This window comes from Myotis yumanensis, unplaced genomic scaffold (assembly GCF_028538775.1).
Source record: "Myotis yumanensis isolate MYYU_CA2020_CCGP unplaced genomic scaffold, mMyoYum1.0.hap1 SCAF_5, whole genome shotgun sequence".
Taxonomy (NCBI): Eukaryota; Metazoa; Chordata; class Mammalia; order Chiroptera; family Vespertilionidae; genus Myotis; species Myotis yumanensis.
Window position 1 is genome coordinate 105586237 of NW_027223756.1, and position 121896 is coordinate 105708132.

Here is a 121896-nt window from a genome sequence, read left to right on the forward strand (position 1 = left end):
TCTGTAACCGTCTAAAGCCATGTGGCTGCTGAAGACCGTCTGCCTTTCATTTCTGTTCTACTCTAGTATCATCATTACTAACACTGATCCTAATAAAGAGAAACAATGAACGTGCCTACATTCTCTAACCTCTTTAATGTTGAATCCAGCCGTAACTTTTAGCTTTCATTAAAGTACAGGGGAATGAAATATCAACACTAAGAAAACCACTCTTTTAGTTAGGCATTCTCTAAGAAGACTGTTTATTTCAATATAACTTTGAACACAAACTTAAAATGAAATGTGAAATTCAGCTTCTTGAGTGGAACAAACCCCTCTGCGGTGTGAATGGCAGACTCGAGTGCATGTGCGTGTGCGTGTGCGTGTGCGTGTGCTTGTGCATGTGCGTGTGCGTGGCCTGGAAGACAGCGGCCTGGTCACCGCGCCAAGCCCGGCTCCGACCTGGCGAGGCTGAATCCGTGCAGTAACAGGGTGCGCAGGAGGCTCTCAGAAGCCACGGGGTGTGCGCACAGAGAGTGCTGAGCGAGGGCTGGTGCTGTGCCCTGTGCAGCGGGGAGAGGCAGGAGCTCGGACGGTGAGCGCCCACGGTGAGCGCCCACGGGAGCTCATGCCGCCCGTGAGGGGAGGGAGCCGCTGCTTTTCTCACAAAGGCTGATGGAGACACACAGCAGGTCCCAGGGGAGCAGGCACCGCACGGCCTGACCCTCGGCTGAAAGGCAGCCCCGGGACAATCACAGTCCCACCACGGACTGGCTCCTGCGACGGTAACAGAATTCACATGTGCTCCTGCACTTCCCCAACGCTGAAGCTCTCGCAGGTAGATATTTTACATGAAGATGCTGAGGCTGGGGGTGCCGTGTGCAGGCAGCCTGCGGGCAGGGCGGAGGGCATGAGATTTCTTCTCACTTTCAGACACATGTGCGCAGGGCTCTCCAACTCTCCAACGAAAACTAACCCAGAGCGAACGTGAGCGCCCTGACGCTTAGAGAACCTGACCAAGCCGGCGGCTTTCAGAGCTGAGCTTCATCTGCTTCCTTTGGTGATGAAATGGCATTGACCTTGTGAGCCTCTCAGAAAAGGAGGCATGCACGGGAGGAAACATGCAAAGCACGGCAGCCCTGTGGATGCTGTCTGGTAAGACGCACCGTCTCTTTCGGACAGCAACAGCGCTGCTCAGGACGGACACATTCCTGTTCAAATATATCCGGGTCCATTTAAGGCTCCAAAATGCGCTACTCGGCACGGAAATAGAGCAACAGTTGTTAGCACCGCACTCAGGGCCCTCGCGGCGTCTGCGGACAGAATGTGGCGCAGGGGCAGGCGCCTGAACAGAGGGCTGCCTTCCCCAGCCGCGGGGTCGGGGTCGGTGGGAGACAACGTGTGCAATGGATGCCTCAGTCCCGTCACTCCAGTCACGCCGCAGCTTCAAGCAGGGGCCTCTGGGCTCGGCCGCTGCCTGAGCGGCTCCGCTCCCGCCAGCCCAGGGCCCTGCCTGTGCTCTGCTGGAGTGGATCGCATTCCTGCGGCGACCTGCTCGCCTCCTCGCTCACTGGACGCTCACTGGACGGTGAGCCAGCGGGAGCAGGGCTGTCTGGTCCCTCTGTGTGCGCCCAGGGCCTCGACAGCGCCCAGGAACAGGCAGGCACTGACATTTTCACTTTTTAAACACACACCTAGACTGAATGATGATATCCCACTAACTGAGCAGAAAAGAGAAAAAAAAAGAAAAAAAAAAAAGAAAAAAAATAAACACACACCTAGAACGGAGCTTCTCAATCTCAGCACTAATGACATTTGGGCCAGATCATGCTTAATGGGGGGGAGGGACTGTGCTGTACATGGCAGCCCCTATAACAGCCTCCCTGACATCCACTCACTAGATGCCAGGCCCAATCCACCCACCCAAATATCTCCAGATACTGTTAAATGTCCCCGGGGGGCAAAAGCACCTCCAGCTGAAAACCAGTGACAGAGAAGAATGCACGCATAAGCGTAGATAAAAATACGATGTGCCCGTTGGCGTGGCTCAGTGGTTGAGCATCAATCTGTGAACCCGGAGGTCAGGGTTCGATTCCTGGTCAGGGCACAGGCCCAGGTTGCGGGCTCGATCCCCAGTGGGGGGCGTGCAGGAGGCCGCCCGTCGATGATTCTCTCTCATCATTGATGTTTCTATCTCTCTCTTCCTCTCCCTTCCTCCCTGAAATCAATAGAAATATATAATTTTAAAAACATGATGCTTTTATTAATTTACTGTCATACACGGCTTGACGCTCTGAGGAATGTGTCACTGGGTGATGTCATCGCTGTGGGAACAGGGAGTGCACTTGGACCTAGACGTGTAGCCTACTGCACACCGGGGCTGCCTGGCATGCCACCAGCGAAGGACGGTCCGCCACGGACCAAAACATCATGTGGCGCATGACTGTCTTTTCACAAACGACTCTGAATAGGTAACAAGTGCTCAGAGCACAAAATCAAAAAGGGTAAAGATATGAGGTACAAGGCGCGTCTCTCCCTCTCCCTGCTCCCAGCAGCTCTCACCGGAGGACAGGCGCTCGCGCACTCACTGCCAATGGGGAGCGGGCACCGGCAGAACTTGCTCGTGGACAATGCAGCAACAGCCACCAACAGTGAAACGTGCATAACCACGCTGCTATGGCCCGAAGGCCTCTGCTGACACCGTAACCCCAACACTGATGGATTATGGCTTAGTCTCTGGGAGGGGCCGAGTCCTTAGGGCAGAGCCCTCAGCAATGAAATCAGTGCTCTTGTAAGAGCCACCCCCCCCACCCCCCCGCACCCCTCGTCCCTCCCACCACGTGAGGACACTGTGCTGGCGCCTGACCCCAGACTTCCAGCCTCCTGGCTGCGAAGAACAAACTCTGCTGTTAGGCGGCCCAGTCCACGGGGTTTGCTCAGCAGCCCCAATGGACTACGACACGTGCTCTTATTCTTAGGGATTTCAAAACATATACAGAGAACTTCTCAAGGTCCCTGGGGACAGAGAACATGGGCGATGGAAACACTCCACTCCACTGATTCACACACAAGCAGCAATTCCCTCATTCATTAAAGGTTCTATTGCCTCCCAAGAAACAGCAGAAGGATGGACACAATCCTCTGCTCTTTCCCCAAGCCACTCTTGACAGATGCACGGCTGAACAGCCAGCCACAGTGAGACGCAGCAGAAACAAAATGCTCTATGTTCGCCAAAAAGGATCGCCAGCCCCTAGGGAATAAGGCCTGTCTGTGCAGTAGGCGTCCATGATGCCTCACAAGTCCCTCCCGCTCAGGCCTCTCATTATATCGTGCGGGACGGGCTGGACAGAGGACGCCTCCCCACAAGCGGCTCACGGTGGAGGGTGAGAGGAGTTTCAACGGGGACTCAGAATGAATTAAATGGTCCAAATGCAGAGAGAAGAGAGATAATTAGAGAGATGTGAAACGGCTGGCCAGCGTGGACATCTCTGATATCTCTTCAGAGACTCCCTTGATGTTCTTTTTATTCCCGTAACAAGTCAAACGATGAACCACATCCACAGAAGGCATTTCCCAATCATACAAGTGTCCCTACATGGCGACCGGAGCGGAAGGAATCAACGCTTTCCACCTCAGAGTCCCCACCCACACTTTCCTTGCTGAGCGGAGCTGCCAAAGGGGTCCCAGAGCAGCCGCCCCACCTCGACCCTCTGAAGACATGACACGTGTATGGTCAGCCCAGTGACAACTTCCACACACTGTCCACATTTTTTACCTTAAATATATATGAAACAAGAGGCCCTCGGCCTAGCCTGTGCCCTCTCGCCATCCAGGACCCCTCAGGGGATGTCGGATAGCTGGGTTCGGCCTGATCCCCGCAGGCCCGATCCAGACAAGAGGGAGCCTGATCCTGTGCGTTGAGCATCTGTCCCCTGGTGGTCAGTGCACATCATAGCGACTGGTTGTTTGGTTGACCGGTCACTTGGGCTTTTATATATGAGGTATTACTGTGTGTGTGTGTGTGTGTGTGTGTGTGTGTGTGTGGAGAGGTGTGGCAGTCCAGCCACAGGACAGAAAGCTGAGAAAGTAAAGTTACCTGAACAGTTAAGACCTGCTTCCTCTAACATAGGACAGTTATCTACCTTCAAGATCCCAAAGTTTAGGGGAAGAAATTAACATTGTTCTCTTAATGTTACTCTTTATGTCTGGATTCATGTCTTTTACGCTTAAACGCAATTATCAAATTAGACAAAATTTATTTTATAGATATCATAGTGTCTGAAAATATTTTCTCTTCTCCTTAAGCTATGTATTTTATTATTTTAATTGTTATTTTAAAGTAGGACTCCTTAATTTAAAGTGTTACATATTTTTGGAATGTAATCAATTACAACCAAACTATGAGCAGTGGCAGGATGATTGACAATTTTGGGGTGGTTTGTTACGCAGCAATAGTCAACAGATACAGTTATTCATTGCTGTGCTACTTACTCTAATAGGAAAGCAGAAGCAACCTAAGTAGTGGTAAGAAGTGAAGTTCATTAGAACACGTTTCCTTGGAGGAATGCTTCATGGCCCTGAAGCTGTTCCTGTGAAGTTAGCACAGAATCACGCCGACCAGTGAGTGGCATCACTGGATCCCACGGTAGTTGTATTTGTAATTTGGGGGGTGGAGGGGAAACCAGGCTGTTTTCCATAGCAGCTGCACCACTGAACCACCAGCTGTGTAACAGGGTTCAAACTTCTCCGCATCCTCATCAACATTTTTTGTTTGTTTGTTTGTTTTTCTAATAGTGACCATCCTAATGGCTGTGAAGTGGTATCTCACTATGGGTTTGATTTGCATTTCCTGATAATTAATGCTGTTGAGCACCTTTTCATGTACCTGTCGGCCATCTGTATGTCTTCTTTGGAAAAATGTCTACTCAGATCCCCTGCCCAGTTTTTAACTGGATTGTTTGCTTTTTGCTATTGCGTTCTATGAATTCTTTACATATTTTGAATATCAGTCCCTTATCAGATATATGATTTGCAAATATTTTCTCCTATTCGGTAGGTTGCCTTTCATTTTGTTGATTTCCATTTTTGTGCAGTGCTTTTTAGTTTCATAGTCTTACTTAAAATTTTTTTAATTAACTTATTTATTTAATATATTTTTATCGATTTCAGAGAGGAAGGGAAAGGGAGCGATAGAAACATCAATGATGACAGAGAATCACTGATTGGCTGCCTCCTGCACACCCACACTGGGGATGGAGCCTGAGACCCAAGTATGTGCCCTGACCAGAATCAAGCTGTGACCTCCTGGTTCATAGGTCGACACTCAACCACTGAGCCATGCCAGCCGGGCCATAGTCCTACTTAATTATTCTCACTTTTGTTGCTTTTGTTTTTTGTGTCAGACTCACACAAAAAAATCATCGCCAAGACCTATGTCAAGAAGTTTACTGCCTATGTTTTCTTCTAGGAGTTTTATGATTCAGGTCTTATGTTCAAGTCTTTAATCCATTTTGAATTAATTAGTATGTATGGTCCAGTTTCATTCTTTTGCATGAGGCGGTCAAATTTTCCCAGCACCATATATTGAAGATAATATCCTTCCCCCATTGTATATACTTGGCTCCTTTGTCTTTAGTGAATTGACCATATATGCATGGATTTATTTCTGGGCTCTCTATTCTGTTTCATTGATAGATGTGTCTGCTTTTATGTCAGTACCATAATGTTTAATTACTATAGCTTTGTAACAAAGTTTGAAATCATGGAGTGTGATGCCTCCGGCTTTGTTCTTTTTTCTCAAGATTGCTTTAGCTATGTGGGTTTTTGTGTGGTACTATACAAATGTTAGGATTTTTGTTCTATTTCTTTGAAAAAATACCATTGAAATTTTGACAGGGATTGCATTAGAATCTATAGATTGTTTTAGGTATCATGGACATTTTAACAATATTGATTCCTCCAATCCATGGACATGGAATAACTTTTATTTGTGTCTTTTCCAATTTCTTTCATTAATGTCTTATAAGATGCAACATATAGATGTCTTTCACTTCCTTGGTTAGATTTATTCTTAGGTATTTTATTATTTTTCATGCAGTTATAAATGGGATTGTTTTCTTTATTTGTCTTTCTGATAGTTTGATCTTAGTGTACAGAAACACATCAGATCACTGAGTATTGACTTTGTATCCTTCAACTTTACTAAATTCATTTGTTAGTTTTAACAGTTTTGATGGAGTCTTTAGGGTTTTCTATATATAACCTAATGCTATCTGCAAATAGTAAGTTTTACTTCTTTTCATTTCAGATGTCTTTTGTTTCTTTGTCTTGCCTACCTGTTCTGGCTATGTTGCATGCTATGTTGAATTAAAATGGTGAGAGTAGGTATCCTTTTCTTGTTCCAAATCTTAGAGGTAAAGCTTTCAGCTTTAGATCTTTGAGTACGGTGTTAGATATAGATGACCTTTATTATGTTGAGCTACATTCCTTCTATACCCACATTGTGGAAAGTTGTTGTTTTTATCACAAATGGATGTTGAATTTTGTCAAATGCTTTTTCTTTATCTATTAGGACGTGGTGCACCACATTGATTTGTGGATGCTGAAGCATCCTCGCATCCCTTGGTGACAGGGATAAATTGTCACTTGATCATGATGTGTGATCCTTTTGATGTATTATTGAATTTGGTTTGCTAATCTTTTGTTGAAGATTTTTCCACCTATGTTCACTGGGGATATTGGCCTATAATTTTCTTTTCTTGTGTTGTCCTTGTCTGGTTTGATACGAGGATCCTGGCCTCATACAATGAATTTGGAGGAGCTCCCTCCTATTCTACTGTTTGGGAGGGTTTGAAAGGATTTATGTTAATTCCTCTTCATATGTCAGTAAAATTCACCAGTGAGGGTGTCTGGTTCTGGAATTCTGTTTGTTGGGACTTTTTGTGTTTATTTGTTTTTATTACTAATTCAACCTCCTTACTAATTAATAATCATCTTGTTCAGATTTTCTGTTTCATCATGATTCACTCTTGGAAGGTTGTAAGTTTCTAGGAATTTATCTATTTCTTCTAGGTTACCGAATTCGTTGGTGTGTAATTTCTCACAGTAGTTTCATAACCCTTTCTATTTTTGTCTAGCAGTTTTGTGGTATCAGCTCACTGTCATTTCTCATCTTCCTTGAGTCCTCTCTCTTTGTTCTTTTTGAATATTAAGCAGACTGAAACCCAAACAGAAAAGCAGGTGGAGCTGACTAATGCCAGTGGCAGCACACTGACAGGGAGTCTAAGATTCTAGAGCGTGGACCACCCACCCCAGAGCTGTTTCAGCACATGTCCACTCCTGAACCTAGTTTACAAATGTGCCATTAATTCTGCGACCTATTCGTTACTTTTCCAATAAACTCCCCTATTTGCTTAATTTTTCCAGAGTTTATTTTTTACTTTCACCTATACTTGCATCCATACTTTTCCATATTTTGGAATATTATATTAAATATTTAATTATGTTAAACACAGACTTGATGACATTGAGATTTTTGAGTAAAATGTCTTGATTTTTTCCTGGCCTTTGATATATATGCTGTTCTATGTCATTACAGAGGGCGAAGTAAACAAAAAGATTCTTCCTACTCCTTCAGCCACATAAACATTCTGCTTCCTGCAGGAAATAGCAGAAGGAATTGCTTTTTTTTTTTTTTTTTTTTTACAAGGTAGGCCTGTAGAACAAGAAAGGGGAATCACTTTTTTATTCAGATGCCCTCTATGGTCATGAGCAGCTGTTGTGAGTGCTGTACTGAATAACGGTGGCTGGGCCCTTGAGTAAAGATCACTTGCCAACCATCAACTTCAGACAGAGCTTTATATCAACGACAGCCCCGTGGATGTGCGTGAGTGCGCAGCGGGCTGGGTGGGAGAGGCGAGAGCAGAAGGGAGACAGAGAGAATGAGACACAGTGGAAACGGCAGGCTGTGCTTATTAACTGGTTCACCTCTTAAGGATGATTCTGTCTCTGCTCTGGAGGTCCAGTTACCAACAATAAATCCAGCTGTGAATTTTATAACATTTGTTTAAAAGCTATTCTAATCCAGTTCCTCATTTAGGTTTGTCTGGGGACTTCTGTTAACTGTGACAAACACATTCCTATGCCTCAGAGTTGTCGGGAAACAGCCAGGCTGGGTTTGACCCTGGCCATCTTATTATTTCTCTGTAGCTCTGCCCTTCCAAAAATAAGACTGAACAGTTTATCTTTGCACTGTTGAGACTTCTTACTTTCAGGAGATTTCAATTACACATTATTCATTGTCCAGGGGTAGTTTTTATGGTGTGGGAGTTTTAACATACTTATTAAGAACACAGCAAATGAAATGAAAAACATATTTGTGACTTTCCATGAGGTTCAGGGCAACCACATTCTAAGATCATTAGAATGCTACTTGGTTTAGAGTTGTATCTCTTTCATATTTTTAAGGCAAAACTCTTTAATTTACTTGGAGAGAAAAATACATGTTATTTTCTCTGTAGGCTTTGAGGTTCATGTTTCTTTCCTGTATAGATTTAGCTAAAGGTTTGATATACTCAATTTTTTAAGGGATAATAAAAATATGGCACTTGCAAGTTTTTAAACTTGGACTTATTTACAAAATTTTTCGGTATTTTGTAATATATTATTTCTATTGTATTAAATCTGAAAAACAAAGAATCATCACTGTTTATTAACTCACTATTCATTCATTCAAATAAACATTTTATTGAGCTAGGCAGTGAATAAAGAGGAGAATGTGAGAAATCTGCTCTTATAGTAAAGAACAGCGTGCAATCTATATATATAAAACCTTAATATGCAAATAGACGAAATGGTGGAACCGAACCAATGGTCACTATGACGTGCGCTGACCACCAGGGGGCGCGCACAGAACATGTCGGGTGTTGACTGAGGCCGGATGGTGGAGCAGGTGAGCGGGGGCACCAGACCAAGGCGGGGCGCCGGTCACTGTCATCGGAGCGAGCCTCTGGTGGTTACTGAAAATTCTTTGCTTCCACGTGCCATGGTCCTGCCCAGTGCTCACACCTGCCGGCCCCGGAGCCACCACTCGAACCCGCTGCTGGCGCCCCACACCAGTCCCGATCGCTCAGCGCTGTCAGCAGGTGTGAGCAGCGGCTGCTGGCCCAAATCTCCCCTGAGAGCTTCTCCACCTCCCCCTGTTCCTGAGGGGGAATCGGGGCAGCAACCACCACTTGCACCCGCTGCTGGCACTGGCCCCAACCACTCTGCACCGTCAGTGGGTGCAAGTAGTGGAGGCAGGAGCGGGGCTGCCGGCAGAGAGGGAACCAGGGGCATGGAGGATGGGCCGAGACCCACCCCTGTGCCCACCGCAGCCTCGTGGCTCACAGTTCCTTTCAAGGTGCACGAATTCGTGCACTGGGCCCCTAGCAACTACACAAATATAAAATTTACTATAAGGCAGACAATGGTAAATGTTATGAGAAGAAATAAAGCAGGACAGGGGACAGGGCAGCAGAGGTGACTATGGCGTTTACACAGCTCCACGGGACCTGAATCGCTGGGTTCATCATTTCCTGTTGGAGATGGACATGATCGGGGATCATGCCAGTAACTCTAGTGGCAGGGCCCTCAGAGAATCCCCCACACCCATCACTCAGTGTGTACCCACACCTCTAGAAAAGACAGCTCTTCGTGTTTGACCAGGTGACGAATCATCCACCTGAGCCCAATGTTGCTCAGTGTCTGCACATTATGCAGCATGAGGGCACCTAAGCGAGGGCAACTTCCCCAGGTCCCGAGGTCCCTCGCTGCGGAGCGTGCTGTGCAGGGAGAAGTTCACTGCACACGTGTATCTGGATCTCTGGCACATTTCCCACAGAGACAATATTGAGCACAAGGATAAATACCTTCAAGTTTACTCAGTAGCTGAGAGGCAACTGGTCAGAATAGTAGAAAACAGCATTGTCTCCAATTACAGTACAGCATAAAGCGAGAAAGCTACACCGAGGAACCGGGTTTTTCACTTGAAGGAAGGCACTGAGACTGCATTCACTGAGAGGGAAACAGAGAGAGGTGAAGAGGACGCTGGTGACAGGGCTGCGGAGGCTGCTGGAAGCGACTGTACAGATGGAATTTCCCTTTATTTCTGAGAAGCCATGTCATTTAGCACTGCTCATATTTAAGTCATAATTAGAGCTGATTTCTCCCCCTCACAAATCTAATTAAGAAGAACCAAGAGGGTAAGACTTTTCTTAGATTTGGAAGTGATCAAAGTAGCAGGGGGACACGCTTATTTAAAAGAATGTTACATTATAGCCTCGTTTGAAACAATACGGCTGGGAACAAACCCGATGTCCAGTAGCAGGAAAATGGGAAAGAAATGCAGACTTGGAAGTACTGATGTCACCAAAGGAAGTTCCTGAAGAGCATTAATATAGTAGAAAGCAGACAAAACATGTTCACGGGAGGGGAGCGCTAGTAACGGGACTGTGTGAGCCCATACAGGTTTGTCTATAAGCTTTTCAACCAAATGTGAAAGCAGTATCTCTAGGTGGTAGAATAACTGGTACTTTAAAGGTTTTTTCTTTATATTTTGTATTTTTGAAATAAGCAGTATTGATTTTTATAATTTAAAGGTATTTCTCAGAGCATGAGTTGCATAACAGGTAAAGTGAATAAGTAAAAGCTTAGGATAACTGTGTTAAACAGATTTCAAAGAATGCATCTGTGGAGCCCTGGTGGGGGAGCTCAGTTGGTTAGGGCGTTTCCCAATACGCCAAGGTGCAGGTTCGCTCTCCAGTCAGGACACATGTAAGAATCAACCAATGAATGCATAAATAAGTGGAACAACAAACGATCTCTCTCTGTCTCTGTCTCTGTCTCTGTCTCTCCCCCCCCCTCCTTCCTCTCATTCTCTAAAGTCAATCAATAAATTAAAAAGAAGATATGTGGAGAATAATATGCCTAAAAAAGAAGCAACTGAGAAAGATCCGTGTCTGCTTTATTCTTCCCTCAATGAAGGACACAGCCCGGTGGCCAAGACACTGTGGCTGGCGTCTCCTGGGGGCCCAGAGCCAGGCCTGTGTCACAGGCTCCTGGGTGACATCCCCTTTGCCCAGCTGCCTGGGCAGGTCCTCTTTTCCTATCTGGCACTTTTCTTCTAAGAAGCAGCACCGCCCGGATAACAAAAACTAGCCGTGCGAACCTCCACAACTGCCTCTCCTCCTGGTACCCAGACAGCGCTGCAGCCTCCTCTGCACAGGCGACAAGCCCCTCTGTATCTGCCACCACCTTCAGCCGCAGCCAGGCACTGGGATCAAAAAAGGGTTTGAATCTACCTCAGAAAGGAGACAATGGAGGAAGAAGGCCCGTAAACGTTGTCCAGAATTCCAGAGTAGAACAGTGTGTTCCCGTATGCTGCCCGCTCCTCCCGCAGCCCAGTGCTCCCGGCACCGGGACCTTCATCTGGGCTGTGCTCCTGCCCCGCAGCAAACATGTCCACTGGCACTCGCACCGCCAATGAGCGCCACTAAATTGCAGGAATCATAGGATAATTGTCATTTCCTTGTATTTTGAAGTTTCCTTAAATGAGCCTCAAGGAGCAGCAAACTTTTTTAATCATGTTGGTGGTTTCTAAAAAATGTCAGACTCAATAGATGGCTTTGGTCAAAACACTAAACAGAAACACCGCTTCCCCTGTAATTTTCTCTTATTATCTCTAAACTGGAAAGAAAGGCAATACAATAGTGAACCCCAGTTCCAGGGAGGACGGGAGTTCTAACGCGCTGTCCTTCCTGGCGCCTGTCTCGGTGCACAGAGCGCATGTGTCCCTGCGGGGCTGAGGCCGGGCAGACAGGGACGCAGAGCTGCGGCCGCAGGCTGTCTCCTTTTCTGCCCCCGGGGGTGGAATTCTCGCATCGACTGCATGGATCTGAAAAGCTGTGGAGCCAGAAAAGGCAATTTGCAGAACCCAAACCACAAGAGCAACCTGGCAACTCTGCGCACGGGAGGCACCGGAGCCGCCTTGTCCCGGAGGACACAGCACCGGCGCCACCATCAGCCGCCGCACAACCTGAGATGCAGACTAGAAAGAGGCCCTCACCGGGCCTGCCGCGGGCTGTTAGAATTTTCACTCTACGCCGCCCTCAGGGTTCCCCATGCCTCATATGACCTCACGAATACAAACCCAATTCACTGAAGATGGGACTGTTCACGTCAGTAGCAAAACAATGTTCTGTTTGTATAATTGTATTAACACAAAAGTGGAGTCTCAAAAACTTGTTTTGTGCGGGCGGTCACACCTTCAGTGCGGCCAGCACCCCACAAGCAGTGTTTCCTACTTCAGTCCCTGTGCGACCGGCACTGCGGTGCCAGCTCACACAGGAGCTCTGGGCTGGGCCCTGTGGCAGGCGGCAGGCCCGCTCCTGCGGGGCCAGAGGCTCAGCATCCAGGCTTCCTGCCTCCTCTGCACGCTTACTGTCTCTCCCTGCAGAGCAGGGGCCTCACCTCCTGCCACACAGGACAGATCCCAGTAGGGTGGAAAGCAGCGCCCAGCCAGCTCCCGTGTCACAGCCGCCCTCCCCTGCCCTCCCTCTCCTGCCCTCCCTCCCCTGCCCTCGGCCCCTCGCCCAGCCCCCAGCACAGGGTGGAGTTAGTGCCTCGCTCAGGACCTCTGAGAGGGGCAGTGAGTGGAGCCACTTGAGGCCCGGCCCACGGTGGTTGTTAGCACGTTACCGAGTGGCCCTTGAGACAGGGTGTGTGAACGTGCACTCCTTAGAGGCAAGTGTTAAGCCACCACAATTTTGAGTCTGAATTTCCTTCTCTGCCTCATATGACCTCGTGAGGACAAACCCAGTTCCTGACCTGCTTCTGGTTCTCAGGTGCCCAACTGTCCCAGGGAGCCCCTTCCTTCAATGCCCGCAGAGCAAGGCCCCGCCTGCGGCTCCCTCACGGCTGTAGAGGGCCTGCACCAGGGCACAGCGGGTCCACAGGCCCCACCAGTCCCACCGCCCAGCGCTGAAAGCCACCACCGGATCTCCGCAGCGTGAGCCGTGCCACAGAGTCGCCAGTTTCCCCGGAGCAGCACCGGCAGCCTCCGAAGGCTGCCCACGAAGCCAGCGCACCGGGCTTCCCCGGCACTGACTGACTCACCGCTTACTGCGCACCTGCTCTGTGCAGACTGTGCCGGCTGCCGGGATGGGACTGAGCGGGCAGGCCCAGCCACCTAGGAGCCGCAATGCAGTCTTTGAACCACTCCCCACCACTGTCTCAGTACGTGAGCTAATCCTAGGGGAGGCAGCAGCCTCTGGACACACAGACAACAAGTGCACTAGGAGAGGGTTCCCCACACGCCTCCAACATCCACCCCGCTCCTCAGGCCACTCCGTCTGGAGGCAGAACGGCAGGCTCACAGTCACATCCCCCTCCTGACTCTGGGGCCTGCTGAGCCCCCCGGGAGCCCAGCGTTTCTGCACGTTCCGCAGGGCGGCCGGGGGGTGCAGGGCGCAGACTCTCCCACCAGGGCCTGCCCCTCCCGCCCCTCCTCCCGGTGTTGTGTCCCAGGAAGCCGGCCCGAGCCCTGCCTGCGGAAGCCCCACTGCACTCGCAGCTGCGACTGTGGGGACCACCCTTCTCTTCTTCAGTGAGAAACTGAGACCCGGTCCCGAACACGAATGTGACCGGCTTTTCATTCGCTGGCTGGTTGGTCGGGTGGTGACAGGGTTTGGTATTTACTTGCTGCTGTCTCTCCCTGGACCACCTGTGTCCCTCCTCCCGATTCTCTCTGCTGGCCGGTCTCAGCAGGACCCACAGGTGTGCCCACATGGATTTGAGTTCTGTTGTCAGCCTGGGACCTTCACTCCATATGCTTATAAAAACCACACACCCCAAACTTTATAGGAACAATTATACCAACTCCTTAAGAAGTCTGTGTTGGCCCAGGCTGTTTTGGCTCAGTGGATAGAGAGTCAGCCTGTGGACTAAAGGGTCCCAGGTTCGATTCTGGCCAAGGGCACATGCCCAGGTTGCAGGCTCAATTCCCCCAATAGGAGGCATGCAGAAGGCAGCCAATCAATGATTCTCTCTCACCATTGATGTTTCTATCTCTCTCCTTTCTCTCTGAAATAAAAATATTTTTTAATAAAAGAGTAGCTATATGCTAAGGAATTAACCCTTTGTATTAAAAAAAGTCTGTGTTGGAGTACTGGTATCATGTATAAAATCTGTCCTTATTTTCTAAAGTTCTGTCATGTAATCATGTGGCTTTTATAGTGGAAACAATCTTATCTATATACTAGAGGCCCGATGCACAAAATTTGTGCAAGAGTACGCCTTCCTTCCCCCTAGCACCCGGGACCTGGGACCCGGGCTTCCCAGCCACCCCCCAACAGTTACTATTCTCACAGGCAGATGCAGATAGCGTCAGATCCACGCAGCAACTGGCCCAAGAGACTGCCGCGTGGGCCAAAGAAACTCCAGTTTCTGTGCAGTAAAGAAGGAGGATGCCCACAACTGCCTGAAAAGACCTCATTTTAAAGGGTTAAGGCCCTTTCAAACATCTGCACGGGCCAGACTTCTTCACCGACTTCCCCCAAAACAGCTGCCACAGCAGAATAAACGCAGAAAACACGTGGCAGCCCAGCACCAAACCAGAGTAGACAGACCTGAAAAAGGTAAAGCGATGTCACTCTTCTCAGTCTTGGTCTTGGAAAATACCGTTATATTTTATTTTTCATAAAATATGCTTTGATGCTAACATATAATGGGACAGTTATTTTAAATGAGTTAATAAATAATATCTATTAAGTTTTTCTGTTTTAATTTCTGATTTAAAATGACTGATGAACCCTCACAAACATAGACCGAGCTCTTTCAGGTCCCTACATTTTAAGAGGGAAAAGGAGCTCTTCACCAAAATGTTTGGAGAACGCTGAGTTATGTCATCCCCTTGAACTGCGACTGAGGGGCCTGCGGTACACAACGGCTAAATGGCGCCCGCGCCCTTCGGACCTGCACGGCACATCCTAGGACCTGCGTGTCCCAGGGGCCAGATGATGAGAAACACGGACACGGCTGCCCTTTCAGAATCAGGGTCCACCCTGAACAAGCTGACAATTCTTTCCCCGCTTCTATTACTTTGTTGAGTTCCATAAGGTAGTGAATTCCAATAATATCGGAAAGTGTTTTCATTTCAAAATTAAGAATGTGTCTTCAATGTTCCATTTATACAATACAAATACATATAACTTTACAAACTTACAAGTGCATAAGGTATATTTCACTGATTTTCTCCTAAAGTTTCGAGGAGATTATCTAAGAGTCTTATTCTAAAACACAATTAAAAATTATTTGAGACAATTTTCAGCCTAGCCAAATTTATCTTCAGATTTAATTGTAACACAATCAAAAATTAATCAGACGCCTGCGCCATAACCCCTCTACCAACTCCGAGAGTGCGGCCCCTCCGTGGCCTAAGGCAAAGGTCTTGATGTCATGCAGTAAACATGCTGCCCCACCGCACAGACGCTGGTTCACATGGCATCCCGATGAGGTCAGCTAGCGCCGTGGCCTGCGACACCGTGGACACTGGCTGCGCAGACCTGCTCGGACTTGCAGGCTAAGTCACTTACTGGGATTTCCAGTTTGGGGAGCTTGTGCCGACACAGTAACGGTCCCTTCCTTTGTGTGCAGAATCGGGCCACATCTGAGAGACCTTCTGTTCTGCAGGTCGTTCTTGTTCTTCATACAGCGTGAATAAAGGAGATGGCTGAGTAATACACGCTGAATTTATCAGAACTCAGAACTCCCTTCCCTTTGTTCCTCTAACTTACTAGTATTATTGTAAATAGTCGCTTCTGAGGATATAATGAATTCACCAGCAGGTGAACGGTCTGAAGAAAACTTGCTTTTCCAAAAAGGAATGGAAAAGCTCGGCATTCAGCAAACATTGACTGAGTGCTCCTTAAGGGCTGGGTGTTTGGGGTACAATGACTGGGACAGGCAGGGCCACCGCTCTGACAGATTACCTGTGAGTGGGCAGGTAAACAAGTACCTTAGTTGGTAAAAAATAAAAAACTATAAAAAATTTAGCTGGAAAAAATAAAGCAATAGAATAATGACACAAAGTGGCAAGAAAAAGGCAGTTTCTTTTAAAAAGCTGGCCATCAGGTCCCGGCCCGGTGGCTCAGCTGGTTGGAGCGCTGTCCTAAGCACAGAAAGATGGCAGGTTCCATTCCGGTGGGGGGGGGGGGGGAGGCAGGTGATCTATGTTTCTCTCTCAGGTATTTCTCTCTCTCTCTTTCTCTCTCCCCTCCCCCCTCCTCTCTCTAAAATCAATGAAAAACATCCGGGTGAGGGGGTGAGATGAGAGACAGTGAGGCAGCCAAACGGTAGGCTCTCCTAGGCTGTGGTGGAGTGCGGACTCTATTTTCAGCCTCATGGGAACGTTGGGGGGATTTTAACTCATATCATACAAATTACAGTTTTAAAGGAGGGGAGGAGGGAAACGGACTAGGTGAGCGGTGATGGCGGTCTGAGCCTGGGAGGTAGCTGTAGAAATTGAGAGAATGGACACATTTGGGTTATATTGTGGAGGTGGTACTTCAGGACCAGCCAATGATTTGGACGTGGAAGGTGAGGGAGAGAGAGGACATATTTAATTACACACATACTGTTAACTATTACTATACATCCAACGCGTGACCCAGGAAAATAAAACAGACTTTATCAAAATAAAACTTTCATTCTGTGACTCTGCTAAGAAAGCAAAAAGATAAGCTACAGGTTGGGAGAGAAACATTTGAAAACTGCATCTCCAACCACGGAGTGCTATCTATAACATATAAAGAACTCCCAAAACTCAACAGGGAGAAACAACCAAATTAGTCCATGGGCAAAAGACACAAAGAGTCATTTCACACACACACAAAGACAGAGAGATACAGCTAGCAAATAAGCACACGAAATGACCTCCAAGGTCGTTTGTCAGGGAAACGCAAACTAATGCCCCACTGAGATGGTGTTAGTCACATCAGAAGGTTTTCTCATCTCAAAGGAAGGAGCTGTCTGCAGTGCGCTGCGCCCCAAAGGTGCTACGTGAGCGCGCTGCGCCCATCAGAGGGTAGAACGCAGAGCGCAGAGCGGCACTGCCACATGCCTGGAGGACGCGGACACACGCTCCCTCCCCCCTGCTGCTGGGAGGAGAAAATGACACAGAAGCTCTGGAAAACAGACAGTTTCTTCAAAAACTAAGCATGCAACTACCATACAACACAGTAAATAAACGCACTCCAGGCATTTACCCCAGAGAAATTACATTCATACAACAACCGTACGTGAAGTTTCATGGCAGCTGTATGGGAAACAGCAGAAACACACAGAGCGTGTCCTTCACCGGGTGAGCGGCTACGGCACGGCCATGTCGCGGAGCACGGCTGAGCCGCCGGAGAGGAATGACCCACGGACGCCACGCTGGAGGGACCGCCAGAGAATCGCGCTGAGTGGAGAACCCCGGAGCCTGCACACCGTGTGAGCCACTCGCAGAATATCCGTGAAATGACAAAATCACAGAAAAGGAGACGTGCACCGCCAGGGGCTGAGGAGAAGGTGGAGGGAGGCGCGTGGGCTATGAAGGGTGACAGAGGGACTGTGGTGGTGGAGCGTCCGGGGCGCGACACTGAATTGGTTCTGCAAGACGTCACTTCTGGGAGGCTCGCTCTGCATTATTTCTTACAACTGCGTGAGAATCAGCAACGGTCTCAAAATAAAGAGTTTAATTTTTAAAATTCAGTGTTGGACGGGGTCCCCTGAGCACAGAAGGACATCTTTACTTAAATGTGCAACTGGCCTGCGGGAGCTCTGGCCGGGACTCCCAAAGAGCAAGCTCTAAGCGAGGGTGGTGCCCGCCCTGCAGGTGTGTGAGCCAGAAGAGGCCCAGACGGCTTTGCCCACTTTGAAGGTCTCAAATGACGGAGGACAAGAGATTGGAGAAGAGTCTCAGAGGTCACTGCTGTGGCCGTGCGATACCCAGCCCGCCCTCAGAAAAGAGTGGTGGGTGGCCCTCCTCACCCTCAACGAGGAGTGCGGCTTTCAGGCGACACCGGGAGGACTCGATCTGCGGGCCCCGGGAGCACGTACCTCCCGTCCCGGAGAATGGGAAAGCTGGGAATGGCTGGCTGGGCGCTGAGGAAGCCAAGGGCAACGGGTGGGTGGCTGTGTGGGGTGGCCCCTGGGTCACAGCACTTGGTTCCGAGTCCCGGCAGTAAAACGCCGCTTCCAGAGTCTGGGGGGAACCATGTGACTTTCCCGCCTGCCTACTGCAGGCCACTCACTGTAACGCGCCAGCCTGGGGCCTTCTTAGGTGACGCCCCAAAGGCTGCCCAAGAAAGGTGAATGGTCCGCTGCAGAAAAAGCCAAGAAAATAAATACACCAAGGACCAGCCAGCTCCTGTCCTGGGCACCCGCAGGACGGGCAGAGCGGTCGTGAAGGAGCCCAGGGGCACGCTCCTGGGAGTCCATTTCCAATGTCAGCAAGTCCAGAGTCCCTGACCAAGACTGTGAACCCCATCGCCACCCTCCCAGGAGCCCCAGGCCCGACTCAGATGGAGCTGGGCCGCAGGGAAAGGTTCCGGGAGCAGCCGGCTGCGCGCCCTGCCTCCACCTCCCCAGCTGCCAGCGTCGGGCCTGGAGAGAGGCCTTGGCTAAAAAGCCAGGATTAAATGAGACCTCCTGTTTGAGTGTTAAACTGACACCGAAGCTTAAAGAACCAAGTAACTGTTTCTAATATTTGAGACGACTAGGAAAAGCATGAAGACTGCCTACATGTTCATCGAGGGACACGGCCTCCCAGAAAGGGAAGTGGGGAAACATTTAATTTGCATTTTACAAATGAACATAACATGTCCTCCTTGTTCAGTAGTCCAAACGCAAAGGATCTTCCTATGCATCTTAACGAAATTGTTCCGAATCTCACTGTTCGAGCGCGTACAGATGAGTGTGTGTACACACAGAATCCGGTCTCCCCCCGCCACCCTCCCCCCAGGACCACAGTCTAGACTGGGATGCGATGTGGGAGCTGCTTCAGTGAGAGGATCGTCTCCTGAGTCAGTGAGACTGCGGATGCTGCCTGGAGGGAGTCTGCAATGCGCAACGCTCAGCCCTCAGAGCCGCAGCAGAACGACTCTAGTTGGAAACACAAGTTAGGACCCAGCTCCTACCCAGGATGAAAAAATACCCGATGTTTTCCCTTCATGACACTTTTTATGCTTCTGTGGCCACTGGCCAAGGCTGTCTTCTCCCTAACTTTCACCAAGGTTAACATGCTTTGACTGATTGCACATTGGACCCAAAAACGAATGAGAGAAAACACAGCAGAGACCATTCCAACCAGAGGGAGACCTGAGGGCCGGTGCCTGGCCAGAGAACACACACCACATTCCTAAGTCAGCTGACATGAGGGCCTGGGGGAGGCTGGGAGTGGAGAGGGAGGAACCAGTGATTTCTTTGTATGCACTCATTCGTAATCTGAAACAGATTTAGTATTTTAGCCTTAATTTGGTCTTAATATCTTTTTTTTTTTTTGAGCATTTATACAAGGATTGCCTTTGTATATTCATTTGAAATTTTTTTTAGAATTTAGAAATGTAATTGTAAAAATTACATTATTTGCACTGGCTACTGTCATATGTTTTGAAGAATGAACACAACTAAAACCATTTTTCTGGTGGTTAGGTATACCGTAACAAAAATGATTTTTACTATTTTTCTGATCCAGATCTCTAGAATAGAGGCTTTCGTTACAATAATGGCTTTTTTAAATGGCACAAAGTTCACTAGTACTTTGTAAATTCTGAGCACAAATCTTCTACCATTTACGTCATTTTGTAAAATGATATAAATATCTAAAACCCCAACGGATTTTAAAAAAATAAGTAGCACTAATGGTGCTATTGTACCATCAGTCTCTTTGAATGTAGGCTTTACCTTTGATTCATCACAGCATGCACTTTCTTTTCCTGGTTTTTACCATTTCAAGTTATTGAGAAAAACTCAACTTCAAAGTGCGAATTAAGTTGTAAAAACAAAAAAACTTAAAGCCAGTATTAAAGCATTAAGGCTGTCAGTTTGCATTAGCTACACCCCAAGATGGCACAGGCTTTCAAAAACCACAGAGAAAGCTCTTAAAAGTACTTGCTCCATAAACAATTCCACTTCTTATGTGAGGACTGTCATTGTCCAGCGCTCTGCAGGCACCGTATGTTCAGCAACTCACCTGCCTGATAAGACTTAGCGCAACATTTTCTGTGCCACAGAGTAGTGACCTGTTAAAGAAAACGGGTTATAAAAGAGGCAAGTTAGAAATAAATCAATTTCATGTCAAAGGGATAGTTCATTTCACTAACTCTTTCACCCCACAGATCTCTAAAACAGTTGCATTACTGGTGTTTTAAAAGTGGGAATTTACAGAGACTGCTTCAGAAACTGTACAGTAATAATAAAACTTCTATAGAAAGTAGTACTGTTGTACATAAATCAGCGAGCTAGATCCAAGGCGCCTTAAAGAGCCAATTAATTAGGAGTCTTTATTTCGCGCGGACCCAGACGGAGGTGTCTCTCAAATCTCTGAGCGAAGACACAGAGGAAGTTTCCCGTATTTATATCTTTTGAGCTCCTTTGTCTGCAGATTTCACAAAGAGCTCTGTGTGAGTTATTGTTACAGTTTGTAACTTTGAATACATAATGAACCAACACTTGGCATAAGAATATGGGAATTACTATCGGTATTAGTCTATTTACCTTAGATGGTTAGTTTGCAAGGTCAGACAGTTAAGTTTATCTTTTTCTATTATTCCAACTAAAAACAAAGTCATTTTACAGAATAAGAGACAGAGTTTACAGAACAAGGGACTATCTCACAATAGCAGAGAATTTTAAACAGCAGTTTTTATACAAGATGGAGGTTACTATACTTCAGTACTATGTGTGCCTTTCCTCCTAATTACCTAAAAGTGCTTCGAAAGTCTCCTTTCTCTCTTCTTGATAAACACTTAAAAAATGCGGTGCAATGCTACTTAGAGGGAACTAAGGAGGAATCCGGGGCTGTCAAGTCTGCCTATTGGCAGAGCACATCCCTTCCTTCCTCAGGCCTCTGTTGCATTGACCTCTCAAACAGCTCTTCTGGTCTCAGAGGTCACGTATAATTGGTATCAGTGACATTTACACAACGTTAGAGTCAAACCCATGAGAGCCTTGTTGTCTTCTTCCCGTTCCCATAAATCAATTAGGAAAAATAAATCCCATATCTTATCTTGGGGTTTGCCTTTACTTGCCTATTCTGGTCTCTCAGTCTATTAGCAGATACAATTTGTGAATGCCTTTCTTCTCTTTCTACTCCTTTAGCTTATGCTATGTGACTGTACGTTCTTATTTTCCCGTTTCCTCTAGTTGGAAACTGCCTTGATGTGGCCTGCGAGGATACTGCAGGCCAAGCCATGCCAGAAGTCGTGGGACAGACAGGCTCACAGGCCAAACGGAGATGCTCACGCCCAAGTTTATGACATCACTTTGAAGCAGGAGGGAAGAGATGGGGTACGCTGCCACACTAGGGTGGGTTCAAGTGGGAAGGGCCACACGACATGGATCCCCAGTTATGAAACATTTGGACGCCCCTGATCCTCTCTCTCCTGCAACAGTCTGCCCAGCTGGTGGTGGGGGAGAGACTGATGCTAGAACAAGGAGGCCAACAGACAGAAGGTGCTGGGCCAGTGATACACACTTGCTCTGTTAGAGAAGCAGAGGCAGCCATGCCTCGTCACGGCTGTAGCTCGCCCAGTAGCCTGCCAACAGTTTATGGGTTCCAGCACCCATTCTTAGGCAGAGCACCTCTGGTCCAGAACAGGACCATGGTGGCCGGAGTAAGGGTGATGTGGCTGAACTAATGTTATACTAACCAACATTTACATAGTTCTCTTCATTTATTCAGTTAGATGTATTGCCATTACTTATGTTTTTGTGTTATTTTATTCCTTTCACCTTGCCCTTTCTCACTTTCCTCCCAATTCTGGTCATTTTGAAAAGGAGAGTATTATGCTAAGTGAAATAAATCAGTCAGAGAAAGACAAATACCACTTCACTTATATGTGGGATCTAATGAACAAAATAGACAACAAAGTAGAAATAGACTCATAAATACAGAGAACAGACTGACAGCTGTCGGTGGGGGCGGGGTTGAGGAGCTAGGTGAAAGAGATGAAGGGATTAAGCAAAACACACACACACACACACAAACACCTCATAAACACAGACAATAGTATGGTGACTGCCAGAGGGGAAAAGGGTGGGGGGAGGTGGGAGGGGGCGAAGAGGGGATAAACGGTGGCGGAGAGAGACTTGCCTTCGGGCGGTGAGTGCAGATGCAGGGAGCGGAGGGTGTGTTATAGTCGTACACCTGAGAAGTGCATGGTTTCACTGACCAGTGTCACCCCACAGATTCAATGTAAAAGACGCTAGACATGTTTTGTGCAAGTTCTTCTCTAAAGTCAAACTCATTCAATTATCCATACGTTTCTATTTGATAATAACATGTAGTCTGTGGAATATAACTCTCCTTTCTCCGTCTGAATTTCTTATGTAGTCCATTTATTTGACACAGGAGGCTTCTCAAATATTCCCAGGAGCCACAGCCATTCTAGACCTCAGCAGTTGTCTGCTGGGCACAGTAAAATGCAAACCTGGAAAGGAATGGCTGTGAATGCATCGCCAGGAGGATGCAGAACCTACTGGCTGCCTCCTCCCTCCCCAACGCACGCACTCCCCGCACAGTCTTCCCAACATATCTCAAGTGCTTTCCTGAAAAGTTCTGCTTACCAAATGCTGTTTTTAAAAGCCATGTTGCAACCTACTTCTTTATTTTAGACTTTTCTCTTACCCAATTATATTCGTAAAAAGTACAGGAAAGAAGTCATGTTTGGGGGAAAAAAGACAAAAACTTTAATAAACCTGGAAGATTGGGTCCGTAAACAATAGAACCAGGCTGCCCGGCCAGCGTGGCTCAGTGGTTGAGCGTGGACCTATGAACCAGGTCAGGTTTGATTCTGGTCAAGGGCACATGCCGGGGTTGCAGGCTCCATCCACAGTGGGGGTGTGCAGGAGGCAGCCCATCCATGATTCTCTCTCATCATTGATGTTTCTAGCTCTCTCTCCCTCTCCCGTCCTCTCTGAAATCAATTTTAAAATATATTTAAAAAAAATAAATAACAAAAAATAGAACGAGACTGAGCAGGATGCAGAAAATTGTACATAATGCTAAGTGGCTAAGACATTTACCCCCCTGAACCGAGATGTGTGCTGTCCAATATGGTAGCCACTGCCAAGATACAGCTAATTAAGTTTAATGAATTACATTTGTAAAAGTAAGTTCCTGGGCATAGAAGCCACATTTCTAGTGCTCAGTGGCGACATGTAGCTAGTGGCTACTATATTGGTTAGTGCAGATAGCAAACTTCTTTTCTTTTTTAAAAAAATATATTTTATTGATTTTTAAAGATAGGAGGGGGGAGGAATAGAGAGCTAGAAACATCGATGAGGGAGAAACACCGATCAGATGCCTCCTGCACACCCCCTATTGGGGATGTGCCCACAACCAAGGCACATGCCCCCGACCGGAATTGAACCCGGGACCCTTCAGTCCGCAGGCCGACGCTCCACCCACTGAGCCAAACCGGTTAGGGCCAGATAGCATATTTCTATCATTATAGAAAGTTCTATTGGAAATGAAATTATAATTTTCTACAAATGTCTAGGAACAATTTGATAGTCTGGAAGTCTAGAAAGCAGTAGGCCAACTAGCATGAGTCAGGATACATAGCATCCATAGGTTGTGATAGAGGAGAGGGAGTGTGTGTGTGTGTGTGTGTGTGTGTTGGCAGCAGGGAGAGGTGGTGTGCTCCCTATTCAGGAAACTGGGGGATATTGATCCTATTCTCTGAAATAGGAAACGCTAAAGGAGTGGAATTGACTTTATTTTTTAGAGGATGGGGTTAAAGGTGAATTTCTGTTTTATCCATTTTAAGTTTGAGATTGTGAGGGACAGTCTAGCGAGATGTACAAAAGACAATTGGATATAGAAGTTTGGAGGAGTCATTCTCAAGTAGCTTAAAGGGAGATGCATGCATTATGGATCTCTCATCGCTCCCTTAAAGTAAGTGCCTAGAAGAGAAACTGCTTTTTTCAGAGTATGAATATGTGGAGACTTTCCACATTTCTCCTCCCTGTCCCCCGGTGGCCCTTCTGATGTGGTGATAAAAGGCATTCCCTAGTGGCCCTTGTGATGTGGTGATAAACAGATGTTACTGATGGGTGTGGGCAGAGTTACAGCCCTGCCTTTGTGAAAACGGCCAGGGCCCTCTGCTGTATTCCAGGGGCTTTGTAAACACCATAAGGTAGTACCCATTTGAGCCCTTATCAGTCCAGGTTCCAGGCAGGAAAACAGAAATTCTCTAAGGAATTTTCACCAGGTAGCATTTACCATGAGAACTGTATACAGAGGCGCTAGAAGATCAAAGGGCAGACCCTACGATTAAATCACACACTCCTGGCTGCAGGACTGGCTCAGTCCTAGAGCTGGGACAGCAGAGTGAGGGCGGTATTTCCTCATCAGAGCTCCAGAGCAAACTCACCACTGGCGGCGCCCCTGAGGGTGGGAAGGGAAGACAGGCCACCTAGGAGGGGCTGCTGCACCTGGCTCTGGGGCTTTGTAAGGAATACAGCCGTTCCCCAGGATGCCACCTTCTGACTCCCCGCTTGGGCCTCCTCTGGGCAGGTTAGTGGGAGCCACCTGGCCAGGAAGGCTGGGAAATGTAGTCTGCAGACTCCCAGACCAACCATCACCACGGAGCAGAGTATCCGTGAATATGGGGCTCAGAGGCCACAGGCAAATAACCTGCACTTGGTTAGGGGTACACACTTTTCCTCCTTTACCTGTAAATAAAGAAAATGGACTCATTTGATCTTTGATCTTTTATGAACTTGGCAGACTCCAGGCAGGGTCTATCACCATGACTACCATATAAAATGCTCAATAAAGCCCGGCTGGTGTGGCTCCGTGGTTGAGTGTTGACCTATGAACCAGGAGGTCACCGTTTGGAGGTCAAGGGCACATGCCTGGATTGCAGATTCGAGGTCCCCAGTGGAGGGCGTGCAGGAGGCAGCCGGTCCATGATTCTCTCTCATCATGGATGTTTCTAGCTCTCTCTAGCTCTCCTTTCTTCTCTGAGATCAATAAAAAATATATATATTTAAAAATAAAGTGCTCAATAAATATCACTAAACATTTGAGCAAACAAATGCCTATCTATCCCCATCATTGATAAATAGTTCAAATCAGTACTCAAATTACATGATGGGCAGGGAAAGTTGTTTTTTAAAGAACACTTTAACTCCTATGTACGATTTAGTATTTTCCATTACAGTTGGGATTGTGCTTCTCGGCAACTGTCGACAGTTTGGCTCAAACAAACTCACAAAAATTCTTCACAGGTTTGGGCGTTTCTGGCGTTGACTACGGGAGGCAACATCATGTCTCAGTCCACTCCTGACACTGAGTTTGCAATAGGAGTGGACGACAAGGGTAGTAGCCTTCCTGTGGAGAGGGGAGCACGCCCCCCCCCCCCCCAGCCCGCCCCCCAGACCCAGGTGTGCAGGGGCCGTTTCCACGCCCGAGGTTATTCCCACTAAGACAACTGCACACGCACAACAAGCGGTCCCCGGGCCTCTGGGCCGCGGTGCTGCCACCCGCCCGCTCCCCTGAAGGGAAGAACCATCGGACTGCTCGGGACTGCTCGGGGCTGCTGGGCGCCGCCCGCTGCCGGGGCAACGGCAAGAAAGGATGCGACTCCAAGGCAACCAAGCGCGGCCACGGCGCATGCGCCAGGCGGGGTCACGCTTCCCATCCTCCCGCTCTGAGTGGCAGGCACCGTGCACCCCCGGAGGCCACGGCCACTCAGGAACGAAGGCGCCCCCCCGAGGTGACCCCTAGCCACGGCCACTCAGGAATGACGGCGCCCCCCGAGGTAACCCCTAGCCACGGCCACTCAGGAATGACAGCGCCCCCCGGGGTGACCCCTAGCCACGGCCACTCAGGAACGACGGCGCCGGGCTCAAACCTGGCCATCCGGCTCCAGGTGGTGCTTTCGGGAAGAAACTGATACCTGGCAACTTTTTAAAACGGAATTAACGGCAAGGGGAACGAATAAAGCGATGCACACCTGGGAAGCGGGGCTGACACAACAAGGGTGTCCGACGTCCCGGGAGACGCGGCGGCGACAGAGCCGCCCACACGACTCCCGCGCCAGGGCTTCGGGGGGCGGGCACTGAGGCCCCGCCCACGCCACGGCGGCTCTCATTGGGCCCCTTCTTGTGGCGTCAAACTTCGGCGTCTGGAAGGAGGCGGGACTTCCTGGCTGGAGAGCCAATTCCGGCCGCGCCGGAAGTGCCCACTGAAGAAAGGATGAAAGGTGCCCGGCGCCTGGCGCTCCAGGCAGGTCTAGTGTTCCGCGGGCTCGGAAGGGAAGTTGGACGGAGATTCCTCCGCTAACCGCCGAGTTCCGGGGTAGCGGGAAGCGAGAGCCCGGACATGGACAGCCGCCTGCAAGAGATCCGCGAGCGGCAGAAGCTACGGCGGCAGCTCCTCGCCCAGCAGGTCCGCGGCCAGGGAGGGGTCGCCGTGCGCGTGCGCGGCCGCCGCGGCCCATCGCGCTCTCCGTCCGCCCCGCGGCCCCAACCCGTGGCCGAGCCTCCCCTCTGGTTCTCGGCCCTCGCGGTGCCCCGAGGCGTTCCCATTCCCGGTCGCCTGTCGCGGTCGGTTGTCAGCGACCTCACGCGGTGCCCCCCCCCCCCCCCAAGCCCTGGTCTTGGAGTGCATCCCGCCCCCCGGAAGTGCCTTGTCCCCTACCTGCCTCTCCCACCGTGTGCGTGCTCCTCTGAGTTTTGCCTTTCCTGGTGGTCAGCACCTGAGCCTTGAGATGTGGCTTCCTTGTGAAATGGGTGTACAGAATTTGGGGGGGGTGGGGCGAAAGGTCATATCTAAAGGCTGCGTTGCAGGTAGCCGGAGTGCGTTGTACCGTAAATCAGCGAGATTGATAAGAGACGCCTTCATGAGCCAATTAATTAGGAGTCTATTCCCGCGGGCCCAGAGGGCGGTGTTTCCCAAATCTCCGAGCAAACACATAGAGGAAGTTCTCTCTATTTGTACCTTTTTGAGCCCTTTGCCTGCAGATTTCACAAAGAGTTCTGTGTAGGTTATTGTTACAGTTTGTAACCAATACTTGGCATGAGAATGTGGGAGTTACTGTCAGTATCTGCATTAACCTGTTACGTCAGACGGCCAGCTTGCAAGGTCAGACAGCTAAGTTTTCATCTTTTTCTATTATTCAAACTAAAACAGTTACTTTATAGCATAAGGGACTATCTAAAAATAACAGGTGACCTACAGAATAAGAGACTGTCTAAGAATAACAGAGTAGTTCAAACAGCAGTTTTCCAAAGGAGGGATTACTATGCTTCAAGTGTACATTCTAGATTCTGCTATTGCAGCCCACTGCGCTGTGCAGTGTCCTGGTGGTCACCCACAGCTTACATGTGAATTTGTACTCTGTGTCCCAGCACACCCCTGCTGTGAGTAGTGAGCATTATCTTCACTTACAGGAGGCTCTAGCGCTGTGGTTCTCAACCTGTGGGTCGCAACCCTTTGGCAGTCGAACGACCCTTTCACAGGGGTCGCCTAAGACCATCCTGCCTATGAGATATTTACATGATGATTCATAACAGTAGCAACATGGCAGTAATGAAGTAGCAACGAAAATAATTTTATGGTTGGGTCACAACAGGAGGAACTGTATTTAATGGGCCAGAAGGTTGAGAACCACTGCTCTAGCTGTTCAGTGATTTTGACCTAGGGGTCAGTCGCTGCTGGGCCAGGAAACGGAACCCAGTTTGTTTCTCTAAAGCAGGGGTCCTCAAACTACGGCCCACGGGCCACATGCAAATACAAATATTGTATGTGTTCCCGTTTTTTTTTTTGTTTTTGTTTTTTTTTTAAAATATATTTTATTGATTTTTTACAGAGAGTGTAAAGCCCAGGATGCAAGCCACTGTCACAAAGAACCAAGAGACGCTTCTCATGCAAAAGGCAAAGGGTTTATTTAGTTACCAACATGTTGGGGCTTACAGCTTACTCTGAACGCAGCAGAGCAGCGGCTGTCAGCCCCGATTAAGAGTTTAAGCACAGGTTATATACTCCTCTAGCAAACGGGGGGAGCAAACAGGGGAAGCAAACGGGGTCATTCTTCTGGGAATCTTGGCGCCGTTGTGAATTAATGCCTGTCTAGTTTCTTATCAAGTTGTTTTTCAGTTTACTCCCGGGCTGTGGCCATCTCCCGTAACCTCCCTGGCTGCAGCTGTCTCCCATAAAAGTTGATTGTTTCATCTCCCCCTTCTGACCTTCCTGATTGCCCTGGTGCCGTTAAATGTAACGCTCTGGTAACGCTCTGGTGCCGTTTGTTCCTTGACCTCTCTGACCTGATTATATTGGCGCCTCTCAAGAGGACGGGAGAGAGATAGAGAGCCAGAAACATCGATGAGAGAGAAACATCGATCAGCCGCCTCCTGCACATCTCCCACTGGGGATGTGCCCACAGCCCAGGTACATGCCCTTGACCAGAATCGAACCCGGGACCTTTCAGTCCTCAGGCCGACGCTCTATCCACTGAGCCAAACCGGTTTCGGCCCGTTTTTTTTTTTTTTACTTCAAAATAAGATATGTGCAGTGTGCATAGGAATTTGTTCATAGTTTTTTTTTTAATCTATAGTCCGGCCCTCCAACGGTCTGAGGGACAGTGAACTGGCCCCCTGTTTAACAAGTTTGAGGACCCCTGCTCTAAAGCGTGTCTTCGCTGCTTCGTGTGTATAAGTTAACACTTGCTGATGAGTAGAGTAGGCGGGCAGACACTGCTCAAATCAGAGTCTGTGTTCTTGGTTTTAGTTCATGGAAATCTGAAACCTCTCTTTTATGATCGTGTGAAAAGATTTTTGGTATAGTATTACAAATGTGGGAATTTGGGATCATGTCAGTCCCTGTCCCTGTGGCATTACGATCTTAGACAAATCAGGCATCTTTTTCTAAGCCTTCTTTGTCCCGACTTTCTGTATCATGTTATCTTCAGTAGCTTCTTGTTGCCGACAAGTAAAGTCCTTACACTTTAATTTGAATTCAAACTCTGCTTGACTCTAAATACATTATAGAACAGCGGTTCTCAACCTGTGGGTCGTGACCCCTTTGGGGGTCGAACGACCCTTTCACAGGGGTCGCCTAAGGCCATCGGAAAACACATATATAATTACATATTGTTTTTGTGATTAATCACTATGCTTTAATTATCTTCAATTTGTAACAAGGAAAATACATCCTGCATATCAGATATTTACATTACGATTCATAACAGTAGCAAAATTACAGTTATGAAGTAGCAACGAAAATAATTTTATGGTTGGGGGTCACCACAGCATGAGGAACTGTATTAAAGGGTGGCGGCATGAGGAAGGTTGAGAACCACTGTTATAGAACAACTAGAGGTCCGGTGCACAGATTCGTGCACTGGTGGGGTCCCTCAGCCTGGCCTGCACCCTCTTGCAGTCCGGACCCCTCGGGATGTCAGACTGCTGGTCTTGGCCCAATCCCCAGTGCCGACATCCCCCAAGGGATATAGTAGCGCCTAAAACAACAGGCAGCCAGGCGCCGCATGCTCCCGCTCTTCCTGGCCCTGCTGCGCCTTCCAGTGCCGCTCAGTAGTGGCTCAGGAGCGTGCTGCCATGGAGGTGGGAGAGGCTCGTGCCGTCCCAGCTGCGCTCACCAGCAGTGAGCCCGGTGTTTGGCACCTGTTGTTTGGCACCTGTCAGCTGAGCAGCGCTCTGGCTGTGGGAGCCCACTGACCGCCAGGAGGCAGCTCCTGCGTTAAGCGTCTGCCCCCTGGTGGTCGGTGCATGTCATAGCAACCTGTTGTTCAGCCGTTCAGGTAGGCTTTTGTATATATAGATTATAATTCACTTAACTTTGAATAATAGCTAGCCCCCACCCTCAAAGAACGTACGGAATGCAGGAAAACTTGATGGCTGCCATTTACTAAGTCCCTTCCATGTGTCAGGCTCAGCTGAGCTCTTTACCTACATTATCTTCACTGGTACAGATACACATCTTACAGATGAAAAAAATAAAGCTCAAAGAATTTCAGTTAAGTGCTCAAACCCACAAAGCTGGTGAGTTTGCAAGCTGCAGTTTTAGATCCAAATGCTCCTGGTCTTCTAGTGGGAGGGGCCCCATCCCACCTAAGTGAGGATGTCCAGTATCACCAATGACAGACTTCCACTTTAGCCCTCACTTCGCCTTTCCTCACTACTTTTCTCTATATGAACGAGACAGACAGAACATGTTTTTACTTAACCCAGTCACCCCACAATTTTTTAAAAAGGTTGGAGCACGAGAAGACAATTACATGTGTAAGCAGAATTTTGATTTAAAGCATTTCTCTGCAGTATACTGTTTCCTAACGTAGGCCCTAGTAGGAAATCTTATTGGTTCCCTCACATTTATTGAGCTTGTGCTGTGAGTCAGACTTTTTACTGCTGCTGGACATACAGATACAAACAGGACAGACAGTGTTCCTCCCAGGGAGGTTACCGTTCAGTGGGGAAGAAATAAACTGATAAAATAATTGAAATATACAAGTAAAGTAATTAGAAGTTGTGATAGAGGTTGTGAAACAGTGTACCTTGGGAGCAAACAAAAGTAAAACAAAATCATTGAAAGTTCCATTAAGTGCTATGGTCTGAATGAGGAAAGGAGGTAGAAAAGAGAACCTCCTATGGGAGGGGCTGCTTACTCTCTACGCAGCGTTCATGGGGACCCCGTTCATGGGGACCCCTCGGAGGAAACAGCTCAGACTCACTGGGTGTGAAAAGGCGTCGGCCCTGAGAAGGGTGGAAAGCTTTCCTGCTTCCTCCGGGGGAGGTGGTTGTGTCTCCTGGGTCAGGAGAGTAGGGTCTGGGGGATTATGGAGCAGTTAAAACTCCAGGAACAGGTGCTTTGGAAAAGCATTATCCCTGGAGAGACATGGGTGGACGCAACAGTGGTGACTATTTCAGGTAAATGCGGAGGACTTGTGTCTCTGATGTGCTAGCACGCCTGCCCCACTTCCTGGCTAAGGGGCTGTTTAATACACATTTCCTCACGCCCCTCTCGTGCATGAGAACAGATGTTCCTCGGGGCCTGTGGGTTGCACTCTGCACTCCGTGGCCCGGCTCCTGAAGATTTCTGTGAGCTGATGCCACACGACGTAGCAGTCTTTTCGGTTTGTTTACATGTGTTGTACTGCAAAATCTTCCCAACTGCCAACCAGACTGCATTACCGTTTTTAAGGAATTAGTAAAGTTCAATATTGTGCCTATAATCATTCTATCTATAAAGACTTGGCTTGAATAAAAGTCCATACGTTGTATTAGAGTAGTGGTTCTCAACCTTCTGGCCCTTTAAATACAGTTCCTCATGTTGTGACCCAACCATAAAATTATTTTCGTTGCTACTTCATAACTGTCATGTTGCTACTGTTATGAATCATCATGTAAATATCTGATATGCAGGATGGTCTTAGGCGACCCCTGTGAAAGGGTCGTTCGACCGCCAAAGGGGTCACGACCCACAGGTTGAGAACCGCTGTATTAGAGCATGGGGTGAATAAGGTATCGCGTGTGAGTGGATGGACGCGAAGTGTCGAACACAGTGCCGACCACACTGGACGCTGTGTGAGCTTTCCTGGCCGTTGCAGCTATTACGGAATCATGTTTTACTTACTTTAAAGGAAAAGATTGGCAAAGTGAAGTGTCTTCATTTCAAATTTGACTAAAAGGATAAACTGCCTAGTGATCCTATTTCTGGTTTTTGTTTTTCTCAGTTGGGAGCCGAGAGTGCCGACAGCATCGGTGCCGTGTTAAATAGCAAAGAGGAGCAGAGAGAGATTGCCGAAACCAGGGAGACTTGCAGGTCCGGCAAGTGGTTTGTTTTTGTTGTTTTACTCACAGCTCACTATTGTGAAAGGATTATTGTTTTAATAAAATGGTCCTAGGTATGAAGTGTGCTGTTATGAAAGCACCAGAATAAAGATTTCAGAGCCATTGGTTTCTATTGTTCATGAATGATAAACTATTTCTTTTCTGGCTGTAGTAACTTCTCATATAGTAGGACGTGGACTGTTACACTAAGGATTAGCTTATATGCCATAAATAAATAATTATTTTTAAGTTCCTATAGAAGTAAATAGACTTTACCCTAAAAGTGTTAATCATTTCATAGTTCACAAAGCATTTCAGAATTTCTCAGTTTCTAGTTACCAATTTGAGCATTAGTTTTGCTAGAGACAGATTAGAATGATACCTAGTTTAGAAGTTCCTTCTTGCCTTATGTCCCTGTAACAGCTTATCTCATTTGGTTGCTTACCAATCACGTTTTGTGACTTTTTAGGTGATTTATAAACTGGGTGAATAGATACTGTTTAATCAGGAAAAACGTGCTTCATTCTGTTTTTATTAAGTTATTTCGTGCTACTAGATGCATTTATACATCTGTGCATACCTGTGTGTGATGCGTCAGTTTTACTTTCCAGGGCTTCCTATGATACCTCTGCTCCAAATGCCAAACGGAAGTCTCAGGATGAAGGAGAGACCGATGAGGACAAAATGGAAGAATATAAGGCAAGTGGAGACTCGGGCAACTTAATGGTCAAGAAAAAATAAGTCCTTCCGATAATAGGTTCTTATTGAGGAAAACAAACTTGACCGAAAGCTGAACATGAAAGTGTCTAAAATAATTGTCATAAGTATAATATACGTATAAGCATATGTATAATCAGTTAAATGAAGACTTTGTATCGCTTTCCTCATTTTAACACCAGAGTGTATGGATTAAACTGGGTGGTGCACAGAAAGCACTTAGCATGAAGCCTGGTAAGCACTGGGCAATACTGTTCTTCAGTAACAGGCAGGAGGTAAGTAAGTGTATCAGAAACTGGGTATTTGGATCAGATTTCTAAAGGCTACAACACTTTCTTTTGTGATTTGTGTTCATCGGTGTTAACAATATATGGCAATATAATTAAAATATTTTGAAAATCCATGACCTAGCCAGCAGTGTAGAACCGTTTCTGAAAGAGGCCCAAAGGAAAAAATCCAACTTGTAAATTTGTAATTGCAATATTTAGTTGAAAAGGAAGTATAATGAGAAACCGATCTCCAGTTCTTAAAATTAATTGTCCAACTGTATTTAATAGAGAAGAGCATGCATTGTTAGTACTAATTAGTACTATTATTAGTACTAATCTTATATTAGTACTAATCTTATATTGGGAACTGCCCATATGCAGTTCCCAATATTTGGACAGTTTTGACCTGTAAAGGTAGTTTCATGTGGTTCAATATAATAGAAATAAAATTGGCCCATAGGTGGTTATTTCTTTTGATTTAAGCTAAATTCTAATATTTATAGTATTACATTTGAGATTAAATAATTCTAGACAACTTGGTCAACAAAACAGTAGTTATAGACTTTTATTGACGAAAATTTTTATTTTATTATGAAAAGAATAAGCTAGTTATACCTGATGATGAGAAAGCAAAGATTTTAATGTTCCACTGTAACGATAATGTGAGAAATGTATTATCAGTAGGGAAATAGCACGTGTATGTCTAGTCTTAGTCAAGATACAGTAACACGTGGGCCGTTCCTTCTCTGCTTCAATGTCCACTCCCCTCCGTTCCCAGGATGAGCCTGAGATGCAGCAGGAGGAGGAGAACCTGCCGTATGAGGAAGAGATTTACAAAGACTCCAGCACGTTCCTCAAGGTAAGTCAGTGATTCCAGACTTACGACCCTTCACGTTTCAGCTGTGTGCTGCAAGGATTTTAAATACCTATTTGTTTTCGCAGTTTTTTTAGATATTAAGGAATCATTGTTATAAAACAAAGGTCACTTAAAATTATTCTGTAGCTACTGAGGAAAAACACTATCATTTTAGTTCTGGTGTTTTAATGTCAATCAACTTACATTTTATATGGCGTCATAATAAAAAAAAGTACAGAATTAGGATATCAGAGTACATGCTATTAATTTAATTTTGATTTTTCTTAGGGAACACAGAGTTTAAATCCCCATAATGATTATTGCCAGCATTTTGTAGACACTGGACACAGACCTCAGAATTTCATCAGGGATGTAGGTATGTCAGATTCGTTGGACTGTATAATTTATTTAACTTGTGGATTATTTCTAATTAGTGACTAATTCTAACTGGATTTGTCCTGGGATTTGTTTATAAGGCATAGCCCATTAATTTAAGATCATCATCAGCATTTCATCTCTACTATTTTGTCTCTTCTTGTATCTAATTATAAAAAATGAAAGAATACTAATTTTTACTAGATTCTTTAGAAGATATTTTTTTCTCCAAAAGAGGGGGGAAAACATGAGAGAAAGGCAGTTGTTGCTCCCTTTCTCAAGAAGAGAATGATTAAACTTGATATTATCAGCAGAATATTTAACTTAATAAGTAGGAGACATTAAATGGTTGGTGACTTGAACTTGGCTTTGGACATCTGGGTGTTTATCTGCCTACTAGAGGCCTGATGCACGAAAATTCGTGCACGAGTAGGCCTTCCTTCCCCGGCTGCTGGCACCGGCTTCCCTCCGGCACCCAGGACCCGGGCTGCTCCCCTTCTTTGGCCGCCAGCAGGCACTCGGGATCCCGGCTGCTTCCTTCTGGCCACCCACAGGGACCCGGGACCGGGGCTGGCTTCCCTCAGGCCACCCACCAGGATCCGGGCCCTGGGCTGGCTTCCCTTGAGGCCCCATCTTTGTCCGGAAGACATCTGAAAGGTCTCCTGGTCTAATTAGCATATTACCCTTTTATTATTATAGATTATTATTATAGATGGAGGGAGGATCGTTAGATGTGAAATGTGTGCTGTTTCCTGGGAGGGCTCATCACCTCTGCTCTCTGCATTGGCTTCGAGTGTGTGACATGTGCTTGCCGCCCTCAGGTCTGGCGGACAGGTTTGAAGAGTACCCCAAGCTGCGGGAGCTCATCCGCCTGAAGGACGAGCTGATAGCGAAGTCGAACACTCCGCCCATGTAAGCGGGTTCCCGCCCCTTGTCCTGCTCAGCTTCCGAGGCCAGACTTTCCCTCGGGTACCTTTCCGTTGGGAATCACTCAGCTCCACATGAGCTAACATCATTACGATTCCTTCTTTGTGGCCAAATATACTCGTTTGCTGCTCAGTGCTGAGTGCACAGTAGGTTCTCATTTAATTTGTTTTCAGTTTTTCAGATAATTTGCTTAATTTTTTTTTTTTAGAAAATCATTCACATTTATTCTTGAGTTTACTTAAAATGTTTTAAAATAGCGTTTCTTCTCAAAAAGTTATTTATTGATGGGGAAAAGAAAGAAAATTAATAGCATCCAGGGCTACCATGAACATTTTTGGGATATGGTAATTCATTTTAACCTTTGCTAAACAGAATAATGCTTTCCTTAAAAACGTGTATAAGGCCTTTGAAGTTGGAGACTGTTTATTTCACACTTAGTTTACTTTGAACATTTTGTACATTTATTAGTTTGCTGACATGAGTCTATTAATTAGAACAGCCACAAAGAAGTCTGAGTATTGGGGAAAACGCTAGCAGACTTTAGTATTCATCCTATTTAAAAAGACTTTACATTGAAAGTATTTTATATTTAATTTTTTTATATGCAAAATACTTTTATACTCTATGGAAATAACTTTTCAGTGAAGGCTAATGATAAATTATACTAAGTGGCCAGAAAAGACTATTAATATTTTAAAAAGAAAATTTAGGAACTTTTTTAGAGGGAGGAATTTAAAATTTACAGAGAAATAGTTTTTCCAAACTAACTAAACAATTAGAGAAAAGCAGTGTGACCTTCCCTAGAATACTCAGGTGGTGGTGGAGAGGGGTTGAGTCTTACAGCTGAGCGTGGATTTTCAGTGGGAAACCAGGGGGCTCGGTGGGAACGGACTCTTTGTGGTGTGCTTACGTGCATGTCCCAGGGAGGGCGCTGCACACGGTGAGCACTGGCGAGAGGCGAGGCCCCCAGTGGTTCGCGCGTTCGGCTGTGGGAATGGCGTCCAGTAACACGGGAAACCTCTCACCGCCGCCTGCAGGTGCTCGGAGCCTCTCCTCACTGTGCTTTCCTCACGCAGGTACTTACAGGCAGACATCGAAGCCTTCGACATCAGAGAGCTCACCCCCAAGTTCGATGTGATTCTGCTGGAACCCCCTCTGGAAGAGTATTACAGAGAGACCGGCATCACTGCCAACGAGAAGTGCTGGACTTGGGACGATGTACGGTGGAACGCCGCCTGTGGGAGCAGTTTGTTCCACATCAGCGGTTCTCAACCTGTGGGTCGCGACCCCTTTGGCGGTCGAACAACCTTTTCACAGGGGTCGCCTAAGACCATCCTGCATCTCAGATATTTATATTATGATTCATCACAGCAGCAACATTACAGTTATGAAGTAGCAACGAAAATAATTTTTTTTAACATTTCATTGATTTTTTACAGAGAGGAAGGGAGAGGGATAGAGAGTTAGAAACATCGATGAGAGAGAAACATCGATCAGTTGCCTCCTGCACACCCCCTACTGGGGATGTGCCCACAACCAAGGTACATGCCCTTGACTGGAATCGAACCTGGGACTCTTCAGTCTGCAGGCCGACGCTCTATCCACTGAGCCATACCGGTCAGGGCCGAAAATACTTTTATGGTTGGGTCACAACATGAGGAACTGTATTTAAAGGGCCAGAAGGTTGAGAACCACTGTTCCAGATGAATAAAGGCCGTGAATGTAACTCCTCCTTGCGTGGGGCGCACGTGCAAACGGGTAGATTTTGTGGCCCCAGGCCTGAGGGGCATTGACAAGTGTGCCAGCCTTTCGAGGCAGCAGTTTCGCGGGCGGTGAGGAGCTGGTCCGCAGGAGACCCAGCCGCAGGGTCCTTGGGGGTGAGGCTGGGAAGGTGTGAAATGATCCAAAGGACCCAGAGCTCGCTCTGCATTGGCATTTGGTTAGATGGAAACATCAGGAATAAATACATATGTCAAGTATAGTGTCTACTTTTTAAGGAGCAGACAGTGTAATGGATAAAAAAGCATGAGTAATTTCAGAATAAAGTAATTGTGGTAAAGTAACATTTTCCTAAATAAAATTAAGCAAACTGATAACTTCCATTAGTTACAAAAGTTATGTGTTTGTTATCAGTAACAAAAACAACAGGTGTTTCTTAAGCACCACTCTGCACGAGGCAGTGCTGAGATAGCATATTTCATTTTAATTTTGCCCCCAACTTGGAGGTAACTTAACCTGTTTTTGTCTCAGTTAGTTTTTCTGTAAATATTAAAGGGTTGTTCTCAAGCTGCAGCTTATGGAATCCTGTAACTATGGCTTCCCGTGGCCTCTCCACACGCGCCGGTGCCGTGGTACGCGTGCACGTGTGGTTTCTACAGGAGGAAAGGGCCGGAGAACGAGAAGGCTGCGGGTGGACGTTCCCGTTATGCCCCTGATTAAAACGAGAGCCTCTCGTGAAAGTCCTGCCACACCGTGATCGCTCTGGGACGAGGGGGAAACAATTCTTTCAGGCCCCATTGTTTCGGTTTCTTCCAGATCATGAAGTTGGAGATCGATGAGATTGCGGCCCCTCGGTCGTTCATTTTCCTCTGGTGCGGCTCCGGGGAAGGGCTGGACCTTGGGAGAGTGGTAAGCTGGCGTTTGGTAAAGTGGGTCTTTAAGTTCACAAGAGAAAATGCAATAGGATGCATTGCCTAAGACCTTTCAAGATGGGTGTTTTGTCTTTTGTTTCTTGAATGGCAATAACATATTAAGAATAAAAAATATTCAGGAAAGAATGTATGGAAGGCAGTACCCACCCTTAGTTGACGACAGGGGTCACCAACCGGTGGTCCCCGGACCACAGATGGTCTGTGAGGTTCGAAAGGTTGGCGACCGCTGGACTAGTACCAGGGGTGAATCAAAATGAGGTTTATAACGACTGAAGGAAGAGGGCGGTTTCGAGATTTAAAACTCCAGCTCACATCTCAAAAACAAGCTGCCTGGTGTCACTTGCTGCTCATGAGAAGCTAAAAAGTGCTTTTCTGAATTCCAAACGGAAGTCAGATGGAATGGGGAATAGCCCCACGCCTGGGATGTAGTTTGAATGAAGTAACGAGAATGACAGGAGGTTCTCGCACCTTGGGGGTAAGTACCTTGTATTTAATTGTGTTTAGAACTTTCTTCTGTTTGATCGGGGTACCCTGTCGAATGGCTGTATAACAGAGACAGGACTCTCCCACATCTCACTACAGCAGTTCCTGTCACGCCTGGCACTGGGGATTTCAAGCCTCCGGGAAGTTTTTAGTGCTGGCTGGTTATTTTAAGTGTTGTTGATGCTTTTAGCTAAGGGCTTTTTTAAATTTCCATTTCTAGTGTTTACGCAAGTGGGGCTACAGAAGATGTGAAGATATTTGTTGGATTAAAACCAATAAAAACAACCCTGGGAAGACTAAGACTTTAGATCCAAAGGCTGTCTTCCAGAGAACAAAGGTATTGCCTCTGTGACCTAGTCATCTTTATCTTTATGTTCTCGATCATTTTATTTAAATTTTCATTATTTTCCAGATGACTGCATATTGTTTAATTAATTTTGGTGGAAAGATCCTTTTCTCAGACTTGGGCAATGGCACTGAGCATTCATAGGAAGACACCAAGTTCGTGTCTGGTTGCAGCACAGCTGCTTACGATAGCGCACTAATTCAGGTGTAGAAATGGTGGCTCGAGATGTACATTTGTTGCGCAGTGGTCACAGGTGAGGCTGCTCGAGTGTGAGTGACTGCGGCCTCCATGGTGTCCGTCACTCCCTGTGACAGTCTGGCTTCACAGCTGGAAGTGTGTGCTCCCAGCCCCGCCCCCTGTCCCTCTGGCGACCTCCAGGTGGTTCTGTGTCTGCATCTGTTTCTGTTTCGTTTTGATTATGTTGGTCTTTAGGTTCCACATATAAGTAATATCCTGGCATTTATCTTTCTCTGAGCCATTTCACTTAGTTTCATACCTTCCGGGCCCGTCCATGTTGCCGCAAATGGCAGGCTTCCTTCTCCTCTCTGGCCGCAGCATCCAGTGCGTGTTCTGTGCAGCGTCTTTAGTCAGCCTGCCCTCCAGCCGTTCCCTCAGCGGAGCCGTTGGTGGGAGGGTGTTTCTTCTTTAATAGTTTCCTTGGATTGGAACATTCTTTCGAAGGGAACCCAAGCCACCCATCCACTGTTGGTTCGTGGAATCAAGTGGGAGGCTAAGTCTGTTCCATCCACACTCCTGCCATCAGGTGAAATAGCGAGGGTCTAAAACAGACAACAGGGAGAAGGGTTTGATTTGCACATTGCCTGTGTCAAGTATTTGGAAGTCTCTCCAGGCTGAAAGCCTCTTCTCCGTATTAAAAGGCTTATATCTTGTGTGCAGTTTGATCTTGGATCATAGTAAGCCCGGTATAGCATCATCTTATAGTTCAAAGGTCAGGTTTCATGTTTCCATACCTGTTGGAACGGGTTATGGTTAAGTTTTAGAGGGAAAAGACTCCATGGTCGTTGACTCTGGTCTAGAATGTGGTGGCTCCAAGTCCAGTCCTCTTGTCTCGCCTCCCTGGCCACCTCCCCACACCCAGGAGCCCGGTCTTCTTGCTGTGTCACCCAGAGCACCGTGTCCTAACGACCCGGAGGACGGAGGATTGGTCAGGAAGGGGCCGGGGGTGTCGGAGGCTGATGGTCTCTCCTCGCTATCAGGAGCACTGCCTCATGGGGATCAAAGGGACCGTGAAGCGCAGCACCGACGGGGACTTCATCCACGCCAACGTCGACATCGACCTGATCATCACGGAGGAGCCCGAGATCGGGAACATAGAGAAGCCCGTGGAGATTTTCCACATCATCGAGCACTTCTGTCTGGGCCGACGGCGCCTTCACCTGTTTGGAAGAGATAGTACGATTCGGCCAGGTAGGACCTCAGGATGAGAAGAGAGAGCTCGGCCACCAGGGTGCAGGTGTCCGGAGCTCCCTGCCGGGCTGGGTGCAGGTGTCCGGAGCTCCCTGCCGGGCTGGGTGCAGGTGTCCGGAGCTCCCTGCCGGGCTGGGTGCAGGTGTCTGGAGCTCCCTGCCGGGCTGGGTGCAGGTGTCCGGAGCTCCCTGCCGGGCTGGGTGCAGGTGTCCGGAGCTCCCTGCCGGGCTGGGTGCAGGTGTCCGGAGCTCCCTGCCGGGCTGGAGGCCTCGTCTGGTGCTGCAGGCCTGCCAGGCTCCCCCGGGTCCCCCAGCTGCAGCCGGTCCTCTCCCTCCGCGGCCACTCTGCCCCGTCTGCTTTCTGTTTCCTCACATCCTTGCATCATTGAACTGTAGATTCCGGGAGGCAGGGCTGTCTGCACTCCCTCCTCCCTGGCACGCAGGGCCTTCGGTGACTGGGGAGCGAAGACGCATGGCTGCTGGGTAGGCCTGCAGAAAGCACCATGCATTTGTGCGATCCAGGTCGGGCTTTAGTAGAGGCTGAAACGCCTGGCTTGTTCCTTACATGTGTGGTGGGGGCCTCTTTTCAAAACCTTAGTGATCACCACAGTGTGAAAAAGACTAGAAGGCAGTTCGCCTCTTAGGGACGCTCAGGCTCAGCTGCCGATGAGACCACACAGGCCTCCTGCCCGGAAAGGGCACAGTTTCCCTGCTTTTCTTCTCCTCAAACCTTCATGCACTTCGATACAAATGGTGTTTCACACTGAACACAGGAGTGTACAGAACGGCTGCTGAATTGTGGAAGGTGATCCTGGTCAGATCCTTGCTTTCTGGCATTTTGTGATGGATCCAGTAGCCTGAGGATGCGCATGAGGGTGATGGGCAGGATGCTGTGAACCCAATTCGTGGAGGTCCCTGCCCTGCACTGAAGGATCCCGGCCCGTAGCACTCAGAGCAGATTCCCAGTCTCTCCCCAGACATGCGTCAGCTATGAGACCACCCCTGGGAACCCAGCCCCGCAGTGCGACACCCGCGGGGCACTCAGTCCTTGTAGCCTCGCTCAGGCGCTTCCCCGCGAGGGTGTCGGAGGCTGAGAGCGCAGCCGCCCAGCAGGGGGGCGGGCCGGAGCCTGGACCTGGGGGACTAAGTGGGGGTCTGAGAGAAGTTTCATCCATAGGAGGGTTCCCTTGACCTGCATGTAGAGGGGCTGTCAGGGCTGACGGATGGAAAGAAAGTGGGCGCCGAGGCGGGGACAGCCCCTGTCCGGGTCACTTTCTCCAGTGAAGCTCGTGGACGGGGACTGAGAGTGAGGTCAGGCCTCCTTAGAGAAGACCGTAGAGGCCGCACTGGGACTGTCCAGCGCAGAGGAGCCGCTGGCTGAACTTTGCTGGAGGCTCGGGCTTTCAGAGGGAGGGGTTGGGACTCAGGGTCCAGACTGCCTGTCTGAAGGGAGGGGCAGGCGGTGGGGTGTGGCGTGAGGAGCAGAGGGGGCCGGCTGAAGCTGGGGGCAGGGTGGGGAAGGTGGGGCACCTCTGGGGCTGCTGGGCTGGTGCACAAGGAAGGGGGTGGGGGCTGCAGGGCCCTCCTGGGAGGAGGCGCAGTCCCCGTGGGAAGGAGCAGGAGGTGCTTTCTTCCTGAAGGTGCAGCAGCGAGATGTGGGCAGGGCCGGGTCTCAGGTCTCCGCCTCCTTGGAAGGGTGGTGCGGGGTGCGGGGCGCACTGGGCCGGGAAGAAGGTGCGGGGAGATGGCGGGGCGGGGCGGGCGAGCTGAGAGCGTCCTCCCTCCCGCAGGCTGGCTCACGGTGGGCCCCACGCTGACCAACAGCAACTACAACGCGGAGACCTACGCGTCCTACTTCAGCGCCCCCAACTCCTACCTGACGGGCTGCACGGAGGAGATCGAGAGGCTGCGCCCCAAGTCGCCCCCGCCCAAGTCCAAGGCTGACCGGGGCGGGGGCGCTCCCCGGGGCGGGGGGCGAGGAGGAACCGCTGCGGGCCGTGGACGCGAGCGGAACCGGTCCAACTTCCGCGGGGAGCGCGGCGGCTTCCGGGGGGGCCGCGGAGGTGCACACCGGGGCGGCTTTCCACCCCGGTAACCAGGCCGGCCCCTTCAGCCCCGGCCTCCCCCGCTGTGGCCCCTGCAGCCCCGGCCTCCCCCGCTGTGGCCCCTGCAGCCCCGGCCTCCCCCACTGTGCTAGGACCTCCGTGGGAGCAGCTTTGCACAGCGCTCCCCGTGGGCGCCGCACACTGTAGTTCTGCAGGCACCACCTCCCCGCCGTGTCCACGCCTGGACCCCAGGATGCGCAGCACAGCGCCTTCCCATCCAGCCTGGGGCACTGGCTCTGCATGTGGCAATGGTGGGGCGGGGGGGGGGGGGGGGGGGGGGGCGGAGCAGCAGCAGCAGTAGTGACCGGGTGGGCTTCTTGGTGACACAATAGACACTTTTTTTAAAAAAAATCTTCAGACTCGGATATAATTCAACTGCAGAGGAAATGGAAAGACTGAACAAAATCACCTCCCAAACCGAAATCTCCCAGCGGAGGAGCTCCCGAGGCCAGCGGAGGGGACCTGCAGGCAGACTCAGCCCGCAGTCCTCGTGAGAGCTCGGCCGCCGCCGCAGGACTCGGCTCCCAGGTGCAGACAGGCCCGCTGGCTCGGAGGAGGGGACCGGAGGGAAGGAGGCAGCAAGACCCTGACCCCGGCGCCCGCCTGGGGGAGCCCTCCTGCGGAGCACATGGCGCCTGGCACACTTCTCGTGGGGGAAGCAGCTGGAACCGCTGACCGGGACAGGAAGGAACGCCGCTCTGGCCCCTCGGGGCTCCCAGGGCCTGGCTCTGCTGTAAATGAACTTCATGAATGAAATACTGTTGTCCTTGATAAAGATCTTCTATTTTGTGTAGGATTTTTCTAATAAAAGCTGAAACTCTGAGACCCGGGAGTCTGTTTTCTGTTATGGAATCGCCTTTGTTCCACATGGAGGCTGATCTCTCTGGGCCTGGGGCCCTCACAACAGCTCCTTCCACTAATGCCTGGGTTTGACGAGAAGAGTCGAGTCATAGGAAGAGAGTTGAGACCTGCAAGGCCGATGAGGTTGGCTGGCCCGTCCTGGTAGTGCAGGTAGTTTAATGCCTTTCTTTTTAAAAAAAATAAAAGATCCTATCTAATAATAGACAAACATGGTAATTGACCGTACCTTCGCTACGCCTCCCATTGGCTAATCAGTGTGCTATGCAAATTAACTGCCAACAAAGATGGTGGCTAATTTGCATACTGCAGGCAGGGTGGGCCAGCGCGAGCCGCCATCCGGGCCCCGTGTGCTGCCTAAGCCCCGCCGCCAGCCAGGACCCCCGTGTGCGGCCCTGGGCGGGGGGGCTTGGTGGCGAGATTGGCCCGAGGAAGCCCTATTCTTGCAGGAATATTCCTGCAACAGGCTTCTAATATTGTGCCCTGACTGGTAATTGAACCGTGACCTGGTTCACAGGTCGATGGTCAGACACTGAGCCAGCCGGCCGGGCTGACTGGTGCCTTTCTTGGTGAAGACCTGGGTGTCACAGTTGGTTGGGGCTTTGCTGAAATAATGGTGTGTTGTCAGCCTTTACAAATCATCGGGAGCCAGGACTGTCCACATTCACCAGGTGCAATGAACATGGAGGGATGCCCAGTGGCCCAGGTGGGTCCTGAGAAGCACCAGCTAGGAAGCGCCCGTCCCATGGACAGGACTGGTGTGTGGCCGCGCCCTGGGCCCAGCCACGGGGCGGCTGCTGGGCTGTCTGGGTCTGGTCGCCCGGGAGGTGTGTGTCAGTGTCCCTGCCGGAGTTAGGAAGCCTCCTTGTAGGTTGGAAGTTAGAGGGAGCCCGCCCACCGTGGAGCAAATAAGAGGAGGGGCTGGGGCGTGCACGGCCTCGATGACCCCGTGCGGCCTCGCGTGGCCTTTTTACAAGAGGAAGGAATTGGCTCGCTGGGTCCCCTTCCTGCCCGTTGAGGCTTCAGCATCACGTCTGCAGTTAAATCTGTTCACTGAGGACGGTTTCCGTGAACACTAACCCTTTCCTCTGGCCTCGTCGGCTTTTCATCAGCTTTGCCGTTACCTGCCCCACGTTTTCACAAAGTGGCCCAGGAAGCGCCAGGAGCTCTCCTTTGCTTCCCTGACTGATTCCTTCTTGGGGACAGAAGCTGGCAGATCGCAGAGTCTGACTAGAGAGGTGCTAACAACATGAAGTTGGATTCTAAAAAAAGCCTACATTTTCCCTAAGTTCTCAAAGTTCTAAGTCGAGCATCCCTAACATACATGTCACAGGCCTAGCTCTCTCGGCCCGACGCTGATGTTTACTCTCAGTGGCTGCGTCTCTCCCTGTGCCCGTCTCCCCGGACCGTGGGCTCAGGAGGCCCCAGGCACTCGGCTCCTGACCTCCCCTCGCTGTGCAGCAGGGGAAGAATGGATGAGCTGGTGGCACCGGCTGGAACAAGTCGGGAGAGGATTCCAGACCCGAACTCCGCTGAAACACTTAGCCCTGTGGAGACAGCGGGGTGCAGAGAGGTCGCCAGGACGCACCCAGGGAGAGGTGTCAGGACGGGGATCACATGGAGACAGCGGGGGTGCAGGGTGGTCCCTGGGACGCACCCAGGGAGAGGCGTCAGGACGGGGACCACGTGGAGACAGCGTGGCAGCCGGACTGTCCACAGCGAACAGACCGGCACTGGCAGCAGCGAGCTGCTCGGATGTGAGTAGAAGAGCCTCCTGCGCCCCGAGCACGGGTGGGAAGGGACACCCCCTGCCTCACAGAGGTGCGTGTGGGCGGGGCTGGGTGAGCCTGTGACGGCCGGCCGGGCCCTCGTCTCCGCAGCAGGAGCGATCGATTCCTTTCATGCTGTTGAAGTACTTCCTCCCCTCGCAGTTGCTGAAGGGCTGGCTGCTTCCTGATTAGTGCCGGCAGCTCACTTTCAAGCCCCTAGCGCTCTCCTCCTGGATTTAATGATGTGGTCTCCGAAGTGCACAGTTCCAGATTTTGCTGATTTCACTCACAGTCGTATTGACTCGACGAAACGATGGCCCGTTGGGACTCACTGTAATTAGTGCTCTGGTCTGAGTTTCCCGTTTCTGTGGCGGTCACAGCAAACCTGGGCTCGCAGGCGGCCGTCCTTAGAGCAGCCCTGGAGGCCGGGCCCCTGAGGGCCTGCAGTGCCCTGGCTTCGGTGCCTGGGGACCGAGTACAGGTCTCAGCTGTGAAGCTGGACACCCAGGCCTTCGCAGAGAGCCTCCCCTGGCGTGTCCGCGCTGGAGACGCCTGCCCTCAGGGCTCATCGTCCCCTCGGGGGAACCGCTGCCTCACTGAACGGGGACAGCCCGCAAGCCCGTCCCCAGTGCCGGGCACCCTCCGGCAGATCGCGGGCTCTGACGAGAGAGGTGCTAACAACATGAGGTCAGACTCGGTTGGTTTTTCCAAAGACACTAAGTGGGTGAGAATCTAGGCACGGGAGCACCCACACGGGACCTGAGAGCATGGAACAGGTCAGTGGGAAGCGTGAGTGTGAGGGCCACAGACGGAGCACCCACCTGCTCTCCCCACTCTCCCATTGGTCTCGTCTGTGCTGCTCCCGCTGTGAGGTGTTCTCGGCTCCTCTCAGAAAAGCGGAGCAGCCAGCACCTCAACAAACAGCGATGGACCTCGGGCCGTGGAGCTCGGGCCTGTGGCCGGTGCGGACAGGAGAGCTCCCACCCCGCCAGGTGGGCATCGCGGCTGCGCTCCAGCGGAGGTCACCGCGGCGGGGAGCGGGTACGTCTGAGATGTTCCTGCGAGATCCCTGCCTTTGCCTTTCATGGAACTAAATTTCTGAAAGTTAATTTTGCTAAACGCCGCACGCATAGTGTACATTCTGCCCCATGAACACTACGTAACCAGGTTCACTGGACGAGGAAAACAGTTGGTCCGTTGGGGTAGGACACCGTCCCCTTTGAGCGCGTGTGGCCGGGACGCTCTGGGACACAGGATCGCAGCCGCGGACGGACACTCGGATGCGACTGCGCCGTTCACCTGCCCACGGGGAGGCCGGGGCCGGGCCTGGGCCTGGGAGGAAAGAACCCCCAGCTTCTCCTGCCCCTTCGTGGGGTTTCCGTTTTGTCTGTAAAGCAGAGGATGGAGGGTCAGGGCAGTTGTGTTCAGAGATGCCCACAGTGGTTCATGCTGGCGACACCACCAAGGTCACTGCCCGCTCACGGCACTGGCATCGGCAGGCGGTGCACACACGGCAACACGAGGGAGAGGCTTGGCCCGTCATTCAGTGGGCTGCACGGGTGGGTGGAGGGAGTGGCTGTCCCAAAAGCGAGGCTTAGGGGCCCGGCCACAGGGGGTCCAGCTTAGAGCTCACTGGCCCTGGCCGGTAGCTCGGTTGATTAGTGCATCGTCCCGATGCACCACGGTTGCGGGTTCGATCCCCGTCAGGGCACGTACAAGCAGCAGCCCATGAATGTGTAAGTGTGACGACAAATAGATATTTCTCTCTCAAATCAGTTACAAACAGGTGAGAGCTTACTTTTCTACTGTTCTGTCTTATTGAAACAAGATTTTTAAAGCACACAAGCATGGTTAAGAATATTGTTTTTAGGGCGGGCCGGGCGTCTGGCGGCCCTGGCGGGCAGCGCGGCTCCCCGGGGAGGAGCCTGGCGGTGGTCGGGCCCCAGGAGCGAGCGGCTGCGGGCAGAGGACGCGGGTGTCCGCGCAGCACGGGCCGGCCGAGCGAGGACGCGGGAGGGAGCCGAAGGCAGAGGCAGCGGCGGCCCCAGCCTTCCTCGGCGGGAGGCGAAGGCCAGACCCCGCCCTGCCGCGCCCTAGGGGCCTGGGGACTCCGGAGCCGCCGGCCACCCCGAGGGACGCGGTTACTCCAGAAGATCCACAGAATAGAGGATGCTGCCACGAAGCCTGCCTCTGTCTTTCACACTCAGCCTGCACAGCCATTGCCAAGCTGAGACCGATGTCTGCAGACTGTGTTGACAAACTCTGAAGAGCCTAGTTAACACAGGATGGCCTAGGAGTGCCTTTCCGTCTCTAACAAGAAACTGTTCATTAGTGACGGTGTCAGTCTTGGTTCTGAATGCTGCAGATCACAGCCGGCGGGATTTCTCCTTTCTTCATTTCTGAAACATTCACTTGGCCTTCCATCAGTAAGACTGACTTTTCTAGTTTGCTCTGGGAGATATTAATGGAATACTGTCATGTCCACTCAAGACGAGAGGCAGGTCAATACTGAGTATGCAGTGTCCTTGTTGGAACAGTTAAAACTCTTTTATGAACAGCAGTTGTTTACTGACATAGTGTTAATTGTGGAGGGCACTGAGTTCCCTTGTCATAAGATGGTTCTTGCCACGTGCAGCTCTTACTTCAGGGCCATGTTCATGAGTGGGCTAAGTGAAAGCAGACAGACACGTGTTCACCTGAGGAATGTGGATGCAGCCGCCTTACAGATAATAATTACTTACGCGTACACGGGTCATTTGGCAATAAATGACAGCACTGTAGAACAGCTTTATGAAACAGCTTGCTTCTTGCAGGTAGAAGATGTGTTGCAACATTGTCGGGAATATTTAATTAAGAAAATAAATGCAGAGAATTGTGTGCGATTGTTGAGCTTTGCTGATCTGTTCAGTGTGAGGAATCGAAACAAAGTGCTAAAAGAATGGTGGAGCACAAGTTCACTGTGGTGTGTCACCAGGAAGCGTTCATGCAGCTGTCCCATGACCTCCTGATAGACATTCTCAGTAGTGACAACTTAAATGTAGAAAAGGAGGAGACAGTTCGCGAAGCTGCTATGCTGTGGCTAGAGTACAACACAGAAGCACGATCCCAGTATTTGTCTTCAGTTCTTAGCCAAATCAGAATCGATGCACTTTCAGAAGTAACACAGCGAGCTTGGTTTCAAGGTCTGCCACCCAATAAGTCTGTAGTGGTCCAAGGTCTGACTCGTGGGTAGAAATGGCCATGAGACAGACTAGCAGGTCTTTTGCTTCAGCTGCAGCTTTTGGTGATAAAATTTTCTATATTGGAGGGTTACACATTGCTACCAATTCTGGTTTAAGATTCCCTTCCAGCACTGTAGATGGGTCTTCGGTAACTGTGGAAATTTATGATGTGAATAAAAATGAATGGAAAACGGCAGCCAACGTCCCTGCTAAGAGGTACTCAGATCCCTGCGTTCGAGCTGTTGTGATCTCAAATTCTCTGTGTGTGTTTATGCGAGAAACTCACTTAAATGAAAGAGCTCAGTATGTCACTTACCAGTATGATCTGGAACTCGACAGGTGGTCTCTGCGGCAGCATATATCTGAACGTGTACTGTGGGACCTAGGGAGAGACTTCCGATGCACTGTGGGGAAACTTTATCCATCCTGCCTGGAAGAATCTCCATGGAAACCACCAACCTATCTTTTTCTACCGGATGGGACAGAGGAGTTTGAACTGGATTGAGTAATGGTTGCACTACCACCTGTATAGTTGGGAGTTCAGGAGGTGCACGCCTGATTTATGTGCTTTGTCATTTTCTTTGCTAAATAAGAGAGGCTATGAAAGGACTAATATGAGTACATAAAAATCTATCTTTGGTAAATTTTATTTTTATGCCCTACTTAATATTTGCATCAGTATAATATATATCAGTGAGTCTTGCAGAAAGATATGCTTCCATGATATGAAATAGATTATCCAATAATTGTAATAATTTTATGTGTATCATGAGAGCATAGAATCTGGATTATCTAACATTGTTAGCCCTGTGTATGTACAGTTCAAAAAGTTCACTTATTAAACTAGTTTCCTGTTCCTAGTGTGGTATATCACAAATCGTGCTGAGGTTATTTTAGCATATGTATTTCGTTCCTCTGCTTCTGTTCTGAAGCTCTGGAATACAGTTTAACACTAACGTCCATGTTGGAATAGAAATGTCTCAATCCTGTACTATAGTTGAGGAAGACCTTCCATTTTATGGTATTACACAGGGAGAGCTAGGACTGCAGGACCAGTCTAACTATACTATTAGGTGCATGTACTCTCTTTCTCTTTCCACTAACTTATACTTGTCTCTAGAATACAGGTCTTCCAATCAGCTGGTCATTTACCAGGTATAGACTTAAGTTGCTGGGCTTGCAATGAAATTTGCTAGTCCCTCCTTGTGCAGGTCTGGGTGGAGCATTCATCAGTAAATGCGTCCACTTTCTGTATTACATTAACATTGGCTCATGCGTATAACTACCTGCTGCTGTTGTATTTCCCCATCTTAAAGATTTAGAGTGGGTCAACCAGGTCATTACATCTTAATTTAATAACAAGCATTACTGTAGAGTGATTGTGTAGATACCCGTTAGCCGTCAGGGTGTGTTTTTTTAACCTGTTGTGTGTGGGTAGGATTAGAAGGGTGAACTGTTCAGGAACTCTCTGCACTGGCTGTGCGGACGAGCAGGTAGCAAGTGCTGCTCTGGCATTCACCCAGGAACCACTAGCAGTGGCGGCGCTGCCCATCTAACATGAGCTCAGGTGCTTCACCACAAACACTACCAGCATGTTCAACTGCATAATGTTCTGGCACTGTATCTCGAATGACATTAATTTATTAAACAAGTTGTATATATTCAGTATTTGTTTTTCTTTTGTGATGGGAATGGTTTAATGGTGTGCTTTTAGTTTTAATTTTACTGGGTCATTTTACCCTGTTAATGTGGTTTCTTCAGAATTTTGAGTATATATAAAAAATTGTGATAGGAGCCTTACTGTATCAACATAAACTACAGATAAAAAGCAAAAAAAAAAAAGAATATTGTTTTCAAAGCAATTTTATGTATAAACATAATTCTAAAGCAAAATTGTAAGAAATATAAGCTCAAATGTCAGCTTTTCAGCCAACTGACTCCCTGCATTTTAAATCCTGCCGCCTCCTGGGGGCGGTGCTGACAGGAAGGGTGGGGCGGCCTCAGAGCTGGGGGTCACTCCCAGGCAGGGTGCCTCCATGCCCTGACCCCGACCCGGGGAAGGCCGCCATCACAGCCAATACTGCCTGTCTCCTCCCAGGGGCCGTGTGTGAGCCGGCCCGTGCCCTTAGCACCTGGTGCTCGGCACCACAGCACGAAGGCAGAGGGTGCTTCGGCCTCTGAGCGGGACACCGTCAGGACGGATGGTCGGTCGGTCGGTCGGTTGGTCGGCCAGAGCCTGCTGACCCTGGAGGTGGCTCCCGAGGCACTGCTCACCCTGGTGGAGGCCGCCCAGCCGTGCGGGAAGGAAGCCTGTGCACCTAGTATGGACTTTCCTTCTCCCATGAGAGCAGTGTTGAGGCTCGGGAGACAGTGATTTCCACGGACTCCGCGCATCGATGGGCTCACCGGACCAATCGCCCTGGCCCTGCCCTCCAAGGCCCTCTTTCCTCAGGATGTAGATTTGTAAACACTTCCTGCCAAACGCGACCTGTTCCAGGAAGCACAGGGACGTGGCCACGTCTGCGCGGAGCCTGGCGGCGGGGGGGGGGGGGGGGGGGGGATCCCTGGGAAGTGCTGTCATCCCCAAGCCCCGAGCTCAGCGAGGAAGCAGAGCAGCCCCACTTGGGCCCACGAGGAGGAAGGCTCCCTCCCCCCCCGCCACCCCCTTCCCCGGTCCGGGGACAGGGTCCGGTTTCCTGAGGGCGCTGTGTAAAACGGGACTTTTTTGCACACTGGAGTTTACTGTTGCCAAGTCAGTCTATGTGCTAAACCTCATTTCCCCTAATTCATAAATGTAGTCTTTTTGCCAAACCGGCATTAAACCCCACAGAGTATCCTAAAGCTGATTTCTTCAAACATGGGGGATATGTTTTTATAAATATATTTTTATTGATTTCAGAGAGGAAGGGAGACGGGGAGGGAGAGAGAGAAACATCAGTGATGAGAGAGAATCATGGATCGGCTGCCTCCTGCACACCCCCTACTGGGGAGTGAGCCCGCAACCCAGGCCTGTGCCCTGACCGGGAATCAAACCGTGACCTCCTGGTTCATGGGTCGACGATCAACCACTGAGCCACATGGGCCGGGCACAGATACTGTTTTTAAGGAACCGTTTTTCATGGCCCAAAGGATACCAAAATTTGAAAAACTACAATTTAAAAAGACTGGCTTAATAAAGGCTTAGTCTACGCAGCTCACGCTGCAGCCACTGCGCTACAAGGACAGGTCACTTAACACGGGGCCTCGGGGTGCGAGGTGAGGGGGCGAGGGCTCTGGGAGCCGTGCTGTGAGGACAGGCTTCGGGATGGCATGCCGGCCGGACAAGACGCGACGGGAGGGGGTGACCTCTGAACCATCTGAAACTGCCGTCAAGTAGAGGCAGACCTCACCTGTGGGCTCCGCAGAGGTGAGCTGCACACACAGGAGACAGGGCTGCGAGAACTTCTGGCAGGGCTGGTCTGAATGGCTGCTCAGCTGCCTCCCGCATCCCGTCCTGTTTGCAGCAACCCAAGCCCACGTGTCAGCTCTCCCCAGAGCGCTGCCTTTTCTCCCCGCCAGCCTTCTGGGGCGGGGCTCAGACACTGCAGCCGCAGCGCCTTCTCCTGGGGGCAAGTCCTTACCAGGTTATCTGTCTTCCTTCCAACACACGATCTAAACGCTCATCTTTACTCTTTATTGCTTCATTAATGGAGAGACATGTTTCCATCCGACCAGACATTAAACAAATGAACATACATTCCCAGCGATCCCGTCTGTCCCTGGGGCACTTCCAGACGAAGGCAGCGCGTGAGTGACCCCCGCACACGTGCGCCTGCCTGGCCCGCCGCCCCGAAACCCTGCGTGAGCTCCTGCGGGGCAGGGCTGAGGGCCGGGCGCTGGCTGAGCCCCAGCTGAGACAGGCCTCCAGCGCTGCACAGAGAGCCGCACGAGGACTGATGGCGTCTGTGCAGACAGAACAGCGGGCAGAGTGGTACCGTATGCAACACGTAATCTTGAAAAAACACAGAACACAAACGGTTCCACTAATAGATCCCAAGGTCATTAAAAGTCTGCTGTGCAAACCTCAAGTTGAAAAATGTGTTCAGTGGGGTTACATGATTTTAAAAAATATAATGTAAAAATTTTTTTCCCCTCACTGCAAATGGGAGAGGAACCAAGACAAGTTTTTACCCCGATCTGTACATTTGAAAAATAATTTATGTGTGTGGCACAGAGAAGGGAGCAGGGTGCCTGCAGCTCTGTAAACTGTGGTGGAACGGTCGCCCGCGTTCACAGCCGCCCGCTGCGGCCAGGCAGACGGTCCCTGCGGGCGGGCGGGCGGGGCGGCCTCCACGCTTCCCACTGGGCACCGCCAAGCCGTCTGCCAACCAGCCAGGACCCGCGTAGCTGCTGCCTGTGCCGGGAGTCGGGCGCGAGGAGGCATCAGTTGAGCAGCTGGCAGACGCCCTTGTGCAGGCAGCACAGGAAGTCCATGTAGGAAGGGCCTCCGTCCAGCCCCTTGTCCTCCACCAGCAGCTGCCGGAATGCCATCTCTGGCTGCTCTCGCTGCTTCACGATCACCAGCTAGGAGACAGCACAGGCAGCGGTTACGCTCTGGGCTCCGTTTCATACGTTCCCACGTCACCAACCCACCGTGTCCACTGCCGAGGCCTGGGGGATGTGGGCAGTGCCATGCCCGACCAGGTGGGAAGCACCAGCGGAGAGCGGAGGGCCCGGCTTCCCGCGGCCCGGCCTGCAGTCCCGCATCCCCAGCCAAGGCGGGAAGGGGCGCCCCCTTTGGCCAGGAGGGCCCGGCGCCCTCACGCTGCCTCCTCGGCCTCCAGTCGTCCAGCAGGACAATTCTGTCAACACCGCTTGCTCGTTCCTGTTACCTGGCCGGGACCCTGGCCTGGGAACATGCTAATCCAACAGCAGCTGCTGCAGCTGCGTCAGGTCAGCAGGTCTGTGGGCGAGGACATGGAAGTGCCCGGTCCCCGTTGTGGGCCGGCTGGGAGGCGACCTACAGCGGCGTGGAGCCCTGCCCCCTGGTGAGCCTGCAGTCAAGGCTCGTCTCACTTGGTTTGTGTCTACCTTCCCCACGTGCCCAGGACTCAGCTGCGTCCACGACAGGTGGCGGCGTGAGTCTGGCCCCCGTGCCACAGGCCAGGCAGAGCCGGGCAGGGTGAGACACTGGGAGAACTGGAGGCTCCAGGTCTAGGACCTCATGGCCCGGGGGACCTGGGGAGTTCGTGCTGCTCCCTTTGGGCATCGGCTCTCCAGGCCCAGGACCTCCTGGGAGGCTGGCAGGTGAGGGAGCTCCTTCATGATCACCTTCACCTCTGTGCCAGCTGAGGGGGGCTCTGTGCGTGGAGAGGGGCTGAGGGGGGCCCTGTGCGTGGAGAGGGGCTGAGGGGGGCCCTGTGCGTGGAGAGGGGCTGAGGGGGGCTCTCCCTCACTCTGTAGCCCTAGATTTTCAAGGTCTCTGTACGGACAGTGCCCGGAACGGCCTGAGGAACCTCACAAGCAGGTGCATTTGCGAGGGGCACATGGGAATCGGGCTTCTTTAAGGGCTCGGGCTATAATTCTCTTGTCCTGCAGCTGCTTATCCTCTGCTCACATGTCACCTTCACCCTGATGTTTTACAGCCAAAGCTGACACGGCTCCCTCAGGGGTGGAGCGGCGGGCGGAGGGCTCTGGAGTGATGGAGGCCGCTTCTCTGCAGAAGGCGGCGGGGGGGGGGGGGGGCGAAGCGGCAGTGCCGCTGGGACCAGGCGTCACCGCTGTGCACTCTGACCCCAGTGCCTGCCACTGTGTCAGGAGACCCCCCTTTGTCTACATCCCCAGGGGGTCAGTGTCCTGGCAGCAGCGTCTCAGGGTGGGGCTCCCCTGCCATCACTAGGTCTTGTCCTGAAATGGCACCCAAGCAGGCGCCGTGTGGAGTGAAACTGCTCTGGAAGGTTCTGTGTTCACCTGGCAGCTCTCCATGAGTTCACCGGCCTCCGGAAGCCGATGTCTGCCCGAGGGCACCTGGCCCAGGGAAGGGGCTGCTTGGACTGACACCCACGTCAGGGACGCTGCCTGCAGTGCGGGGTGGGGGAGGGGGGCCAGGTGAGCGTCCTGTCCCGCGGGAATGGCCATCTCCCGAACCCCAGGAGGGGGCCCTGGCTGGGGAAGGAAGCCAGGTGGGCTGGACCCAGCAGCAGGCACAAGCTCCCTGAATCAGAGGCCTCTGCAGCCCTTTCACTCAATCTCAAAAAAGGCCCGAAGGGGCTTCGAAGGGCCAGACAACACTTCGCAGGCGTCATAAACCTGAGGTCGTAAGGAAACTGCCCGTGTTCTGCACGAGGCTCTGACTCAGCAGCCTGCGCTGAAGGAAAGGCATCTCAGACTCTGACCAACTGCCAGGGCCGCGCAGGGGCTTCCTGGGGACGGGGTGGGGCGCCCGCACAGGCTGGCCGGCAGCGGCCGTTCACTCGCGTATGTGTGGCCGGTGAGCAGGTGGATGTACTTAGAGGTCAGTGTGAGCTTCCTATCCTCTAACAACTAGGACGTGCATTTAACAAGTCTGTAATGAAATTCAGAGACTGAAGGGAGGAGGAGAGGAATCCGACTGCCTCACCTTCATCGAGTAGGGCCGCTGACGCTGGAGGGCACCCACGATCGCCCGGAGCGTCTGGGAATGTGGGCTTCCCACCTCGGGCAGGACCGTCTGGGGTTAAGAACATCAAGCAGAGAAGTTAGTGTATTTTATAACATCTGTGTGGAAGCAGCAATGAGAGTATTAGAATATTAAAGTTAAAAACATCCTTCTAAACCATGGATTTCACTATTGACTTAGTTCATTTACCCAAACATCACAAATGTGAAACAACGCACTGAACAGTGCCTCATCCTGCGGGCGCGCGGGCTCTGCTCTGCCCGGGCCTCCTCATCACCTGGCGGGCTCTGCTCTGCCCCGGCCTGATCGCCCAGCGGGCTCTGCTCTGCCCCGGCCTGATCGCCCAGCGGGCTCTGCTCTGCCCCGGCCTGATCGCCCAGCGGGCTCTGCTCTGCCCCGGCCTCATCGCCCGGCGGGCTCTGTTCTGCCCCGGCCTCATCACCCGGCGGGCTGTCTATGAAGAGGGCATCCGCGGGCCCCTAGCCGGGTGTGCGATCCCTGCGCGAGGCATGTTTCCAGGCCGCATCGTGAGTGATCAGCGGCAGGACCCTGTGGCACCCCGAGGTCTGGAAACCACCATCCGAGTCCCACTGCTGCACATTAGACCCAAACGCTGATTCCTCGGGGGAGTGTGGCCCCGAGTGTCCCCTACATCTGGCTGATGGTCCACAGAACGCACAGCCGTGGGGACGTGAGTTCTGCCCAGTAAGACAGTAAATGCTGCCTGCTTCTCAGCCCCCCAGTGGCACGCCACCCTGTGAGCTGGCGCTGAGCCCCAACACCGTGCCGCAGTCACACATCCCAGCAACCCCTCGGCCGTTTCCACAGGATGTGAAACAGCAGAACTCGATAGGCACAGTCACAGGCCCCTCCCACGTGTATTCACGGATGTTAAGGTGGAGGCTTTATTCAACAGGTTACACATGGGGAGTGTACCCGCGTGCATGGCTCGAGGTGCCAGCTGCCTCTACAGAGAGAGCGACAGGTGGCGCTGTGTGCATTTTCTGACGAGGCTGAGAGGACGCGGTGGACAGGAGCAGGCCCGCCAGGCGCTGCGCTCTGTGGAGGCTGGCGACTCACGCGCACGCTCGTCAGCAGAGCGGCACTGACAGCTACTGCGTCAGCGCACTGGCCAGTTGCTCAGTGGATGGAGTGTCGTCCTGCAGACCAAAGGGTCCCGGGTTCGATTCCGGTCAAGGGCACATACCTTGTTGCAGGCTCCTCCCCCTCGGGCCCTGGTTGGGGCCATGCAGGAGGCAACCAATCAAACACATTGATGTTTCTCTCTCTTTCCCTCACTCTTCTACTCTCTCTAAAAATCAATGGAAAAACATCCTCGGGTGAGGATTAAAATAAAGACTTAAAAAAAAGTAGAGGCACTTCCTCTGTTTCATAGATATATCCTTGAGATTCACAGAGTTGTCTGCCTCCTGAATTTTTATTTTTATTAATTGCACTTTTCTTTTGAAATTGCATTTCTAATCATTCCTTAATTTCACCCCATGCAGATGTCTTACCATTTCTAAGTCTTCACCCTCATCTTAAGACCAGCCTCTGGATGGGATGCGGCCCCTTTAACGCCTGAAAGCCATGCCGACTCCTCTCCCATCCTGCAGCGTCAGCGCCCCCCCCCCCCCCCGCCCCCCTTCCACCCGTCAAGGTGCTGGGCACCTGCCCTCAGACCAGCAAGTGGGGACAGACAGGTTCTTACGGAACCACCAGCCGTCACAGAGGGAGCTCACGGCAACGGTGAGTGAGGTTCCCAATAAACGGACTCAGGCAGCGGCAACCGCTGCTCCTCCGCGTGCACCTGAGGCCAGGTGCTCCCTGCCCGCTCCCTGCACAGGGGCGCCATGTTGTGGGGAGCGTTCGCTTGCAGGGCGCTGAGCTGCATGCCTGCAGCTGAGCGCGGGTGAGAGACGTCTGCTCCAGCTGAGCCCGCAGCCCCAGAAGGGCCTCAGTCGCCGCCTTGGCCCCGCCGACCTGGGGGCACCCGTGCCAGGCCGCGGCGGAGACGTCAGTGAGGGGCTGCCCGTCAGTGACTGCCAGGTGGGGAGGGCTCAGCGCCGCCGGCAGCTCTGCTCACCGCACGTTCTGTCCGTCTGTCTAATACTTTCCACCAACAACTTTACAGCAGCTACTTGTTATCCGCCGAAACACGGAATTCTCTCGTTCTCATATGGAACTACGTGCCCCGTTTTCTTGGTGACATGTGGTTGCACATGAACAAAAACACTCAGGACTTTGTGCAGAAACAACGAAAAGGTGCCCACCATGTCCGCGCTGACATGCGCCAGGGACGGCACGTTGAATATGCCCTGGATGAGCTCGGGGGGGCTGCTGGCGCCCAGCCACAGGAACATGCGCAGCCCGTCGGCCAGGAGGAACACGCCATCTTCAGAAAGGCGGGCCTCCGAGCAGCGGACGGCGGCCGGCACCGCGGGGCTCGGGCTCTGGGTGACCGCCGTGTGCTGGGCGGACAGAGGCGAGAGTTAGAAACACGTCCCCTCCCCTCCCTGCCTCTCCCCCGCCTCCTCCTCTCTCTGCCTCCTTCTCTCCTCACCCCCTCCCCTCCTGGGGGTGCTGTTCTTGTCCCTCAGAGCTCTACTTTCTCTCATGGAGACTGTCCACCATCCGATTTTATCGGAAAAGCAGCTGTTGGCAGTAATTTACTTCTAACACGCATAGTGACCGGAAGAATCAATAGCGTATTTCCAACCTCGCAGACCTCTGACTGCACTGATATGCCAGCCTGGGCTGGTGTGAGCCCGGATGAGAGAGAAGCTATCGCCGGCTCCCTCCTCCCCTCCCCTGCCCTCCCCTCTGCTCTCCCAGCTGGAACTTGACCTTCACAGGACAGTGCAGAGCAGCCAAGGCGTCAGGGCCGGCTTCAGGGAAGCAGAACCACCGCCCGGAGGTGGAGGGCGGTCCCTGCACCACACAGGCGCCCTCACACGCCGACCCGCTGGCCACGGCCTTCGGTCAGGCTGCTCAGCGCGTGCCACGGGGTGTGACTGAGCCACAGACACACGCCTGTGAGGCCCACGGCACACGCCGCTGTCTAATGCTCTCGGGGTCTCAGCACCGCCTCTCCACCCTCCCACCTCAGAGATGCCGCTGCAGGAGGAGGAGAGCGACCGAGCAGCCAGGGCAGGGGACTCCGCCAGCCCCACCCTGAGCGTGCACCCGCAGGAGCCCCCCAGCCCCGCCCCGCCCCCACGGCACTCACTATGGGCAGGAGCTGCGGGTAGAAGAAGAGCTGCGAGTCGGCCACGCCCATGGTCATGACCAGCTGCCGCTGGAAGGCCCGCTCGTCCGTGGGGATGTCGGGCCGGCTGAGCAGCACGCAGCTCTTCAGCAGGGAGTTCATGTACACGGGCAGCACCTTCATGGAGTCCGGCAGGATGAGCTGCAAGAGAGACGCTGCTTCAGACGCCCACCTTCTCCCAGCTCCGTTCACACCGTCCACTCTTCTCCCAGCTCCGTTCACACCGTCCACCATCTCCCAGCTCCGTTCACACCGCCCACCCTCCTCCCAGCTCCGTTCACACCGCCCACCTTCTCCCAGCTCCGTTCACACCGCCCACCTTCTCCCGGCTCCGTTCACACCGTCCACCATCTCCCAGCTCCGTTCACACCGCCCACCTTCTCCCAGCTCCGTTCACACCGTCCACCATCTCCCAGCTCCGTTCACACCGCCCACCTTCTCCCAGCTCCGTTCACACCGTCCACCATCTCCCAGCTCCGTTCAAACCATCCACCATCTCCCAGCTCCGTTCACACCACCCACCTTCTCCCAGCTCCGTTCACACCGCCCACCTTCTCCCGGCTCCGTTCACACCGCCCACCTTCTCCCGGCTCCGCTCACACCGCCCACCTTCTCCCGGCTCTGTTCACACCGCCCACCTTCTCCCAGCTCCGTTCACACCGCCCACCTTCTCCCGGCTCCGTTCACACCGCCCACCATCTCCCAGCTACGTTCACACCGCCCACCTTCTCCCGGCTCCGTTCACACCGCCCACCATCTCCCAGCTCCGTTCACACCGCCCACCTTCTCCCGGCTCCGTTCACACCGCCCACCATCTCCCGGCTCCGTTCACACCGCCCACCTTCTCCCGGTTCCGTTCACACCGCCCACCATCTCCCGGCTCCGTTCACACCGCCCACCATCTCCCGGCTCCACTCACACCGCCCACCTTCTCCCAGCTCCGTTCACACCGCCCACCTTCTCCCAGCTCCGTTCACACCGCCCACCTTCTCCCAGCTCCGTTCACACCGCCCACCCTCCTCCCAGCTCCGTTCACACCGCCCACCTTCTCCCGGCTCCGTTCACACCGCCCACCCTCCTCCCGGCTCCGTTCACACCGCCCACCTTCTCCCGGCTCCGTTCACACCGTCCACCATCTCCCAGCTCCGTTCTCACCTCCCACCTTCTCCCAGCTCCGTTCACACCGCCCACCCTCCTCCCAGCTCCGTTCACACATGGCAGCAAGGAGCCGGCCAGGGCCTCCCCCACCCCACCTGCCCCCCCACAGCCACGGGCAAGGAAGCCCTGAGAGAGACAGTGTGCCGAGGGTGATGCCATCTGCAAGCATCTGGCTGTGAATTCCTGGCGTCTTCCCCTTCCAGCTTAACAGTGAGAAAGAATATCCACCAGCGGGCTCCACGCGGGGAGAGGGCCCTCAGGGCTGCAGGCTGGCCCTCCTTGTCCCCACCCCCCCTTCCCTCCCTGTCTCGCATCCTGACCCAGCGACAGGGAAGGCGGGGGACCCTCCCACCGGCTTCAGAGCAGCTGGGCGGCAGGGCTTCCCTCACTCGCCCCTCAGAGCACCAGGCAGGCCAGGGCGTTTCTCCACTGTGAGACGTAACAGAACGAGCCTGCCTGCGATGGGAGCCCAGGAAGTCCTTTCCGTGTCGTCTGTAGTTACGCGTCTGAACCGAGCCTGGGCCACACGACCCCAGGGGCACCTCCTTCCATTCCGCACCCTACGCACCTCTCTGGCCTCGGCCTTGGCCTCGACCTGGCCCCGCACGTCGGTGAGAGCAGTGCCCGGGCCCCGTGCCACCCAGTAGGGCCGGCTGTGTCGGGAGCAGGAATCTGGGTTCTAGTTAAACTGCAGGATCCAGGTGCTGGTGCTGTTACGTGTGGGGGGGGCTTCAGGTCTGCTCAGCACCCACTTTTGACAAAGAACAACCCAGAAAGTTTCCCATCTGCTGCTCACTGCCTCCTTTAGCCCTCGTTCTAGGCTCAGGAATGTGGGTGGGGCTTGAGGAATGGCCCGGGTGTGACTGGCGGGAGGGGGTGGGGAGGACGGGCGCGGGCGTGGGGGCAGGAGGTTCTGCCTGGGGGGCGGAGACGTGGGTTTTAAGGAAGCGTCTGAAACGTCCACGTGCCGTGTGCCGGCCAGGACATGCTTCAGCCTCCCTGCCACTAGCTTCTGAGACGGGAGGAGCTCTGACACTGATCCATCGCATCCACGTCATAGAGACAAAGGACTCCTCCCGCCTTCGCTCGTGTCAGCTCGTTCGTTCACCTCCAAGTCCAGAGGCGCACAGTTCCCAGCACCGCGCCCTCACAGGACAGGGAGCCGCATGCACCGTGCGGAGCTCACAGGTCTCCTCACTCGCACGCACAGGCGCTGTCCACCCGACGGCACACACTCTCCGGCCACTAGGCTGGACGTCGCCATAAAGCTCCGCAGCCCCGGCCCGGTCTTGCAGGTCCCCGAGGCCTGCTCTCCCCAAGCCTTTAGCACCGGCCGGCGCGGTGCGGGCGAGGAGGCCCACGGCCGGGGCGGGCTCACCTGGCTGGCGGCGGACGGGCTGGCGCAGTTCTTGCGGTAACACGCCAGCATGTGCGAGGTCTGGTTGACCAGGATCTCCCGGATGAGCTTCAGGGGCTGGTGCAGAACCGCCTTGAAAGCTGTCGGCACAACAGAGCGAGGCTGCGTTTAGCCCAGAAACGGTCCCTTCACACGGACGGAAATCACCAACTGCCGTCCCCGCAGACCAGACAGGGACGAGCAGCCTGTGAAGTGCCAGCCCCTTCGCTAACGCCTCCTGACGCAGGTGACGCCCGCCAGGGAGAACACGGCCACAGCGAGAGGCCGGACGTCCGACTTCCCCAGGACGCGACGTGGAACCGCACCCAGCGAGGAGGCGCCTGCAGACACCCTGGTTCCTGCGGCTGGAGGCTGCTTCTCCTAAACCCTCGTCAGAGCCTCCACTGGGATTGGGGGGCGGGTGGGGGGGGGGGGGCGCTCAACCCCGGCCTCTGCGTTTCGCAGTCCCCGTGGTTTGCACAGCGACCAGTGTGTCAGGGCCGTCTTCACTGGTGCTGGCTGGTCGCCCTCCCCCCTGCCCCCCCACCGGCCCCGTGTGCTTATAAATCCTGCGTTGGCCCACAGAGGCTGCACCAGCACAGCGCCTGTCACTACGACTGCACTAGCCATCAGGCTCACTGGTCACCGCCGCCTGCGGATTCATGGGTTCCACAGCTGCGGATTCAACCAACCGTGGATGAAAAACCTAAAAAAAGCGATGCAGTTGCTGGCATGTGCTGTGTAGTCAGGCCAGTGAGGCCGGTGCACAGGGCCATCCTCGTCCTCACTGCCTAGCGAGGCAGCAGGGCTGTCCCACGGCATCTGCACTGGACGGGGCCTCTGGACGGTCCCCCGAGGGGACTCAAGTGTACAGGGGTGTGTGCAGGTTGTAAGCCAGCACCCCGCCATCTGTGCACCCACACTCGGGCCTTCAGCAGCCGCGGATTCGGTAGCCGGGGATCCCGGGCGGGGGGCGGGTCTGGAGGGCCCTGGCCCTGGCCCGGGCGAGGCGCAGCAAAGCTCACCTGACTTGGCGAAGAAGTTGATGAGGGCGTCCGTCTCGCAGCTCTTGTAGAGGTCGGCCAGCTGCGCGCTGCAGCTCAGGGCCAGGTTGTGGATGCGCAGCCTCCGCTGGCCGCCGATGGTGGTGTAGAGCACGGCGCACTGCGGGCGGGACAGGGAGGCCGTGAGCAAGCACCCAGGCCTGGCCTCGGGTTAGACTGTGGCTGCAAGCCCTCCTCCCCGCAGGGTTTCCTCTACGGCCCCCAAAGGAACGGCAGGTGCCCACGCCCTGGGCTGCCTTCAGGGTTTCGGGGAGAAGCCCACCCTGTAATTGGCTGCACAGGGAGCTGCCCGCCTGCATCTCTCCTCCATCCCCGGCTCCGATCTCACAGCAGGGACCGGAGAAGCCACGCCTCCTCCCGCGGCCTCCGCACCCCCTTCCCTTAGAAACCTGCGCCTCATCCCATGGCCTCCGCACCCCCTTCCCTGAAGCCCATGCGACCTGCGAGCTGCAGAGCGAGCAGCACCCCTTCCCCGAGGCCTGTGGTTTAGCCCAAATGTCAGGGAGCTCCTCCTCTCCTGGTCTCTGAGGGTGACACGGGGTGCAAACGAGGACCCTGGGAATGTCTCCAGGGCGTCTAGTTGGTCTTGCTGACCCCACGCCAGTCCCACTTATGCTTGCTCAGAACAGGGCGCCTGGCGTACGGCAGGGGCAAGAGACCGGGGTGGCGGTGCTGACCCCGAGAACGAGTCCTGGCCTGGCCTGCTGATGCCCTGACACTGACCACGGTCCCTGGGCTCTCAGGCAGCGACGCGGTTGCTACGGATACAGACAACAGGGGAGCATCTGAGTGCGGAGCACGGGGTGGTGCTACCTCTGAGGATAGAGCGGGTTCCTCAAGACCCGCGAGGGCCTCTGTCCACACCATCCCTGCCTCTGGGGAAAGAGCGGGTTCCCAAGACCCGCGAGGGCCTGTCCCCGCCGCCCTGCGGGGTGGAGGACAGAGCGGGTCCCCACCCCCCTGCGGGGATGGAGGACAGAGCGGGTCCCCACCCCCCTGCGGGGACGGAGGACAGAGCGGGTCCCCGCCCCCCTGCGGGGATGGAGGACAGCGGGTCCCCGCCCCCCTGCGATGATGGAGGACAGAGCGGGTCCCTGCGGGGATGGAGGACAGAGCGGGTCCCCGCCCCTCTGCGGGGATGGAGGACAGAGCGGGTCCCCACCCCCCTGCGGGGACGGAGGATCTGGGACGGAAGCTGGCACCTGGATCAAGGCCCCGCTGTCCTCGCTGAGCTTGTCGTCGTGCTTGAACTCCACCGTCACCGCCTTGTCGCAGTCGACGGCCGCCATCTCCACGTCGGTCGTGTTGTTCATGACGATCCCACCGAAGAAGTCAGTGGCTCGGAAACCTGAGGACGAGGGAGAGGGAGACATTGCTTCTCTGTATGTCACCGTTTTCCTCGCTGGCCTGTCATCAATTCATAGAGGAAACAATATACCAGAGACCGAAGCCAGCATGAAGGGAAGTACCTGTGCTCGTGCGGACCCGCATGATAGCGTCGAAGCCTATCTTCTTCTCAATGTCGTTCCTGAGGTCATTCAGAAACTGCTGGCTGTCCAAGTGCATCTGAGAAGATGAAGCGAGAGCCATGCCCCCCAGATGGCAGTGAAGCATAGCAACTCATTTTTAAAATCTTAATTCAAACCTACTTTATCCAGAAATCTTAGAAAGGGTTCTTAAAGCTTTTTAAAAAAATTTATTTTTATTGATTTCAGAGAGGAAGGGAGAGGGAGAGAGATAGAAATACCCATGATGAGAGAGAGGCATTGATCGGCTGCCTCCTGCACCCCTCTACTGGGGATTGAGCCCGCAACCCGGGCACGTGCCCTTGACCAGAATCGAACCCGCAACCCTTTAGCTCACAGGTTCTATCCATTGAGCCAAACTGACTAGGGCTCTTAAAACTTTTTCAACTTTATTTCATGCTCAATCGTTGGTCTTACTGAGTCCTTTAACTAGTTCACGATATTAATAGGGGTCGGTGATTTAAGGTAACTATTGATGATAAATAAAAGCAGACAGTGACTAACATCTGTCGTTACGTTGGGGACGCTGGCGCCCACTCCACGTTCCCAGGTGCAGGGACGTAAGTCGGAGGCCCTGACCCTCTGTCAGGTGGGGTAGGGGCTGATGTGATTAGTAAGTTTGGGGGGAGGGACCGTGGGCACAGCTGCGCCTCCTGCACCTTCCTGGGGAGGCGGCGGCACATCTGCCCTCGCTATGGCCCGTTTCCAGGGCCCCGTGTCCCCAGGAGAAGCGCGTGGCTGTGCCCGCCTGTGCCTAGCATCCCGTCCCGCCTGTGGCATCGGAGCCCGGGGTCTGTTACAGCACCGACACTCGCTCCCTCCACTCTCAGAAGGGACGGGGTCATGAACTGACCCCCAAATCATAACAATTTAGAACAAATATGCTGTTACTTTTAAAACAGTCTAAATACACAGAACAGAAAGGTCGTATTTCAAGTGTATTTTCCCACCGCGGGTGTTCAGCTCCCGGCTGCCTGAGCTCAGCGTCGCAGACACTCGGGTGTGGAGGGGGGGGACAGGGGAGGGGAGCACCCATGGCTCTGAGCTCCCCCCTGTCTGCCCGGGCATCAGACTGAAAGGCCGCAGACACCCGGGGCACACGTGGCTGCCGTACCTGGAAGTTGTTGTACTTGTAAAGGGTCCCTCCCGTGAGCTGAGGCACGAGGCCCAAGGAGGCCACGTCCACGTACTGGCTGGGGAAGAGGAAGAGCGTCACGCAGCAGCCGTGGGCCACGCAGTCCCGGGCCAGCGAGTCGTAGACACTGGTTTGGGGCTGGAAAAGGATCTGCGGGAAGAGGCGCGGAAGGAGCGTGAGCCACAGACGGCTGGGCTCACACTGCGAATCCCTGTGCGTTCTCACTGGACGTGCTTCCGTGGAAACGGAACCTGCTTCTGTGCGCAGCGAACTGCTGACGGGTGGGGGACAGCCATCAGCGCAGCAGCACGGCCGGCCGGCGGGAGAGGCTGTGTCTGACACGCTGTGACCTCTGACCTTCCGACACGACCTGCGAAACTGCTCCCCACCCTCCCTCGTCCTGGACGAGGCCACAGGTCCTGGCTCGGGTGTCGTCCTGCCCACAGACCCCCCAACCCCAGGCTGCGCATCGCGGGCGTGAGCAGAGCAGACCGAGTGTCTGCACAGGAGCAGCCCCTGTCCCTCTGCCTTTGCCCCCGTCTCCCCAGCTCCTCTGTCCTACAACCGTCCTGTCACCTGTCTCCTATGTGGCTCCTATGAAGACAGTCAGACCCCACTCAGTGTGGCTGCAGCTCACAGCAGTGTCTCCAGGACAGGACACTTCCTCCGTGACTGCGACCCTCAGCCTCCTGCACCCCGAGAGCAGGCGGGGTCCTCCCTTTCCTGCATGAGCGCCCGGGGCCTCCTGCACCCCGAGAGCGGGCGGGGTGCTGCGGGGCAGCTGGCACCCACCTTCTCCTTGTCCGTGTTGATCAGCTTCTTGTCGTCCCTGTTGCGCAGCTTCCCGGGGGCCTCAGCCGTGGGCAGGGAGGAGTGGAAGATGAACAGCTTCCCGGGGCAGTCGGCGGCCTGCAACGGGCACAGGAGGCCTCACTCTAGGGACCAGCAAGTCCATGAAACGGAAGTGCCGCCCACGAGCCCGCACTGCAACCGTCAGCGAACCTCACAGCAGCCTGCGTCCCCGGGCAGGTCCAGCCACTGGTAGACATGGGGACCCGAGGCTTTGAGAAATGACAGAGCCCACATGGAAATGCAGCCTGCATCCCGCGAGGCTTTAACAACTGGCTGTGTGTTCTGGTGTTGAGCAAACAGCAGTGTCTCAGGACCAGGGACTCATGGCGCCATCACCCGTGAGCCAGGAGGTCAGGGCACAGGCCCGGGCTGCAGGCTCCATCCCCAGTGCGGATGTGCAGGAGGCAGCCGACCCATGATTCTCTGTCATCATTGGTGTTTCTATCTCCCTCTCCCTCTCCCTTCCTCTCTAAAATCAATAAATATATATATTAAGAGAAAAAGAAAAAGAACGCTGAGGTGTGTGGCAACAGCACACACAGGACCCGCCCCCAGGAAGATGATGCGGGAGAAGCGTGTGCCTAGACTCTGTCTCGAGCATCGGGAGCAACGGAAGGGTGACCCCGGCCTCATGGAAGTGAATCCGGCCGTGAGAGCATCTAGAATCTGCTTCATGGCGCCAGGAAGCCACTGACCAAGCGAGCCTGACCACCATGCAAGGGCCCCTTGCGCCTTCCGCATGCCTCGCCCCTGCCTGGCTCGAGCCCCAGAGCGTGTGTCTGAGTAACAGCCAGGCCCTGGCCACGGCCGGGCTTTTCTCCTGAGAGCCCTGGAGACGCCCAGCACAGGAGGAGGCAGGTCCTTGGGGGGCGAGGGCGAGGGCAGGCGTGGGGGCAGGAAGGAGGAGTGGGGAGGTGAGCTGCCCCTGCACCCGCTGCACACACTGTGGTTCCCGACCTGACCCTCTGCCCGTGGAGCAGGTCCTGCGCTCTGAGGACAGAGCTGAGCCGCGGCGTCTGCCCGGCCCCACGGCCTGTGTCGCACTCTCCTCTGTGGGTAGGACCGCGCTCGGGAGATCGGAGCCGCAGCCCAGCACACGCCTCCTGCTTCCTCCTGCAGACCCAGGCTCCGCGAGGAAGGGCCCCTGACCTTCTGCGTGGCTCCTCCAGCCCCAGGGGCCCGGGCCCTTCGCCTGGGGCTCCATGGGCCCTCGTGGAGGGAATGTGATGCCGCATCTTGAAATCAGATGCAGACGCCCATCAGGATCACCCCCCACCAGTGACCGACCAGAGAGTGGCCGCTGAGGCCACGCCCAGCTTCCTGCCAACCCTCCCTGTGGGCTCAAGGGGAGGACGTGCCCACTCGGAGTCAGTTCTCTGCCAAGTGAGATGTGAGGGCTGAGCTATGAGTGTCGTGTCGGACGCTGCGGGCGAAGCACACGCAGCAGGAACCGCGTGGAGCCCCATGGGACAGCGCGGGGCTCTGGGAAGCCGAGACCGTCCCATCAGGCCTCCATGTGGCGACAACAAGCCCGCGCTCTGCACTCCTGCCCACTGTCTGCCGATGGCCCCTGGGTTCACCTGGCGTCCGGTAGGGCCCAGTGTACCTCCCACGGGAGGGGAGGCGCCTGCAGGAGGTCTGCACGGGCTCAGGGGGTACTCTCTGCCCGCTTTGTGGGATCCAGGGAACGACGCCATGCCCGTGCTGAGCCACGTCTGCTAGCACATGGGAGGAGCTCGGAGCACGGAGGCGGGGCCATGCCCTTACGCTGCCTCACAACGCAGGGCACTGCCTGCGCCTGCACCTGCCGGGCGCTGGGCAAGGCCCCGGGACCCCCATCTGTCACCGACAGTCACAGGCCCCAGGGGGGGGAGAGGGAGTTTCTCCTTCAGATCTGGAGGGTCAGATCCTGTTGAAATATTCTGAATGGACGGTGTAACCTTCATAAACGCCAACGGGAGGAGATAAGCGGGAAGCCCTGACAGACCAGAGGCTGGGATGCAGGGGGTGTGAACGTGCTGGGCCACTTCCCCAAGGCCTGTGGGCGAGTCTGGAGCAGCCGCCAGCAGCCGCCGTGGGCTGACACCGGCGGCTTTTCCCTTCCCGCGGGACTTCCTCTGTGGGTGTCTGGTTTGAACCACATTTACTAGCAACTGAAAGAGCCCCTCACCTTCAGGGCCTCCATGCCGGCCTGGATGACAGGCGCGAAGACGGTCTCATTCTCGTTGGAGTCAGCGAACATCTCCGGGATCTGGTCCAGTAAACTGCGGAGCAGGAGCACAGGCGGTTGTAACAGCCGGCACCAAACCAACCCTCACATTCTGACCTCCACATCCGGCGTGCCTCGCCCCAACACCAGGGTGGGTCTCGGGTCGTTCCTAGGGAATCATGGCTGGTGCGGTTTGGCACCAAAATGGACGATTCGTTAGGAACATTTACGGAATCCTGCTCTTTGTAGATGTTTCCTATCCTCTACATTTCCCATTGTTCGGGCTGCATATTCCTGAGTGATTCTCTTGTCATTGCGGTGATCACAGGACACACACACCCACAGAGGCAGGGCCTGCCCTGTGACCTCCCCGCAAAGGGCCGGAGGCTGGGCTGGGTGAGCTGACAGCGACGGCGGAGGTTTATAACCCGTCCACACGTGGCTCGTGGCAAAAGCAGACGACGTGCGACTGAATCTAAGCAAAGCAGACCTGCCGGCAGCTACGCCGGGAGCAGCGCACGTACTTGTGAATCACAGACTGGGACTCGTGGTAGTTGACAAGAAAGCCATCCAGCAGGGGCACGAAGACCTCGCCCACGTCGGTCACCACCATCATCTGCGGCTGTGCCAGGTTGCTCTTGACATTGAAGAAGTGGAGCACTTTGTTGTAGGTGACGAAGCCCACGCGGACAGCGGACGGCGCCTCGGGCTCCTCCCTGGGAGGGAGACAGGTGGGAGCCTTTCTCAGCCTCAGAGGTGCCTCCTGGGGTCGGCAAGGGCTCCCAGGGGCAGAGGCGCTAATGTCTCGCCGGAGCCATGGTTACCAGATGCGCACGACACGGAGTCATGGCGGGTGGGGTGGGGGAGCACAGGCACCAGGCAGCTGACAAAGAAAACACTCAGAATTCTAAGTAAATGCCAAATAGACGTTATTAAAAAACACTCGGATTTCTTTCATCTCTTAATTCTACTACTTATTCTCAATCCACAGCTAAGTTTTTAAAAACCAGCGAGGCCCCTCCTTTCGTTATAAGCAGAGCCCTCTGGAGCCGCCGTCTGGTCCGAGACATGGAGCATCAGAAGCCAGAGAGGGGCGCACTGCAGATGGGACAGCTCTTCCCCGGTGGAGGGGCCCTGCCCCCCGTGTGACCCCTACCCCCCGTGTGGGCCCTGCCCCCCATGTGGGCCCTGCCCCCCCCCCCGTGTGGGCCCTGCCCCCCATGTGACCCCTGCCCCCCATGTGGGCCCTGCCCGCGATGTGGGCCCTGCCCCTCATGTGGCTCCTGACACCCAAGAACCTCACAGCCATGGGTGGGCCTGAGAGCCACGTACCCACATAGTCTAAATACGTGAAATAGGTCACACAGACGGGCTGACGACCTATCAGCTAATCCTCACTAGCTCACAGGTGACCACTGTGGTGGTCACAGCAAGACGATAGAGCTCCAGTACTTAGCAAACAGTCACGTTTTTTGAGGAATTCCAAGACTAAGCCTTAATCTTGCCGGGAGAGTATGAAGGTGTGAATGTCCTCATGCAGTCCTTGCCAAGTATGCTCAGAACTGCGTGGTTTGGAGCACTTTAGCTACAGCAGGTTACACACAATCAGAAAAAAAACAAGAGTTTGATGGGCACATCAGGCGAGACACTTCAAATCTTTTCTTTCCTATTCCAGAGAAGTCAGACAGAAAAGCCAGGTGACCTGGCAATTTCAAAGATGTAAATTCAGAGTTAAATAGTAAAAAAATGGGTGCCCAGCTGGTGTGGCTCAGTGGTTGAGCATCGACCTATGAACCAGGAGGTCACGGTTTGATTCTCCATCAGGGCACATGCCTGGATTGGGACTTGATCCCCAGTATGGGGTGTGCAGGAGGCAGCCGATCAATGATTCTCTCTCATCATTGATGCTTCTACCTCTTTCCCTCTCCCCTCCTCTCTGAAATCACTAAAAATGTATTTTTTAAAAAACGGGGCCTTCCCTTTTCTGAAGATCAGCTAAGCGACTACCATTCCTTAGACCGTGATCAAGACGTAGCGCGCTTTCAGAAGGCTATCTGGCACATGGCCTGCGTGGCTCAAAGCAGTCAGTCCCACCAATGGCAATCCTACACAGACAACATAAAGCTACACACACAGCAGCCCAAGTGAAGCTGGGGGAGGAAACACAGGTTTGCCTGGAAAGGTCAAGGGAGAGAAGGTATTTGGTTTGAATAAACACTCCTAAGAGGAGTGTGTCCAGAGCGCAGGGACCCCTGCGGCCCTATTACTGCCCTCGGTCTTCTGCCAGGTCACCCGTCTGCTCCCACGGGCTGTGCGACGCCTGAGGGGGGAGCGGGGTCAGACATGTGGAGACGTGAGAGCTCACACCCCGTGTGGAAGGGACAGGCTGGTGGGGGATGAGGAAAACTCTCAGCTCCAGGGGACAGAGGGAGAGGGGAGGAGCGAGGCCGTTTCCAGGAGTCAGAGCCCTTCCTGTCTCGGGCCCAGCTGAAGCTCAGAGGAGACCCAGCGGCCTGGGGGGGCGTGGGACCCGGGTCCCGAGCTGCGCCCTGGCCGGGCCTCTCACACCCACCTCCACGTGCTCCCAGCACCCTTCCCTTTAGTGTTCCTTCCCTTTAGGGTCCCGCTGAAAGCATCTCACTGTTTCTGAACAGCCTCCCCCCACCCCCACCCCCCACCCCTTCTCCTAACCATCCTCAGGAATGTTGTCACGGGTACAAACAAAACTGCTCCTGCCAGGCCAGTCACTCCTCCGCCCACCCGCGGACCTGGGGCCCGGAGGCGGCGGGCACCCACCCCAAGCATCGCTTTCCAGACAGGGTGCTCGTGCCGAGGTGGTGCAGGCGGACTCAGCCTGTGTCCTGAGCGCGTCTCCCACGCGTGACGGGAGGCTGCCTGCTCCGAGCCTCTCACCAGGCCAGTCCCACCCGAGCCGAGTCTGCACACTCTACCAGCCACCGGCTCCCTGCACCAGCCCTGGCGGCAGGAGAGCCACAGGCCCATCGGAGGGCGAGGGAACCTGGGGCCGAAAGCTCCTACCACCCCCAGCAACCACTGGTTTACACCTGGAGAATGAGCAGCAGGCTCCCACGCTTCCCCTGCCCACGGGACCCTCCGAGCTTATAAAGGTGGGATGGCCACTCGCACCACATTTCCCCGGCCTGTGCGCCGACTCCACGCGCGGCCGGCGCCTACCTGGGCAGCCTCTCCAGCACGGTCTTCAGCTCTTCGCAGATGAGCCGCACCAGCCCGCTCTTGATGTTGCTGTAGGACACGTCGATCATGAAGATGAAGGCGGGAGGGTTGGGAGGCTTGTTCTTCTGCAGGAAGCAAATGACAGAAACCATTATAGAGCGATGGTCACGTGACACAGCACTCGGAGGCCACCAGGTATTTTGCTCACGACTCAGGCCGTGGCTGGGGACTAAGCCATCCCAGTCTCAGGCTATAAACGGCAAAGGCTGTTTCTCTCCAGGCCCCGACCCGGTCAGCCCCGCATGCTGGGGAGCATCCTGCTGGGCGCCCTGAGACCTGATGGCTCTGGCTGCCAGTGCCCAGGGGAGCGGGCTGGGGACTCGCTGACAACCTGCCTCAGGGAAGATGAACCCCAAATGGTGCCAGAAAAGAGGACACGTGATAATTAGTTCTTGTCTTTGAATCTGCAGTAAAATTGCATTCGTTTCAGATCGCCATTCTCAACTTAATTGTACTTAAAAATTAAATTACATTGTTAAATGCTTCCCACTTCCAACGTCTTTATGATGAAGCATGGATGGCGTGGCCTTTTCTGTTTAAAATAATCACTTTAACACAAAGCAGCTGCCACACGGACGCTCTGCGGCCCCTGGACTAGCCGGGGTCCCACACTGAGGAAGGGATGCGTCAGCCGAACTTACACAAATATTTAGAAAAGAGCCACAGGCAATGACTTAGTGGCTCATGCTAACAGAAAAAATAAAGAGGTAAGGCTAATTTCATTTTAACTTTATCTGTATTATAAAAGGCCTGTGGCCCTAACGCCCTGACGATCAAAGACCAGCACGGGTAGGCGGGGGCTGCGTGATTTCGCGCCCTGGGCTTCTAGTAATAAATAATAGTAATGTCTAAAAAATTGTACTTTAATTGTTATAATTATAAAATTAATGATAATATCTCCATACTAGAGGCCTGATGCACGAAATTAGTGCAAGAGTAGGCCTTCCTTCACCCAGCTGCTGGCACCAGCTTCCCTCCGGCCACCAGCAGGCGCCCAGGACCCGGGCTTCCCTTGCAGCCCGGGCTTCGTCTGGAAGGACATCCGGGAGGACGTCCGGTCTAATTAGCATATTGCGCTTTTATTATTATAGGTTATCTTACTGATTCATTCTATAAGCACTACAAGGCTAGATACAACATTCTTCTAGTAAAAGTTCTTCATTTGAAGTAAGAGAAAAAGGCCCTGGTGGGGTAGCTCTGTTGGTTAGAGCATCATCCAGATTTGCCAGGTTGCGGGTCCCATCCCAGGTCACGGCACATATAAGAATCAACCAACACCAAAACCGGTTTGGCTCAGTGGATAGAGCATCAGCCTGCGGACTGAAGGGTCCCGGGTTCGATTCCGGTCAAGGGCATGTACCTGGGTTGCGGGCACATCCCCAGTAGGAGATGTGCAGGAGGCAGCTGATCGATGTCTCTCTCTCATCGATGTTTCTGACTCTCTATCTCTCTCCCTTCCTCTCTGTAAAAAGTCAATAAAATATATTTAAAAAAAGAATCAACCAACGAATGCAGAAATATGTGGAACAACAAATCAACGTTTCTCTCTCCCCTTCCCTCTCTAAAATCAATCAAACAATAAAAAAGAAATAAATAAGAAAAAAGTAACAGGACTTAAAAAATCATGAACCTGAAAGCCTCCATCCTTCGGCAGATCCAAAATCAGACCAACAAACAAGTGAACGAAATCTACTGCTCTGCACGTGAGCATTTATTGCACATCACTCCTGGCTCCACCTACTCTGCCTCGGACACAGACCTATGCTGATGCATATGGAATGAAAACGATCATTCCCATCGATTAAACTAGAACGCCTTCGTGCCCCCCGCCCCGGCCTGGCCCAGCATCTCCATGGCGCCACCAAACACGTTCCTACGGAAAGCTTCCTGTAGCTCGTTTCCCGTGTGTGCAGAGCTAATTCATCATTCCTCTAAGTGACATTCTCTTCCCACGCCTCTTTCTCTATCAATGACATCACCACACGCCAACCCAAAGCTTGAGACGTGGGTTAGATCTGACTATTCCCTCCTTCCCATCACTGAGTCCCACAGGCTAATTCTTACAAAATGCTCCTTTCACGTTTCATGCATCCCTACTCTTCCCCACCCAACTCTGTCATCTTGTGCCCAGAAACTGTAATGACTTCATCGCTGGCTTCCTCAACCCATTGCTCTACCCACTCAAGCCCCGCCCTGGCTCCCACCCTGAGTTCCTGGGTGCGCATTCCTAGGCACCTGGCTATGTGACCTGCAGCATGTGCAGCACTTGTATCTGGTTGGCCAGGCCTACGCAGGGCGAGTACCCGGAGATCAGGTTCGTTATCTGGCTAGTTTTGGTCTCTCACAGCACAGAGCCAAGTGAGGCAGCCAAAGGAATGTCAAAGTGAAGTAAAACTGAGAGGAAAATGATGTTTTCCTTTAGAAATGAAGGCTGGCTTGGAATGAGCGTTTAATTTCAGGCACTTTACATGCAGACACCGCCCGTCAACTCCTACAGGCTGTCCGTCACGTGGCAGCGTGGGGGCCTCTTCTCCAGGGGCTTCGTGGTCGGCCTGTGAAGACCCGTCCGCATCTCTGCAGAGCCTGAGAGGGGACAGGCCTCTGTGGTCCGGCCACGTCACTCTCTGTACGTGTGACCCACGTTGGTACTTACACTGCAGCCTCAGTTTCCCCGGCAACGCTGTGCTCACCGCAGGGTGCCCCGTGAGGAGGTCACACAGAACAGAGAGCACGGAGCACAGCGTCGCACGTAGTAAATGTTAAATAATTGTAAATTGGTATTAACTAAACTGAAGTGAATAGGGAAATGTGAGCTTGCAATTCCCCTTTAAGTTCTACACGTTAAAACATATACATATAAATAAAATAAGCTCTTTCCCATCACCCAAATCCGTAAAGCAGCTCACGGTGATACATAATGTACATTTAAGTTACAATTAAACGGAAGGCACGTACGGCCTCTTCTATCATGAGCCTCGCTTGGAATAATCAGAGGAAGACTAAGCTCACACAAACTTCCAGACGCCCCGTTTCTGTTCGGGTCCTTGCCTGTGGCGGAGACTTCCCACTGGTCAGACACCTGGGACACTCCAGACAACAGGGGTTAAAATACAGAGACTCTTGTTCCCAGAAATAGATCTGACTCTCTGCTTGGTTTCTTCTAAAAAAGCATAAAATCAAGATACTGTGGCCTTGTTGGCAGAGAACTGGGCACACGGACAGAGTTAGATTTATGCCACGGTTCCCAGGATCAGCGAGTAGATCCTGCCCCGAGTCCTGACGGCTTCCTCACATTTCATTAGGACGGTATGTCCGCCCAGCATCCTCCCGTCAACAGCGTCCGAAAGCAAACTCCCCCAAGGCAGCTGATGCTTTAGGACACGTTTTCTCCCTGAAATAAAGCATTTGTACCAAGAATGTTCTTACATCCCCCAAACTATGTGCAAGTGGTACATTTTGAACTAATAAAGCCTTAACCTTTTATAACCAGTTCTATGTGCTGTAGAAAAACAACCCAGACAAAACACTAAACAAATGCAAACGTTAAATTAAAAACATGTTGAAATCCAAGCAGCTGAAAAGCTTCCAGCTGGAAAATGTGCTTTGTATTTGCACTGAGCGGACGGGGCCTGCGAACCCTCAGCAGCGCTCAGCTCAGGGGCTCTCTCTCGCCCCGGCCTGCGCGCTGCCCTCTCTGGAAGGCGGGCAGGGAGTGGTCAGGGGCTGCTTCTTCAGGTGCACACGTGGCACTGCAGACACGCGCTGAAACCTGAACTGGTGACAAGAAAACCTCAAGTCACGGAGAACTTTCCAGCCCTGCCAGGTGCCCATGCTGATGCCACCATCACTGCGCCCCAGAGAAGGGACACAGCAGCCCTGGGAACAGGCACGCACCTGCAGAGTCGCTCACTCACTCACTCATCCCACCCGCTGGGCCACGGCCTGCCTGTGCCAGACGCCGTGGCCGACCACAAAGTTAACTGGGACAAGATTCCTGTCCTCAGGGAGATCGGAACCTATGAAGAGGGAAGACACAGATCTAAAACCCACAGGGGTCACTGCTAAAACACACGGACCAAGTTCTATGAAAACAACAGCACAACAGAAGATTTAGTGAACGGCCACCATGATGACGTCAGAGACAGGTGTTGTGCACGCACACACCTACCCACGTAAACAAAAGCCAGGCCAGGTGCCCGGAGGAAGCAGGAGTTGGGGGGGGGGGGGGCATCTCTAACGGAAGGATGACCGTGCACAAAGCACGGAGCCTTCAAGGGGGCGGATCAGAGCAGGCCGAGTGAGGACACTCTGTAAAGTGAGGACAGCGCTGGTGGTGGTCTGGGCCCAGCATCAGTGGTCTTATAAGGAAGCTTACATCCCTCAACTTAATGCCTTAGATTAAGGAAGTGGGGGAGCTGCAGGGCCATATTCCAAGGCCGGGATCCCCAGCTGCTGAGAGTCGGGGTGCTGAGGGCCGTTGCTCTCTTGCTCTCGTGGGGACAACAGAGACGGGAGCCCAGAAACACGTCCCTGTCTGCAGCCCACCCTGCGGGCCTTTGCCTGGAAGTGAGGCCTATGGCGTGAGATGACAGAGCAAAGAGGGAGGCGGCACTGAGGACCCCATGCTCTGCCTGGAGGGGACACAGCATTGTCACTGCTTTCCGTGTCTGGCGCGTTTTATAAAACGACCACCTCAGTGTGTGTTGCTACCTCCGCGTGTCCCCAGCCCGGGGCGTGCTCTGCGCCCGTGGCACCACATGCCTTGTCAGTTCTCCACACGTGAAGGTCATTCACGTGGACTGGACACGCATGTGGACACTGGCGTCGGGACACTCACTCTGCAGTAATCCAACGTGGCCACGTACTCATAGGACCCCAGCGACAGCTCCGGCCTCTCGCCGTGGTCCAGCCGCCGGCCGACGTGGTCCAGATGCTGGAAGTAGAACGGCGGGACTAACAGAACAAAAAGGGAAAGGAAGTCTTTTGTTTTTATAACACAGACAATGTCATAAGTTCTCAAAATTTATTGTGGGAGGAACAGAGTTAGTAGGAGGGGACAAGTATTTGAAGCTGGAATGTAATATATTCTAAAGACCCACATTTTAAAGCGTTTCTAAAAAACCCCTCCTGACCTCCTACAAGTTGCTGATGACAAGGAACAGTTAGGACGGGGACACTGGAGAGAAACAGGATGCAGGCACTGCTCTCATGGTCACGGCCAAGGCCCAGCTGTCCCTACTTCATGGCCTTTTGAAAAGCAGTGCTGGCTTTCTAACCATGTCAGCTTTCAGCACAGCTAACAGAAGCGCGGTGGTCATTGGGACTGGACTGTGAGCTACAGTATGTGTTACCCGGTAACGAGGGTGCCTCCGCGCGGGGTGCGCACGGCCACCTTCCTGCTTGGGCCGCGGGCGGCGATGACTGTATTAGGGAAAGACCGCGCTCCCATCTCAGCGGGACTCTGGCTTCGGTTCGAATGGCTGAGGGGCTCGCGCTGGCGAGGGCCTGGAGGCCGTCCAGCAGCCGGAGCAGCCAGGAGTCCCCGAGCGCCTGCACAAATATGGCCTGGCATCTGGGCAGCGAGCCCTGCTCCGAGACGGCTGGAGTGCGAGCGCTGGCTAGAAGCGCCAGGACCCCATGCCCACTGACCTCCTCCTGGGAACCCACAGAGGTGGCAGTGCCTTCTGTTTTAGACCAGCAGCTCAGTGCAGCTTCCAGGTGTGAACTACCTTGTGGACCACAATGGGATGGCACGGGTTGGACTTAAAAATAACCTCTGAGGCTTGACTTTCCTACTTTCCTGCTGCATGACGGCCATTTTGTTTCAGAGAGTGTACAGGTTCCTATGTGCACGTGGGTCTCGGAATGTGGGAAGCCAATGTCTGCAAAGATGCTGGATGAGCAGGAGGCCTTAGCGGCCACTTGGCGACACTGAGCTGGGGGGGCGGGGGGTGCTCCGAGCAGCCGTGTTGGGGTGAACGGTGCAGGAATTTCTAGTTTTTGGAATTCACTTGGTTCACACGTTGGCACTCACCTTCGTTCACGCAGCTGCAGAAGCCGCACTGGAAGCGCCGGCCGCCCTCGATGAACTGCATGAAGGGGCACATGTAGGCTTTGCAGCGGTTGCAGCGCACGGGCCCCGCCTCCCCGTGGTTCACCAGGTAGAGGGGCGTCTGCAGGGAGCAAGTCAAAGAGCACCGCTGGGTGAGGCCTTGCCAGGCGCTAAGAAGAGCAGGGCAGCCAGGTGCCCCTCCTGATGCCTTGTGGACTCAAGGCCACACCCCAGCAGAAACCAGATCAATGCCTTTTATCAGCACACACGCACATGCATGTATCTATGTACGTGTGTGGGTGTATGATTACCTGTGTGGAGACAGAAATGAAAGAGGGTACTAACACTACTGTGTCACGACCATCCTCAACCCCGTGCACCGATCTCCTGCTGTTTGCACTGATGCGCACACAGGAGGGACGCACACAGGAGGGACGGGTCTTCCCACCCCACACACAGCGCCCGGGCCACACGCGCTCTCCGCAGAGCTCCGCGTGCGCTCACCAGCCCGGCAAGGGGCCGCTGCCTGCCCTCAGCCCAGGCCACATGCCTCACACAGCCCTCTCTCTGACCGGGCACGCTCTGCCAGAACCGAAAAATAAACATTCCAACGGCTTCTTCCTCGTAAACATGTGTGAAACCGCTGCGCGTCCTTTATGTGCAGCTCAAGTGGAAAGGTGCAGCGTTCCAAGTCTGCCTGTGTCTCAGGCTGAAACCACAGGCTGCTCCTGTTATAAAGCCCCTAAAGAGGACATTATGGAAAAGCTTGAGAATTGCAGGATTTGGCACATCAACTACATGTTTGTTTTTTAAAGAAAAAGAAGCATAAGGAGCAGACTGCTTTTAGTGGAGACCTGAAGAGCAGGAGGCAGGTGGGGATGGGGGCGGGTGGGGTTCAGAAAGCCACTTCCGCTCATCCTAGAAAACCGAGAGGTGCTCTGCCCCTGCCCAGATGTTCACTGTGAAGCTAACCCTTTGCTGAGCGTTCGTTCAAAAATGAGTTGTGACATCCCAGATCAAGAAAATAAAAATAAAAACAGATTTAGTAGAGTATAGGAAAGAATCAAGGGAAAATGTTTTTAAGTTCAGAATCCTTCCCTCTGCCTCTCCCGCCCCTCCCCCACAGCCTGCCTGAGGAATCGAGAAATGGTTGGACTTTCTCCTTTATCTCTTCTGACCCCTGCGTGGGCAGAGCCCTGGTGCCCACGGTAGGGCTGTGAGGAGGACGAGAGGAAAATGCGTGTTCAGTGGAGAGACTAGCCTGGCACGAATGCTGGATGAGGGGTGGCTGTTACCCACCACACACAGCGACCTTCCCTCCCTCGGCACCACTCAGCTCAGGAGGGTGTTTAATGACAGGTGATAGGCTTGAGTTTCTAGAGGCGTTTATTCATACAGATTCTGAAATTAGCTAACTTGTTACTGTAAATGTTATTGTAAAAATGATCTAGAAGGAAGGAATCTATCCTTCAGATTTTTGGTGGAATCTAATGGTTAGAAGCTGAGAAGTACAGTAGATTTTTAAAACACGCTAGGAATCTGATTTAAATACACGTATACATTCAAGCAGTGACTTACACAACGCTTTCCTGTAGGTGCTTTTCGTGTGACAGACATACAGTGGTGAACGTCTGTCCTGAGGCAGGCAGTGAGGAGGCACTGGGCGGGGGAGGGGAGCCGACAAAGCTGTAGGTATAAGAGAGCCTCAGGCAGCGGAGGGAGCGGAGAGCAGGAGGTCAGAGCAAGTCCATCAGCCGCCCCGGGCTGCCGTCTGCCCTGCGCCACGGCCTCCAGGACCAGACACGCTTTCAGAGTTCAGTCTGGGAGAAAGTCTGCCATCTGTACGCATCCGTCAAGTCTACTCTTCTCCTTTTGTTTTCAAAACACTCGAAGGCCACCACCAACGCCCCGAGAGACCGCAGGGACAACGTCGGATGCAGTTATTTGCTAGGCAAAGCAGAGGCAACGCCAGCAAGATGAACCTTATTCTTGCTGCTAGGATTTACTCAAAGGCAGGCCCAGCCTAAATCACTGTGCAATTGTCTGCAACTGACACCTAAACATCCCAGGCCTGGCAGATGCGGGCCTGCAGACCTGGAGAGGAGTCTAGGAACCAGAGTCCAGTGATGACTGCTCGGCTGGGAAGCACACCCGCATTCTGCCCCTTCTCTCTGGGAAACGAGGTGATGGATAGGTAAGGAAGGTCTTCAGACAACGAGGTGACCGCCAGGAATGTTAAAAGCTTTCAAGTGTTTGTTTTCTGGGGGCCCAGGGCGGGCGCAGCGCCTGCTCCTGCAGAGGCTGCTCCGTCTCCAGACCCGCTGGGCTCCCCTGCAGTGAGCAGGCGCTCACACAGCCAGTCTCCCCTCTGCTGGGTTCCCCTGCAGTGTCCACCGATTTTTGTAAACATCACCCTTCCCCAAACATTCTCCCCAAAAGCTGGTCTTTTCCTTACCAAGGACATTTTGTCATATTTACTTCAGGAGTATTTTCAGATTTTATAATTTTTTAAAATAAAACACTTTGGCCTCTAGTGCCTTCCTGCCTGCTCCCTCTTTTCTGTGCTTCGCTTCAGTGGACAGAGCGGACACTGGACCAAACCCCCATGGCGATCGCAGTCTGTTCTGAGGCGGAGCCCCCAGCGTGGACAGGCTGGAGCAGGGGAGCTGAGCAGGGGAGGGAGCCACGCTGTCTGGTCCTGTGCTTGTGTTTGGATCACCAGGGCTGCCAACGGTATGTCGGTACTAATTTTAATTAAGATGCTCTAATTGGGTAAAGTGTCTCCTTTTGTGCACGTATAATAAAATCACGGTGGATTTGAGGCCACAAGAGAGAATATAATTCACTGAGAAATGGGCTCAGTGTGAAGATGAAATAAGTGAGTTCACAACAAAACAAAACAGAACAGAACACTTTTGGCTACTTTTCCATGTGAACGAGCAGACAACAATACGTATCAACCAGTAACTTCTTGGGATACTAACGCAATTTTGAAAGTTTTATTATTTTAATATCAGAGGCCCGATGCACGAAATTTGTGCAAGGGGCTTGGCCCTCGCAGCCCCCTGCGTCTGGAAGGTTGTTCGGCTGTCCGGTCTGATTAGCATGTTGCGCTTTTATTATTATTGATAGTATCAGTTTCCTAAGTCTTCCTGCCATTCTCCCAGGCAACCTAACATTTGTGCAGTCGGTACTGGGCCTATGGCCCAGGACATTAAACACAGCAGCAAGCAATGATGCAATCAGCAGCATAGCTCGGTGTAGAGAGGACAGCGGGGAAATCGTCACGAGTAAGAGTTCTCTCTAGCTCAGAAGGCAATGCTCACCGACGGATTTCAGAGCGAGCACTGTGCGCAGAGCGATGCGCACACCCTGCCGGGATCCCGCAGGGAGGTGTGTAACCTCTGTGTTTTTGTCTGGGCAGCTATGTAACTAAGAAAAAGCCTTGCCACAGAAATCTTGCAGAGTCTGTGTTTTAGAGAAGTGATGAGCAGCAAAGGCAGCTAAATATTAAAAGCTGATGAACACAAATCCACTAGGTGGCGCTGTACAGCTAAAAATGAAAACTACAATTTCCCCAGTAATAAAATACTCAAGTTAACGATGCCATATTCACTTTATGTAGGTCTAACAGCATGTAACTGAACTTACGTCAGCTATTACCATCACACGATTAAGGAGCTGGACTTGTCTTGAAAAAAGCGTTGACAATAGTTTATGTAGGGAAACCGCGGCCTGTCGGGAGGGCAGCCCCAAATCACAGGAGGTGACCTCACCCTTGTTCACTGATTTTGAAAAGATCCGTGTTCTGCATTTTGAACGTACACTTCTCTTCCCTTCCCTCTTCTCTCCCTTCCGACCCCCGCCGTCTCCAGGAGAGCCACCGCCCGGGACCCGCATCAAGAGTCCACTGGCCGAGGCCGGCAGAGCAGCCCAGCCAGACCCTGCAAGTGACGGGAGAGACTTCTGGCCACGGTGGCTCCCAAATCCGATCAGACTTGCAGCAAGAAGACCTGCCACCGTGACATGGTCCCGAGCTGGATGCGGGTGACAGCGCGGGCTGGCGTCGGCTGCGGCTCTGCATGCAGTGCTCTGGGCTGGAGGGCGGCTGCCCCTCGCACCTGCCCCAGGGGAGCCAGCCAGGGCCCGGTCCCCGGGGCTGGAGGTGAGTGGGAGCAGGGAGCAGAGCACAGGAACAGAGCCCGAGCCTGGGATGAGCTACCACCCACGACACCTCAGACGCTCAGACGCTCAGGTCTGAGGCAGAGGAGCAGAGGGGCACCCGGGGTGATGCCCGAATCAAGAGGGAGAGTTGGCAGGGACCTCATGGGCCTCACTGACTGCGGACGTTTCAACGGGGGAGGGCAGGGCAGGCGCGAGTGTCCACTTTCAGCTTCACCGCGTGTGACCCCTGCCCGCCCCCACAGACAGCCACGGACAGCCACGGACGGCCACGAGTGGCCACGGGAGGCCCGGACAGCCACGGGCGGCCACGAGAGGCCCTGCACAGCGGTCACAGGCCTGCGGTTTTGTTCGAGTTTTTGCAATGACAAGCCCGGCATGAAAGAATATTTTCCAAATGCCTTTTTTACAATCCTGTCATCCGCCTTCTAAAAAGAAACGGCCTGACAATGGAACACTCAATGTGCCATGTTCATTCTAGGGCTGTATTTATGCTTTTCAGGGATGTTTTCAGTTGGCCCTTGCTACTCTAAAGCTGTGCATTTTCTTATGTCCAGAAAATTAACCTCCTGCTACTTGGAGTGTTCGCGGCACTTGAGAACATGTTTCCATCCTTTCCTGTCGACATGGCTTCCTGCTGGAGCCAGCCCTCGCCAACAGAGGCTTCTGTTAAGGAAGAGACGGCGTTTCTAGAAGTCATACTTCCCAGGGCAGAGCCGGGCGGTTCCGATCAGTGCGAGCAGGTGAGGCAGGAAGGAGCGGGGACAGGGAGGAGGCTGGGAGGCTGGCCCATGAGCTGAGGAGAGAGCAGGGAGGCCGTGCTCCGCAGAGAGCCTACCCAGGCAGGGCAGCGAGCGGGGCCGGTGGCCCTGACCCGCCAGGTCTCTGTCGGTCTCTCCTCGAGTGAGGTTCTTACTGCATGGCAGTCCCTTATAAAAGCGGGCACTGCTTAGAAACAAACGCTCACACCAGCAGCACTGGGATATTGCCCAGGTTATGGTGTGTAAGACAGTTTCAAACATTCCTAAATCCAGGTGTGAGTATACAATTATAAAACTGATTCTATAAAAAGTATCACAGGAAAATCCCACTACCATTTCCTTTCAGAGCTGACAGCTTGGGAAGCGCCACATTTATGCAAAACATCTGCAGCTTTTCCTGAGCTGGTCTGGGGTGGGAGCCGCCGCTGAGCCTGCAGGCCCCCCTGTCCCCGAGCCACCGGCTGGTCACTGTCCCTGGGGGGCCTCTCTAAGTGACAGCAAATCGCCTTCTGTGAATGAATTTGCTTTGAGCAAATAGCCAAACACCATTTGGAGGAAAGACTCAAACACAGAGTCGAAAAAAAGTTGAAGAAAAAAATTTAATTAAAAAAAAAAGAAGTGTGCCCAATGCAACAGCATCTGGGGAAATGACTACATTTATTTGTTACTATATATCAGTAGTGAGCTAGAAGGGAAGATGACTTCTTAATCTATCAGGAAATAATAAACGTTGATATGTATGAGCTAATACACATTTTTTATCCTTTTTCCTTAAGAAAGGAGAAATGTTGACAAGATTATGTTTGAAGTAAATAGAGTTTTTCAAAACTTTTTAAAGCATATAAGACAACAGAGGGTGGAAACCTAAATCTCGTTCCCATGTTCCATCCGATACACTCCAACCCGCCAACGACGGCTCCACTAGGGTAAGGGACGTGACCTTCGTGTGGACGAGGCCCGTGAGCTGCACACACTAGATTTCATAACGACGGCTCTTCCGTTTTACCTGCATTTTGCAGAAATACTATTCAAGAAAGCCAATGATGACCTGATTTTTCAAAAATAATGAACATTTCCAAGATTTTAATCTTGTTTTATATGTATGTTTACATATCCTCTCCCCCTTTCTCTCTTACAACATGTATGTATCTCCACATTTATAGTGTGATGATATTGAAAGGAACAAACATATGCAGAATCTTACTGTCCAGGAAATTCTTTAAGCAACTGTTGCCCTCGTCACAGCTGTCTGTCTGGCAGTTAGGCTCCCAAAGGCTGTTTTCCATAAGAGCATGTGTGTAGGAAATAAAATATTTTCTTTGATCTACAACCTGGAAATTGAACTAAATGGCAGATGCCTGGATGGAGATGACTCAGAAATGCAGGTCCTGCTCAGCTTGGCTCCGGGTGGCCAGTTCCCTTGCTGACTGTGTAACTCATTCAGATCAAAGAGCATTCGTACAAAGTCGATGCTCAATAGATGTTTGTGCATAGAGCCCTATGGTGAGAATATCATCACATTACTTCTCCCCAAAATCCTCGTTTACTTCCACACACAAACGATATTGTGCCATGAAAGGGTCAAATGTTTATCTAGCGCAGAAATGGCCCAGGAGCTGCTGAAGGTCTGGGAAGCAATAGGTGTCCTACCCTCAGAGGATCCAGTGGGAGAAAGACACATCCAAGTGCACAAACACAAAACTACCAACTGTGATGGGGTGTCCAGAGCTGAGGGGTGCACTGTGAGGTGCATGGCAAACTCTCCTAGGACAGGACCTTGGACTGAAATCTAGAGGTTGAATAGAAATCAACTAGGCTAAAAGAACAGGACACCAATGCCCATGAAGACTGAATGAAACCACAAAAGCCGTACAATCCTATCTAATAAAAGAGAAACATGGTAATTAGCCGTACCTCCACTACCCTTCCATTGGCTAATCAGGGCGATATGCAAATTAACTGCCAGCCAAGATGGCAGCTAGCAGCCAGGCAGCTTGAAGCTAACAGGAGGCTTGCTTGCTTCAGTGATGGAGGACTCCAACGTTCCCCGCCTGCTGCTGCCGGCCTCTGAGCTTGCAGTTTAAAACACTGTAACAAATATAGAAGCTAAACAAAACCCCAGAAACCTGCTTTCAGCCAGCCCGGACCTCAGAGCTGGAGTTGAAACAGTGTTTCGATTATAGAACCCGAACAAACCAGATACCTGCTTTCAGCAGCCGAGGCCTCAGAGCTGGAGCCAAGCCTCAGAGCTAAAGCTGGCCCAGAATAAAAAAAAAAAAAAGAAAAAAAGGAGAGGTTGGGAGCTTCAGTCACCCACCAGCCTGAAAACAGCCCTCAGCCCCTCACCCAGACTGGCCAGGTACCCCAGTGGGGACCCCCACCCTGAAGGGGGTGTGACCAGCTGCAAACAGCCATCATCCCCTCATCCAGGCTGGCCAGGCACCCAAGCGGGACCCCCACCCTGATTCAGGACACCCTTCAGGGCAAACCAGCTGGCCCCCACCCGTGCACCAGGGTACTATCCTATATAGTAAAAGGGTAATATGCCTCCCAGCACCAGGATCAGCGTGACAGGGGGCAGCGACCAAACCCCCTGATCGTCCAGCGGCTCTGTGTGTGACAGGGGGCGGGGCCACAACCTCCCTATCTGCCCTGCTCTGTTCGTGAAAGGGGGAGGCGCCCCAACCCCCTGATCAGCCCTGCTCTGTGTCTGATAGAGGGGAGCTCCCCAACCCCCTGATCAGCCCTGCTCTGTGCCTGATAGAGGGGAGCTCCCCAACCCCCTGATTGCCCTGTGGCTCTGTGTGTGACAGGGTGTGGCATCCCAACACCCCCCCCCCCACGGGCCCTGCTCTGTGTGTGACGGGGTAGAGCCATAACCTACCCATCGGCCCTGCCCTGAGTGTGACAGTGACGGCGCCCCAACCCCCTGATCGGCCCTGCTCTGTGGGTGATAGAGGGCGGTGCCCCAACCCCCTGATCCACCCTGCTCTGTGTGTGACAGGGGGCGGTGCCCCAACTCCCCTTTCGGCCCTACTCTGTGCATGACACGGGGGAGCTCTCACCCCCTGATCGGCCCTGCTCTGTGAGTGACAGGGGGCAGCGCCCCAACCCCCTGATGGGCCCTGCTATGTACGTGACGCGGTGGCGCCGCAACCTCCCCATCGACCCTGCCTTGAGTGTGACAGGGGGCGATGCCCCAACCCCCCAATCAGCTCTACCCTGAGCATGACTAGGGGTGGCATCACAACCTCCCGATCCGCCCTGCTCTGTGCATGACAGGGGCCGGTGCCCCAACTCCCCAATCGGCCCTGCTCTGAGCCCGACCAGGGGCTGCACCTAAGGATTGGGCCTGCCCTCTGCCACCCGGGAGCAGGCCTAAGCCAGCAGGTCGTTATCTCCCGAGGGGTCCCAGACTGTGAGAGGGCACAAGCCGGGCTGAGGGACCCCCCCCCCCCCCGAGTGCACAAATTTTTGTGCACCGGGCCTCTAGTCCTATATAATAAAAGGCTAATATGCAAATCAACCGAACAGCGGAATGACCAGTTGCTATGATGCGCACTGACCACCAGGGGGCAGACGCTCAATGCAGGAGCTGTCCCCTGGTGGTCAGTGTGCTCCCACAGGGGGAGAACTACCCAGCCAGAAGCCCTGAGCTGGGCTCATGGCTGGCGAGCGCAGCGGTGGTGGTGGGAGCCTCTCCCGCCTCCGCGGTAATTGGACATCCCCCGAGGGCTCTCAGACTGTTAGAGGGTGCAGGCCAGGCTGAGGGACGCCCCCCACCCACGTGCGTGCCCCAGTGCACAAATTTCATGCACCGGGCCTCTAGTTTATATATATAAAAGGCTAAGTGACTGACCGTCCACCTGTCTGACCAACCAATCAGTACATATGACACACACTGGCAATTTAAAAATAAATGTTGACTTGCGCATGTACAATACATGTAAAGCTCTCACTGGTGCCAATCACACACGTGTGTTTCGATCTGTCATTGTCGATCATGAATTTGGTTGCTTTTGTTGACATTCAACCTGAACCACATTGCAATTTATTCATCGACCACCCAACCGACCAACCGGTAGATATGGCGCACACTGGCAATTTAAAAATAACCGTTGACTCACGCATGTGTGATACATACAAAGTGCTCACTGGCACCGATCGCATGTGTGTTTTAGTTTTATACTACTAGAGGCCCGATGCACAAAATTCGTGCAAGGAGCTTGGCCCTCACAGCCCCGGTGGCTGCCTCTGCCCTCGCAGCCGCAGCTTCATCTGAAAGGTCGTCTGGAAGGTCATTCGACTGTCCAGTCTAATTAGCATATTACGCTTTTATTATTATAGATATTATATATACTATTTTGACATGTAATTTTTTGCAGTAACGTAATTACCGCACGAATCTTTCTTCTGATTCATTTCCTTTCAATGTGCACGAATCCGTGCACCAGGCCACTAGTGTTTATATAGAGCTGGGTGCTTATCAGTTGAATAACAAAAACAGAAACTAGTGATACAGTTTGGAAACACAGATACCATGCCTGTTTTTTTAAAAATGTGAATGAGTGGCGAACTCTTTCTGCTAACATATGATGTAAACTGTGGCATGCGCACCAGTTTCTGCCGCCTCCTTACGTGAGTTAGGCAGCTGCCGGCATCGCCGAGAGCAGTTAGCGTCCCACTAAACGTACACACTGCAGGTAAATGTGAATGACTGTGGTTTCCATGCTTCTCCTGTACATAGTGGACACCCAAAAGCAATGATTGCTGGTTAATAAAGTTTCATGGAGGAATTTAATACTGTATAGCTAATACATGTAATAATGATTAAGATGATGGTAAGAGTATCATTTCTATACCAGCTTATTTTATTTTTTAACAATTTTTTAATTTAGTGAAGTTAAGTGATGTTATAATTTTATTTACGAGAGAAAGGAGTCTCAGAACGTGAGGTGATGTTGCCAAGGGGGCACTGCTGGGAGGCAGCACCCTCTGCACAGGCCCCACCTCATCAGATCCTGCCCCGCTGCCTGCCCCCCCACCCAGCAGAACCCAGACAAACCATCCTTCACTCTGCCGCATCCCGCACACCTGCCGCACCCACGCTGCCCGCACCTGCGCTGCCGCACCCTCACTGCCTTACCCGCACTGCCTCACCCACACTGACTCACCCGCACTGCCTCACCCGCACTGACTCACCCGCACTGCTGTACTGGCACCCACACTGCTGTACTGGCACCCACACTGCCTCACTGGCACCCGCACGGCCGCACCCGCACTGCCTCACCGGCACTGCCGGCACCACTGCAAGCTAAGGCTGCCCAGGCCTTCCTTCTCTCCCCTCCCCCCTCCCCCCTCCTCCCCTCCCCCTTCTCTTCCTTCCTTCCTTCTTACAAGTAGGGCTGATAACCTCTTTGGCTTTTACTCAGTGAGCACCTGATGCCTCGGAAGCCTTCCATCTCTAAAGCATTACTTTACTACCTCAGACTGGATCACTAAGGGGGCACATCAGCTACATGCACTTGAAGCCCTTGTGCTACTTAAATATCCACCAAATGTGACTAAAGTCAGCAATCATGACGCAGGTATAAAAAGTGTATTTCCCAGGCTCTAACTTTCCGTTAATTATAAGAAACACCACCCTGTCTTCCGGTAGAACATGACATAACCCTAAGAAGTCGCTGCTAATAAAACATAGCCCTGTCTAGAATGTGAAAGCGTGAGAAGATGCGGGCCGTACAGCTGATGGCACGACAGCAAGAGGCTGTGAAGGGTCGCCTCCCCGCGGCCCTCGCTGCTGCGGCGTCTGCCCAGGGAGGCCGCACACCCCCTGCAGTCGCTAAAGTTAAACTGAGGCAGAGGGCTTCCTTCTTTATTCTTGTTTCTCCCGAAGTTATTCTCATTTAACAAAAAATAAAGATTTACAAGAATAACTCTGTGTAAGCTTGGTGCATTTAGCTTCTAACGTGTAACTGAAGCCCTAGCGGGTGTGGCTCAGTGAATAGAGCGTCAGCCTGTGGACTGAAGGGTCCCAGGTTCGATTCCCGGTCAGGGCACATGCCGGGGTTGCAGGCTCGACCTCCAGTAGGAGGCGTGCAAGAGGCAGCCAATCCATGATTCTCTCTCATCATTGATGTTTCTCTCTCCCTCTCCAGTCCTCTCTAAAATCAATAAAAAATATATATATAAATAAATAAACTCAATTAAAATTGGGTTCTAATGACCTTTGCCCTGACAGATGGACTGTCCCTGCACCCCTGCAGTTAACCCCGTCGGAAAAGGGGCGCTATTCTGCCCTGGACGCCTGCCTTCCCCGGGGCTTTTCCCAGCTGCACAAACGGGGCCCTTCAGGGGTACAGCCGTCTCTATAGAAACTGCACGTGTTGCTGTCTGTTCAGTGCGATGCTCAAGCCCTGCTTCTATGCGAGGCCAGCACTCTCTCCCCCAGCTTACGGTGACGCCTGCACAGCCTCGGTGGAAGCGGACACTGTGTATGGAAAGCGGCCTGGGGCTTCTGAGGCTGCACCTCAACAATACTGAGAGTCACGGCTCCTTTAAGCTCTTTACAGGACAGAGCACCTGCCCCATCGGCTCACTTCAGAGCCCACGTGTCAGAAAGCGAAGCCTGAACTGCCTGTACACACGCACAGGCTCACCACCTGCATGTGCTCTTTGCGTGGATAATACACTCGGGGGCTCTTTTTTAAAAAAATATTTTTATTGACCTCAGAGAGAGAGGGAGAGGAAGAGAGAAGGGGAGAGAGAGAAACATCAATGATGAGAGGGAATCATGGATCGGCTGCCTCCTGCACGCCCCACACTGGGGATCGAGCCCACAACCTGGGCATGTGCCCTGACTGGGACTCAAACTGTGACCTCCTGGTTCATAGGTCAATGCTCAACCACTGAGCCCCGCCGGCCGGGCCACTCAGGATTCCTTATACTAAAGTAGAGCGTAGAGGGAACGACTCTGGTCGGGTTGCGCAATAATAACGTAAAGGGTGTGTGATGAGCACGTGGTCTCCAAGCTGTTTGCCCAAGAAAGAGTGAAGACAGAGGGTAGGCAGCAGGCCGGTATGACTCCTAGGTGTTAGGCCATCGGAGCCAGAGTTCTCCCTGGCAATGCGGCCCGAGGCCACGGCGCGGGCACAGTGAGGACCTAACTGGAGTCGCCTCCTGGCTCCAGTCCCCTGTCCCCTTGTTACTCCTGTGCTTTGGAGAAAGTGGTCAGTTCACTGGTTTCTGAAATGTCTTCCTTCTGGTTGTGCTGCTCCGCTCTTCATGACGAGGGTGACCTCTCTCATTCCCCTGTGGTGGAAGGCACCTGTGACCTCTCGAGTGATTTTCCTTTGCCCACGGAGAGGTGAACAGTGGTGTCTGTGGTCACGTAAAGTATGAAACAAGACAGCCAAAACCGTAAAGATGGTTACTTCACCAGCGACATGCCCTCCAACAGACCACCACTGAGCAGGTGGACAATGAAGATTCCCGTGCTGGGAATGTTAATTAAGAGGCCTGAACCCCGTGGGATCAGCCAGCGTCCTGCAGTTTGGCTCGTCTTTGCCGCTTAAATGTCTATCTGGGCCTGATGAGTGCATTTACTCCACCGGATCTCCACCTGCTGCATGCCCAGCCCTCTGGTTGCTCAGCCCTCTGGTTGCCCAGCCTGCTGCGTGCCCAGCCCTCTGCGTGCCCAGCCTGCTGCATGCCCAGCCTGCTGCATGCCCAGCCACCGCCAGGTTCTGATGCTCTTTGCCCTCCAGGACTGCGCAGTGGCCTGGAGTCCAGGACTTCCAGGAGGTGTAGGAGGGACCCCAGGAGACAGCGCGCAAGCCTGCCAGAGCACGAGGCCACTGTTGGACCCACCACCAGCAGAAGGACCACCAGCCACGTATTTATCCAGATAAAAGCCCAACCAGCTCATTCAAGCCGACGTGCCAGGGGCTTGGGCTGGACTTTGAGTGCCAGCAGCACCACGACTCGCCAGCCGTGGAGTCGCTGCCTCCATAAAACCGCTAACACAGCTGCACCAGCTGTCGGCTCCCCAAAAGGATGAAGGGTACAGACCAACCCGAGAGGCGGCAGTTTCGTTCCTGCGAGTGTTACCCACGGCGTGAGCTCTGCAGAGCCAGGCTGGTCCGTCCAGCAGGCCTGGCCAGGAGTGAGGCAGGAGCAAGCCCCACTGCAGGTGACGGGGGCAGGGAGCCCCACGCCGGTGTGATGACAGGGCTGGGTTTATTCTCGGACAGCCTTTGCCTCTTGTCAACCCCGTCCGCCAGGTCTTTGACATCCTTCCTTTCTTCCCAATGCATCGTCCTCATATCTACTGATTCTATCGGGACAGGCACAACCACTGAGGGTAAAGGCTTTAAACATCCTTCCTAACAGGACAATGTCTTCATTAAGTTGTGATGAGGAGCTGGCCTGCACCTGAACCCCAGCCGAGGGCACCCTCAGCAGAGCCTTCTCACACTGGGAAGCGACTGCCTGTCCATTTCCCAGGTCCCGGGCAGGAGGCTCTCCAACGCCCAGGCTGGGGCTTGCAGAGAGCGTGGGAGGGACGTGAACCAGGGACGGACAGTCTTGGTGAAGGGCCTCTGCACTGACCTGATTCCACGTGAACGGAAATGGCTCTGACTGTGCGATCCGTCTGTGATCTAAACACACAGAGACACTCCCACCCAGTCGCAGGTGGAGTGAAGCCCTGCCACCCGGTTTCTAGGTGACACGACTCAATTCCATGTACAGTTAGAGGCGTGCAATTGCCCAAAAGGCGACGATTTCCCATCTTAGAGAAAATGCGAAATTAAATGAAGTCTAATCTTCACTCCTCTGCGCTGGAAATTTACACTATTTCTACCTCAGTTCTCACAATACGGCATCAGAAATACAACCACGGGTACGGAACAAGGAGCTTATCAGCTAGCCAGGTGGTTACGTGGAGTATTTCATAGTTAATTATATTGAACGTGGGCATAGGTTTCACTTAAAACACATACCAACAAAGTACCATTTCAGGAAAATGAAATATTAAGCCACGGAGACACAGGTACGCGCTCAGCACCAGCACACCTCTCCACGCCGAGGCTCGCAGGGCGCTCTCCGGTCATAACTGCCGGGTGAGGTGTATTTGTACAGGCCGCTGCTAACACAACGACAAGCTTTAAAAGGTTCCGTTAAACAAGAACCAAAACTTTAAAAAGAAAAGTGTGATGTACTAAGTAAATCTTTTTGATCGATGCCAAATCAGGAAATCTTAAAGGGTATCTTTTTCTAAATTGCAGTAACGATGGCAATATTAGTCAGACAAGGAATGAAGGCCTAACGTTTCACTAGACATAAAAATAAGCAAGTCACTTACTGCAGAGAAACACAAATTTAAATGCTATTCAAACTGTAAATGGTGTGGCCACTCTGGAAAATGCTGGAAGTGAACAATCATGTACCAGGAGCCAGCAGTCACTTGCAGGCACCAACCAGAGAGAAGGGGTGTGTCCACAGGACAACTTGCACGAGAACAGGGACAGAGGCTGCATTCATAGCCCAGGTGTCCACCGTGAGCGGAGAAGCCAGGCAGCCATGGTGACCACTCGGCAGCAGTGAGGAAGGGCCGGCCATCCCTGCACGCCACCGTGTCCCCCCTCAGCTGCTGAGTGAGGGACTGACGCAGCGCAGGGTGCGGCCTCTGGGTGGGACCTAAACTAGGAAAACCGACCTGGGGACAAATGAGAACAATGGCCCCAGGGGGGCTGTGGGAGGGGAGGCTGCTGGGGGAGCACGCGGTGCCGGTGCCCCTGCACATAACAGGAGCGTGGCTTACACAGTGCGTGCGTCTGCCAAGTTCAGTGAAACGTTTACTTAAGATACGTTCCTTCACGGTGAGTGAATCTCGCCTCAGAAGGAAAAGGGATCTGTAAGCAAATATTAACTCTGGCTGTGGTGTGCCTGCTGAGGTACTCAGAGGGAGTGCGCTGACATCTGCCGTCTGCTTTGGAACACGTCACAATAGATGGACTGTGGACCGAGGATCAGTATGTGGTCACCAGTCGAGCTGAGCGTGCGCGGGGGACCTGGAAGCAGCTCTCGCCATCATAGCTCGGCCACTTTCCCGCCCAGCGCCGTGGTTTAGGGAGCTGAGGAGCGTTGCATACGGTTCTGGGGCCATCGGTCCTGAGTGTCCTTCTGCACAGAAGGCTGGTTTCTAGGAACAGCCCCGTGCCTCCTCCCTGCCGTGCACAGGCCCATTCCCTCGACTCCCCGAAAGGAGAGAGGGCAGCGCTCCCACTCACAGGACAGCGAAAGGAGAGGAAAGCCATGTCCACACGCCCGTCTCGCTTCTCTTTCTTCCCTGAAGTGACTTAAGCAGGCCCCTCCTCCCTTCCCCATGCCACATACCCCCCACCAGCTGGCCTGCCCCGGAGACAGGTACGAATCTTCTCTCTCGCAGATGCCCCGCCCCCTGCTCAGGTGCACATTAGCCCAGCCGGCCTCCAAGGACCATTACGGCCAAGCAGAGCTTTAAATTGGGAAGAGAATCTGAGGCTCCTGCCTTTAGCGCAGCAAAAGGAACCTGGGTTCAGCCTGGCTTAGGGGAGCACTGCTCCATCCGGAAGTACGGCTGTTCTCCCCCCCAGACCCCCACCAGCTCTGCTCCAGGGCCTGTGCCTCTGTGTGCAGGTGGGTGCCCACCGGGGGCACAGCAGGAGGAATGGCGGCCGTGGAGGGTGACGTGCGGACCACAGGCCCACCAGCAGCGCCCTAGAATCGGAACTTAAATAGCCCCCTTTGTGCTTCCCCCACTTGCCCAGGCACTAAGGACACCCTTCCGAGGGGAAGCATGCAGATGTATGTGCTCCTGCTTCCCAATCACGCAGACTGGGCAGCACTGCTGGGCGTCTGGCCCAGGGACTGGTGAGCAGGCGCAGGAAGACAGGGCCTTGGGCTCTGCTATCTCCTCCCCAGAATCCCAGAGAGCGGCCCTGCACTGGGGACTAAGGCCTCACGGCGGGTGTGGGGCTCACGTGCACCGTTCCAGCAGGCCTGAAAGCGACCGGCCACCCGTGCTTGGCATGCAGGATGCCCACAGCGCAGCCTGTCAGCTTTGTGTTTTCCTAACGAACAGCGGGTTGAATGGCGACGTGTTTTTGCACTACACATGTTCCAGTTTCTGTTTCCAATACAAGATACTGCCTAAGAAGACAACGCTACAGGCAGAACGCCGGGACGCGCAGGTGGCCGCACTGCTGCTCCCTCACTCTTACCTCGTTGGAAGGCACTGTGGCGAAGGGCGTGATGACGGCGGCCAAGGGGATCTGGGCCTGCTTGGCCATGTCTGCCGTGCACGGGAAGCAGTAGGTCGTGCAGCGGATGTAGCGAGGACTGGCGTTGCCTGAAAGAGTGAGAGGCACAGGGAAGGTCAGCTCTGAAACCCGGACGTGAGCACATGGAGGGGCTTCTGGGTAAGGCATGGCCTGTGTGTCAGACGTTCCTCATGGTGTCTAAAAAGGAGGACTGTGCAATTCCACCATCCAGCCTCTAGGGGCACTGCGGCTGCTCGCACACCACCACCCTCTCAGCAGACAGGGTTCTCACTGCTGTTCCCACACCGAGGGCAGACCCCAGGGCGCTGAGAGCAAAGGCCCAGAGCACAGAGCACAGAGCAGCACCCTCCCGCCTTCCAACCGCTCCCCCGCTGCGGAGCGCTGAGCACCTGGGCCACGTCCTGTCAGCAGGTGACACTTCCTCAATAGGATTCCATTTCATTACGTTAGTCTGAAACTGAAAACCAAATCTAGAAATGAAAATTCTACTGGTAATAGGAATGTGTTTTAAAGCACTTCAATCTATTTTTCATATACAATGTTTCCTAACCAATTATATTTATTTCATGGCATGAAAACTACTTTGAATCTCTAGAATAACTTTCCTAAAATAAAATTTGAAATTAAATAATGATTAAAGTCTGTAATAGACTATGGTGAAGAGAACGCCACCCTCAGACATGAGCTGTGTGGTGGCCCCGAGGAGGACACAGACGATATTCACCCCCCAGAGGAGTCGTGGCCTCGGAAGGTGAGAAGTGCTGTGGGGGTGCACACCTGGCTAAGGACGGCGCCTGCCGTTTTAAACCGTCGCCGAGGGGCCTCAGTGAAAAGTACCAGCGAGCAAAGCCTCCGAGGAGGCGAGGGGTTCCCAGGAGGCAGCTGTCAATTCTCATTTGTTACCGAGGGTGGGTGATGCTGAGGTGCAGAGGCGAGAGGAGCCTGGATTCGTGTGCAGGTGTGCAAGGAGTGCAAGCGTGCAGGTGTGCGACGCGTGCAGGTGTGAGAGGTGTGGTGTGCAAGGAGTGCAAGCGTGCAGGTGTGCGAGGCATAAAGGTGTGTGAGGCGTGGGAGGCTCCCCACAAAGCCCCTCTGTCCCAGCTGCTGCCTGGACAGTGCTGAGGACAGCTTGAGGGGTAGACTTGGAGGAGGGGAGACCCCCACCTGGACCCTGGCTGGCTCCACAACCCTGAGAGGACACACAATGCTGTTCACACACGGACGCTATACTTCCGGGGCTGAGTAGGTGAATAAGCAGCATATTGTCATCGGAGTGTCCGACCTCATCAGGGTGCACTGTCACTGCCATAAACAACAGGACACTCTGTTCCTGGGAGGACCAACCCCGCCCCAGGCTGCCAGGTGGGCTCAGTGACAGCAGACACGCAGGCAGTGACAGCTCAGCGCTCCTCGTCCTCGCTGAACAGAGGGAGCACAGACCCAGAATCTTAAAGGGGCTGCTGTAAAGGCACAGCTGGCGGGAACGCGGCCTGCCGACATCTCCAGCGTCAATGCCCTACGCTCTGCCCACGCCGCCCTGCAGGTCCGTGCAGTGAGGAAGGTGACAAAGGAGGGCCCGAGCGAACACACCCGTCGGTGAGCGTACAGAGCCCTCCGAGACTGCGATGGTGCACTGCCCTCACCCGGAGCGAGACCTCGCCGACAGCCGCCTCTGTACTTGGGTGACTGACGCTGTGCTCCATGCTCTCTGTTCTGTGTGACCTCCTTCTCACGGGGCACCCTGCGGCGAGCACAGCGTTGCAGGGGAAACTGAGGCTGGAGTTTAAGTACCAACGTGGGTCACACGTACAGAGCGACGTGGCCAGACCACAGAGCCCTGTCCCCTCTCAGGCCCTGCAGATGCGGACGGGTCTTCACAGACCCACCTGTATAAACGTTCCATCAGTGAAGGCGCGATTGAAGGGATCAGTGCACGAGCTTAAAAATCATGCTGCGAGCCGGCCGGCCTGGCTCAGTGGTTGAGCGTCCACCTATGAACCAGGAGGTCACGGTTCGATTCCCAGTCAGGGCACAGGCCTGGGTTGCAGGATCAATCCCTAGTTTGGGGCGTGCAGGAGGCAGCCGATCCATGATTCTCTCTCATCATTGATGTTTCTCTCTCTCTCCCTTCCTTTCTGAAATAAATAAAAATATATTAAAAAATAATAATAATGCTGCTGTGAAAATTGTAAACCCTCGATCAGAACTGTGGTTGCGAGTACCTACCTTGATCTTGCACCACGCAGTCCGTGGTGACCAGGGGCGGGACCTGGCCTCTGGTGCTGGTGGCATACACCTGCCCCCCTCTGGTGGCACGGTCGTTCTCAATCACCTGGATCTGATCAAGAAGACGGCAAGAGCACATCAGTCCTGTCGTCTCCACATGCTCGCCCCTCACTGCTCCACAAACTCGGGCTCACTGCCGAGCAAATTCTCCTTAGCGACCACCACGCCGTATGCCCCGCCCATGCTGACTCTCAGTGTTAGACCAGCAGCTTCCAAATTCTATTCTCAATGCTCTGAGCTCTGACCCAACCCTCCAGAGAACTTTATTTTTATTCAATTTGTTTACTGGGACATAGATAAACATTTTTTAAAAATCTGGTAGGAAAATAAATTGAAAATAACCTTTGCAATTAAAGAAAAGTCTAGAAGGCTAAAAATGAGTGCAGACGAAAGGATTTACAACATACAACCCAAACAAGCCTTAAGCTCCTCCTCAAATCCCCCTTGGCCTTCAGCACCCTCTGGCCCCTCACCCCCTGCTCCCTGAGACGTGAGACAAACAGTGTTCTGGGTGGGGTCCCACAGGGTACAAGTCAGAAGGGAACACAAGTCCCTAAATTGTGTCGCTTCATTTGGAAACATCAGAAATTTCTCTAAGAAAACATTTCATGATGAAAAACTGAGGGACAAGCATCGTCTTTCTGTTGTATTTGCTTTGGGCTGACAACAATGAGCAGGGGCTGTTGTGTGGAGCCAGAGAAACAAGAGGGAACCCTAAGGATTCTTTTCCTCTGTCTTCTCCCTGCCGCCTCCTTCTTCATGGGATACACGAGACCGGGGTCAGACAAAGAGGGGAGAGAAAGGGGGAAACTGGAGAAGCGAGGCCAGTGTCAAACTGAAGTGTGTGGCTTTGGAAGATAAGTCGTTGTTTATGTTCCTAAAGAAATCACTCACAATAATAAACTGTCTTCCCTCAAACTCTGAAATGGTGCCCTGCCCACCCCCTCCCCTTCCCCCTCCAGGCTGGCTGGCGCTGACCCAGGGGTCTGAAGGCACACCAGACACCAGACACCGGTTCTGCCTGCCTGCAAGTCTACACTTCCTGTCTCTCCCCTTCAAGTCACAGGACTGGGATTCTAATTAAATTAAAGATATAGAATATGCTCCAAACAGAATTACTGTGGAACACAGATGAGACTCAAGCCAGCGCGGGCAGACACAGGAAGCAAACAGGGTAATCAAAACACTAATCACATTCCGTATTCCAGCCACAGTTCCTATAGCTCCACAGTAATCTGCTTCATTCAGGACTGGAATAGATTTTACGTTATCAACATTTACTGTAATGGTCTCACCAATGAAGTGTCAAACATGACAGTGAAATAGAAATCATGATCATCTACATATTGAACATACTAGTAGATGGTTCTTAGTCTCCAAATAGATTATTTCCAAAAAGTTTGTTTTTAAATTAGCCATTTGCAATTTACAAGCACTGGCTCCAAAGATAGGGTGTCATGCAAGGCAATGACATTTCTAAATTCATCTGCATACTGGCTGGGACACTACGAAGAGAGTAAGAAATACTATACCAGTTCCAGTCATTTTAAAACATATATGGTCACTTTTTAAACTGACCTCGCGTGTATGTGCTCATACATACATACGCTGGAGATGAGACTCGTTACCAGAAACATCAACAGAGGTTCTGCGTGTGCCTGCGCTTCCCCGGCTTCGATTCGGGGGCAGGGACTCCCGACAAAGCCAAACCCCCTCAGCGCGTGGAGGTGCCGCCTCGGGAACCGCTCCCACACTGTCCACCTGACTCGTGCTCAGGGTCATGACACAGAACCAGGAGAGAGGGGGGTTCTCTGGGATAAGTGAACAGGATTGGGGAGCTCGGAGGTGTGTCTCGGGGCTGCCAAGGGCAGGGATGTGACCTGGGGGCAGGGGCAGAATGCGGTCTGAGAGCCTCCTGCAGACACAGAGGGAGAGGGGAGTCCTGAGGAGGCGACCAGGCCTCGCACGGCACCGTCGGGGCTGTGGGCGGGAGCACTAGCTCAGGCGGCTGTGCAGCAGGCGGTCAGGGGACAGGAAGCTACCCTTTCCTTCCAGAAGCGAGGATGGAGTTAGTGGCAAAAGCATGCTTCTGTGGTGATAGGAGCATAAACACCTGGCATTGTTGTCTTATTGCTTCCTTTTTATATAAATATATTTTCATTGATTTCAGAGAGGAAGGGAGAGGGAGAGAGATAGAAACATCAATGATGAGAGAGAATCATTCATCGGCTACCTCCTGCACGCCCCCCACTGGGGATCGAGCCCGCAACCTGGGCATATGCCCTTGACTAGAATCGAACCCGGGACCATTCAATCCACAGGCCGACACTCTTTCCACTGAGCCAAACCGGCCAGGGCTGTTTTATTGCTTTTAGGGCACAAATACCACTGGACTGATCTTCCTGTTCGTATTTTAACGTCAGGATGAATCACAGCACATACTGCTCTTGCTTTTGTTGCTAATGTTCACGCATTCATTCCACCAGCATGGGAATGTCCACCTACAGCCCGGCCCACAGGAGGCTCTTCCCGTAAGCCAGGGGGGAGGGAGAGGCGGGACATCAGGGGACCAGGACAGGACCAGGACCAAGAGAGGCAGCCAAAGGGCTAAACGTGAGGCGTGTGAGGAAGGGACTCAAGTGTTGTGGCCGAGGAGCTAGAAGAGGGTTGGAATCTGGGTTCAGGGAAAGATCTTGGCCAGGACTATCCGCACCCTCATTTACGCTGAGGGAGCTGCTTCCCAAACGCCGGAGAGCCAGCGAGCACAGACCCCGCCCCCGGATCTGGCTTCAGGGGGCCTGGGTGCAGCTGAGCATGATCGCTAGCAGCTCCCAGCCGACACTGAGGGCCGTCCTGGGGCACACGTGGGACTGGAAGCTCTATGAGCTGCTGTACCCTTCACAGTTCTCTTGCTTTTCTCCCTTTGCGGTAAAATGACACCCCCCAATGGGGTGACCCCCTCACCCTGGATTCTGGAACTAGGGCAGGGGCCAAACTGCAGCTGCTGCAGCCTGCAGGCCATTTAGGTGACAGCAAATCCCTGCAGTTGTGAGCAGAGCTGGGGCGGGGGGGGGGGGGGGGGGGTATTTGTTACACAGAGTAACTTAGTGAAAGCTGACTGATACAATCCTCCTCTGGATGGAAAAGAATTGTTATAGCTCTAAGTCTATATTCAATCATTTTAAAAATTTATCTTTGTTGTTGAAAGTATTACATATGTCCCCCTTTTCTTTCCCCATTGGCCCCCTCCATCCCACACCTGCACCACCATCCCCAGGCCTTCACCACACTATTGTCTGTGTCCATGGGTTATGAATATATGTATATAAGTTCTTTGGCTCAAAAATAATTTTTTTTTAAATATGCAAACTACAATATGCTTTCACTCTCCATGGGGATCTTTCTCTTATTAAAAAGGGCCCCTTAGTTATTTAAATAGCATGTTTATACAGGATACACTCTTACTACTAATGACTCATTGACCATAATAAATACTGCCAATATAATAAAAACATCAGTAGATACTGCAAGTTCATAGAATATCAAAGAAGAACCTACATGGGCTGCTTCTCTCATGGAGAGCCCAGTGCGCACGACCCCTCTGCCCCCCACCCCCACACAGGAAGGAAGCCTTCCCTGCGTGATCATACTGCCCCCCCCCCCCCCCCCCCCCCCCCCGCAGGGACGGGAGATGCCCACACACTGGAGGGGGTCTGGAACGATGAGCACAGAGTGGCCCTTCGTGAGGGAGACTGAGGAGCGAGAGGTCGCTTACTGGGCTGGGCACGGCGTCAGGATCCAGCTTCCTCTGGGGCGGGGGCGGGCCCGCCATCTGCGCAGGCCCTCCGGGGAAGCCTCCAGGGTACGCCAGCTGTGCGCCTGGCATCTGGGGGCCATAGTTGCCTGTTTGGAAAAATTTTACAAAGAAATGGCTAGAACCCACATCAGAGGTGGGGCCCATGGCAAAGCCCTGCTGGCAGGTCAGGGGCGCTGCACCCCTCGCCTCCGCATGGGAGCGCAGGACCACCCGGAGCCCCTGCTTTTCAGTGGCCTCGCTGTTCCAAAAGCTGCCTCCCGTCAAACTGGTGCTGGGGGCCCAGGAACAGGAACAAAGCTGGTTTCCCAGGAAGGGTGGCCTCCCATCACCCAGGCCCTGCCCGGGCCCTGCCCGCCTTACCCTGCTGCGGGGGGAATCCACTGCCCAGGGTCTGTCCTGGAAGAGGCGGGGGCTGCAGCTGGGCATTCGGAGGCGCTGGGCCGGGCGGAGGCATGGGCGGTGCACCCAGGCCGTTCAGGGTGGTGGGCGGTGGGGGGAGAACCTGAGACCCAGGCTGCAAAATGGCCGGCTGCAGAGGTGGCGGAGGACCCTGGCCCGAGGGTGCGGACAGGGAGCCCGGGGGCCCCTGGCCGGGGGGAGCCATGCCGGAACCTGCGGGAAGAAGACCAGTCACACAACACGGCATTTCCATCTGACCCGCCACGGACACAGACACTTTCCTGACGTGAAGCCAGGAAGCACCCTTACAAATCCACTGCCTTCGCTGCCACAAGAGGAGCCCTTCATTCAGAGAGTGACACCGATGTCATTGGGGCATCTCACACTGGGACGTTGTTAAAGGGGAAGACAGCACCCACCATTTCAGTGAGAAATGAGTAGACTAAGTTTTAATGCAGCTGCAGTAATTTTGTGTGATACACGCCATTAGTTAAGGAATAGCATCTGGTGCGAAACGGAGACAGTGACAGAGGAGACGTGCGGACGTACAGTTGTTACGTAACAGGCGTTAAGGCCGCCCACACAGCCCGTTACTTGCACCCTGTGCTTGTCCTGACCCAGTGGACTCAGAACCAGGTGGGAGAGAGCAGGGAGGACGATGGGCCACTCACACGCCTTCCAATCATATTGGGAACGGCTGTCCAGCCAGATTATCTTCCCTCTCCCGGAGTGTGTGCACTTGAGCTGCTTCCCTGGAGACGTACCCATTTTGCAATCAGTGAGAGATAAGAAATATTCTGAGGTTTTTCCATGATAATTCTGACACATTGACTCTAAGCAATGGAAACATTCTTCGCGAAGATAAGGGGCTGGCTGTGGTGTTATCACGGCAGACAGGTCCTCCGCCATGAGCACCCGCACCCGCGGGCGAGTCTCCACACAGGCCTGCTTTCTCTCCCTCTGCTGCTCTGCTGCTCTGCTGCTCTGCTGCCCGCGGTGCCGGGCCCTTTCCCGGGACCCAGTGCAGACCCCAGGGCTCGTGAAACATCTCCTGTGAGGGCCCCGTACACACGCGAGACTAAACTGCCCTCATGCTTCCTAAAGCAATTCCACTGTCCTAAGGCTTACTTGTGACACCAGTATTTTTTGTTTTCTGTTGTGTATTGAACGTAAGGTATTCTGAGGGTCCTTCAATTACCTTAAAATAAATGGCAGCATGGTCGGGGGAAATTAATGACAGCCATTCACAATACAGATGAGTAATATAAAAATGTCGAAATGCGAGTTGGGCTGTGCATTTTGAAAAGAGAGAACCCTTTCTCATTCATGTGCTCCTGACGCCGGCGGACGAGGAGCGGCCGGGGCACGGTTACCGTAGCTGATGTGCATGGTGTCGAGCTGGCGGCCCAGCTGGGAGACGGATGCCGGGGGCAGCGGCTCTGGATACGATGACTGTGTCGCTGGTGGATAAGGGGCATAGGAGGGTGGCGCACTGCTGGCAGGTGGAGGGCCTGGAAATCTAGGAGAGAAAGAGGATGTTGAATTAGACCATAGAGCTTCACAGGCACGTGACATGCAACGAACACCAATAACTGTGAAGTGAAATGCGCCTCCGTGGGCACCAGGGAATGAATGGCGTGTCTGCGCTGAGTCTCCCATGTTCTGGAGCTGAGCTCAGAGGGAGTCATGCAGCAGCGCCCTGGTAACTCCGGGGCTGAGCCTGCACACGGGGCTTCCCTGACCTTTGCAGGTCCCACCCCGTCCGACCTCCATCCACAGTTCACGTGGAAGCAGGTGAATGTGGGGGAGAGGGGCAAGGTGGGCGGGCACTTGGCCGGGGACCACAGGCGGGTTCCTAGATGCAGCTGTCACCAGTGGCCGGGGCCACAGAACCGGAAGCCACAGAGGCAGCAGTCTCCACCCGTGGATGCGGCACTGACAACGGCTCCCATGCGTGGAGCCGGGCAGTGCACAGCGCCCTCCCACGGTTCAGCCACCCCTCACGCCACTTGGCAAACAGGGGGATGAGGAAGCGGAGGCTCGGGGAGTTCCTGTCTGGCCTGTCATGCCTGAGCCGGGAGGACGAGCTCACCCGACCCTGGAGCCAGACCCCGCTGAGCTCCACCCACCCAGGTCCGCCTGCCGGTGACGGCCAGGGCTCACTGCCCCCAGGAGCCTAATGAGGAGGAACAGGGACAGAACCAAAGGCTGACACCAGGGACCCGCACCTTCTCTTCGCTTCAAAGCAGCTGTTCAGTTCTGACATTTCTGTACAAAACCTCTGCGATGCTTGCAGGTCACAGCCACGGGCTGCCCTAGGCCTTCTCCCTCCCTCCCCCACCCTCCGTGGACAGAGACTTCCATTTCCTCAGTTACCAGTAGGAGACGGAGCCAGTGGCTTCGGGCCCTTCCCCAAACCAGTCACATGCAGACGGCTAGCCTCACCCTGTGCCCTGTTTACCCGCACCTGCCGCTCAGCCACCCTTCACTGCGAAGGCTGTCAGGACAGACGAGGGTTAACCCGATGGGAAACTCCAGGGGCACCCCCACCTGCAGGGACCAGGGGTCCTTTGGCCTGGTGACCAAACGGCTTCGCTATCTACGGGGCCCAGATTCACACTGGGGTCCCCGACCTTGCAGCCTGACCACCGGGAAGAAAGCTGGGTAGTCCCTGGAGAAATTCCCACTCGAACAGTGTCTACGGGGCACAGCTTCCCACACATCTCAGTGGACACACAAGCACGGTCTCCAGCGGGCGGGCCACAGGCTCCCTCCCAGGGACAGTCCCCAAGGCTGCAGGCTGGGAGCACCCCACCTCCCCGCTGCCCCTCCTTCGTATGACACACAGGGCCGGCTTCCCTCTGCTGCTCTCACTGCGCCTGCCTGTCAGGGCGCCTTGCTGGACGGCAAACCCGCCGCTCTCTCCCCTGAGCCGAATCTGATTTGATTTTTAAATATTCATCAAGCACCTGCAGGCACTGCGCTCAGTTCCGTGAAGGAGCTGAAAGACGAGGGTTTAAAATTGTATTGGGGATACTGGCCACTGACATCTGAGGAATGAGAGGTTAATACAAAACTCTAAAATAAGATGCCTATAACCAAACAGTGAAATGTCTGGTACTGACACAGTAACTGTTATATATTCCTAATATGTACTGATGCTGTAGGCCAGTGATGGCGAACCTATGACACGCGTGTCAGAGGTGACACCCAAACTCTTTTTTTTTGGTTAATTTTTCTTTGTTAAATGGCATTTAAATATATAAAATAAATATCAAAAATATAAGTCTTTGTTTTACTATGGTTGCAAAGATCAAAAAATTTCTGTATGTGACACGGCACCAGAGTTAAGTTAGGGTTTTTCAAAATGCTGACACGCCGAGCTCAAAAGGTTCGCCATCGCTGGATGCTGTAGGCAGTGAGACGTGAGCAGAGCAAGGGCCGTGGGCAGGTGCAGGTCGCCACGGGGGCGGGGGAAGCAGTGGTGGGTGGGACCCCGCCCCCAGCGTGACCTTTCCTCCCCTAGGCCCCCCTGACCTTTCCTCCTAAGACAACATCCAGGCCTCAGTTGTATTTCAGCTCCAGGCCCAGAGAAGCAGTAAAACCAGCCAGGCTGACCTCAGGACCAGCTGCATTGGATAGTGACCCTGCCCTGGTGCGGCCAATCAGCAGAGACCACGCCCTGAAAGCTGCTGAATATTCTATTGAGGCTTTCCCCTGGGACCTCCCCTAACATCTCTGCCCTTAAACCCTCCGGACAGAGGGCGGGCGCATTCCCATCCGAGCAGGCCCTGCCTTTCCCTTCCCTCCCCTCCCAACACCCAGGCAACTGCCATTAGCTTATGGCTCCCAAGCTCCAAGGGCTCTTCCTTGACCTCCACACTGGCTTCCTCAGCCCGTTCCTTCTCAGAATGGCTTCTCCTTCCTCTGGACTCGCCCAGCAGGTGTCTCTCACAGTCTGGGTCTCGCCAAGTTCTTCCCCAGCAGAACCCAGGCTCCGGAGGCTGCAGCACCAGGTAGGTGTGGCCTGGGCCCACAGGTCGGCCACTTGGCGCGGTTCCCGGCACCCCCCCCTCCCCCCCCCCACCGCCGTCCGCCACAGCGCTGAGTGTTCCCTCCTGACTCTCCAGGGCTTTGGATCCTGGGGCACTTGGCCCGTAGATGCTTTTAAGGAATGAGGCCAGACCAGGAGGTCCAGCTTTCGGTGGATAAACACTCGGGTTTGGAGGGACCTGAGATTAGAAAAAAGAGGGCTGGACTCTGTCCCACTCACCTCTGGGGAGGACGACCCTGGGCATGAGCTCCATTCTGGCCGAACTGATGTGGTCCAGGAGGCGGGGGGCCCGGAGGCAGCACCCCCCCGGGCGCGGCCCCCATGGGCCCTGCTGGCTTCATGGCACCTGCAAGGGAAGGGCGTGGATCAGAGGAGCCGGACGCAAAGCCCTCAGGTGGGAGGGAAGGACCGCGTTAGGACGGGTTGTCTGGGAACATCACAGGCCTAACAGTGTCACCTGACCGTGGCCATGACCGAGAGCAGAAAAGAAGGAGCGTGTTCACACTGAACAGGAGCCTGCGCAGGGAACACGCTGCCTTTCACACAAGCTCCGGCACCTGGACGGTGCCGACTGGACATCGGAAAGTCAGTCTGGAAAACACGGTACAAGGCACGGCACCCCGACTCCCACCGTGGACAGAGCCCCGAGAAGGCCAGCGAGTGCGCTGCAGCAGGAGACAGGCGGGCAGGGGCGCAGCCTGCGGCTCAGGACCCCAGGCCTGGTGGCCACAGCCCAGGGCCCGGCTGCTCAGGGCCTCAGTCACTCACAGGCGATGCCAGGTGCTCGGGCGGGACTGCACTCTCATTTACAGGCCGCTCTTCTCCAGGGCGGTTAATGGTTCTCTTAGACCTGTTCTCACTTTCCTCTCTTCCTTTATGGAAACGGTGCCCAGGAGAGAAACCGGGGCTGGCTGGCAGATGGCGGGCTGGGCAAGAACTTGTCTTCGAGGACTCAGTTTGCCACTAGAGTCCCTGGGACACCCCCTCCACCCCCCTCCCCCACCGTGTTCTGAAAGGACCGAAAGAGAAAGTGCATGTCTGCGCTCCCCACTCCGCCTGCCTGTTTTGGCCACAGGCGCTCCCTCCTGTGGGCCCGCCCCGCCCTCCGTCCAGCAGGGCCATCAGGCCTCCTAGCCGCCTCGCCTGCATTTGCCCTCATGAGGGTGTTGCACTCTCAGCTTCTCCTCCTTCTGTTTCCCTCTAGGGCAGAGGTTCTCAACCTGTGGGTCGTGACCCCTTTGGCGGTCGAACGACCCTTTCCCAGGGGTCGCCTAAGACCGTCCTGCATATCAGATATTTACATGACGATTCATAACAGCAGCAACATTACAGTTATGAAGTAGCAACGAAAATAATTGTATGGTTGGGTCACAACATGAGGAGCTGTATTTAAAGGGCCAGAAGGTTGAGAACCGCTGCTCTAGGAAGTTCAGTCCCCAGACCTGCAGTAGCACAGGGAGAGGCTCTGATCCTGCATCATAGCACATTCCGGCGTGCGTCCGATGCTGGGTGACCTGGGATGGAACTGCAGGGGAGCGGCAGTGCTCCCGAACAACACCACACGTTTACAAGTCTCTCCGCTAAAATCGCTAAAACAGGATTCCGCAAACTGAACAAACATTTCATATTAACTTTACAGTCCGTTTTATTTAGCAATTTTTCATAGACCGAGAATAAAACCAAATACACGATTCTTATAACAACATACATTTTATGTGAAGTTCTAAACCCCAAACCCAGCTCATGAGAATGACATGAGGCTTGCAGGCATGGGGGTCTGAGTTCCCCAGCACCAAACAGCGGTGGCCCTGAGAAGGCACCGTACCCTTCAAAGCCTGGCCCCGCCACCAGGGCGACACTGCCCCGTCTGAGGGCAGTTCTGAGGGCGACTGGAACAAGGCCTGGTACAAGGTAACCCCTGCAAATCCCAGGCCCTCTCCCCTGGCCACGCCCTGCCCTCCTTTTTTCAAGAATTTATATTCTAGGAGAGAGACCAAGATGGCGGCGTAGGTAAACACCGGAGACCGCTGCCGCAAACAACCATTTCAAAAATACAACTAAAAGACTGAACGGACATCACCCAGAACCACAGGAAGGCTGGCTGAAGAGAGACTCTACAACTAGAAGGAAAGAGAACAGCAAATCGAGGCTCAGAGGCGGCGCAGTGTGGAAAATACAAAGGTACCGAGGTGCGCGCGCAAAGCGGGCTGGTGGCTGAGGGCGCGGTTGTCGTTTTCTGCCGGGAGTGAGTCTCAGACTCTGGGCTCCAGATCCGGGCGAGTCTCTAGGGACCCAGACTCAAACGGGAGAAGCGGGATTATCCGGCATCAGTTGGGACCTGAGGGCAGCTTTCTCTCCGAGGTTTGCAGCGGCTGCCGGGGTTCTGAGAAGCAGAGCCTCTGGGAACGGGACTGAGCGTGGCCATAACTGCTCCCTCCGCCCGCCCTGTTGAGCCCGCCCCGCCCAAAACCTGCGCACAGCCATTTGCCGATCGCCTCAGGCAAAGGCTGGATTAGCGCCTCCCCAGAAGGCAGACGTTTTCCACACAGCTGATTTCCACAGCCAGCCGGCCTGGTGGTCAAACCCCTCTAGTGTTAACTACAACAATTAAGGCTTGGCTAGAACAAGACTGCGCACAGAGACCACAAGGGGGTGCACCAAGAAAGCATAAAAGATGCGGAGACAAAAAAACATGACAGAAATGGAGGATATGGAGCTAAGAATCGCAATTTTGAGGGCTTGCCATAAATTTGTGCAGAGCCTCACGAAAACTAATGAGACCCTCGATGCTACGATAAAGAAATTAGAAAGTAAGCATACACGGACTGAAATAAAGAATATTATACCCAATAGCAGACCAGAGGAGTACAATAATCAAACCAAAGATTCGACAAAAAACATCCAATTGGAAAAGCAAAATGAAAAAAGAATCCGAAAGTGTGAAGATAGTGTAAGGAGCCTCTGGGACAGCTTTAAGCGGTCTAATATCAGAGTCATTGGAGTGCCAGAAGATGAGAGACAGCAAGATATTGAAAACCTATTTCAAGAAATAATGGCAGAAAACTTCCCCCACCTGGTGAAAGAAATGGACTTACAGGTCCAAGAAGCGCAGAGAACCCCAAACAAAAGGAATCCAAAGAGGACCACACCAAGACACATCATCATTAAAATGCCAAGAGCAAAAGACAAAGAGAAAATCTTAAAAGCAGCAAGAGAAAGAGGCTCAATTACCTACAAGGGAATACCCATACGACTGTCAGCTGATTTCTCAACAGAAACTTTGCAGGCCAGAAGGGAATGGCAAGAAATATTCAAAGTGCTGAATACCAAGAACCTACAACCAAGATTACTTTATCCAGCAAAGCTATCATTCAGAATTGAAGGTCAGATAAAGAGCTTCACAGATAAGGAAAAGCTAAAGGAGTTCACCACCGCCAAACCAGTATTATATGAAATGCTGAAAGGTATCCTTTAAGAAGAGGAAGAAGAAGAAAAAGGTAAAGATACAAATTATGAACAACAAACATGCATCTATCAACAAATGAATCTAAGAATCAAGTGAATAAATAACCTGATGTACAGAATGAACTGGTGATTATAATAGAATCAGGGACATAGAAAGGGAATAGACTGACTATTCTTGGGGGAAAAAGGGGTGTGGGAGATGCGGGAAGTGACTGGACAAAAATCATGCACCTATGGATGAACACAGTGGGTGGGGAGTGAGGGTGGAGGGTGGGGTGGGAGCTGGAAGGAGGGGAGTTATGGGGGGAAAAAAGAGGAACAAATGTAATAATCTGAACAATAAAGATTTAATTAAAAAAAAAATATGAACAAATAAAAAAAAAAAAAAAAAAAGAATTTATATTCTAACAACACGTATGCACACTTGCATTTTCATTTTAATGATTCTTTCTCACCATTGATGTTTCTATCTCTCTCTCCTTCTCCCTTCCTCTCTGAAGTCAATAAAGAAATATATATATTAAAAACAAAAACAAAAAAAAACATTATTTTGGACAAAAGCAGAAAATTCACGACACTAAAATAGTAACTAATTACATGCACTACAAGAAACCAAAGATAGTCTCATGTCTTAAATAAGGAAGGAAGTAGCAACTTCATCAACACCTCTCACACGTGTCCAGAAAATCAAAACCAGTTCTCGGAGTTACTCATGTTGGGGTGATCCTGTGTGTATGTGCTATGCACGTTAATAAACTTGTTTCTAAAAATGAAACCATAACAAAAACCAAAACAAGGCGCCCAGCCTCGCCACCTACTGGACTCAGCAGGCCTGAGCCCACGGGCACCCCGCCCTGGAATCTGGGCACCCCTGCCCCGAATCTGCTAGCCCCAAGTACAAAATATAGACGTATATGTAAAAAAGAGTATTTCCTAGACAAGATTTTAAGAGCAACTTGTTCTAGTAAAACTCCACAGTAAATTTGCATATATGTAAATAACGCTAGACAGAAAAGATGATATTCAAGAGTAAATTCAAGCTGAAAAAGGAGTAACTTAAAATTTCCTTCCACTTATATGTTCTGAAAATGAGACCATCCTGGAATGGTCCTTATTTACAGAATAAGCTGGACATTTTTATTCAAACGCTGAAACTAACCACCGTCAGTGTAACAGGAGTTGCTTTTACCTGAGGCCTGCGTTACAAGGTTGTCAGGCATCTCTCTCTCTCCCAATTTTCTTTTTGGGAGGCAACCAAAATTTTTGGTGGCCTTGTCATGATGAGGCTTTTACAACATGGGTTCAAAGGAAGAAAAGGCCAGAAAGGCAGCGTATCATAGCTGGGCTTAAGGAGGATTTTAGGAGGGTTTTAGTGTTCTTAGTTATGAGATCTGGAGAACCCTGGCAGCTTCTTACACATCCAAACGCAAGTGATCAATGACTCGCTCACCATTGATGTTTCTAGTTTCTCCTCCTTTATCTCTGGATTCTAGTATATATATTTTTCTTTTTTGTTTTTTAACAAGAGTATTCCTTTTAATATACTTATCTGCATAGTTCATGGACAGGGCCAGTAGGTGAGTGAAGACCAAAGGGGAAGGAGGGGGGAGGGGGAAAGGGGAGGGGCTGGGGAGTGGGGATGTGATACTAACAACAATAAAAACAAAAACAAATAACAGCTCTCTCCCCTTAAGCAGACCTGTGCTGCACCCCAATCGTACTAAGACGTTCTTTCCCCTTTATTTTGGAAATCGCCCCCACAGCAAGGGCTCACAGGCGCCCCTGGTCAGCGCACTCTGTGCCTGGGGACTGAGCTAGAAGAGACAGCACACAGCACACAGCGGCTGTGGGGCGTGGTCTCCTGCACAAACAGGAAGGACCGAGGGAACTCGAAGGATGAAGACAGAGAGGGGATCCAGGCAGAACTGAGCGGGGCAGAGGCGGGAGAGCAGGGACACGGGACGGCAGGGGCTCCCCGTGCAGGTGGAAGAGCCGAGCAGAGGTTGTCCTGTTGGCTGGGTCAGACTGCAAAGTCCTGCCTGCCACCTGGACTTTATCCTCGGGCAAAGGGAGGGAGGACCCGTGTCATCTACAAAGACCCCGTCTCCCTGGCCAGCTGCTCGCACTGAAGAGCAACCGAGGTGAAGAGAAATCAGGTTCTTCATGGAGCAGAGTGAGAATTTTAAAAGGGAAGGAACACCAGACCATGGGAAAGAACTACAGATGCTGGTGCCAAAAGCAAATATCAAAACCACAAACCGCCTTCCACACACAGGCAGGTACGCAGCCTGGGGCACTCACTGCGATTCCACTTCCTCTCTGGCTGGCCCCTCGGGACGGTCCTGAGCAGGAGTCTCCATTTCCTAGACTCCAGCCAAACTGCTGCCATGGGTCCCAAACTCAGCCAAAACACACAGCGAGGGAACCCTGGCCAGGCAGGGGTGTGGATCTGGGGAGAGGCGTGGCTGCTGATGGACTAGCCCGGTGGGGGTGCCTCGCCTCCTCTAAGCACCCTAATGCCAGTTAACAAATCCCTTCTGTGAGAGTGGTTTGTTATCAGCAAAGAAACCGACCAAAATATCACAGAAACGCATGCCTTGGATTTGGCGCTGGATCTGACAAACTGAAGCCAAAGGCAAAAACCTCTGGTGGAAAAACGTGTCTCTAGAGTAAAGAGAGATAAGCTCCCCGATACAGGCCGGTTCAGACGCGGAATGACCGCAGCTCCCAGGCCCTGTGCAGTGGCGTCCCCACAGGAACCCCAGCCTGACCCCAGGATGCCCACAGTTCTGCCTCTCGGCTTCCAGACCAGCGTCCTGACCAGGGTGGGACGCTCAGCGAGCCTAGGGTTGCTGGTTGCCACAGCTGGGGGGTGAGTGGCGGGCGACCACCAGTGTCAGATGGGCAGGCGTCAGGGATGCTGCTGAACGTCCTACACAGCACACACAGCATACACAGCGCCCACAGCACACACAGCACACACAGCGCCCACAGCACACACAGCACGCACAGCGCCCACAGCACACACAGCACGCACAGCGCCCACAGCACACACAGCACGCACAGCGCCCACAGCACACACAGCTCGCACAGCGCACACAGCACACAGAGCACGCACAGCACCCACAGCACGCACAGCGCCCACAGCACACACAGCACGCACAGCGCCCACAGCACACACAGCACGCACAGCGCCCACAGCACACACAGCTCGCACAGCGCACACAGCACACAGAGCACGCACAGCACCCACAGCACGCACAGCGCCCACAGCACACATAGCACGCACAGCGCCCACAGCGCCCACAGCACGCACAGCTCGCACAGCGCACACAGCACGCACAGCGCCCACAGCGCCCACAGCACGCACAGCTCGCACAGCGCACACAGCACGCACAGCGCCCACAGCACGCACAGCGCCCACAGCACGCACAGCTCGCACAGCGCACACAGCGCACACAGCACGCACAGCGCCCACAGCACGCACAGCATACACAGCGCCCACAGCACACACAGCACACACAGCGCCCACAGCACGCACAGCACGCACAGCGCCCACAGCGCCCACAGCGCCCACAGCACGCACAGCGCCCACAGCACACACAGCACACACAGCACGCACAGCTCGCACAGCGCACACAGCACGCACAGCGCCCACAGCACGCACAGCGCCCACAGCACGCACAGCATGCACAGCGCCCACAGCGCCCACAGCACGCACAGCTCGCACAGCGCACACAGCACGCACAGCGCCCACAGCACGCACAGCACACACAGCGCCCACAGCACACACAGCACACACAGCGCCCACAGCACGCACAGCACGCACAGCGCCCACAGCGCCCACAGCACGCACAGCGCCCACAGCACACACAGCACACACAGCACACACAGCACGCACAGCGCCCACAGCACGCACAGCGCCCACAGCACACACAGCACGCACAGCGCCCACAGCACACACAGCACACACAGCACGCACAGCGCCCACAGCACACACAGCACGCACAGCGCCCACAGCGCGCACAGCTCGCACAGCGCACACAGCGCCCACAGCGCGCACAGCGCCCACAGCACGCACAGCGCCCACAGCGCCCACAGCACGCACAGCGCCCACAGCACGCACAGCACACACAGCGCCCACAGCATACACAGCGCCCACAGCGCACACAGCACACACAGCACACACAGCGCCCACAGCATACACAGCGCCCACAGCACACACAGCACACACAGCGCCCACAGCATACACAGCGCCCACAGCGCCCACAGCATACACAGCACACACAGCGCCCACAGCATGCACAGCGCCCGCAGCACACACAGCACACACAGCGCCCACAGCATACACAGCGCCCACAGCGCCCACAGCACACACAGCGCACACAGCACACACAGCACACACAGCGCCCACAGCATACACAGCGCCCACAGCACACACAGCACACACAGCGCCCACAGCATACACAGCGCCCACAGCGCCCACAGCATACACAGAGCCCACAGCGTCGCTGCCCATGGCAAAGAACTGGGGGCCCCCAAAGCCCTGAGGGTGTGAACGACGGCTCCTAAAGTGGGGGCCCCAGCCGCTCCCCGCCCCCCAACCCCTTGGAGAGTAACTCTTCCTGAACTGCACTTGGGCCCTGACCCTTTCAGCTCAGAATGCCTCCAGCCACCACTGCCCTTAAACAAACCTGACAGGAAGCCTTCAGAGGCCCCACCTGCACTGCAGGCACCTCTCACTGCTCCACTCCACACCCTGCCACACCCGCCCCACCCGGCCAACGCTCCTCTTCCAGAACATTCCTTCCAGGTTCCCTTCAGCCCTAAGCCTTGGTTGGGTGCCCTGCCCTGTCCGCCCCGAGTGCATGCCCACTCGTAAGTGTACCGGCTGAGAGCAGGCGTGCTGTCTGCATCGAGACATCGCCACAGCACCCTGTGCGCTCAGGAAGCCTGTCCCATGGGTGTCAGAGCACTGGCATTCCCCGGGGCACGGGCGGACGCAGTGGGAGAGGAACCACAGCAAGGCCGCACTCCAGACCTACGGGAGAAAGGGGTACGTGCAGTCTGCACTCGGTGCCCCCTGAGAACTGAGGCAGGAGAGCGGTGAAGCCGGAAGGGTTTGACCCCCGGAGACCACTTTCACGTATTGGTGACGAGTGCTTGGCTGATGAGCGCAGCGGCTTGCCACTCGCCGCTCTCCGAGTGCTCTCCCTGTGCCAGGCTGTCCGCTACCACCAGCACAGGAACGGCAGGCCTAGGGCAGCGGATTCAGAAAGAAGCCAGAGGAAGGGCCGTGGGCAGAAAGGCCGGCACGCACCCCCCTGGCCGCACGCACCCACCTGGCGGCACGCACCCACCTGGCCGCACGCACCCCCCCTGGCCGCACGCACCCACCTGGCGGCACGCACCCCCCTGGCCGCACGCACCCACCTGGCGGCACGCACCCACCTGGCCGCACGCACCCACCTGGCGGCACGCACCCACCTGGCCGCACGCACCCACCTGGCCGCACGCACCCACCTGGCCGCACGCACCCTCCTGGCGGCACGCACCCACCTGGCATCACACACCCACCTGGCCGCACGCACCCACCTGGCGGCACGCACCCACCTGGCATCACACACCCACCTGGCCGCACGCACCCTCCTGGCCGCACGCACCCACCTGGCGGCACGCACCCACCTGGCATCACACACCCACCTGGCCGCACGCACCCTCCTGGCCGCACGCACCCTCCTGGCGGCACGCTCCCACCTGGCCGCACGCACCCACCTGGCCGCACGCACCCTCCTGGCGGCACGCTCCCACCTGGCCGCACGCACCCACCTGGCCGGTTGAGGAGGGCGTGGGGGACCCTGCTGGGGACAAGGTGGGACTGGACTGGCTTCCGGGGAGAGTGCAAGTCAGTGCAAGTGCAAACCATCCTCCAAGTGACGGGGACCTAGTGCCCCTGCAGTGAGAGGTGTGGGAGGGGCCAGGGGAGCTGGAGAGAGAAAAGGGGCAACTGAAGGCCCGGGAGCTCACAATCGGATCAGGGCAACAGGAGGCCAGAAAGGGTTACGCCCAGGAGTCAGAACTGGATTTGGTATGAAGCCCGCAGCCCAGGACGGAGGGTCTGAGACGGGCAGCGCAGGGAGATGGTGGCTATGAGACCATTTAGTGACCCAGGTGAGGGATGACGCTGCCCAGGAAGAGTGGCAGGAGGACAGAGGGGAGGAAGCCGGTGGGAAAGATGTGGACAATTACCCAGAAGACTTTGGGGGACTGATTGGGTTGGAGAAGGTAAAGGGGAGAGTATTTAACAGTGGAAGTTTCTAATTTGAAAGAATGAAAGATGATGCCAATGAGTGAGATATAGAATGCCAAGAAGAATCTATATATATAAAAGCCAAGTGACCAGAACACTGGAAAAACTGAAAGACCAGTCGCTATGAAGTGCACTGCGGCCGGCCAACCTGCTGATTGGTGGACGGTCCAACCGCCCTCGGCCCCTCCCCCCTGGCTGGCCTGGCCCCAATCTGGCCCCAGTCGAGGGCAGGTCTGGTGGCCAACCTCCCTCAGCCCTTCCCCCCCCCCCCCCCCCCCCCCCCCCCCGGCCAGCCTGACCCCGATCGGCCCCCATCAGGGCAGGCCGGCTGGCTGGACCCCACCTGTGCATGAATTCATGCACCGGGCCTCTGGTGGCTTTTATAAAAAAGAATCGTGAATTGTTTTGGACATGATGAGTGTGATGTGCCTACGTCAACAGTGGGCAACTGAAAATACGGTGCGGAACGTAGGAGAGACCTGTGAGCTCAAGACAGATCTGAGGACAGCTCTTCACATGGACAAAGCAGTTCAGGGGACCCCACTGCAGGAGGAAAGAGGGGGAGCTGGAACGAGGAAGGAGAAACAGCAACATGTAACAGGCATGTGGAAGAAGGGGCTCCTTAGAAAGACGTGGCCAGAAAGCCACCAAGAAAAGTAAAAGTGTCACTGAAACCACAAGAGGGTTGTGAACGAACAAAAGTGATAAATAGGGTCCGATTCACAAGTGGGCAGGACGGCGTCTACTGCATCCCGGAATCGGAGGCCACCGATGACCTGGTGGGAGAAGGGACAGTGGAGGAGGCCCAGGCTACGAGTGTGGAGGATGCTGAGCCACGGGGGGCTGAGAGGCACGGGTGAGAGTCCCTGAGTGAAGTGAGCACTTGGAAAGGGCTGTGGAGAGAGGAAAGAGGGGTGGGTAATGCTGCGTGTCACACTTAGGGGTGCTCCTGGGTATGAGTCCGGGCCACGCCACCAGCTGTGTGGCCTTGGACTAGTCACAGTACACCGGACACTCAGCTTTCTTAACTGCGAAACAGGGCTAGTCATCTACTGCCCAGCACTGAGTGGACAGTAAATAAGATGATGCACTTGAAGTTTTCAGGACCAGCTTTTGATACTTAGTGAGCACTCAAAAAAGAGTAATTTATGTAATTATCCTGATACATCAACCTGAGGGGAAATGAACCACCAGACAGAGAGAAACTTAAGAAAGACAGGCTAATGCAGCGGTTCTCAATCTGTGGGTCGTGACCCCTTAGGGTGTCGAACGACCCTTTCACAGGGGTCGCTGAAGACCATCAGAAAACACATATATAATTACATATTGTTTTTGTGATTAATCACTATGCTTTAATTATGTTCAATTTGTAACAATGGAAATACATCCTGCATATCAGATATTTACATTACAATTCATAACAGTAGCGAAATTACAGTGATGAAGTAGCAACGAAAATAATTTTATGGTTGGGAGTCACCACAACATGAGGAACTGTATTAAAGGGTTGCGGCATTAGGAAGGTTGAGAACCACTGCGCTAATGGTTCCTAAAGGATCCAGAGAGACAGGATATAAATGTTTGGGAGGATTGGTCTGGATAAGACAAGGATGACTCATCGCAGTTTTTTCAAAATTAGAGGTGGACTGAATCATACAGGGCTTTCCACAGGAAAGTCAATCTCAGAGCACCTTTCGCAGCAAACTCCGTGTGGTTGCTGCCAGGAGCCTCCGCGCTGGGCTCCTTGCCCTTACCGCCGCCACCTCACTCCCTCCCTGCTATCCACACTCCTACCTGCCATCCACACTCCCTACCTGCCATCCACCCTCCCTACCTGCCATCCACACTCCCTACCTGCTATCCACCCTCCCTACCTGCCATCCACACTCCCTACCTGCTATCCACCCTCCCTACCTGCCATCCACACTCCCTACCTGCCATCCACCCTCCTACCTGCCATCCACACTCCTACCTGCCATCCACACTCCTACCTGCCATTCACACTCCTACCTGCCATTCACACTCCTACCTGCTATCCACACTCCTACCTGCCATCCACACTCCTACCTGCCATCCACACTCCTACCTGCCATTCACACTCCTACCTGCCATTCACACTCCTACCTGCCATCCACACTCCCTACCTGCCATCCACCCTCCCTACCTGCCATCCACACTCCCTACCTGCTATCCACCCTCCCTACCTGCCATCCACACTCCCTACCTGCTATCCACCCTCCCTACCTGCCATCCACACTCCCTACCTGCCATCCACCCTCCTACCTGCCATCCACACTCCTACCTGCCATCCACACTCCTACCTGCCATTCACACTCCTACCTGCCATTCACACTCCTACCTGCTATCCACACTCCTACCTGCCATCCACACTCCTACCTGCCATTCACACTCCTACCTGCCATTCACACTCCTACCTGCTATCCACACTCCCTACCTGCCATTCACACTCCTACCTGCCATCCACACTCCTACCTGCCATCCACACTCCTACCTGCCATTCACACTCCTACCTGCTATCCACCCTCCCTACCTGCTATCCACCCTCCCTACCTGCCATTCACACTCCTACCTGCCATCCACACTCCTACCTGCCATCCACACTCCTACCTGCCATCCACCCTCCCTACCTGCTATCCACACTCCTACCTGCCATCCACACTCCTACCTGCCATCCACACTCCTACCTGCCATTCACACTCCTACCTGCCATCCACACTCCTACCTGCCATTCACACTCCTACCTGCTATCCACACTCCTACCTGCCATCCACACTCCTACCTGCCATCCACACTCCTACCTGCCATTCACACTCCTACCTGCCATCCACACTCCTACCTGCCATTCACACTCCTACCTGCTATCCACCCTCCCTACCTGCTATCCACCCTCCCTACCTGCCATCCACCCTCCCTACCTGCCATCCACACTCCTACCTGCCATCCACACTCCTACCTGCCATTCACACTCCTACCTGCTATCCACACTCCCTACCTGCCATTCACACTCCTACCTGCCATCCACACTCCTACCTGCCATCCACACTCCTACCTGCCATCCACCCTCCCTACCTGCTATCCACACTCCTACCTGCCATCCACACTCCCTACCTGCCATCCACCCTCCCTACCTGCCATCCACACTCCTACCTGCCATCCACACTCCTACCCGCTATCCACACTCCCTACCTGCTATCCACACTCCCTACCTGCTATCCACCCTCCCTACCTGCCATCCACCCTCCCTACCTGCCATTCACACTCCTACCTGCCATCCACACTCCTACCTGCCATCCACACTCCTACCTGCCATTCACACTCCTACCTGCCATTCACACTCCTACCTGCTATCCACACTCCCTACCTGCCATTCACACTCCTACCTGCCATTCACACTCCTACCTGCTATCCACCCTCCCTATCTGCCATTCACACTCCTACCTGCCATCCACACTCCTACCTGCCATCCACACTCCTACCTGCCATCCACACTCCTACCTGCCATTCACACTCCTACCTGCCATTCACACTCCTACCTGCTATCCACACTCCTACCTGCCATCCACACTCCTACCTGCCATCCACACTCCTACCTGCCATCCACACTCCTACCTGCCATCCACACTCCCTACCTGCCATTCACACTCCCTATCTGCCATCCACACTCCCTACCTGCCATCCACACTCCCTACCCGCTATCCACACTCCTTACCCGCTATCCACACTCCCTACCTCCTATCCACACTCCTACCTGCCATCCACACTCCCTACCTCCTATCCACACTCCTACCTGCCATCCACACTCCCTCCCTCCTATCCACACTCCTACCTGCCATCCGCACTCCCTACCTGCTATCTGCCCTCTGTACCTGCTATGGTACCCAGCTCAGCTGGGCCCTGCACGTCTGAGCCAGGCTGCCTGAGCCCCAGACACTCACTGAGTTATACACAGCCCATTCCTACCAAGCGTTCGAAATGAATTGCTCAGCATTCTCTCCGAAGCCCAGAGAACTGTCTTACACAAATATTTCCAAGGAATGTAGGCCCATCAGCCCTGAAACAAGCTAGTATTTGCCTGGCTCCTAACTCTGGACCCTGCTCTCAGAGCAGCCCCTTGATAAAGGAAGGGGCCTGATGGTGTTACTGGCACCAGAGCTATGGGAATCCCACTCTGTTACTCCTTTTTCCCCCCCACTTTTGCCCCTAAAGCCAAGATTCCCTGCTGGGTATCACATTTCGAAGCAACCAATATTGTTCAATGATAATTTCAAGGCAAGGCCGAGTTTACCTTGTTATTATCATTGAGTAATCTTTAGTGTGCAAATCTAGTAATACTTTCCCAAATTCAAAATTGATTTTATAATATTACTAGTGGCCCAGTGCACAAAATTCATGCAGGGGGGTGGTGTCCCTCAACCCAGCACGCACCCACTCCAATCTGGGACCCCTCGGGGTGGGATTGGGCCTAAACCGGCAGTCAGACATCCCTCTTGCAATCTGGGACTGCTGGCTCCTAACCGCTCACCTGCCTGCCTGATCACCCCTAACCGCTCTGCCTGACGGCCTGCTTGCCCCCAACTGCCCCCGCCCCCCCCCCCGCCAGCCTGATCACCCCCAAATGCCCTCCCCTCCTGGCCTGATCACCCCTAACCGCCTCTGCCCTGCCACCAGGGCTTTGTCCGGAAGGACGTCCGGAAGGTCTCCCAGTCTAATTAGCATATTACCCTTTTATTAGTATAGATTGCCAAACCCACCTTAGCCTATGGATACAGATACTGGTTTTTATTGAGTGTTTCCGATAACATCACACCACTGATTAGAAGCAAGAGCAAGTCTAAAACAAAACACTTAAGAAGCGTCTGTATTTCCATCGAAATTTAAAAACCAAATGTGCTGTATTCCAGCAGCCACCAAGCTGAGGACGCGGCTCCTTCAGAGCGCCTGTCCCAGGTGGCCCTACAATCTCAGGTGCTGCATCGCATGGGCCATCCCAGACGCCCCCGCAGCTCCTCCAGGAGCTCGCCCTCCTCAGCCCCAGGCCGACCTCGCATCCAGGTCAGGACTATGGTTTTACCTGGCGGAGCCCCTGCGTGAGAGGGGTCCCCGTAGTGGCCGTACAGCGGTGGAGAAAGGCCCATCCCAGACTGCGACTGGGAGTAGGGGGGTGTCGCCACGTAGCCCTGTTGACTCATGGTGAAAATACCATCCCAGGCGACAGCTCTACAAGCGAACCCTGTAACAGAAGAGACAACGCTGTCAGCTTGGTCACCGAGAGGGCTGAGTCGCTCCGTGCTATGAAAGCAGTGGCTCTCAACCTTGGCTGCACATTAGAGTCACCTGGGAATCTTTTTAAAATCCTGATCAGGTGATTCTAATGTGCAGCCAAGGTTGAGAACCACTGTATTAAAGGGAAGCAGTTCAGTCTCTCTGGTTGGAGGACAGGTGCAGTCATCAGGCTGACGTCTCGGACACTATCTCACACCACTCCCCCCTAAAAAGCTCTAACCACAGCTCCACAGAGCTCGGGAGCTCACTTCTGAAGTCCTGGGCCAATGCCGAGGCATGAGAGCCCAACAGCTGCCCACTGCCAGCCTGTCGCACGTGTACCTGCTATTCTGTGTCCTTTTCTGAGGCCCCATGTCAGCACAGAGCACACCACGGGCCAGGATCGTGTGCCAGCCCACTGACCGACCAGCACAACTGCCCGGAGTCTGAAACCAGATGTCCTAGCCCAGTGATGGCGAACCTATGACACGCATGTCAGAGGTGACATGCGAACTCATTTTTTTGGTTGATTTTTCTTTGTTAAATGGCATTTAAATATATAAAATAAATATCAAAAATATAAGTCTTTGTTTTACTATGGTTGCAAAGATCAAAAAATTTCCGTATGTGACACGGCACCAGAGTTAAGTTAGGGTTTTTCAAAATGCTGACACGCCGAGCTCAGAAGGTTCGCCATCGCTGTCCTAGCCCTTGTGCTTTCAGTGCTATCCTGGTTAGCACTTTTAATCAGGCAGCCAGGACAGGGAGAAATCAATAGTCCAACGAACACAGCATAAGATAAAGAAGTCGATCGTGGACTTATGAGTCATACGTGGACCAAGCCAGGTGGCAGCTGACAACCATTTGAGAGTTGTCCGTGGTTTCTCAGGCAAAGATGACAGACTTTCTGATGTGAATGTCACACCTCCAGGAATATATGCACACGTATTTCAGGAAAACGTGCAATTTCATATGTGTTTAGGCAGGCACCCTGCCCCCCCTTCCCCCCCCCCCCCCCCCCCCCCCGCACACACACACAGAGCCACAAACACAAAACATCCCTTTTGATTCTTCTGCTCAGAAACCAACATCAATTTGTTGAATTTTTCCTCTCCCAGGTTTCATGAGGCATGTTATAGGACTGAGCGTTCCGAACAACTTTCACAAGACAGAGGAAGCTCCGGGTGCCGGCAACAGGTGGCCTTTCCCTGGAAGCCGCCCGTGCTTGGCTGTGTGTCTTGGGGTGAGTGGAGGAGCCTCTCTGGGCTCGGTCCCCCCACCCGGTACAGGACACCTTTCCAAGGAGAGGGTGATGGGGGACACCTCCTGAGACTCGCACTGGACCCACATTCAGGCCATGGCATGCTTCCCTTGGTTTCGTTTTCACCTGACCCTACAAGTTTCCAGAATTAAAGCAACCAGCATAGGAATATCCTAAAAGCTGCGCTCCTGTCCGAGGCCGGGAGGGGAGGGGAGGGGAAGAGGAGGGGAGGCGCGGAGCAAAGGCCTGCCCATCACTGCCCCCCTCCTACCCCCCCCACCCCACCCCCACCCCCGCTTCCCCGCCCCGCCGCACAGGGAGACGTGGCAGCGGCCAGTGGCTCCGACCCGGCTGGGGGAGCCCGCGGGCCTCCCTCGCACCCCATCACTGTGACGGGGCCGGGGTGTCCCTGCCCCCGAGCTGCCCCGGAGGCGTCGCTTCCTCGCGCACCAGCCGCCACGTCCGACTTCCTCGGCCCGAGTTGCAGGAGCTGAGTCAGCTCCCGGGACGGGCCGGGCGCCACCTGGCAGGGCGGCCGGGCGGCCGGGCATCCGACCCCCGACGGCTCGGCCCCGGTGCCCCGGCGCGGACCCCGCGCGGTCCGACCGCACAGCCCGTCCCGTGGGCCTGTCCGAGCCCGCAGACGTCTCCACGGCGCCCCTGCCCACCACCCCCGCCCACGGGGGGCTCCAGCGCCTCCGGAGCCCGAGCCGCCCGCAGTGCCCACGGGTGGGGTGGGGGCCGGCCGCGGACCCGGCCCCAGCGCGGCGCCCGGGCTCGGCGTCCGGGAGGCGCCCGCGCCCACCGCAGCGGGTCCCCGACTGCACGGCCGCGCCGGGAGCCAGCGGGAGGGGTCCCGCGCCCGCCAGGCCGCCCCGCGCCCACTCCCGCTGCGCCCACCCGGCGGTGCGGGGGGCGCCCGCCCGGCCCCGCGCTACCTGCCGCCGGCTCCGCGCCTGCTGCCCGCGCCCGCCGCCCCGGCTCCCGCTCGCGTGCCGCGCCTTCCCGGGCGGGTTCCTCGCAGGCTCGCGGCGCGCGGACTTCAGCCCGGCTGGCAACTGCCACGTCAAAACTCCCGGCCGCGCTCCCGGCGCCCGCCGCCCGGCCGCGCCCCCGCCGGCGCACGCGCGCAGCCGCCGAGGGGGCGGGGCGGGGCCGGGCAGGGGCGGGGCGTGGGCGGGGCAGGGGGCGCTGCCGGGTCTGGAATGGGCGGGGCAGGATCTGAAGGGGCGGGGCCTTGGCGGGACAGGGGGCGTGGTCTGGCCTGGAGTGGGCGGGGCCGGATCTGGAGGGGCGGGCCTGGGCGGGACAGGGGGCGCGGCCGGCCCTAGGATAGGCGGGGCCGGATCTGGAGGGGCGGGGTCTGTGAGGGGCGGGGCCTGGGAGAGGCGGGGCGGTGCTGGCCACCCAGCGGGTCGGGGCTTTGGCTGCAGGTCCTCCCTTTTTCCTCCGTTCTCCTTTCCGGTCTGGTGTGTTCGCTTCTGTCCGTCCGACCCGTCAAAGCGCTTCATCCCTGTTGCTAAGTCCGCGCGGCGTTTTCTCCGCGGAGCCCGGGGAAGGAAGGAGTGCGTGCAGAGCGGCCATTCACTCCTTCACCCCAGGCTGCGGGTTCACTCACTCGTTACGCGTCTCTGGAGTCACTGTGACGTCGCAGGGGCTGCGCTGCCAGGGCTGGAAGGCACCGGACCCGGACCCCCCCCCGGGACTCAGTTTAGGGGGGGCGTGGCCTGCGGTGCGCCCTGGAGCAGGCAGCCTGCAGCGTGGAAACCGGAGGGAAAAAGATGTCCCGCTGAAAAGTATGCGGGGACTGGCTTCGCTGGAGCTGGAACTGCTGGGCTTCTGTGCGTCCCTTCAGCGGATGTCTGCGGGCTCCCGGTCTCTGAAGTAGGATGGCCGACCCCACCCCGAACAGGGACTGGCAGGTGGATCGCGTCCGGTGTTTAGCTCACTGTCCTTCCGTGCAACAGCTCAGGAAGAAAGGCCACCTGTGTGAACCCGGTAATCCTCTAGGGCAGCGGTTCTCAACCTGTGGGTCGCGATCCCTTTGGGGGTCGAACGACCCTTTCACAGGGGTCGCCTAAGACCATCAGAAAACACATATATAACTACATATTGTTTTGTGATT

General features: G+C 53.6%; 2 protein-coding genes and 1 pseudogene across 3 annotated transcripts; 2 read left to right on the forward strand and 1 right to left on the reverse strand.

Moving 5' to 3' along the window:
- Window positions 1-26467: 26467 nt before the first annotated feature.
- METTL14 (methyltransferase 14, N6-adenosine-methyltransferase non-catalytic subunit) lies at window positions 26468-42478 on the forward strand. The gene is made up of 11 exons (XM_070416892.1): window positions 26468-26674; window positions 31977-32065; window positions 32685-32772; window positions 33838-33918; window positions 34204-34291; window positions 35112-35202; window positions 36294-36435; window positions 37753-37845; window positions 38572-38688; window positions 39915-40125; window positions 41915-42478. The coding sequence occupies exons 1-11, from the start codon at window positions 26609-26611 to the stop codon at window positions 42217-42219; spliced, it is 1371 nt and encodes a 456-aa protein (XP_070272993.1). The 5' UTR covers window positions 26468-26608; the 3' UTR covers window positions 42220-42478.
- A 4855-nt stretch (window positions 42479-47333) lies between these two features.
- On the forward strand, window positions 47334-48174 carry LOC139010026 (kelch repeat and BTB domain-containing protein 2 pseudogene; annotated as a pseudogene).
- A 3562-nt stretch (window positions 48175-51736) lies between these two features.
- Window positions 51737-120899, reverse strand: SEC24D (SEC24 homolog D, COPII coat complex component). Of its 2 annotated transcripts, XM_070416895.1 has the most exons (23): window positions 120710-120899; window positions 118320-118478; window positions 103672-103798; window positions 100772-100917; window positions 99360-99611; window positions 98958-99085; window positions 95123-95234; window positions 92837-92964; window positions 76612-76750; window positions 75415-75530; window positions 70518-70642; window positions 67847-68038; window positions 67284-67377; window positions 65054-65170; window positions 64241-64411; window positions 63070-63166; window positions 62803-62948; window positions 61562-61700; window positions 60519-60637; window positions 57944-58123; window positions 56988-57185; window positions 54676-54765; window positions 51737-52640 (listed from the first exon to the last, which is right to left on the reverse strand). In XM_070416895.1, the coding sequence occupies exons 2-23, from the start codon at window positions 118435-118437 to the stop codon at window positions 52500-52502; spliced, it is 3075 nt and encodes a 1024-aa protein (XP_070272996.1). In that variant the 5' UTR covers window positions 118438-118478; window positions 120710-120899; the 3' UTR covers window positions 51737-52499. The 2 variants fall into 2 exon arrangements, with proteins under 2 accessions (XP_070272996.1, XP_070272997.1); XM_070416896.1 differs by lacking the exons at window positions 75415-75530; window positions 76612-76750.
- Between the last annotated feature and the right edge of the window lie 997 nt (window positions 120900-121896).

Bases quoted from the DNA above. Each gene is read 5' to 3' on its own strand.
- METTL14 (XM_070416892.1), top strand. From the start codon at position 26,609: ATGGACAGCCGCCTGCAAGAGATCCGCGAGCGGCAGAAGCTACGGCGG. The intron at 36,436-37,752 runs GTACGGTGGAAC...GGTTTCTTCCAG, and splicing joins AGTGCTGGACTTGGGACGAT to ATCATGAAGTTGGAGATCGA. The intron at 38,689-39,914 runs GTATTGCCTCTG...CCTCGCTATCAG, and splicing joins CTGTCTTCCAGAGAACAAAG to GAGCACTGCCTCATGGGGAT.
- SEC24D (XM_070416895.1), bottom strand. From the start codon at position 118,437: ATGAGTCAACAGGGCTACGTGGCGACACCCCCCTACTCCCAGTCGCAG. The intron at 75,531-76,611 runs GTGAGTGCCAAC...TTGTTCTGTTAG, and splicing joins CTGCAGCTGCGTGAACGAAG to TCCCGCCGTTCTACTTCCAG. The intron at 70,643-75,414 runs GTGAGTGTCCCG...TGCTTCCTGCAG, and splicing joins CCACGTTGGATTACTGCAGA to AAGAACAAGCCTCCCAACCC.